This window comes from Mesoplodon bidens, assembly GCF_964165515.1.
Source record: "Mesoplodon bidens genome assembly, chromosome: 2".
NCBI classification, from domain to species: Eukaryota; Metazoa; Chordata; class Mammalia; order Artiodactyla; family Ziphiidae; genus Mesoplodon; species Mesoplodon bidens.
The window spans coordinates 186,530,802-186,655,754 of NC_138177.1; the positions used below are offsets into that span (position 1 = coordinate 186,530,802).

The 124,953-nt window shown below is 58.5% G+C and overlaps 11 protein-coding genes across 31 annotated transcripts; 8 read left to right on the forward strand and 3 right to left on the reverse strand.

The window, feature by feature from the left end:
• Positions 1–1,069: 1,069 nt before the first annotated feature.
• On the forward strand, positions 1,070–3,219 carry FNDC10 (fibronectin type III domain containing 10). Its single transcript, XM_081224970.1, has one exon. It carries the CDS (start codon positions 1,089–1,091, stop codon positions 1,800–1,802), a length of 714 nt encoding a protein of 237 aa, XP_081081096.1. The 5' UTR covers positions 1,070–1,088; the 3' UTR covers positions 1,803–3,219.
• A 10,674-nt stretch (positions 3,220–13,893) lies between these two features.
• On the forward strand, positions 13,894–39,732 carry SSU72 (SSU72 homolog, RNA polymerase II CTD phosphatase). 4 transcript variants are annotated; one of them, XM_081225656.1, is made up of 7 exons: positions 17,753–17,853; positions 17,931–18,110; positions 18,575–18,731; positions 23,813–23,956; positions 36,973–37,112; positions 37,768–37,886; positions 39,258–39,732. In XM_081225656.1, exons 3-7 carry the CDS (start codon positions 18,664–18,666, stop codon positions 39,357–39,359), a joined length of 573 nt encoding a protein of 190 aa, XP_081081782.1. In that variant the 5' UTR covers positions 17,753–17,853; positions 17,931–18,110; positions 18,575–18,663; the 3' UTR covers positions 39,360–39,732. The 4 variants fall into 4 exon arrangements, with proteins under 4 accessions (XP_081081779.1, XP_081081780.1, XP_081081781.1 ...); XM_081225654.1 differs by lacking the exons at positions 17,753–17,853; positions 17,931–18,110 and adding an exon at positions 14,163–14,241; XM_081225655.1 differs by having other exon boundaries at positions 17,751–18,110.
• Positions 31,620–36,944, forward strand: LOC308612868 (uncharacterized protein). 3 transcript variants are annotated; one of them, XR_014015150.1, is made up of 3 exons: positions 31,620–32,011; positions 32,908–34,575; positions 34,964–36,944. XR_014015150.1 is itself a non-coding variant. In XM_081225652.1 (2 exons), exons 1-2 carry the CDS (start codon positions 31,749–31,751, stop codon positions 33,998–34,000), a joined length of 1,356 nt encoding a protein of 451 aa, XP_081081778.1. In that variant the 5' UTR covers positions 31,620–31,748; the 3' UTR covers positions 34,001–36,944. The 3 variants fall into 3 exon arrangements, 1 of the variants encoding a protein (XP_081081778.1); XR_014015151.1 differs by having other exon boundaries at positions 35,043–36,944; XM_081225652.1 differs by having other exon boundaries at positions 32,908–36,944.
• Positions 39,733–40,709: 977 nt separating the features above from the next.
• Positions 40,710–46,148, forward strand: TMEM240 (transmembrane protein 240). Its single transcript, XM_081224971.1, has 4 exons — positions 40,710–40,948; positions 41,146–41,252; positions 45,519–45,727; positions 45,875–46,148. The coding sequence occupies exons 1-4, from the start codon at positions 40,892–40,894 to the stop codon at positions 46,021–46,023; spliced, it is 522 nt and encodes a 173-aa protein (XP_081081097.1). The 5' UTR covers positions 40,710–40,891; the 3' UTR covers positions 46,024–46,148.
• Positions 46,149–46,613: 465 nt separating this feature from the next.
• On the reverse strand, positions 46,614–64,921 carry LOC308605414 (ATPase family AAA domain-containing protein 3). Its single transcript, XM_081215408.1, has 16 exons — positions 64,636–64,921; positions 61,232–61,308; positions 60,511–60,612; positions 60,321–60,380; positions 59,780–59,849; positions 59,427–59,592; positions 59,188–59,257; positions 58,648–58,803; positions 58,081–58,137; positions 57,775–57,900; positions 57,464–57,588; positions 56,344–56,395; positions 55,949–56,019; positions 54,975–55,142; positions 53,828–53,936; positions 46,614–47,425 (listed from the first exon to the last, which is right to left on the reverse strand). The coding sequence occupies exons 1-16, from the start codon at positions 64,835–64,837 to the stop codon at positions 47,276–47,278; spliced, it is 1,761 nt and encodes a 586-aa protein (XP_081071534.1). The 5' UTR covers positions 64,838–64,921; the 3' UTR covers positions 46,614–47,275.
• A 5,398-nt stretch (positions 64,922–70,319) lies between these two features.
• Positions 70,320–77,330, reverse strand: VWA1 (von Willebrand factor A domain containing 1; the record flags this gene model as incomplete). 3 transcript variants are annotated; one of them, XM_081223773.1, is made up of 5 exons in its annotated part: positions 70,320–71,716; positions 71,825–72,103; positions 73,776–74,333; positions 76,142–76,221; positions 77,215–77,330. In XM_081223773.1, the coding sequence occupies 4 exons, from the start codon at positions 76,215–76,217 to the stop codon at positions 71,379–71,381; spliced, it is 1,251 nt and encodes a 416-aa protein (XP_081079899.1). In that variant the 3' UTR covers positions 70,320–71,378. The 3 variants fall into 3 exon arrangements, with proteins under 3 accessions (XP_081079899.1, XP_081079897.1, XP_081079898.1); XM_081223771.1 differs by lacking the exon at positions 77,215–77,330 and having other exon boundaries at positions 76,142–76,391; XM_081223772.1 differs by lacking the exons at positions 76,142–76,221; positions 77,215–77,330 and adding an exon at positions 75,428–75,584.
• Positions 77,331–77,495: 165 nt separating this feature from the next.
• Positions 77,496–90,182, forward strand: ANKRD65 (ankyrin repeat domain 65). Of its 7 annotated transcripts, none has more exons than XM_081223766.1 (6): positions 82,527–82,599; positions 84,009–84,084; positions 85,146–85,349; positions 87,330–87,550; positions 87,735–88,269; positions 88,648–90,182. In XM_081223766.1, exons 3-6 carry the CDS (start codon positions 85,194–85,196, stop codon positions 89,431–89,433), a joined length of 1,698 nt encoding a protein of 565 aa, XP_081079892.1. In that variant the 5' UTR covers positions 82,527–82,599; positions 84,009–84,084; positions 85,146–85,193; the 3' UTR covers positions 89,434–90,182. The 7 variants fall into 7 exon arrangements, with proteins under 7 accessions (XP_081079891.1, XP_081079892.1, XP_081079894.1 ...); XM_081223767.1 differs by lacking the exon at positions 82,527–82,599 and adding an exon at positions 83,586–83,655; XM_081223765.1 differs by lacking the exons at positions 82,527–82,599; positions 84,009–84,084 and adding an exon at positions 77,496–77,580.
• TMEM278 (transmembrane protein 278) lies at positions 80,753–83,972 on the reverse strand. The gene is made up of 2 exons (XM_081223774.1): positions 83,632–83,972; positions 80,753–82,644 (listed from the first exon to the last, which is right to left on the reverse strand). Exons 1-2 carry the CDS (start codon positions 83,905–83,907, stop codon positions 82,432–82,434), a joined length of 489 nt encoding a protein of 162 aa, XP_081079900.1. The 5' UTR covers positions 83,908–83,972; the 3' UTR covers positions 80,753–82,431.
• A 2,246-nt stretch (positions 90,183–92,428) lies between the features above and the next one.
• Positions 92,429–95,036, forward strand: MRPL20 (mitochondrial ribosomal protein L20). The gene is made up of 4 exons (XM_081223775.1): positions 92,429–92,592; positions 92,678–92,788; positions 93,452–93,529; positions 94,610–95,036. The coding sequence occupies exons 1-4, from the start codon at positions 92,506–92,508 to the stop codon at positions 94,781–94,783; spliced, it is 450 nt and encodes a 149-aa protein (XP_081079901.1). The 5' UTR covers positions 92,429–92,505; the 3' UTR covers positions 94,784–95,036.
• Positions 95,037–97,962: 2,926 nt separating this feature from the next.
• CCNL2 (cyclin L2) lies at positions 97,963–105,818 on the forward strand. Of its 4 annotated transcripts, none has more exons than XM_081224155.1 (11): positions 97,963–98,301; positions 98,688–98,762; positions 99,037–99,146; positions 99,932–100,052; positions 100,998–101,062; positions 103,510–103,609; positions 103,797–103,901; positions 103,984–104,125; positions 104,576–104,687; positions 104,773–104,865; positions 104,997–105,818. In XM_081224155.1, exons 1-11 carry the CDS (start codon positions 98,014–98,016, stop codon positions 105,364–105,366), a joined length of 1,581 nt encoding a protein of 526 aa, XP_081080281.1. In that variant the 5' UTR covers positions 97,963–98,013; the 3' UTR covers positions 105,367–105,818. The 4 variants fall into 4 exon arrangements, with proteins under 4 accessions (XP_081080281.1, XP_081080282.1, XP_081080283.1 ...); XM_081224156.1 differs by having other exon boundaries at positions 105,012–105,818; XM_081224157.1 differs by having other exon boundaries at positions 104,966–105,218.
• Positions 105,819–107,896: 2,078 nt separating this feature from the next.
• On the forward strand, positions 107,897–109,378 carry AURKAIP1 (aurora kinase A interacting protein 1). Of its 5 annotated transcripts, none has more exons than XM_081224195.1 (4): positions 107,899–108,095; positions 108,303–108,392; positions 108,667–109,112; positions 109,175–109,378. In XM_081224195.1, exons 2-4 carry the CDS (start codon positions 108,341–108,343, stop codon positions 109,307–109,309), a joined length of 633 nt encoding a protein of 210 aa, XP_081080321.1. In that variant the 5' UTR covers positions 107,899–108,095; positions 108,303–108,340; the 3' UTR covers positions 109,310–109,378. The 5 variants fall into 5 exon arrangements, with proteins under 5 accessions (XP_081080323.1, XP_081080321.1, XP_081080320.1 ...); XM_081224194.1 differs by having other exon boundaries at positions 107,900–108,119; positions 108,313–108,392; XM_081224196.1 differs by having other exon boundaries at positions 107,913–108,119; positions 108,313–108,392; positions 109,208–109,378.
• The last annotated feature ends 15,575 nt before the right edge of the window (positions 109,379–124,953 follow it).

Genomic DNA, 124,953 nt, shown 5'->3' on the forward strand with positions numbered 1-124,953 from the left:
CCCTCCTGGCCTCCCCGCCCATGATGTGCTCCTACTTCACACGGTCACATCGGACAGGCCTGGCTAGGTGTCCCCTGGCCCTGGAGAGGTGTCTTGAGCACGGGACGGTTAGGCTGGAGGGGATGGGGGGCCTACGGTCTCAGAGCTCCTGGACACCGGAGTGGGGGAAGGTATGTGTCCCTCCTTCCCCGGGTAGTGATGCCCACCCGCTGCACCAGGTGGGCTTGTGGCGGGGCTGTTCCCTTTGTCCGGCCCTGACCCTCTTCCCGGGCGATCCGGAGTGCTGCCCCAGGGCCATAGCTGCGGGGAGGCGAGGGAAGGATTAATTAGAGCCGAGAGTGGTCCACCCTGTAGCTGCCTCTTTGGTGCGGAGTGAATAGTTTTCAGCAGAGGAAGTCTCATCTCTCTGGCGCCCCTCCCAGGTCGGCGCTGTCCACCTCTAAAGGAGCAGAAGCCCTGAGGGCGAAGGAGTTTCCGTCCTCACCCCCTCCAGGTCACGGCAGATGGGACCCTTTCTTTGCCGGTCCCCACCGCGGGTCTGGGATGGGGCGGCGTGGAGCCGCGCGCGCTCGCTCCAGGCCGCTGCTCCCCACCATCTGGAGGCACGGCATCCTTGCCAGGTGTGGCCAAGGAGAGCCGCGGAGCTGCCCCCGGGTGCCACGACTCGAGACCCCAGCCCGCCGCGGCCCACGGGAAAGCCCGGAAAAAGCCTGGCAGGGGCGGGGAAAGGTCAGGGTTCCGAAGGGCACTCACACGGCGAGAGGCCGAGGCACCGAGGAGCACAGTCGCCCCGGCGGCGCCGGCCCCCTCCCCACCTGCGCGGCCGCCCCCTCTCCTTCGAGATCCGCCCTCCGGGGGGGCCGCGGCCCGGCGAGGGTTAAGGGGGGCGGGGCGCGGGGTGGCCCCGCCTCCGCCGCCGCGCCGGGTCCGAGCGCGCACGGGGCGCGGGGGCGGGTCGGAGCGGGCGGCGGCGGAGGGCGCGGCGAGCCGGGCGAGCGCGGGGAGCGGCGGCGCGGCCGGCGTGACCCACTGCCCGCGCCCGTGTGCCCCCGAGCCCGCGCCCCGCCGCCGCCCGGCCCAGCCGCAGGATGCGCGCTCCACTGCTGCTGCTGCTGCTGGCCGCCTGTGCGCCGCCGCCCTGCGCCGCGGCCGCCCCGACGCCGCCGGGCTGGGAGCCGTCGGCCGACGCGCCCTGGTGTCCCTACAAGGTGCTGCCCGAGGGCCCCGAGGCGGGCGGCGGGCGTCTGTGCTTCCGCAGCCCGGCGCGCGGCTTCCGCTGCCAGGCGCCCGCCTGCGCGGCACACGCCTCGGCCGGCCGCTCGCTGCGCGCCAGCGTCCTGCGCAACCGCAGCGTGCTATTGCAGTGGCGCCTGGCGCCGGCCGAGGCGCGCCGCGTGCGCGCCTTCGCGCTCAACTGCTCGTGGCGCGGCGCCTACACGCGCTTCCCGTGCGAGCGCGTGCTGCTCGGCGCCTCCTGCCGCGACTACCTGCTGCCCGACGTGCACGACGGCGTGCGCTACCGCCTGTGCCTGCAGTCGCTGCCGCTGCGCGCCGAGCCCGCCGTCGCCCCGGAGCCCGCTGTCGTCCCGGAGCCCGCTATCGTCCCGGAGCCCGCCGCGTCCGCCGAGTGCGTGGAGTTCGCTGCCGAGCCGGCCGGCATGCGGGAGATCGTTGTGGCCATGACGGCGGTGGGCGGCTCCATCTGCGTCATGCTCGTGGTCATCTGCCTGCTCGTGGCCTACATCACGGAGAACCTCATGCACCCGGCCTTCGGGCGCCCGGGCCTGCGCAGGCAGCCCTGAAGAGCGAGGCGCCCGCCAGCCCGGGCTCTGCCTGCCCGACTAGGGTGCGGGAGGCCCCAGGCCCTTGGCCCGCTCTCCCCTCCCCGCTCTTGCTCCCTCCTTAGGATCTCCACGCAGGGCTTGCTGGAGATAGATGGGGCACCGGCCGGCCCTTCGCAGGGCCTTGGAATCACCCGCACGACCTTTCCAGCTGAGCAGCCGCCTCCCAAACTCCAGCTCGGGACTGGCCCTTGGGCCTGAGCGGAGATGCCAGCCGCGTGCAGGGCTCTCCCCGCTCTCAAGAGCCCTTGGGGGGGACCGTCAGAGCACAGAGACCCTTCTCGCAAGAGCCATTGGCACCCCCGGGCCGTCACCCTGCACCTCCAGCCTGTGCCGAGTTGGAAAAAAACAGGCTGTCGTCATGGCTTGGTCACTGTGTGCTTTTCCGACTCAAGGGGGCCACTTGGAGCCTGTCCTCTCCCCGCCCCACCCCAATGGGCTTAGGTAGCTTCGTGCCTTAGTATCTCGGGCCCACTGCGGGAGCCAGCCACCCTTCCAGTGCTGTCCAAGAGGGTCTGTGGCCCCGATACTGGCAGCTTGTGCGTGCTTCTGGCCAGAGCCCCCCTGGGGACCCTCCCTTCAAGCTTTGCAGGAGCATCCAGTTTGGGTAAGAAGCGTCCTGCGGTGTTTCCCTATGTGGGCATTTGACAAGTTGGGAGCCATGACTTAGCAGGCGGCCCAGCGTCCAGCTGTTTCCGGGGGTGAGTGTCCCCTGACTTCGGGGGAAGCTGGTAGTTCACCAGGGCTGGGCTCCCTCCCCTTCCTTTTGTGTGTCTGGTGAGGACTTTCCATGATGACTGGGGGCAGGTGGCTGGGAACACGAGGCCTGGTCTGAAAGAGCAGTGCCGTATCCAGAAGGTGAAGTATAGATGCCAACTTGCCCAGCTGGACCTTCCACTGTGATCTGGATCCCAAGCCTCAACCACGGCATGACGGACAGCACCACGCCACCCCATCCCCGAGCCAGTGGCCAGCTGCCCCGGATCTGGCTGGGTGCTGCCCCCTGCCCACCTACCCGCTCGCTGTGGACTGAAGGCTGGCCTTGCCCCTCTCCGGGCTGACCTGAGCATCTTGGCCGAGGTTCCCTCCTGTGCCAGCCCCCTGACGATGCTGGGCCCTGGGAGGGGCGAAACGTGGCTGGCCCGGCTCTGCGTGAGCCCCTGACGGTGGCTGTCCTGGACCCGGCACGTCTGGAGTCACCGTGGCTAACTCCCCCTCCCCCAGCAGCCACCAGCGACCCTCACCCCAGCAGCCTGGCTGGTGCCCCCGCAGCGCCCACTCCCTACCTCTCTGTCCTTGCTCTGCCTGCCCCGGCGTGGCGCTGGTCAGGCGTGAGCCCGGCGCCAGTGTCTAAATGCCCATCATTCTTAGACCAAAACCACCGCCTTGTGTACTTATTTGGGAGGGGGGAGAGAAGGGCGAGGGGGAGAGCTGAACCCCTTTTCTCCAGCTCCTCAGGCGTCAGCCCAGTGGTTGGCCCTGGACCCTTTGCCAGGTCACGTGGGGTTAGTCCAGGCCGGGAGCACAGGCACCCTGCCCTTGCAGCTTGTGGCAGAGGGACAGGCAGGGTGTCTCTCAGCTGGCCTGTCCGTCCTCAGAGCTTGGACAAGCATCTTCTCCCGGGCCTGCTCTGTGGGGCAGGGGTGGAGAGCGGCACCTGCTGCAGTTGGAAATAGCCCCACCTCAGGGATGACCCGCTTGAGCTGTGACAGGCGGCTCCAGAAGGGCCCCTCCCGGCCTGGGCCTCCCCATGCGGTGCTAGAGCTGGGGGGTGGGGGCCAGAGGACGGACCTGGAGCCCCTGTGTGTGGCGCACACTGCGTCACCCCCTGCATTCCCTCCTGGGCCTCCCCCACCTGGGCTAGGCCGTCCTTGAGATCCTGGAGCCGGCTGTGACCCTGAGGGGCAAACAGCTGGGGGCGGGCCATGCTCTGAGGAGTGACTCATCCCCCCTCCCGCCAAGGGGGCGGGGTGCAGTGAAGTGTCTAGACAGCCAGCGGGAGTGCAAGGGGTTCCAATTCCTCCAGCCTGGCTCCCTGGGGGACCTTTTCCTCTTGCAGCTCTAGGCCACCCGTTACAGGTGCTCAGGTGTCTTCCACAAGGGTGGGGCTGGCAGCCCTGATCCCAGGGCCTGGTGCCCTGCTGTCCATCCTCTATCTCCGGTGTGCAGCTGGGTTCACAACCGGCCACCGTGAAGTTCTTGGAGGCCTGCCCTGGGCCCTTCCCCCAGCCCTGCACCTGATTTGGGGCCCTGTCTGTGGCCCTGGTTGGGCTCATGCCAGCTAGAGCCACAGGCCTGTCCTACCCGCTGATCCTTGAGGCTGGTCAGCACTGACCCGCAGCCCTCTGCTGCAGAGATGCCTCTTCAGGGCTCTCTTCAAGGGCTTCTTGGAGGCCCAGTGTCCAGCCCAGCAGGGTCCAGTTGGGGAGCCCTGGCCTGGGAGACGGCATGGAGCTGGTGTCCACGAGGAGCACTTCTGCTTCTGAACCATTGCCACCCCTGAAAACTGCTCCTTCCCCAGGTGGCCCTTCCATTCTCCTGGGGGCACAGGGGACACCCAGGCTCCTCCCCTACTGAGCCCCCAGTCCTCCATCCCCACCACGTCCTGGAGGAGGCCCCACCCCCACCCCCGGCTGTGCTCTGACTCGTGGCTGGTGGGTAGACGTGCGGCTTCCCTGTGCCCTGGAGGTGGGGGTCCGGATGCCTTGTTCCTCAGTCAAGACTTCGTCTTTCTCATGGTGCCTGAAGGTAACTTCCTTAAGCTTATGATTTTCTGACGTGGAGTAGAAAGAACTGCTGTGATTCTAAACCACTGAAGGGTTGCCTGGGCTGTCGGCCTGGCCCTGCCTTTTAAGAGCCATGCGGCCTTTCAGTGCCTCAGTCTCCTTGTCTGTGAAGTGGAGACAGTCATAGGACCTAACTCTGAGGCTTGTTTGAAGGCTTATGTGAGATCAGCCGGGCGGAGAAGAGTAAGTGGTCCGTGCTTGTTCCTGTCTATGCTACGACTTGATGTGCGTCCAGGCCGAGACAACCCCCGCCCACGGCTGCATCCCTAGCCTGACCCTGCTCGGAATCCTGAGGTCCTTGAAATTCCACCACCGAACACCCTCCCTGCTCACTCCCCAAAGCTGACCCACAGCTTGCGTTCCTCGCTCAGCCTGCAGGAGGGGTTCCCGATCATTCTGTGCCCAATGCCCTGTGCGGCAGGCTCTGGGGCCCCAGCCGTGACACCGGAGGTAAGATGTGGGCCGGCTGGCCTGCTCAGACCCCTCCCCACGGCCCCCAGGGCAGCTGCTAACTCCCCCGGTGCCCCCGACATTCAGGCCTCGGCCTCCTAGAAGCTGGTTTCATCAGCGCTGGTTCGTGAGGACCTCACACTCCCAGGGGCCGCTAAGCCAGGGGGTGGGGGCGGACACACAAACGCGCAGGCAGCATCAGGTGCAATGGAGGAAACATTCCTCCACTGGGGCAGGGCTGTGGGGCTGGTGTTTCCCTCGTGATCTCAGGATTGGGGGACTGGGCTGTTGGAGCTGGTCTACAGGGACAGCCAGGGAGCTGCTGGAGACCCTGGCCTGGGGGATGGGCAGTTTGGCCACTTCAGCCTGAGTCTAGAGAGTCCTGGGTCCCTGACACCCAGAGCCTCCTCCAGCCGCATCTCTCTGGGGACTGGAAGCGTGACCCCAGCAAGCGCTGGCCAAGAGGGGAGGAAGCGTCCACATCCCAGGGTGGGGTCAGGCTGCACCTTCTGAAGTCAGGAGCCCAAGGGCCACACACACTGCCTTTCTTTCAAGGTCCCAGATATCCCCCCTCCTTTAGAGATCTGTTATTTCATTTCTAGGCTGTACTGGCTGTCTTTTCAAACTTTCGTTTTTTCTAATGACCTCAGTAAAATGTTCCCTCCATTTCTGATGCAGGGTGTTCTTTCTTAACTTTCATCGTTTTCCTAACTCTGTTGAGCTTATGATGAAGTATTCAGTTACAATGTCTACCTGTTTTGGGGGCGTGCCTTTCTGGCTTGTCTTCTCTACCTACAGAGACAGCAGCACCTTCGTTTCTTTTTTCCTGATGGAGAGTCTGGGTGGGAGTCACTCGCTGCTCCGTCCCCTTGGTCACACGTAACGAAGCTGGGTTTCCCTCGCTCTTAGGTGGGGAGGGGGTGGGCTGGGATAGCGTTCAGAACTCTCCAGCTCTGCTGTTAACCGCTGCGTTCGTTACGTGGCCTCACACGTTTGGGATCTGCCTTTCCGTCCCCGCCCCCACTTTTATCTGGACTCTCGCCTTCCTTTGTCCCAGGTGTCTGTCCAGCTCAGTTGGGAGTCCAGTGCGACAAATTCTCCCCATGCCTGTTCCCTTCTTCCCTCAGGGCAACCACTCCGATGCTGTGCTGCTGGTCTTGTTTTTAATTTTTACTCAACACCGTGTCTTTGAGATTTATCCATGTTGCAGAATGCACACATTTTTAATTGTTTCTGTTCACTGCATGCAATTTCTAGTGTGTGTCCACCAGGCCGACTTGTCCTCAGCCCTGAGGGAACACGGGTAGCTGCAACGCTGGTCACAGTGTGGCCATGAAAACGCTCATCCACACTCCTCGGGGACGCGTGTGAGGATTTCTCTAGGTGAGGGGCAGTGGATCTTAGCGGTGTGTGTACCTAACCACCAATATTATCAGCTTGTCCTTAATGGCCAAAGCAGTCAACACTCCCGCCAGCAGGGCAGGTAGGTTTCTACTTCCGCAACTTCTCACAAATACTGTGTATTGTTCAGTTTTGTAGCCTTTGCCCATCTGTTGGCTGTGTTAGCAGTAACTGGATTTGATTTTAATTTGCTTTCTTCTGATCACTGGACAGGCTGCACACCACTTACTATTCCTATTAGCCATTTGAATTTCCCTGCTGAATAACTGCTTATTCATAATTTTTGTACATTTTTCCCATTGCTGTGGCTTTTTCCTCTTGATTTTCAAGAGATCCACAAATACTCAGTGCTGTCCAATAGGACTTTCTGAAATTATGAAAATGTTATCTGTGCTGTATTAGTTTCCTGGGGCTGCTGTAACAAAACCACAAACTGGGTGTCTTAGAACAACAGAAATTTATTTTCTCATGGTTCTGGAGGCTAGAGGTCCAAAATCAAGGTGTTGCCAGAGGTGGCTCCTTCCGGAGGCTCTGAGGGAAAGTTTCACACCCGTTTCACACCTCTCTCCAGTGTCTGGTGTGGCCGGCAATCTTTGGGGCTCCCTGGCTAGTGGACACATCACTCCAATCTCCAAGGACACCCCTGTTATGGCCTCCTCCTGTCTCCTCTGAGCCTCTGTGTCTGAATTTCCGTCTCCTTTCTCTTATAAAGACACCACTCACTGTATTATTGCCCACTCTAATCCATTATAATTTTTAAGTATTTTATTTACTTATCTATTTATTTGGTTATACCAGGTCTTAGTTGTGGCTCCCCAGCTCCTTAGTTGTGGCATGTGAACTCTTAGTTGCGGCATGCATGTGGGATCTAGTCCCCTGACCAGGGATCAAACCCGGGCCCCCTGCATTGAGAGCACGGAGTCCTAACCACTGCACCACCAGGGAAGTCCCCTAATCCATTACAATTTAATTGTATTCCATCTGCAAAGACCCCTATTTTCAAATAAGGGCACATCCACAGGTACCAGGGGTTAGGGTATCAACATATTCTTTTGAGAAACACGATTCACAGTGGTCACTAGTCTAGTCAGTATCTACTAGTCATTGTGGCTATTGAGGACTTGAAATGTGACTAGTATAACCAAGAAACCACATCTTAAGTTTTAATTAATTTAAACATAAGTTTAAATAGCCGTATATATTTAATGGGGCTGTACTGAACAGCACAGTTGTAGATACATACCTTTGACTATTTATTTTTTAATTAATTAATTTATGGCTGCGCTGGGTCTTCATTGCTGTGCACGGGCTTTCTCTAGTGCGGCTAGTGGGGGCTACTCTTCATTGTGGTGTGCGGGCTTCTCGTTGCAGTGGCTTCTCTTGCTGCGGAGCACGGGCTCTAGGTGTGCGGGCTCAGTAGTTGTGGCTCAAGGGCTCTAGAGTGCAGGCTCAGTAGTTGTGGTTCACAGGCTCTAGAGTGCAGACTCAGTAGTTGTGGCGCACAGGCTTTGCTGCTCTGCAGCATATGGGATCTTCCCAGACCGGGACTCAAACCCGTGTCCCCTGCACTGGCAGGCGGACTCTTAATTACTGCGCCACCAGGGAAGCCCCCCTTCTCCTATACTGTGAACATTGTTAACAGTGTCCTTTGTTGAAAACAAATCCTTAATTTTGATGACATCATCAGACCTATCTTTTTTTTCCTGTATGTTGTATGCATTTTTTTTTTTTTGGTCTTAAGCAATCCTTGCACACCCAGAGAATACATAAATATTCCCCATGAGAATATTTTTTTCGACTGGCTTTATGACTTTACTTTTCATATTTAGTTGTCTAGAGGTCACATTGTATATGGTGTGAGGTAGGGATCCAACTTTTTATATCAGCACACTGAGCCGATTTCCCCAATCCAGTCTGCAGAAACAATCCATCCTTTTCCAGTATGTGGTGGCCCCATATCGTACACCACAACCCCACAGGTGCATCAGTCTATTTATGGGCTATTGTATTCTATTGGTCTGTTTGTCTTTTCATACAGTGGTACCACATTATCTTTATTATTATAACCTTAACATCTGTAGGGTGAGTTTCCACATTGCACTCTCTTTATTTAAAATTTGTATGTATATTAAAAAAAATATTTATTTGTTTGTTTATTTATTTAGGCTGCACCAGGTCTTAGTTGCAGTATGCAGGATCTTCGTTGTGGCATGTGGGATCTTTTTTTTTAGTTGTGGCATGTGGACCCCTTGGTTGCAGCATGCAGGATCTAGTTCCCTGACCAGGGATTGAACCTGGGCCCCCTGCACTGGGAGCACAGAGTCTTACCCACTGGACCACCAGGGAAATCCCACACTTCACTGCTTTAAAGTGAACTTAGTGAGACTTCTGATTCCAGCCAAGATGAAGTAACAGGGACCAGAATTACCCTTTCACCTGAAACAACTAAAAAATCATACAAAATATGTGAAACAACAGTTCCAAATACATTGGCTATAATGCAATGAAGGGCCATGACCTCTGAGAGAAAGGAAAGAAATGAATTGAGTTCTGTGACTGCTCCAGCTTACTGTCTGGAGAATTTTCAGCATGCAGAGCAAGGAGGAGGGACTCAGGCAGAGCCCAGTATTGTCCCAAGTTGAGTGGATGGATCTGGGAGGCCAGAGAGGCCAAGATGGCTGGAGTTTGGGGGGCAGAACACAGAATAAGAAAGAAGATGTGAAGATCTATAGCTTAGGACTGACTAGTGTGTGTGTGAGGGAATCACCAGGCCAAGAAAGGAGCCAACAAACAGGATTAGAGGCAAGACTCCCCAGAGTTCAAGCAGGGCTAGGAGCAGTGTCTCTGACAACCAGCCAGAGTGCAAACCCACCCCCGGGGCACCGATTACACATGTATCAGCTGCTGGAGGTTGCCCCACAGCTCACTGATGCTCTGTTTATTTTTTCTTTCATTTTGTTTCGCTTTTCTGTTTCATTTATACTTTTTATTTGTATGTCTTCAATTTCACTAACCTTCTCTTCTTCAATGTCTAATCTACCATTAAACCCATCCAGTATATTTTTCATATCAGATATTTTAGTGCAATGTATAAGAGAACAAGTTGGTAAATTGTACTTTATCAAACTTAAGAACTTTTGTCCTTCGAAAGACATTGATAAGAGAACAAGACGAATCACAGGGAGAAAATATCTATAAACCACATATGTGGAATATATATACATAAACTTAATAACACCACAATGATAAATGCACAAATGATTTGGACATCTCAGCAAAGAAGACGTAGTGACGGCAAATAAGCACCCGAAATTATGCTCCATTTCATTAGTCACTAGGTAAATACACATTAAAAACACACTGAGATACCTCATCTAAAAATGTCTAAAACTGAAAAGACTAATCACATCAAATGCTGGCAAGGATGTGGAGAACCTGGAACACTGCTCATGGGAATGTAAAATAATGCATCCACGGGACTTCCTTGGCAGTAAGACTCCATGCTTCCAATGCAAGGGGTGCAGGTTCAATCCCTGGTCGGGGAACTAAGATCCCACGTGTGGCGTGGCATGGCCAAGAAAATATGAAGGAAAAAAAAATAGTACATCGCTTTGTAAACAATTTAGCAGCAGTTTCTTAAAAAGTTAAACATACATCTAAACATATGATCCAATCATCCTACACCCAAGCATTAAGCCAAGAGAAATGAAAGAATACGTCCATACAAAGACTCATTCATGGTGTCTTCCCTGGTGGCGCAGTGGTTAAGAATCCTCCTGCCAGTGCAGGGGACACGGGTTCGAGCCCTGGTCCGGGAAGATCCCACATGCTGTGGAGCAACTAAGCGCGTACGCCACAACTACTGAGCCTGCACTCTAGAGCCTGAGAGCCACAAGTACTGAGCCTGTGAGCCACAACTACTGAAGCCTGCATGCCTAGAGCCCGTGCTCTGCAACAAAAGAAGCCACCGCAACAAGAAGCCTGCGCACCACAACGAAGAGTAGCCCCTGCTCGCCACAACTAGGGAAAGCCCACGCACAGCAATGAAGACCCAATGCAGCCAAAAAAAAAAAAAGACTCATTCATGCATGTTCACAGCAGCCTTATTTGTAATAGCTAGAAGCTGGAAACAATCCAAATGTCTAATAGATAAACAAAATGGGGTATATCCATATAACGGCATACTTCTCAGCAACAGAAATGAACTATTTATACATGCAACGTTATGGGTGAATTTAAAAATGATTATGCCGAGTGACAGAAACCAGACCCCCCCACCCCCCCAAAAAAAAGTACTCTATGATTCCATTTATATAAAATTCTAAAAATTACAAACTAATCTATACAACAGGAAGCAGCTCAGTGGTCACCTGGTGAGATGGGGGGTCAGGTGGAAGGAAGGAATTACAAAGGGATATGAAGAAACTTCTGAAGGTGATAAATACTATCTTGTTGCTTTTTTAAAAAAATAAATTTAATTTATTTATTTATTGGCTGCGTTGGGTCTTTGTTGCTGCACGCAGGCTTTCTCTAGCTGTGGGGAGGGGGGCTACTCTTCGTTGTGGTGCACCGGCTTCTCATTGCGGTGGCTTCTCTTGTTGTGGAGCACGGGCTTTAGGCACCCGGGCTTCAGTAGTTATCGCGCGTGAGCTCAGTAGCTGTGGCTCGCAGGCTCAGTAGTTGTAGCGCACGGGCTTGTTTGCTCTGAGGCATGAGGGATCTTCCCGGACCAGGGCTCGAACCCGTGTCGCCTGCACTGGCAGGCGGTTTCTTAACCACTGCGCCACCAGGGAAGTTCCCAAGACTAGTTATATTTCAGCTTGGGGTTCCCACACCATGATGAAAATGTAAAGTTCATGAGATGCTGGTAGCAAAAGCACAGATAGTGCACAGAGGGCACTGACACCCACCTGGGCACCTTCTCCCTCATGTACCTGCCCGAAGAGCACTCAGTGAGTGCCTCTAGAGGAACGTTTCTAAATGCACTGCACATAAGGCAGCAAAGCCATCTGGGCTGGAAGTGGAGGCCCTAGCCTTTGGGAGCTCAGAGTCTATGAATTCAGGGGGGCAGAGATGCACAGGATGCTAACAGTGCTCAGAACTGTAAGAGTAAGTTGAGGGTGTGGTACTGGGAGCAGAGAAAGGCCAGCGGGAGAAGAGGAGGGCGCAGGTAAGCTTGCTTGAAGCTGGTGATATCTATCTGAATCTCAGTGCCTGGACAAAGACCTGAGGTATGGGGGTGGCATACGCAGAGGTACAAAAGGCATGGGACAGTTTTCAGCTGGTGGTCCCTTAAGTTCTAAACAAGAAGCAGGGAGAGGTGAGGTAGGAGAGCTCGGTATTGCACCGGTACTGTTAGACCGTAATGTCTTTGAATTCAGGAGCACATACTGGGGAAGCCATGGAGGGGGCCTTCCTTTCAAAATGTAAACAGCGCTATTATTTGTGGTGGGGGTAAGAGAAAATACATGTTCATCATAAAATACAAAGTTAAGGAATTCAAAAAAGTATAACGGGCATTCAAAGCACTGTTAAACCCTACCACCCATAAATGCCCTCTTTCCGGGGCTTCCCTGGTGGCGCAGTGGTTGAGGGTCTGCCTGCCAAGGCAGGGGACACGGGTTTGAGTCCTGGTCCGGGAGGATCCCACATGCCGCGGAGCCACGAAGCCCGTGCGCCACAACTACTGAGCCTGCGCTCTAGAGCCCGTGCTCCACCACAAGAAAAGCCATCGCAATGAGAAGCCCAGGCACCGCAATGAAAAGTAGCCCCCGCTCGCCACAACTAGAGGAAGCCCGCCTGCAGCAACGAAGACCCAACACAGCCAAAAATAAATAAATAAAATTAATTAATTAATTAAAATAAATAAAAATAAATGCCGTTTTTCCACTGCCAAATTTCAGTGTATGTCTTCCTGGACTTATGTTCTGCATATATTCAAATACACAGAGAGCAGGGTGCGGGGAGTGGGGGAAGATGCCCTCGTTCCTCCTCATTCATCCCTCAACCCCCAGGTCCTTCCAAGTAAATGCTTCCTTGTTGCAGTCACGCACTGTCCCTCCCATACACCGCGCCCAAGGGTCCTTAAATATTCTGAGCGTCTGGTTCTCAGCTTTTTTCTCTGTGAAAACATCAGGATTAATGGTAGGACATCAGTGAGGGTGGCCCCTCACTGCCCTGGCCTCTGAGTTTCTCCCTCTCCAACAGGAAGACGGTTTTCTACCCTTGCCTGTGGTCACGCCTAGCCTATAGGTATTCAAAAAGCGGCCCCCTCCACACCCTGTTTCAAGTATCCTGCTCTACCACCGTTTGGCTCCGGTGACATTTCTTCCACTGGGATCTCCAATTCAGAGCACACAGCACCTTTCCACTGCCGCCAGCCCTTCATGTCCCTTCACGTCTCATCATTTCTGGATCCATGGCGGAGAATCGCCATTCCCTTGCCCCCTCCCTTTGCTGCGCTCCCAGATCAAAACACAACTCAGGGCTCCCCTGGTGGCGCAGTGGTTGAGAGTCCGCCTGCCGATGCAGGGGACACGGGTTCGTGCCCCGGTCCGGGAAGATCCCACATGCCGCGGAGCGGCTAGGCCCGTGAGCTATGGCCGCTGAGCCTGCGCGTCCGGAGCCTGTGCTCCGCAACGGGAGAGGCCACAACAGTGAGAGGCCCGCGTACCGCAAAAAAAAAACCCAAAAAACAAAAAAACACCAACTCATTGGCCACTCCAAGCGGCCGGACGTGGCTGGAGAACAACAAAACCGGGTTGATTAGTTTCACTGTCATATCATGACCCCAAACCTCACGCCCGCAGCGCCTCCAAACCAACCCAAGGATCTAAGTCAATTTGCTCTCCCAACCCGTGAGGTCTCCTCACACCTCCTTACGCCTCCTCTCTAATCATCTCTTCAAATACTTCCACAACTTCACTTAAATGTCAAACTTCCCAGGACTTTCAGAGGACAGCCACGCGCTGGCTTCTGCGCGAGCTTGGGGACGGGAGGCCGGTAAGAGGCCGTGGCAGTCGTCCCAGGAGGGGCGCGGGGGTTCGGCCTAGAGCGGTGGAGGCGCGCAAGGAGCGACATGGAGGATCTCGGGGACTGGCTGAGGGCGAGCGGAGAGCGGGCGAGGCAGGACCGCCGGTTCGGGCGGTAGGTGCGAAAACAACCGGGGTGGACGGAGCGCGCAGATCGGTACCTGGAGACGCCGGGCACGACCAGTCACCTCCAACGCCCGCCCCAGGGGCCGCGGCACCTCTCGCGTCACTCCCAGCGACGGCGACGGCGCGCGTAACGACACAGGAGCCGACGCGACGCCTCGCGCGTCACTAGCGGCGACGGCGGCGGGGGCTTGTGACGTCAAGACGCCAACGCAGGGCGCCAGGAGGGTCCCGTGCCAAGCGCCGGCCTCGGCGCTCGCGCCCGAAGCAGCGGCGCGCTCGCCGCCCGGTCTGGCGCCCGGGGAGCTGGGCCTCCCACCGTCCGCGGTTCAGCGCTCTGGGCCGGCGCTGGGAAGCCGCTGGGACGCAGTACACACGCCCGCGCCGCGCGTCCTGACGCGCTACGTGCCGGCGCCGCCGCTTTCGCGTCATGACTTCCGGGCGCCGGGGCCGCCATCTTGCTCGCGCGGAAGCGGCGCGGCTGGGTGGGAGTCCCGAAGCGGGAGTCGCGGACCGTGCGGCCGCCGCCATGCCGTCGTCGCCGCTGCGGGTGGCGGTGGTGTGCTCGAGCAACCAGAACCGGAGCATGGAGGCGCACAACATTCTCAGGTAGTTGGGGCCTCCGCCCTGGCCCAGGGCGCCCCGTGGACGCCGGCCGACCGGCCGTCCCTCCGGCCTTCCCGGCCCGTCCTGGGCGGTTCCGGCTCCCGGACCGTGCTGGGTGGCGGCGGCCGCCGTTCCCGGCCCCGGTTCTCCCTGACCCGTGCTGGGAGGCCCAGGTTCCCAGGCGGGCGGTGCGTGGCGGCCCCCGAAGGACGGCCGAGAGGCCTCGCCGCCTCCGGGCTCTTTGGCTCCAGGGCTGAGCGCAGCGAGGAATCGACAAAATTCGGTCCGCCGCGCGGTCCCCCACGTGTGCTTAGCGTCGCGAAAAATTCACATTCTGAGCCGAAATGTTTCCGGGTCGCCGAAACCTCAGAGCTGCTAGTAAACCTGAAAGGCTGATGCTGTTCGCGTCTACTTCGTACGCACGTCTGTGTATCTGAAAATCATGGCCTCTGTAAAATGCTCAGCAGTGAGGCGGTAAGTTGCAAGACGAAGGTTAGGGTCCACGAGAGGATAGGCCGGTTGTGTCCAGGGCGTGTCGCCTTTTTCTCAAATATGGAAAACTTGCGCGACAGGATCTCAGGATAGAACAAGTCGTAAAAACACGGAAATGGCCTATTTTAACTTCATGCATTTGTGTATTTGCTTCTATCTACATTTTTCAAGTCTCATGCAAAAAAATCCTTTCTCCTCCCTTGGAAAATCTCCAGTCGATAATTTCTGAACCACACGTGAGTTTGGTTTCACGTTTCAGTGCTAACTCCCTTTTTGTGACCCTGGTGTTGTATATGTTTAATAAAATTTTATTCCCGTTTGACAAATTTTTTTTCGTTCAAAATCACTTTACAGAATGTGAAATTGACCCCTTGCATTACAGTTAAAGTTTGGTGTACATGTCAACTTTGATAGTAAAAGTTGAAACTGCCTTTTCTTCCGAAGTTTCCTTATGTGGACATTACAGGACAACCATGCCTCGCTGCTTCTCCTACTACGGCAGTCAGCTTTGACTCTCCTGGGGAAATCAGAATTCTCCCTCGCCCCTCGTTTTTAATGAAGCTGGACGCACCAGGTGTCCACTATCTGCTAGTTACGAGTTTAATTCTTCCTAACATCTACCACACTGTCTGCAGTATTCAGTTAATGTTGTTTTTTGGTCTAGTGTGATATGCTTGGAACCTAACAAACCAATGTGGAGTTCGTTTCTAAACTAGAATTTTTTAAACTGTGAAGTTCTTGTAAAATTGGAAAAGTGCAAGAATTACAGTGTGCTGGATCTGATCCCCAAACTGCATTTATCTGTTAAGAGTCACTAAAAATGGTAAATTTAAGGAAAAGATTGCAAGGTTCACACTCCAGGAAAATTATTCAAGGAAAATAAAATTTACTGTCTTTAATTAGAATAACAAGTGATCTGGAGACCACCTCATTCTGCTGGTTCTGGCTGGTGATCCTTTATTTAAGCTCTTCTCTATCTGCATAACAGTTGGGGTGAAATCTTACAAAAGGAAATGTTTTTAAATTTCCTGTAGCAACTTTGTTAGTAAATCAGTTCCAAAGTCTTGCCTATCTGATAGCCCTGAGACAGTCACCGCAAGATTTAAGCCCTTGCTTAGTTCAAAGTAACTGGCACAGCCTTGGGTCTCCTGCGGAAATGAGGGTGCAGAATAGCCCCCAAATAATCACCAAGTAGGAATGCTTGTGTACTTTCACCCATTTTACTGTCTTTCTAATTTACTCATGAGAAGAGTAGATTCAGAATGAGGGCAAAAGGAGGTAAGTTTAGGGTAACATACATTATTTGTATCATGAATGTGAAGTTATTTTAGACGTGAATCTTTAATTTCTAAAATGCTTATATTTGGGGGGTGTTTTCCTTTGTTAAAATGATAGTATTTGCTTGTTGCAAAAAATCCTCGCTGTAGAAAATATAGAAGATGAAGAAGATAAGGATCACCGTACCATTTAGGTGTACATCCTTCTTTCTGGATGTTCTTGTGAACATACAGACACACGCTTAAGGGAGATCAAAACACTGTTAGGTAGTCCACAGAACGTGAACGTAGTTTGATTTCAATATTCATTTCTGCTTTTATTTTTATACATTGGATTTGAACATATTTATTCATGTTGAGTAATAGCAGTGGTTACAGAACCGTGACCCAGTACTCAGAGCAATCCTGTGCAGCAGTCACTTTGGTAACCACTCCCCGTAACAGGTGGCTGGTTTTCAGTTTTATAATGTCCACATCCTTGTGCCGTTTTAAGTATCTTTGTACACTTTTCTAGTTATTTCCTTGGCATAAATTGCTGAGTCAAAAGGTAGGCATATTTTACATTTTCATACATTCTGCTAAACTGCCTTCCAGAAAAGTACCTATTTATAGAATTCCCATTTCCTCACAATATGGGCATTATTTACATCTTTTCATGCTGCTAGGGCAAAAGTATCTTGCCCTTTAGTTTTAAAATTCCTATTGAGATTGAACAACTTTTTGTGTCATTTTCACTTTTGAAAATTATTTATGGCTTTATTTCAATAACTTACAGGGTTTAAAAGCATGTTTAAGAAATTTATATGATGGTTTTTGTTACAAACTAGTAGAGCTTACAAAAGATTTAGAGACTTAGGTCTTGAAGATGATTGTGAAAAGCATTTAAAAATGGTACGATAGGGCTTCCCTGGTGGCGCAGTGGTTGAGAGTCCGCCTGCCGATGGAGGGGACACGGGTTCGTGCCCCGGTTCAGGAGGATCCCACATGCCGCGGAGCGGCTGGGCCCGTGAGCCATGGCCGCTGAGCCTGCGCGTCCAGAGCCTGTGCTCCGCAACGGGAGAGGCCACAACAGTGAGAGGCCCGCGTACCGCAAAAAAAAGGTACGATAAGGGGCTTCCCTTGCAGTCCAATGGTTAAGACTCCGAGCTCCCAATGCAGGGGGCACAGGTTCAATTCCTGGTGGGGGAACTAAGATCCCACATGCTGCAGGGCATGGCCAAAAAAAAAAAAACGGAAAAAAAATGTATAAGTGAAAACAGGAAAATTGTGTATGCGGTTTGGTTAAAACTAAATAAAACTATGCATAGGAAAACTTCTGAAATGAACTATCATAAGGAATGTACTTGATCAAGCATGCATGCTAGGTCATTTTTTAGTGAAACCCAATTTTATTTTTGCCCCCTTGAAAATCTGCTCAGGCTGTATTTTTCTGAGAAGTCGAATACAAGTGTTAATAAATGTTGGCGTTTTCTAGAGCTAGTCGTAATGTTCCCTGGGGTGATCATTTTTGATCTTTTGAGACTAAGTTGTTTGAACTACTAGTCCTGGAGCCATTCAGGTTTTTTAAGGGGTGCAGGAAGACTATGTTTGTTTCCACAGAGCCTCCTGTTGTTTGTACTCTGTGGATTAAGGTGTCCCTTTGGAGCCAATTAATTTATTTTTTTGTTCCAGACTCTGTCTTAGATGTCAAAGGGCCTGCTGATTTTTGGAAGCTGTTTTTAATTGTAGCAATTCAAAACAGATTTTAAAGACAGACTTCTCTAAATTACTGTTTTCAATCATAACTTCCTGGGCAGTTTGATTTTGGGAAGATGAGCAGAGAGGCTGCAGATGTGGAAGAAACAAGGTTAGAATCAGTCTCTTGAGCTCCTCTGTGCCAGGTGCTTCACAAATGCCATCTGATATCATTCTCACAACTCCTAGGATGTGCACACGTACACAGGTGAGGAGATAACACCCAGAGCAAGAAGCCCCAGCTCATGAATGACAGCAAGGATCTGGATACAAGGGGCTCCAGTCCTGATGGACGAGTAACAGAACCGATGGGATAGAACACGAGCTGGAGGAGGATCCAGGCCGTGGGGAGCGCAGCAGTCAGCCGAGGTCCTGTGATTCTCCGGTTCGGGGTGGGGCACTCAAGACTTAATGTCATGAGTAGAGTATGTGGACCCTAGCCACACTGGGATGGAGGTACTCAGACATCCTCTCCCAGAGGGGACTGAGTCTCAGGGCTGCTGGGATCTGAACACAGGATCTGAGTGAGCCCAGGCGGCTTGACACAGCACTCTCCCAGACGGTGCTAAACTCTCCCCTTGTCTTCAATACATTTCCAGAAGCCTCTTGTCCTAAACCAGGGAGGGATTGTCCGCTATGCCCTGCGGCCCCTTTGGCTGCATTTTAGATACTTTGTTTCTGGGTACACTTGAAGAAGGTAAACTGGAAACTCTCTGGGGAGGTGGAAGATTTGAAATTGTGTGTATAAGGATAGAAGAGGTGCCTACAGGGGACACGTTTGCCATCATAGATTTTAAGGGACTCTGCATTATTTTTTTGCTTTTTGTCTTCAGGAGGCAGAACTAAGACCAGAAGGATTGGTTGGAAGAAGGTAGATTTCTGTTTGGATGTGAACATTGAGACGAAACTGGGTAGACCAAGCATGGTATCAGTTCCAGCAGCTAAAACATTTTCCCCTGCCTTAAGGATCATCATCTCCAGCCTCTGTAGGTGAGAACAGGTCGAGCCCAGGGAAGATAGTCGAGCGGGTTCACCGTGGTTAGTAGCGCTTAGCTCAGTGCTGGGGCTGGAACAGCTGACGTACCAGATCTTGAGGACCTACTCTGCTGGCCCTGCACCCTGGGGAGGCCGACAGTGGCCGGCAGAGCAAGCTGGCCTTCAAGAAGCCGGGGTCGAGGAAGAGCCGGCCTGGAGCAGGGACATCTAAGCAGGAGCTCTCTTGGGGGCTAAACAAAGTGGCGCGTTTGACAAGCTCTGTGCGTGATGATCTCATGCTGAGAGGCCTTTTGGTTTCTTCTTGACCTTATGGGAGGGTAAGAATAAAATAAACCCTAGAAAATATTGGGATGTCCTTAGGCCGACGTTTTACTAGTGGTGACATAAACTTTACTGGAATATTAACATTTCAGGAAGTTGATCTTCCCAGGCTTGTGGCTATACCACAGTGAAACTGCAGGCAGGCGTTAAAGTGTGATGGTGCTTGAGCAGTTGATTTGTGTTGGGTAAACATGAGGTCATTGTGTAGCTAGAAACGGCTGATTAAGCAGTGGGCGATTTTACCTGTAGTAAAGGTGACTTAACGCTCGTAAGCATCTTGTGTTCTACTCAGAGACAGGTCGTTCTTTCAGAAGGTTTGTAGTGGTCTAGGATTTCAGTCTTAGCCACAGTAATGCTTTGAATTAGGTTAATAACCACACTATAGAAAATAGAAAAAGATGGCATAACCCATACTGTTAATTTGGGTGTTTTCTTTTTCTTTCTTTCTTTTTTTTTTTGCGGTATGCGGGCTTCTCACTGTTGTGGCCTCTCCCGTTGCGGAGCACAGGCTCCGGACACGCAGGCTCAGCGGCCACGGCTCACGGGCCCATCTGCTCCGCAGCATGTGGGATCTTCCCGGACCGGGGCACGAACCAGTGTCCCCTGCATCAGCAGGCGGACTCTCAACCACTGTGCCACCAGGGAAGCCTTGGGTGTTTTCTTGATGGGTATTCATTTTAACTTTATTATTTTACCTTTAGGCATCAGGATAACAATTGAAACAATTCTATTTCCCAAAATTCAACATTTTTTATGATACTGTAATCTATCTTTTCTATAACTTAACATTTCTGTATCTTAACGTGTAACATAATTTCTATATCTTTCTGATAGATTTTTGATACCTATAAAGACAAGTTTGATAAATACTTGTCTGGAAGATTTGTTTAACATACAAAATAATTCGCCCCTGAGAGAAAGCCTTTTGGTGGTCAGCAATATTTTTACAGCGCTCAGTCCTCTTATGTAAGAAACACATTGTCACTGTACATAGTCACACACAAGATGGGCTGTTTTGTCAGTTGCATGAGCTTAGAAGAAACAGGGCTTCTGTTGTTAACTGGCCTTTTTGCCACTTGTGAACATTTTATTGGGGAGGAACAAACTGGGTTTCTCTTTGCGTGTGTGGTTTAAATTCTTCTGCCAGTAAATTCCTCTTTTGGGGTTTCATTTTTATTTTTAACTATGCTTGAGTAACATTTCAGGCAGTTGGGGAGGGCAGTGAGGAGAAGGCAGCTGCGGCCCCCCTCCCCCGACGGTTTCTAGTAGGAGAGACCTCACCCAGCCTTTCACAGACCTGGCAGGCGTCCTCTTAGAAGCCCTGTTAGGGATCAGCTGGGTGGAAAATGGGCCCAGGTTATCTTTGGGGTGATCTACTTTTAGGGATATGGACAGTGTTTCACTTGGACACCTAGCGCACACCTCAGCCCCCGTTGTGACAGGAGGTGAGGGAAGGAGATTGTCCACCCGGGCAGTTCAGGCTTGCTGCCCCGGCAGGACGCGGGGGCATGTGAGACCCTGTGCTGGGGCCTCTCCACCTGGGGCCTCTTGGGAACCCTGTAGGCAGCTCTTCAGTGGCACGCCTGCCCTATGCCAACCTGGAACACCCTGGGGTCCTGTCTGGGGCCTGCATCACGGGGTGCAGGAGGTGTTGGCAGCCCCCAGGCACCCCCTGCCCCGCAGCTTGGCCATCCCTGCGCTTCCCCCGTCCTGTGTCCTGGAGGGTTACCTACTTTGTTCCCACTCCCAGAGCATCTGAGGAGAGGGATTTAGGTCTGTTTCGATCACTGCTGAATCCCCAGCACATATAGTAAGCTCCAGAAAATACTGTTGGATCAAAAATAGAATGGCTAGGGCTTCCCTGGTGGCGCAGTGGTTGAGAGTCCGCCTGCCGATGCAGGGGACACGGGTTCGTGCCCCTATCCCGGAAGATCCCACATGCCGCGGAGCGGCTGGGCCCGCGAGCCATGGCCGCGGAGCCTGTGTGTCCGGAGCCTGTGCTCCGCAACGGGAGAGGCCACAGCAGTGAGAGGCCCGCGTACAGCAAAAAAAAAAAAAAAAAAAAAAAAAAAAATAGAATGGCTAACCTGCCACCAGTAGAAATGGTGGTGTTTTTAAGTCTTAAAACTTTAGCCATTGGAGATTTAACAGTCTCCTTTGCTGCTGCCTGGCTAAATTAAGGCTTATTCACTATATATTTCATTAATGTATTTCAAGAGTAGTTGTGCTTGGGCTCATTTTAATAAATTTGAACTTAGGTTTAAGAGTTGGGCTCATGTAAATAAGTTCTTTAATTATGAGTAAGTATCTCAAAGGAATGACCAGAAGGAAATGACTGAGATGTAGAAATACTGATTTTTTTTTAAAAAAGTGATGGAGGAACTGTGTCTAAATGAATCTTTCACTTATTTTTGTTGGGAAGCGTTTTGTTTTTCCCACTGTTCCCCCAAATGATTTTTGGGACCCCTTTTGGAGCAGGCTTCTTAGGTAGCTAGCTGAGAAAAGTGGTCTCAACCATGGTTTCTTATTCTGACCTGTAAAGGCACCATCTCTCACATATTTAACTTACTCATTATTTGGTTTCAAATGACTTGTTTAAAGCATCCACCAGAAGACAGGCCTTTCTCCCAAGATCCTGTGAACAGATACGTGGCCTTTGGAGACAGGCCCGGGGTGGCCCCAGGTGTGTGTCGAGCAGTTGCATTCACGCAGTCACTGTGTCGCTTCCTGGCAGGGTCACACCTTGGGCTCCCTCTGCAGGGACTGGACTCAGCTCCAAGTCCTCAGGGACCTTGCTTCTGTGGGTTAGTGTTTTTCCATAGCACACGTTCCTCCCTCAAGGACCTGCTCCCTCCAGGGTATTTTTGGGGTGGGGGGCCTGGCACCTCGAGCATAAGCTCTCTGTTTCGGGCAGTTCTTGTGGAGTAGTGGCAAATCATGAAGCCAGCAGACAAGCGTGGCCCACTGCTGTGTGTTCTCACGGCGCTCGTGGCCATGACCTGTGCCCGGTCACTGTCTCGGGAGAGTGACCCCCGCGCGGCTGTTGTTAAGGGGGCCTTCATCCCTGGCTTGTTGGTGCTTTGACAGAAAACCTTTCTTTTATTGTACGTACCTGACCTGGCGAGGAAACGGGTTGGGTGATGTGGTCTGTTGGGCACCTGCTGGAGCCTGTGGGTGGAGGTGTCCGCGTGGCTGGACCCTTGTGTCCCAGCCTCCCTCTCCCCGGGGCCCGGAGCTGCACGTAAACTGGGGCCGGGTTGGTTGCGGTCCATTTACAGCTCAGGTGGCCATGGCCCCATTCATTCCTCAATCGTGCCTGCTGTCCCCTGTGTTCTCCATCACAGTGACCTCTGGGGCCTGGTTGGGGGCACAGCTCGGGCCTTCCAGGGACAGAGGGACATGACTTGGCTTTTACCAGCTTCAGAGGACTCAGGCAAGGTGTTTGACCTAAACCGGATGAGAAGCGCTTTAAAAACATGTGTCCGTGAGGCTCTGTCACACCAGGCGCAGTGGCTGCGCTCTTTGCGTCCCTGCCCGTTCTCACAGTGACAGCAAGTGACCAGTGGGTCCTTCCTGTCTTTTGTGGGAGGACAGTGACTCTCGGGCTGGGCTTCTAGAAGTGCTGTGTCTGGTGGGAGAGACCACGGGTCTTGCTCCACGGGCGCCGGGGGCCGAGTGAGGTTTCCTCCCTTATTTGTCCGCCTTTCAGCAGAGAGGGATCGGTGCCCACGAGGGATCGGTGCCCACGAGGGATTGGGGGAGTGGCGCCCGCGTGGGCTTCCCCACGCGCTGGGACGTGTGTGCATGGATGCGCTCGCTCCTCCGTGGGCCTCCAGATGCCTGTAGCGCGTCCTGCTCATGAGGACCAAAACCATCTCCGGATGTGGCCAGACACCCCTGAGCTGCAATAAAATGTACAAAAAAGCTTGAGACAGTGACCGCGGCCGCCTCAGAGCCGTCGGGGCTGGTGGGCCTGGGGCCTGCTCCCGAGTTGACGGGCAGGGATGCTTCCACACGTTTTAGTGACGTATAAACACGAGGTTAGGATGAGAAGGCCGTTTCACGTAGACGCTTTGAACACTCCCAGTGTTGGCTTTCACCGCTTGTGAGTTTGAGGGAACATGGGGTCTGCAGCAGACCCCCTTGAGTGAGGATGGCGTTGGGGCCGCAGTGTGTGCGATGACCTTTCTTCCTTAAGGTGCAGTTGTGGCTCATGGACGCTGCCTGCCAGGGAGGTTCCCTCAGTTTATTAAGAGACACTTGGCCATTCCCTTATCTCTGGCCCTCGCAGCCGGCGCCTCGAGGTAGGAGGCTGGGGGGGTGTCCCTCGGCTCCGGGGCTCTGGGGCTCCGGGAGCTCTGTTCTTGGTCCTGGGAAGCCTGCATCACGGCAGCTGGAAACCTGGACAAATGGTTTCCTTCTAGAGACCGGGACAGGAGTCAGATGTCAAGACGTTCTAGGTGAAATCTTCCCTCTACCACGTGTCCTGTGGCCATCACAGACATCCACCTCGTTCCCCTACGTTCCAGGATCCTTTGTCTTGTGTTTGGATTGGCTTCACCTAGCTTTTGTGTAACGTGCTACAGGATTTTTTTAAATTTGCAAATAAAATACTTAAAGTTAAGAATTGAGAAACATGTTCTTTGAGACCAACAAAATTGTTCATATAGTGCATTTCCCATTTCATTTTCCTTTTTAGCATTTTGTGTCTCACTTAATCCAACTGTGATTCTCTGTCGTTTTGTGTCTTTCAGCAAACGAGGGTTCAGCGTCCGGTCCTTTGGAACAGGAACTCACGTGAAGCTTCCAGGACCAGCACCCGACAAGCCAAACGTTTATGATTTCAAAACCACATATGACCAGATGTACAACGATCTCCTTAGGAAAGACAAAGAACTGCATCCCAGTGGTTGCCCTTTAACCCTGTGTGCTTGTCTCTGACAGGTGTCACCTGTGGGCACCACTCAGGGGCACCTGTGAGGCAGGGAACGCGGCGGCCCATTTGAGGTGTGCGGGGTCACTGGGTTTCTGCTCTGGTGCTCATGGGACTGTCCAGAGGTTGGAGCCACTTGGGGCCGTGGGCTGCAGTCCACGTGGACACAGTCAGGGAAGGTTGTGATATAGTATTAGAGCAGCTTAGGTGAGGAAAGTGGGACCCCGCCATCCGTGGCTTTGCACACTGCAGGTAGGTGTGCGCGTGGGTATGCACTGGTTCACGGGCGGCTGCCTCACACTCTGGTGCTCTTTCTGGAGGGTCAGCTCATGAGAGGGCCACATTGGGTGCCGAAGGAAGCATGTTAGAAGCAGGGAATTTGAGAGGACTTGACTTCCTTTCAGGAAGAGACAAAACAGACTGTGTCTGCTTCCTAAGACTTACGGGAAAGGAAGGTATTTTAAAGCCAGATTCATGTGAATGTGACCCCAGGCTGTGGATATTAAGATCATCCTTGCCGGCTGGGTTTTGACCAGACACTTCACGGTCACCCCGGGCTGCTTTAAATTCCTGGGGCACCTCATGTTACCGTGAGTGATGGTGCTTCTCAGGATGGAGACCAGACACATCCCAAGCGAGAGGAGTATAGACACCGGGTGGAAAGCTTGCTTCACTTCGGTGTTCTTGCAATTGTGAATAAACTACGAATGTTCTCTGTACACCTATAGATTAATTAGTTAGCTGTGAGGGGCCCTGGAGGTCATTCCAGCAAAATGTACTGGACGCTGGTGGTTGCTGCACGTTCCACCCCGTGCCCACTCCTCCCCGGCTGCAAGGGAAACGTCGGGTGGGGGCATTGGGGCAGAAATGTAGGTATTTCTCGTCAGTGCCCCAGCCGGGCACTGATGCTGGGGGTCCAGGACTCAGGCCCACCAGAACCAGCACCCCCCACTGCCCCATGCAGTCCCAAGGCCCTCCCGGGGGTGCGGGAGCCCCAAGAGACCCTGCAGTGCACCTTGCGCACACACTCCTTTCTCAGAAGGCGCAGACCACGTTAGGAGCAGCTCTGCCTACTGCCGAGGAGATGCCAGCTGTGGCCTGGGCTCTGCCTGGTGGTGCCGTGTGGTGAGAGCCGTCCTAACCTTGTGGAGAGGTGCCAGCCACGGCCGCTCCCCTGGGAAAGCTGTGATCCAACTCCAGGCTTTTGGTTCTTGCACTGCAAACTCTCTGTGTTGATAAGCTTAACTTGAGACCCCATCTAGTGAGTTGGCCAGAAATTTCTTTGGGCTTTTCTGTAGGATAAGATGTTACAGAAAAACCCGAAAGAACTTTTTGGCCAACCCAGTATTTTTTTAAGATTATTGTTCAGTTAGCACCATTTGTTTTTTGTTTTTGTTTTTGCTGTACACGGTCCTCTCACTGCTGTGGCCTCTCCCGTTGTGGAGCACAGGCTCCGGACGCGCAGGCTCAGCGGCCATGGCTCACGGGCCCAGCCGCTCCGCGGCATGTGGGATCTTCCCGGACCGGGGCACGAACCCGTGTCCCCTGCATCGGCAGGCGGACTCTCAACCACTGCGCCACCAGGGAAGCCCACCATTCGTTTTTTAAAGACTCTTAAACTCAACGAGAGAAACAAAAACAGATAATGCACTTACTTGTCTGTACTCCCTTAATTACTGTAAGTTAGGTCTTTTCACATCAGAGCTATTTCTGGGAATGGGCAGCATTTCCACATTGTAGACCGCATCTGGAGGGACTTTGTGCGTGTCCCTAAACGAAGGGGCACAGCCCAGCCTCTCAGAACTCGGACTCTCCTCGCGGGGTGACTGTACAGGCCCCTGGGCTCCCCGGCAGCATCCAGTCTAGGGGATGGTTGTGCCTGCTGTCGGGGCCCCGTGTAGGGAAGCTGCCTCCATAGACCCCACCACCACCACCGCGTTGGTTGCCCTTCACGAGCCTCTGGGAGGGACCGTTGTCGCTTTGCTGGCTTCACTTGGGTGGGATTCCTGCCTTCTGGGGGAGGGGGGAAGGGGCAAAACAAGGCTATGTCTGGCACTAAGCTCAGCTCTGCCTACGTCAGCCCTTGGCCAGTAACAGGAGCATCTGCCGGCATTGGGGGGCGGGGAGTCCACTGGGACACTGGCAGGATGCCAGGGGGTGGGGGGCCGGAGGCCCTGCCAACTTGGACAGGGTTGGTGATCAGGTGTGGGGCAGGGAGCCCTGCATTTCCCCATGTGCTCAGGACACAGCAGACAAGAGTTAAAAACCTAAGTCTAGCATAGAATACCTGGGCATTTGCAGAAGTGGTGGCTTTTGTAACTTACAGTGCAAAGCTAGGAAAATCTTGTCAGATGAAACCCAAGGCTAAAACAACATTCAGTAAATGTTTGAATTTTCAGGGGAGAGAAGATGCCCCTTGTTGGGCAGAGCCGGGGAGTTGAGGCCAAGTGGCCGGCAGGGACAGGTGGGCCCTGGAGACGCCTGCGGGCTTTGCCTGGGCACTGCTCTGCCCCCGTGGGCTGGGGCCTGGGACCTCGTGGTTCTTGAGCCCTCAGTGAGTTCTGGTCTGTAGTCGTTAGTATCCAAGCAGTTTATTTGTTAATTATTTGGCTGTAAATAGGGATTTTGCTTTTGGTTTTCTCGCCACAAGCAGGAGTGGGGTTGGGTTGAGAGGCTCTGGCCTCGGTCCTACGGTGACAGGTGTGGCCACGGAGCACCTGCCCGGTGTCGCCCAGCCCTATGAGGAGCTAGACAGCCTGGTGAGGTTTACGTTTCCCTCCCCCTGCAGGAATTGTCAATGATAGTGCAGGAAATCTGGGTTCACCTGACCCTCCCCAGACATGTAAGAGGGTCTGTCTTCTCTTCGGACGCCTCTAAGGCAGGAGCTGTCCTTGACTGTGAGACAATCTACCTGCTTCAAGTGCACGGCTCCGCGGGTCCATGGGGTGGTTCACCCAGCAGACTGTAGGATGTTTTCACCCCAGGAAGCCACCTAGCAGCTGCTGGCCCGGTCCCCGCCTGTGGCTCCGCCTCTTCTGGACGTTTCTGATCCACAGGTCGTACAACACGGGTCTTTAGGGGCTGGCTTCTGCCTAACGTCCGAAACTGAGCTGTCCTTTTGTTGTCGTCATTGAGCGGTCCTCTTTTACGTGTAAATATTCCCGTGGACCTTCAGTTTTTTCATCCCTTTGCCTTGGAGTCCTTTTGAATACAGAGCAGCTTCAAACTTGGTGTTCCGTTTGGGGGCTGTAGCGTACCTCCTGTGTCAAGTTGGTGCAGGCTTCCAGATCTTTCCATTTTCTGCCTGAGCCACTTTGCACACCTGAGCTTCCTCCCGGGCTCTCCAGCATCAGTTGAGCAGAATCTGCGGCTGAACCTCAGCCTACTTGGAGCACTTTTGGGGGAAGATAAGTCATTTTCTTCTAAATGTAAGACTGGCCAACCTGTGACCTAAGGAACAGGGTCCCTGGGCCCAGTCACGGAGGAGGGGCCGCCAGGAAAGGTGAGGCTGGCAGTGTCCTCACGGCTCCAGGAGAGCTGTCTTTGGTTGGTTTTGGATAATTGCTTTGTGAGTTACAAAACCACTTGTCTTAAAAAGCAAGTGAGTGTGTGGCTGTACATACAGTTCATGTGATTTTTAATACATGGGACCAGTTGCTCCCCAAACAGTGAGTTGAAGTGCAGATATAACTAACACTTGCCCAGATCCTGACTTTATCCTCGTAAGTGGAGGCTGCGTGTTGAACTTGTATCTAGCATACTTTCCCTCTTTCTCCTGTGGCTCTTTTGTAATTAAATACCTTTGGGGTTAGATTGTTTTTTAACTGTTTATTCATTTTCAGTTTCTCAATTTCATTGTCTTTTAGGCCTTAGATTAATTTATATGTATACTCACTTCTCCACTGTGTGATTTTTTTGTTGTCTTGGGGTAAAAGGTAATAATAAATGTGATTTCTAAGAGTATAAATCCCACAGCCTCCAGGCCTCCATCCTGGGTATGAGGTTAGTGGACACGGCAGCTCCGTCCTACTCAAGGCCCCTGGGCTTTTCCAGAACCTTGTTCTTGGGGTCTCATCAGACCCTCCTCACCTTCTTGTGCTGCGCTCAGTGGCGTGGGGCGGCTGCCCGGCCCCCGGCCCTGCCCTGAGGACGCTCCCTGCACTTCAAGTCCAGGCCCCTTGGGCTCCCACCCTCAGCGTGTCCTGCCTGACCCCCGTCGTGGACGGTCCCTGGTCACCTTCACTGGCCCTGTGCGTGCCTGGCGTGAGCTCGCCTATCTGACCCCATCTCATTTCACCCTGGTTGGCAGCTGTGGTTTCAAGTGGTTCCTGAAAACAGTGTCTCTTTTAACATTTGAGTGTGTTCCTAAGCCAGACGCTGATTCCCAGGGAAACTCTGATCTAGTTTTACTGATGCTTACGTTTTTGGATTTTAGAAAAGCAGTCAGGCTTAAAATAAAAGTTAAGGCCTTCAGGTATTTCAGATGAGGCCAGAAGAGAAGCTTGCAGGTCTGACAGGCGTTGCCGCCAGTCGAGCAGCTGGCTGCCCAAGGTGGCTGCGGGGCCCTCCTGAGGTGACAATAGGGGCAGGTCGGGCCTGGTCCCCACAGCCTGCAGCAGGCGGGGTGCAGGCGCAGCGCGTAGCCGGTGGGTGACGCCACAGCCCGCGCTGGTGGGTTCACGTTGACTGGGGACCTGGGTGGCGAGGCCATTGCAGACCACGCCAGAGCTCCCGCCACCAGCCTCAGGAGCGGTGGGGCCTCGTGACGGCTTGTGGTGAATCGGCTCTTCATGTTCGAGGGTCCCAGTAGTCGCCACAACCCTTTGAGAGTATTTCAAGCCCAAAGCTGTTTGCTGTCGGCCTTGCTCACGCCCTGGTGTGCTGAGGGCACCGCTCCCACGGCTGGTGGCTGAGTGTGTTCTCGTGACCATACCCAGCGGCTGCAGCGCCGCCCGCCCGCCCACCGGCTCCAGGGAGGAAGGGGCCCGATTCAGAGCCATGGGGGGCTGCAGTTGGGCCCCTGTGCTGCCCCAGCCCCGTGGCTCGAGGGAGACCTCTTGCATCCGTGCTGCTTAACGCTTTGCCGTGAAAACGCAGACTGGGCGCCGTGGAGGGGAGGGTGTCTCCATCCATAACAGGTGAGGGGTTGTCAGGGTTCCCTGGCGGGGGGAGCAGTAGTCAGCCTCTGGCCCCCTCCCGTTGGCACCTGGCATGTGTCTGGAGTCTGAATTCGAGGTGGCCGTGGCCTGTGGCCAGCGTTGGAGGGCTGGCTGGCTGGTGGGAATCTGGGTGAACTGTGACAGCTCCGAGGTCGGAGGCCGGGTGGGCATCAGGAACGCGCTCCCCCCCGCCTCAGGGCAGGGCTTGTGAGGAGGTGTGGGAGTGGGCTGGGCAGGCCTTGCCACGGGCGGGTGTGGGTCTAGGTGCCAGCACCGCGTGGGTACGGCTTTCCCCCTGGCCCTGAACCCTGACAGGGTCCAGCCACGTCCACCTCAGCACTGACCACTCCTCGTGTGGATGGGGACTGAAGGAGTGAGTACACCAGCGGCCTTGTGCCCAAGCTGCGTCGCCAGCAGGTGCCCCAGACTCCTGCCCCCGAGATGCCCCGTCCACACATGAACCTGCACCTTCCCGATGCCGTCCTCTAAAGCGAGGGCCTTGAGCAGGGCGTCTTTGGGGACACACATGCTGGAAACTAGAGAAGCACTGTCATGGGGGCCTTCGGGGAAGGTCTGGGTCGCACGTCCGTGTCTGAGGGCAGGGCCTCTGCCTGGCACGGGGTTGGGCTCGAGGAATCTGGCCCCAAAGCACCATCTCCGCGGACACTTCATGGAGCATCTCCCTGGCCCGTGGGTGTCACCTGTAAGCTTTTGAACTCCGCCGTCGGCCTTTCCCTGGCTCGTGTGCAGGAGCACAGCCACCCCGCCCCGGCCCCATCAGGACAGGCAGGGCATCACCATGACCACCAGAATAAGAATGGACAGTCTGTCAGGACAGGCTCTGCCAGGCCGTGTCGGGCAGCCCTTGGTGTGTCCCCGGTAGCTGGGGACGCTCGGCAGTACTCCTCCTCTCGGCTGCTTCCTGCCTGGGAGGCTCGCGGCCCTTCCTCTGCTGCTGTGTTTCTCAGAGGCCTCTCCACCCTGGCTGCTCCCGCGGGTCCCCACGGGGAACCCTGCTGGGCACAGGTGGGTTGGTTTGCAGTGACCACTGGCCTCTTGGACCAGCCCCCCACCCTCCCTCCATCTTAGCCAGACGGTTTGGTTTCTTGTGCAAACTGCGTGGTCTTGGGAACGCCAAGCTTGGCCAGGGCTCGGCAGGGAGCACGGGGGGTCATCCAGGGATGTCTGGGTTGGTGGCCACCCTGGGCTTGGTGCTGTTCCTGCTTAAGTCACTCAGTAAGTGGAATTTCAGTGAGGGCGGGGGTCATTTTATGTTTCCTTGAACTTAGTGTTTGGGGTGGATCTCGGGCGCTGCTGGGAGGTGGGCGGTGGGCGGCCAGGAGATCGGCACCCAGAGCACCACCACGTCATTCCCCCACCACACACACACATACCCCCACTGCCCTGTGACGTTTGGGATTTAGTCTGATTTGAACCATTCATGTAGAAATGATTTGGTATTTGCAGACTAATTCATGATCTGAGGGTTTTTTCTCAAAAAGTAAGTTAATTTTCACTAAAATGCTCCAGCCTAGGACTCAGGTTTTCTCTTTTGTTTTGAGATTAAAATTTTTATGATGTCACACAGCTGGAGGCTAGGTATGTGTCTATTTGAAACAAAACACTAAGACTAAAGATATTTTTGCCATTGCATTTTTATTTATCCAGCCAATTTATTTAAAAAATATTTTCTTGAGCTTCCTCTCAAATTTAAATAAATGTAGCATTTTACCCTATTTGGACAAGTGGTCTACCACTTTTATTTATTTTTTTTAAAATAAATTTATTTATTATTTTTGGCTGCGTTGGGTCTTCGTTGCTGCACGCGGGCTTTCTCTGGTTGTGGCGAGCAGGGGCTACTCTTCGTTGCGGTGCGCGGGCTTCTCATTGCAGTGGCTTCTCTTGTTGTGGAGCACGGGCTCTAGGCACGCGGGCTTCAGTAATTGCGGCACACGGGCTCAGTAGTTGTGGTTCACGGGCTCTAGAGCGCAGGCTTCAGTAGTTGTGGCGCACGGGCTTAGTTGCTCCACGGCATGCGGAATCTTCCTGGACCAGGGCTCAAACCCATGTCCCCTGCATTGGCAGACGGATTCTTAACCACTGCACCACCAGGGAAGCCCTACTTGTATTATTTAAAGTCTGCTAAAGCAGCACCTGGTTAGACGGTGTAGTCTGTCTCTGCCATCTGTCCCCTTCAGGCTGACTTAAGGCGGCTTCTGAGGTTGGGTTTCTGAGGAGGAGGCATTGGACTGGAGGGTTGCAGAGTCTGCTTTCCGGCTGTCACTGTTTTGTTTTGTTTCTAACACCATTGTGCAGGGAGTGTTTCCTTTGAAGAAGAGGGATGGCGGGTTCTTACCCCCCGGGCCCCAGGCCCCGTGCGGAAGAGGCCAGGCGAGCAGAGCCCTTAGGATGCTGTGCCCGTCCCGGGAGGGCTGGTGGAGGGGCCCTGGTTGATCAGACGGGTGAGTGTTCCTCGCCTGCCAGCCCAGGCTGTGTTCTTTGCGGGGGTGGGGTGGGGGGTGGCAGCTGCCCTCCGGGGGGCTCCACACAACCGGAACGTGCTCTGCAAGCCGGGCCCGTGACTAGTGTGTATAGAACATGATTACGGGTGAAACGTATTTGCTACTTCCCAATTCATTTTTTGCTGACTTTGGCCCAACCAAAACGACCTCGCTGCTACGCTGCAGTCTGGGAGTTGTAGTCGCTCCTGCTTCGGTTTGTCCTGCCCCTTCCTGGCTGCCTGTGGCCCTGCTCGCCCGGCCCCGGTCCCGGGCCCACGGGCGGTTCACCAGAGAGAGGCTTCTGGTCCCTGTGGGCCTCAGGCCGTTTGGGGCACCCCCTTTGCACATGCTGCTCAAGAGGTTTGTTTTTCTAATTTTCATCATTCTTTTTCTACGTGATACCTGTTCCAAAAAACGGCCCGGTTATGCATCCCGTGGCTCCCTGCGCTGTCCTCCGGAGTGTCCTTTGTGCAGCACGCGTGTCTGTGGCACCCAGTTTGTTCTTAAGTTTTCTGTCTGGGGATGTGGCCGTTTCACAGACACGAGGTTGTCACCCGTCCTGCCTCCCCCAGTGGCCAGTGACTGTGCTTCTCGGGCTTGTGCTTTTCACGAGCCCTTATGAGGCTCACGGCTCTGACACAAAGCCCTGGGGGTGTCGTGACAGCAGACTGTCGGTGGCACAGGGAAGGCGGGTGAGGGCTGGACCCGTGCAGCCACGGTTGGTGCCCATCTGAAATGAAGGCGGCAAGGTTGTCGTTAGGTAGTGAGGCTAGAATTTGAGCAAAATGATATGATTGTTCCCAAGATGGGGTGGGAGGCCCGTTTCCCTGCAGAGCTGCGCATCCGCTCAGTGCCCAGGAGGCTTCATGTGCAGGGAGGGGGCTCCTGGCTGCCTCCCCCTCCCCCGGGACGGGCACCCCAGAGGGAAGCCCCACAGGTGGGCAGGGCTCTGAGTGGATTCTTGAATCCAGCAGAGAAGAGCGCAGGGCCGCTGACCAGGGGTCCAGACTCCTGGGTTTGGAGTTGGGAGGTCACTGTGGGCTTCCAGAGGCACGAGGTCCTGCTTACCTTGGTGCTGTGCTCGGCCCAGTGGGTTTGCAGAAGCCCCAGCTCTTGCCCGTGGCTGGCCAATGGTCACCCGTCCAGGCCAGCGAGTGCCTGAGCTCCACCAGCCGGAGGCTGGTCCTTGTCTTCGAGGACCTTCCCCCAGAGGCACTTGGGCCCCTGAGTGAGGAGTTTTGCATCTTCTGTTTCAGTTGGATCAAGCTCAGAACCGGAAGTAGAATTAGGTTGGAGGATGCCTGGGACGAGCATGTTCTGGGGCCACAGCCCACCTGGCCAGCCCCAGCCATGGGATTTGGGTTCACACCCCAGGCTAAGCCTCGAAGCGGGAAACGCCTGGTGCCGTTTGGGGGCAGAGGTGCTGATGCTGATGGACCAGAACGTCCTTGGGCTCCGTTTGGTCAGCCTCCGAGGAACAGCTCGGACGAGGGCATCCTCTCGGTGAAGCACACACCGCAACGGTCCAACCAGGGCCTGCCCGAGCCGCCCCCCGCCCGCTCCATTCCCAGAGCCCCAGTGCAGGGGCAGAGCCGGGCTCCCGGGCCTGGCTGTTGGGAGAGAACACGGGTGGTGGCAGCCGGCGGGCCTGGGAGGCCACTTGCCGGAAGCGCCTTCCCGACAGGGCTCGGTTGGCACTGCCCCGGCCCCCTCGCCCGCTTCCTCGGGTTTCTGACTCCACCTGGAGATCCTGCTTCTGTTCTCGGTGTTCCGAGGCTGTCTCTGCCCAGATTTGTCTCCATCACGTGCGCTGGGGGATGTTTGTGGGCGACCAGGCTGAGCTGTCTCACCTCCGACCCTGGGAAGGGAAGCGCTTCTGTCCGTGGGGGAGCAGGAGCCTGGCCGGTCCTCGGCAGAGGCCTGGGCCCTGGGCTGGGAGGGGCGTGGGGGCGTGGGCTCCACCGTTACACCTCCGAGGGAGCGTCTGACCCCGTGTGTGGGTTCTGTGGGCGCCTCACCCCTGCCCTGGAATCGGCCCGTCTATCTCCTCACTGGTCCGGCCCCAGCCTCTGCCCTCAGCCACCTACCTTCACAGGGAGCGTCTCTCCTTTGACCCCAGGTTCCCTGCTCTGTGCCGGCCTGGCCCCCTCTGCCCGCCTCCCGGGCCCTCCTTGTCCGCCGGGAAGCAGAGCCGCAACCTCGCCGAATCCACCCACGCGGCTGGGCCGCGGCAGCAGGAGGAATGGTGTGCGTGCGCTCCGAGGGCTCGGGAAGGCGATGCCTTGGGCGCCCGGGAGTCACGGCCGCCAGACGCACTGTCAGGCCCGTACCTCTCAGCATCACTGTTGAGACAGAAGCGTTCAGCTGAACCTGTTTTCCGTGCTGAGCACACGTATGTAGGATGAACTCGTGGTTGGGGGCTAAACCTCACATCCGAGAAGTTACCTTGAACTAGAACAGACTGGAGCCCTCGGGCACCCGGGTCAGAGCAGGTTCTGCCGTCCCGGGCGGGCAGCCTCCAGGCCCAGGTCCTGGCTCGAGGCCGGTCTGTGGTCCCTTTGGGTGCATCTCAAACCCTCCAGTATGTTTGCCTTTTGCCCTTGAACTTTGGACACAAGCCCCCTGTGCCTGCTGTGTTCCCCTCAGGACAGTCCCTGGGCCCATCCTGAATCTGAGTGCCCCCCGTGGGGTCGCCCCGGCAGGCTGGCCGGTGCCCACGTAGCGGTTCCGAGAGCACGTGCTCTCCGCCGACAGGCTCCGCACCGTTTGATGGGTGGGACCCCAGGGTGTTTCGGAATGATCCTTTGTTGTCGTACTTCCCGTGGCAGCAGACAGAACCGCTCAACTTTCGGGGCCCCCACCCTTGAGGAGCTGCGGATCTGCACCGCAGAGGAGGTGCCCACGCCGCCCTTCGTCTGTCCCAGGTGAGAGGGGGAGACCCGCCCTCGGAAGGTGCAGCGGCTCCAGGCGTGAGCTGGGGTGCACAGCCGCAGCCCGGGAGATGTGGGGCCCAGACACCGCGTTCTCTCCCCGCACCCACCGGGGCCTCCGTCCGCCTGGGTTGGGCTCTTGAGCCAGCTTTCCCCGCCCGGGGGGTTTATTTCTGACAAGCGTGTGGGCTCACAGGGAGGCCCCAGCCAGCTCTCCCTCCCTCAAGGAGGCTTCCTGCCCCGGCAGGTCGGTGGCCCTTCACCCACTGTGGTCAGCCAGGCCTGCCCCTGCCTCCGGGCCCAAGGTCGCTGTTGGCTGCAGGAGCACCCGTGTGGGGTGGGAGTGGTTCTAGGGACCTAATGTGTCCTTCCCACCTGGCAGGGCCCCAGGGGGTGGTCCTGGCTGCCCGGCTCCCTTGCAGCTCTGGTCCATGGGCTTGGCCTTGATGTGTTCGGTGCAGATGCCTCGAGTGGCCAGGGCCCTGCAGGTCGTGGCTCAGCTAGGTGTGCTCGGCCCCTGAGTCTGCAGCATCCCAACGTCCGTGGGGTGAGCACGCTCCCTGCCTCCCTCCCTCCCTCCCTCCCTCCATGCACAGAGCGTGGGCCTTCCCTCGGAAGCCAGACCCTAATGAAGGCTTTGTCTTGGTGGCAGACAGCTGTCGCCATCGTGATCCCCACTTTTCCTGTCTCACCGTGGTGTGAGGCGGGAGTTCACGCGGGTCCCTGGGAATCCAGTGTTTCGTGGCTTCATCCTCAAGGACCCACCCCCGCACCCAGCATGCGCTGTCCTTGGTCCTGCCTGGCACGGCCTGGGCCCTGCGTCTCCGGGATTTGCCAGGAAATAGTCTCAAAAGGTCCCTGTTACTCCTTCCTTGTTACTCGGATGAAGGTGAGGCTTTGGTCTCTGAACTAGGCCTTTTGTCCTCAGTTACGTGCAGCTGACGTTCATCTGTTACGTCATCTGTGTGCATAATTGAGGGTCAAGGAAACAAGGAGGGGGCTTTGCAAGACCTGCTGGGGACCCTGAGGAGCCCCCCAAGCACCTGGTGGCCTCCCCTCCGAGGGAGCCGTCCCTGTGAGCCTTGGTGTCACCTGAAGCCGGGCTGTCTGGGTGGCCGGTCTCAGAGCCACTGTGGGAGTGCAGGGAGCCTCCACCACCAGCCCTGCACCACGCGGGGCCTCCCTGGCCCGTGTCTTTCTGCCGGACGTAGATGCCAGGTGTCTGAAGGACCAGGTTCTGGGGAGGAAGACCTAGATGTAGCAGCGCAGCCTCTGTGGGCAGCCAGGAGGTGGCAGCGCCAGCCTGGGGACGCAGGCCAGTGTGAGGTGGCCGTGGTTGTTACGCTTGTCTGAAAAATGGCAAGAGCCAAAAGCGCCCCCAGCTACGGGCAAGTGTCTTTTCAAGTGAAAACTCTTAACTAAATGTATTTTAAAAGCCACTTTGACCATCCAAGAAGGTAGGAAATGTATTTTGAGTAATACGAGCTTATTGAAATAAACTCTCCTAACTTAAAATCTGGAAAAGACAGTAAATGTATCCCTCAGAGCTCCTAAGTCAGCTCGTCTGTGTCCCTGAGTGGAGTGGGTAACGTGCTTGTTCCAAACTATCCGGATTGACCCTTAGAGACCATGGGCTTCGTCTTTGGGGCAGTGAGCCCTCTCCTGGGGCCGAGGACACAGCCATCGGGGTTGGGGGTGGGTGTGGAGCCCTGTCTGGAGGGTCCCAGAGGAGGCACTTCCAGCTCAGGGCCGCCTGCTCGGCACCACCTTGACTGCGGGACCTCTGTGGCCCATCCGAGCTCCGAGGGGCTCGGCCCTTCCAGTCCTGGGCCTGGGCTCCCTTCGCTCTCTGCTCTCAGTTCACCCAAGGCTTCTCCCTCCTGGACATTCTTCATGTCCTTTCTTGGGTGGGCTTCCGGGTTTCCTCACTGCCATGCTGAGCCAGGCTTGGGATTGGGCTTCCAGGTTAGCTTTGTCTTTGCCGAAGGACTTGGGTTCAGCATGGGCGTTTGCCGAGACTCTACAGGGCGGAAACAGCCATCGGTGACTTCCTGGCGGCCCAGTGGTTAAGGCTCTGAGCTTCCACTGCAGGGGGTGCAGCTTCGATCCCTGGTCGGGGAAACACAGACGTGGGAGAAGGCTGCAGACACTAGGTCTGCTTTCTGGAGAGGCGTGGGTCAAAGGGCAGCCGGTAGGCTGGTCTGGGGGCAAGCACCCTCACCTGACTTGTCCCTGGCGGGGTGGGGGATCACGGCCCAGCCTGCCCCCACGTGCCTCCGTTCCTCCGTCACCCTGATGCTCCTGCTGGTGGGGGGGGTGGGGGGGCTGCACCTACGCGGATGCTGGGGAGGGTGGGGCCTTTATCCAGAGTTCCTTAACTCGGGCACTCAGCTACACGCAGAATGGCATTTTACACATGCTGGACAGAAATAAGAGGATCAAGCCCCGGCCAGAAAGGTTCCAGAACTGCAAAGATCTGTTTGATCTGATCCTCACCTGTGAAGAGCGGGTGTACGACCAGGTGGTAGAAGGTAAGCGCAGCAACTCCAGCGCCCGGCCCTGCGCCGTGTCCTCTGTCCTGCTGTGCGTCCAGCGCCTCTGGGGCAGCCGGGCTGTCCTGTGCGCGGTGTCTGTTCCTGGCCCAGGGCTGGAGAAGGGTTCCTGGTGCGTCTGTGGGCTCCGGCAGGCAGGGGAAATCGGGCAAGGCCACGGAGAGGTGGACAGAAGGCCCCTGACCTGTGTGGGCCCTGGGAGGGGGGTGGGGGCAGGAGGTGGTGGCCTTTGGGCGGATCGTGTTCACCAGGGCAAAACCACCTGTGCTGGCCAACAGCATAGTGCGGGGTTAGGGCCTCTGTGGCACAGAAAGAGCACGTGGTGCGCAGGGACCGGGGCCTGGTGCTTTGTAAGTGAGGGTGCTGTCAGCTGCTCTCCCGCGGGACAGACTGGAGTTCACGGGGGTGACCAGGTGGCCTGGGGTCCAGCTTCTGAGTGTGAGCTTTCCTGCGGTCCCAGCCGTATTCGGCGTGAGGCTCCTCCTCCCAGGGTGGGGTGGGGAGTGCTCGGCCTGGTCAGATTCTCTGATGTTGGTCCTTAACTGTATCCCCGAAGGCCGGGGAAGGCTGGGCAGCACACAGCCTCCTGAGCTCTGTTCTGAGGCCTCTGACTTCGTCCTCTTATCACGGTCAGATCTGAATTCTAGGGAGCAGGAGACCTGCCAGCCTGTGCATGTGATCAATGTGGACATCCAGGACAACCACGAGGAGGCCACCCTGGGGGCGTTCCTCATCTGTGAGCTCTGCCAGTGCGTGAGTATCGGGCCCTGGACGGGCCTGCGTCCCACACACAAGGGCTTCAGCATGAACGCGATGAGCACACCACTCGGTTCACGGTCCGCTTATTGCCAAACCTTAAAACCCGTAAATGCAGAGGTGCCCACAGGTGAGAGTCACCGAGTCAGCTTTGGCTAAAGAATCCACCTTTGAGCGTTTTAAGTTGATTGCAATGGTGAGTGACCTGCCCGGGTCTGGCTTCTGTGGAGATGGCTCCCAGGACTTAGGCCCACTGCCAAGACCCCAAACAGCTAGAGGAGCCTGGGAGCCCCCAGAGATGGCGTCAAAGGGCTCTGGTCCTCTTCTGCCCCCGCACTTCTCATTGCAGACGTCCAGCCCTCCCTGAGTGGCCCTGGGCATCTTCCCTTGTGCAGGAAACCCCAAGAGCTTTTGCAGCCACTCTGCAGCTGTGCTCAGAGCCAAACATTTCCTCTTAGATGTGACAAAAGGACCTACCCAACTCATATGTCTTGTCATATCTTTGGCCTGTGGCTTCTGCATTTAGGCCAACTAACGTGAGTGATAGAAAAATGAAGAAAACGAGGCTTAACCAAGAAGTCTGGAGACAGGCAGGCCTGGATGGGTTTGCTGTGTGAGGGGCCCAGGCCCCTGCTCCCTTGTTACTTTGCCCAGCACAGCTTCTGTTCCCAAGGTGTCTCATGGTCCAAGGTGGCTGCTGAAGCTCCAGCAGTTGTTCCCATGATCTGGCCATCGCGCAAAAGACAGGGCTGAAGGGGATGACACGTCCCAGAAATAGCACACGTGACACCCACTTGGGTCCGGCTGGCGAGAGCTTGCAGAGGAGAGGCACTGCTCACAGGCCGAGACCGGGGGCAACGAGGTGCTTCGGCCGCAGGGCAGCCCCTGCCAGGACAGGCGGGCTGAGGAGCTGGCCCCGACCACGCTGGGGCTGTCCCCTGGCAGGGCCGCCTCCTTCCAGCGCAGTGGTTCTCCACCAGGGGACATCTAACCACACGCACGGTGGGCCTCACAGCCGGGAGAGACGCTCGTGGCAGCTGGCGGGTGGGGGCCACAGGTGCTGCTCAACCCCCCACAGCGCACAGGACGGCCCCTGGGCTTCCTCGCTGGCTGACTGCGGGCCCACGACGGTACCGTCTGGGTCGGGTCTGCTCATTTTCAGGGTGGGGACAGTGCAGGCGGCGAGCGTCTGCAGTGCGCAGTGCGCCTATGTGTGGCACCTGAGGCCACCCTCCCTGCTGCAGCCGCTTGTGTCTCGTCCCTGTCGGGCTCCCCTCGGCCCCGCACGCACGGGCGGCACCAGGCCGGGTTGGGGTGGGGCTGCCTGTTGGGGGCGGGCGGCTCAGTGCGGCTCTCCTGTGGCTCCAGATCCAGCACACGGAGGACATGGAGAACGAGATTGACGAGCTGCTGCAGGAGTTTGAGGAGAAGAGCGGCAGGACCTTCCTGCACACCGTCTGCTTCTACTGATGGCCCGCCGCCCGCCTGGAGCCATCTTGCTGAGCTTCCTTTTGTTAATACTTCTTCCTTCCTGATATTTGTTTTTACCTTTAGGTATTCTGCCGGTGGACGGTAGCAGTGCCCAAATAAACTGTACATATGAAATGAGAAGATATACATAAATGCCAGATTACAATCAAGTTTTTCCCATCCCACTTTTACTTATGAGTGGGATATTGATTATAGTTTTTTTTCTTTAACCAAAAAAGAAAAAAACGGTTGATAGCACATTTCCCCCCAGCCATCTGCCTCTCACTGAGCGCCCCTTTCCCGTCTCCCCTAACTGGATGCAATGTACAAATCCCTGAATAAAGCAACAGACTGTACTTTTTGGGAAAAAACCTGCCATTGTCTAATCAGTAGATGTTGCTGGTTGTCCTGGCTTCATCCAGAGTACCCTGCCTGGCCTGGCGCCCCCGTCAGGTCCTCAGACGGCAGTCCGGGCCTGTGGGTCAAGCTGAGCTCTCTAGCACCACGCCGAGGGCCTCCCGTCCACTGGGGCTCTGGAGGAATGTGGAACCTGCTCCCTGGGCGGGGACCGCTCATGCCTGGTGACCCTTCCTGGTTTCCGCAGCCATGGAAACTCTCAGGGCCCCCGTGGGGAAGTGTGGGCACTCCTCTGTGGGCAGTGCTGTCCCCCCACCTGTGGATGATGGGCTGGCTCAATGACCCCTCCCCAGCCCCCAGCAACATGGGGCAGCCCCATCAGGGCCACGACGCGGGCCTCTGAGCTTCGTGGCCCACCCCTGAGGAGAGCTGCGGCTGAGGCTGGCCCTGCCCCTGCAGTAGGGGATCCTTTAGCCTTTGTTGGGCCCCATCCTTGCGCCATGTGGCCATGGCTCCGGAGTGACCTCCCTGGCAGCGACCCTGCAGCCCCTCCGCTAAAGGCAGCCTCTTGCCGGAGGAGGCTGGGTGCTGACCAGTCTGCCCGCAGCCCCTCACCCGGCGACCCCGGGCGGGCGGGGAGGAGGGGCCTCCAGCTGAGAAGTGGGGAGGAGGAGAGCGGAAGGAAGCCCGGGGCCTCTCCGGGATCGCCCCGGCGGGTCGGGACGGGACGCGGCCCGTGGTCCAGGGGCGCTGGGCAGGCAGCCAGGGCCGGCACTGGCCAGATGGGGGCGAGCGGGCCCTGCGGCCCCCGGGGAGGGGTCCGGCCGGCGTCGCGGGGGCGAGCGGCCGCGGGCGGCGAGGTCCCTCCCGGGAGGCGGGCGCGGGGGAGGCCGCGGGGGGAGGGGGCCGGAGCCGCGCCGCGCGCAGAGCGGGAGGCAGAGCCGAGGGCGGAGCGGAGCGCGGCGGGCGCGGCGAGCGCGCGGGCCGGGCGGCCGAGGACCCCGGGAGCGCCGCGTCCCCTGCCCCGCGCCGGCCCCGCGCCTCCTCCCCGGCCGGCGGCGGTGGGTGCGCGGCGGGCTGACCTCTACAGAGGCGGCGGGGGCTCAGCATCGGGCCGGGGCCGGGGGGGCGCCGGGGCCGGGGGGCGGCGCTCCGGCCCGGCCCGGCCCCGCCCGATGTCCATGAGCGCCAACACCATGATCTTCATGATTCTGGGGGCGTCGATCGTGATGGTGAGCGGAGGGGCTTCCCGCGCGCCCGCTCCCGCACCCGCTCCCGCCTCCGCGCCCGCGCGCCGCCTCCCCCTCCCGCGCCTTGTTTACCGGCCCGCGCGGCCTGCGCTCCCCCATCCCCAGCGCGTCGGCCCCCGCCTGGGGGCGCCGGCCCAGCCTCTCGCTCCGCGGCGCTGACCGGTCATGGGCTCTTCCAGGCCATCGCGTGCTTGATGGACATGAACGCGCTGCTGGACCGATTCCACAACTACATCCTCCCGCACCTGCGGGGCGAGGACCGCGTCTGCCACTGCAACTGTGGCCGGTGAGTCTGCGCCCAGAGGGGCACACGCGTGATCACACATGTGGGGTGGAGGTGGGGCCCACTGGGGCTCCAGCGAGCCCCATGCAGGCCGGGCTGCAAGGCCCAGCTGGGCCAGGCCGGTGGGGGCCGCTGAGGCTGGCGCCGGGCCGGGTGGGGGCAGGACCGGCCAGCCTCCGCGGCACAGAGGTGCTCCGGGAGTGGGGAGCATGCCCCGAGGCAATAGGACCCCCTCCCAAACTGCCTTTAGAGAAAGGGCCCGCGGGCGATGGGCGGAACGGGTCCAGGGCCTCCTGGCCCGGGGCGTGGAGGCCAGGAGAGCAGCAGCCCAGCCTGGCGCCCCGGGAGGGATCCTGCGCACGGCTGTGCCCACAGAGGACGCCATCCTCCTCCCTGGGCCCTGAGCTGTGTCCATGAAATTTCCTGGGAGCCAGCTAGGGGGAAGAGCAGAAGGTCAAGGTGGGCAGGGCCTACCTTGAGGGGCATCTGGCCCAACCCCCTCGCTGTCCACGGGAGGAACTGAGGCGGGGGGTGGAGTCTGCTCAAGGTCACACAGAGAGAGGGGAGAGCCCAGGCCCCTACACCCACTTTGTGACCCCCCCCCCATTCTGTGCACATGTAGTGATGGAGTCTTCCTGGCCATGCATGTTTGTACGTCCATGTACGAAATAAACATCTTCTCATGAGACGCGCATGTGTGTACCGTCTGTGCATATACATGTGCGCACACGCAGCAGCCCCTCAGCCCCATGCACGCTGGGGCCCCGAGACAGCGGACAGAGGCTGAGCAGACAGACTTGCCCAGGGCCATGCAGCCGGCAGGGAACTTGTGCTCCTGACCCTGCCCTGTACTGCTGCTCCAGGGACGTGTGCACACGTACTGGGCAAGGGGTGTGTGAGAGACAGGACAGTTTCATGCCTCACTAAGCATGCTACGTGCCTGTGTGTGCAGACCGGGTGTCGAAGCAGAACGTGGGCAGCAGGGCAGATGGAGATGGGCGTGGAAACGGCCCTCACGTGTGCCGGCCAAGAATCATCCAGAGTGCTGGCTGGGTGGCCGCACCCTCGCGGAGATCCCTGTGTTCCTGCCTGGTGCACACGGCCCGAGGCCAAGGAACGGCAGGAGGTCAGCTCCACGCTTCCTGGGCCGACCCAGACTCGGGGTGTAAGCGGGGGTCCTGAGACCCTCCCGGAGACCGGAGGTGTGCCCGCCACCGGCCCAGGCTTCAGCTCCCTAAGCATTAGTAAGGCCCATTTTCCGTGCGGGGCTGTTGCAGTGTGACCTGCACATATGTGCCTAGGACCTCACATCGAGGCCCTTCTGGGCAGACAGGGTGTGTTTTCAGAGTGTATTTGCTCCAGGTATGTGTATGGGTCATATGTAGTGTCCAGAGTACATGTGGATTGTGTAAAACAAGTGCCCACGGAGTGCAAGCCACAGCGAGGCCTGAGTGCACAGCTTAGACACAGACAACACGAGAGCCACGCCTGCTGTAGGCGTAGAGTGTTTCCGTGTGTGTATGTGTCCATGTATGTGTGCTTTGTACACATCACTACATACAGGATGTGTAAATTCTGTGTACAAAGTATTCTTGCATATTGACAACATGCATGTGTATGCGCAGTACATGTGTGTAACACAATATACAGCACCCGTGTGCGCCCTGTGGGCACAGTGAATGTCTGCAGGGTATAGTCTGGCATATCAGGCCTCTGTGTACAAACCATGTACACACGTTGCCACAATGGACTCTACTTGTGTGTACACCCCGTTTGCAGAGAAGGCGCACACACATTTGTGTGCCTTCTACGTGCCAATACGGAGAATTTTATACAGAGGACACGTGTGTAAATGCTGTGAAGCGTGCGTGCCAGCAGGCTGTGTCTGTGGGTGCACACCCGTGCATATGCCACGGTGCCTACAGAGAGGATGGCTGTGCGCAAAGCCCAGTGCATGTGCATCTCCATGTGACACGCACCATGCTCGTGCCCGGGCGAGCGTGCACATGCACACATGTGGAGCTCATGGGCCGAGTCCATGGTATACACGCCATGTCCTGTGCATGTGGCCGGCGTGTATACACAACATGCGTCCGACCTCAGGTAGACACATGCAACATGCGTGGCCCAGGCAGGACACATGTATGTACACATCACGGAAATACGTGTGCACGTGGGTGACCTGAGCCCCCACCTGCCCCCCCACCCCGGGGCCTGCCTGACTTGGAGGAAGGAGGAGGGCAAGGAGCAGGGGAAGAGCGGCAGATGCTAGGACAGCGATGGGGGCACAGGTCATGACCTTTGACCCCCTGGAGGTCCCACCCACCCTCCACCCCCGGGGCGGTTGGGGCCCTGGCCTTGTCCTACTTGCAGGGGCGTTTCTGGCTTCCTTGGTGACTCCATCTTCAAGTTTCCTGCCCTGTCCAGGGGTAGGAAGTCGTGGCCCCGAGGAAGACCCTCCCTGTCGGGGTCCAGAAGGCAGGAGGGCAGGAGATGGCGGCGATGCTCAGTGTTATCCACTGCTGGGAGGCCTGGCCAGGGTGACGGGGCTGCTACCGGGTGACAAAGGGCGTCCTCTGCTGCTACGCGTTCCGGGCAGGCATCAATGGTTCTCCATCTCTTATTGATGATTGATAAGGGCCATTGGCGAACTGTGACCACATGAGCTCCGGCCGCCGCCATGTGTCAGGCAGTCCTCTCCAACTAACCCGGGTGTCGTGGCCCCTGCTCAAGGGGCTGTGGTGGCTGAGGCCCCACCTACTCTGGACAAGCTGAGCGGGATGGGCTCCAGGAGTCCCCAGGGGAGCGGGAGGGGGGTGAGACGGGGCCTGCCCGCTGCTGTCTTCACGGGGTGGAGGGCACTGTGCGGCCCCCGCTGGCACAGGGATGTCGGTGATGGACGGGCAACAGGGGCCTGGGGTCAGGGATGTCCTGGGGGGTTTCCGTTTGTGAGGAGGTCCCTGGGGGGCGGGGGGTGGCTCATGTCCATTTGCGAGGGGGGGACGGGGACCCATCTCAGCTGGAGACCAGGCAGAGGTGTTGACATGTAACCGAGGGAAGATGGGGAGAAGCGGGTTGGGGAGGGAGGAGCTATTTTTAGGTGCAAATTTGAGGTGTCTGTAGATCCCACGTGGAGACGCCACGCAGGCAGCTGGAGCTCAGAGCAGACGTGGGGGGCTGCGGGGACGTGCTGGGGGTGGAGAGTTGGAGAAGCCAGCTGAGGGGCTTGGTAGGAGGGGAGCCAGGCAGGCGCACCCCAAGGTGGCTCCTGCACTTTGGGGAAGGAGGGGCCCCGGGGTGACTGGGGGCTCAGGGTGCACGGACCCCACACGCCTCGGGCACCCAGGGCCAGCAGCTCCTTCTCCCAGCCCTCCTGTCGGGGGTGGGGGTCATGGAGCCCAGAGTCTGTTGCCCTGGGTACTGGTCTCTGGGCAGGGCCACCCCACCCGGGATCCTGGGGCCCAAAGGGCTTCCTGGAGGAAGAGAGGATCCAGGCAGGCCTGAGGCTAGAGGGGCCCTTGTGGGGAGGGTTCAGTGTGGCCTCCGCCTGGATTGTCAAGGGAGGGGAGGCTGAGGGGAACGACCCAGGCCTTGGTGGGTGCTGGGATGCAGGGGACGGACCGTGGTCCAGGGTCCGTCCCAGGAGCCGGGATTGGTGTGGGGCACGGTTAAGGGGGTGCCCCCGGGCCTCAAGCACAGGGAACTGGGGCACGGGAGGTTCCTGCAAGGGACAGAGGGGCAAAAGGAAGACCAGAGGCCCAAGGCAGGGCTCATCCACGCGGCTTTCCTTGGAGGGGAAGCTGAGGAAAGGGCGGAGTGACTGCAGGGTGGGAGGGAGAGGCCAGAGGGGCAGTGCCCCAGGAGCCAGTGGGGGCCTCTGGGCACAGGCCCACAGGCGGGCTGTGACCCCGTCACTGGGCGGGGGCACCCGGCCTGGGCCCTCGCCCCGGAACGCCTTCTCCACCTGCGCTGTGCTCCTGTCACCGTGTCAGGGTTGCCTCTGAGCCCCGGGCTGGGCAGAGGAGGGAGGAGGGTGATGCGTGGAGGCCAGCCACTGGACTTCACGCTGACCTATGACCTCGCACACTCCCATCCTGCGGGCAGCCTCCCACCTGGTGACCTGGGTCCCGGGCGAGTGCGCTGGCCCCTCCCGACCTCAGCACCCCACAAGGTCCGCTTCAAAGACCCCCGCAGGTGAACGGGTGCAGCTTGCTGCGGGGTCCCCGCCCGCCCCGCGGGACAGGTGCCAGCCCGCCCTGCCGCCCCCAGGCACCACGTCCACTACGTGATCCCGTACGACGGGGACCAGTCTGTGGTGGACGCCTCCGAGAACTACTTCGTGACAGACAACGTCACCAAGCAGGAGATCGACCTCATGCTGGGGCTGCTGCTGGGCTTCTGCATCAGCTGGTTCCTGGTGTGGATGGACGGCGTCCTGCACTGCGCCGTGCGCGCCTGGAGGGCCGGCCGGCGCTACGGTGAGTGCGCGGCGCGGGGGACCCGGGGACAGCCTCGTCCGCGCCGGGCCCACGCCCTCCCCACGCCCCGCCCGCCCACGCCCACGCCATGCCCACTCCCGGCCCCGCCCACCAGCCCCCGCCCTGACCGCGCCCCCCGCCCCGCAGACGGCTCGTGGACCTGGCTGCCCAAGCTGTGCAGCCTGCGGGAGCTGGGCCGGCGGCCGCACAGGCCGTTCGAGGAGGCGGCCGGGAACATGGTGCACGTGAAGCAGAAACTCTACCACAACGGTCACCCGAGCCCGCGGCACCTCTGAGCCGCGCGCAGGACTCGCGGGGCCGCCGGCCACCGCGCCCACGCTCACGGGACTGGACGGCCGGCCCGGGCCAGGGCGCCCGCGGCCGTCGGGCGCGTCCGGCGGAAGGTGCTGTCTCCTCGTCGTTTTATAAAGGGGGTCGGGGTGGGGCCGGGCCGGGGGCACCGGGGTCGCGGGTGGTACTGCCCGCCCAGCCCAGGACCACGTCCGCCGCTGGAAACCGGCGACTTCCTGTGCGCCCGCGTCTGTCTCTCCGTCCGTCCGTCTGGTTTCCGGAGCCGGAGCCAGTTCTGCCGGAGGGGAGCACGGCCGGGAGCTGGGTGCGCCCACGTCTGCACACGGGAGCACGTGCATGAGGCGTGTGCGTCCGCGGCCCGCAGTGGGGGCGCGGGCAGGGGTCCGGGGGAGGCCCGGGCCCAGCAATAAGGCTCCTGAGCCCCGCGGCGGCAGCCCCGGTCGGGCGCCTCACTGTGACTCCCACCCCTGCTGGTCAGTAAATTCTCCAGAAAGCTCCAGCCTCCGCCTCCGCCTCTTCTTTTCACCTCTGACCCAGGGATCCGCACATCAGCCATGAAACAGACACTGAGACGTATCTGTCAGTTTTTATTAGATTCTGGATAAAAAGACCCCCAATTCCAACCCAGGAGAGCTTCGGCTTCCGCGGGCCGGGCAGCACCCCCGCTCCGCACACCCTGGGCCATCGCGGGCCGGTGGGCTGGTGCTCGGCACCCGGCTTCACAGACCTCAAGGGCACTGCCCTCCCAAGGACGGCGGCGGGCACGCCGGGCTGCACGGAGGCCAGCCCTGCTCATCGTGGGCTCGGTTCTGGCCCTGGGAGGGACTGGGCAAGGTCAGGTCCCTTCCCTTGGCCGGGCCCCCTACTGCTGGTCACAGCTGCAGCAGCATCTGCCTGGGAAGCTGTGCTGCCAGCTTGGCCGCTACCCCGGGCATGGCGGACAGTGCCTGCTCCCCGTCTGGGCCGGGCTTGGAGGGACACGTCTCCCAGAAGTGTCCTGGGGGCGGCTGGGGGGTCAGGGGAACCAACTCCACCTCAAGGCTGCACGGCGCAGCTGGTCCTGAGCAGAGGCCTTTAATGCTGCCCTGCCGCCCTGGGCCTGACCAGAGGAAGATTACACACGCCGGGACGGGGGCGGCTGTGTGGTGTCACCACGTCCGCTGGGAGCCGGGGCACCTGGGTGTTTCTTCTTGGCGACGCCACCTGGTCAGCGTGCTGCAGGTGTCCAGGCCCGGCTCACTCGGCCTGTGAACTTGGGAGCAGGAGCCGGCTCCCCTCTGCCTTCAGCCACTGCATCTTCTGCTTGTGCTGCTGGATGGCATCCTGGACCCGGGCGTCCATCATGGCCTCAGTGAGGACCCCATCCTCAGAGGCATATGCCATGGCCTGGCAGGGAAAGAGAGCACTGCGGCAGGGCAGCAGAGGGGCTGCCCGCGTGGGGGAAGGGCCTCAGCCTGAGGCTCCTCAGGGCCCACCAGTCACCACTCACCCGTGTAGGCCAGGGCCTGACCCAGGGACAAGGCAGTCTGGCCAGCCCCATCCTTGCTACACTTGCCACCCACCGTGGAGACGCCCTCCAGAACCCAACTCCTCTGGGGCAGGGCCAGGTGGGGGCACAGCGTGGGCTGCTCTCCCGGGCCTGCGCTCAGCTGCAGGAGGGGCCTGGCCGCTCAGCAGAAGGCGCACGCCGACATGCGGCAGCACACACGTGCTCACAGGCGACCCTGCAGCCCAGAGCGGCCGCCACCCCTGCAACCCCTGGGGCCCTGCCCGCGTCCCCGGCTGGCGCCCGAGTTGCCTGCTCCACTGGTTTTCTCAGTGACTTTCGAAGAAGAGAAACCCAGAGGCCCGCTGTCAGGGAGCAGCCCAGCCCCCAACCGCAGAGCAGAGGGCCCTGCCTCCGTGGACAGCAGGGCCGCGCACAGGGCCAGGGAGCAGCCAACAGAACCTCCACAGGCCACGCAGACACCGAGGAGAGGCAGGGCCCCCGGAGCCAAACCGCCCTCCACGCAGAGCGCCCGGGGCCCCACCGTCTGCAGATGGTTCTTCCAGAACCGCGGGCTGCGGCAGTCCAGGCTGCCGGCGGCACTCTGCACCCGCAACGCCCAGGCTCCCCGGCCGTGCAAGTGGGCAGGGTAACCAAAGTTCGGCTCATCGGGCCCCAGTGTGGTCCACAGCACTTCAGCTGCCAAGGCAGGTCACCTCTGGCCAGGCTGCATGCCTCCTGGGTGACCCAGTGCCCCATCTGCTTCCCGTCACCCAGCCTGTGGCTCTGACATGTGTCAGATGTCCACCGAGCAGGGAGCCCAAGCCAGTCCCACTGTTTCTCTTTAGGTCCCTAGGAGCCTCAGCCCACGCAGGACACAGGGAGCAAGTTCCCACCATCCGAGATGACCAGTCACTTTGCTCCCCCAGGCTGGCCCCATCCATGGGACACGGCTGTCCTCAGCGCCTGGCTGAAGCTGTGGAGGGAGGGGCCGTCCCTGAGGCTTCCCGTGAGGAGCCCGAGTTCTGCAAAGCAGCTGAGGTGGGGTGGCAGCCAGAGGGGGTCCCTGGTGGGGAGGGGCAGGTAGAGGGTGTGTGGCGACTTTACCACGGAGAAGCCAGGTGGGCACCACGGTAACCAGGGGATCCAGGCCAACATCCCTGTGATGTCGTGTGGATGTCTGGTGCCCCCTGATACGATGTGACCAGAAGGGGCCCTCACCTCTGGTCTCTTCCAAACCCCCCCAATCCCAGTCCACTCATGAGAAAGCTATCAGACAGACCCAACGAGGGCCGTCCTACAGCACTCCTCAAAACTGCCGGGGTCGTCAGGAACAAGGGACGTCTGAGAACTGTTACAGCCCAGAGAAGCCCGAGACAGGAGGACTGAGTGTCATGGGCATTTGGGTGGGTTCTGGGAGAGACCACGTCTGAGGTGGAACCGAGGCATGTGGTGAGACGGCCACAGTGTGGAGGGAGCTGTGTGCTAGCCTGGTGACTTTTCTGTGAACCTGGAATTATTCAAAAACAAAAAAATTCACTGAAAAAAGCTTAAAGGAGAACTAACGCCCATCCTTCTCAAACTCTTCCAAACACTGGAGAGGAAGGAACACTTCCTAACTCACTCTGAGGTCAGCATCACCCTGATACTAAAACCAGACAAAACACCACACAGACCCAGACCCTCTGTGAAAACTGATGCAAAACCCTCAACGAAATACTAACAACCAAACTTGGTAGTATATTGAAAGGATTATACACCGCAACCAAGTGGGATATTTTTCCTGGAGTGCAAGGATGGTTCACCTAGGGAAAAATCAACCTAGGTAAGTAATTAACAGAATGAAGGACAAAAACCACTTGATCGTCTCAATTAATACAGAAAAACATTTGGCAAAATTCAACACCGTTTCTTGATGAAAACAATAAACAAGGGGGAATTTCCTGGCAGTCCAGGGCTTAGGACTCCACACTTCCACTGCCGAGGGCCCGGGTATGATCCCTGGTCAGGGAACTAAGATCCCGCAAGTCGTGCAGCGCAGCCAAACAAACAAACAATAGACTAGGAATACGAGGAAATTTCCTCATCCTGATAAAAGCCATATAAGAAAACATCAGCAAACATCATCTCAATGGTGAAAGACCGAAAGCTTTTCCTCTGAGATCAGGATCAAGGCAAGGATGCCCATTTTCACCACTTCTAGTCAACAGAGAACTAGAAATTGTAGACAGATCAATCAGGCAAAAAAAAAAAAAAAAAAAAGAAAGAAAAGACATCCAGACTGTTAAGGAAGAAGTAAAATTAACTGTCTGCAGGTGATATGATCTTACTATATATAGTAAACCCTAAGTAATAAATTCAGCAAAGTTGCTGGACACAAAATTAACGCACAAAACCATTTGTGTCTCTACACAGTAACACTGAATAATTGGAAAAGTAATTAAGAAAACAATTCTATTTACAACACCATCGAAAAGAATAAAGTACTTAGGAATTACCTTACCTAAGAAGGTGAAAGCCTTGTACACTGAAAACTAGAAAATGCTGCTAGAATTAAGGACATGAAAACATAGAAAAATATCTGCGTTCATGTACTGGAAGACAATGTTGTTATGACGTCAGTACTACCCAACACAATCTACAGATTCAATGCAATCCCTATCAAAATTTCAATGATATTTTTTGCAGAAAAAAAAAAAATCCACCCCAAAATTCATATGCAATCTCAAGGGGCCCCAAGCAGCCAAAACAATCTTCAATAAGAATATGTTGGAAGTCTCACATATCCCAATTTTTAAATCTACTACAAAGCTACAGTGATCAAGACAGTGTGGTACTGGCACTAAGACAGACACAGGCCAGTGGAACAGAACAAAAAGCCCAGAAATAAACCCTCACATATGGTCAAGTGACCTCCAACAAGGATGCTGGGATCACTGAATGGAAACAACAGTCTTTTCAACAAATGGTGCTGGGAAAACTGGATATTCACATACAGAAGAACAAAGTTGTACCCTATATACAAAAATCAACTCTAAATGGATCAGCGATCTAAACATAAGACCCCAAACTATAAACCTTGTAGACAAAGACAGAGGGGAGAAGCTTCCAGACACTGGATTTAGCAATGACTTTTTGGCTGACAATAAAAGCAGGTGACAAAAGAAAAGATTAGATAAAAATTGGACTTCATCAAAATTAAATAAAAACTTTTGTGCTTCAAAGGACACTATCAACAGAGTAAAAAAGGCAACCCGCAGAAAAGGGGAAAATGTTTGCAAACTACTATCTGATACAAGGTTAATATCCAGAATACATAAAAAACCCCTACAATTCAACAAGAAAACCTCAAACAACCCAGTTCAAAAAAGGTCAAAGGACTCGAACAGACCTTTCTCGAAGGAAGACACACACATGGCCAACAGCCACATGACAAGACGCTCAGCATCACTGACCATCAGGGAACGCGAATCCACAGCACAGCGAGACACCACCTCACACCCGTGGCCGCCATCAAAAAACAGAAACCAGTGTCAGCGAGGACATGGGGAACCTGGGACGCAGGTGCACCACTGCTGCGGAAGACAGTCCGGAGGTTCCTCAAAAAGCAAACGCAGGATTACCGTGTGACCAGCCATTCCACTTGTGAGAATGTGTCCCACAAAACTGAAAGAAGGCTAAACCCATTCACAGCAGCACTATTCACACCAGCCAAGGGGTGGGAACAGCCTGTGCCCATCCACAGCTGGATGGGTGTGCAAGGGGCATCCACCGCACTCTGGGGTATCAGGCAGCCCAACAAGGAAAGACTGACACCTGCTCCAACACACATGAACCCCAAGGACACTATGCTCAGTGAATAAGCCAGTTACAAAAGGACAAATCCTGTATGAGCCCTCATCAGGTCCCTGGAGGAATCACACTCAGAGACAGGAAGCAGGAGGATGGGGGCCAGGGCTGGGGGAGGGGGTGAGTGTCTAACGGGGACAGGGTTTCAGTTCAGGAAGAAGAGAAAGCTCTGGAGATGATGGTGATGATGGTTGCACAACAATGTGAATGTGCTCAATGCCAGAGCTGTGCATTTAAAAATGGTTAAAACAGGGCTTCCCTGGTGGCGCAGTGGTTGAGAGTCCGCCTGCCGATGCAGGGGACACGGGTTCGTGCCCCGGTCCGGGAAGATCCCACATGCCGCGGAGCGGCTGGGCCTGTGAGCCATGGCCGCTGAGCCTGCGCGTCCGGAGCCTGTGCTCCGCAACGGGAGAGGCCACAACAGTGAGAGGCCCGAGTACCGCAAAAAAAAAAAAAGGTTAAAATAATGAGTTTTATGTTAAAAAAAAAAAAACAGTAGGTCCCCATGATAGGTAGCTGCAGGGTACGAAGCACGGACTTGCACTGACAAAACCATCGCACGGGGGTGGCAGCTGCAGTGGGTTCCATGCGACACCAGCAGGTGGGCTTCAGGGAGCAGGTGCATGGGTCCCCGGCTGCTCAGCCCGGAGGGAGGAGGGTGGGCAGGAGCCACCACAGCAGCCCAGCCCCGTGCACCTGGGGCCACAGGGGAGAAACTCCAAGGGGACATACTGACACGTCCTGTCCCAGGCGGTGGGACCCCCAAGGCATTTTGGCCCTCTCTCGCAGGGGGTGGGGGTGGGGACGAGCAGACATGCCCAGGGCCCAGCTGCCCAGGGACTGGACACACAGAGAGAGCACCCACGGGCTCTGGGCCTCCACGCGCAGACGCTCACCGTCCCATGCGCGTGCAGGGTCCACTACCCTCAGCTCCCCACACACAGGCACACACAGGCCTGTCCCCTGGGAGGTGCGCCAGGGCGCTTCCCACCACTGGGACTGGGTGCCACTGGAACTGAGCATTTGTCACTCCCGAGTTCACGCTGAAGCCCTAACCCCCAGTGTGGCTGCACGTGGAGATGGGGCTTCTAAGGAAGCGATTCAGGTTGGGTGAGGTCCTAAGGGTGGGGCCCTGATTCTACAGGACTGGCGTCCTTGTACGAAGATACCCCCAAGGGCTCTGCACGAGCACACAGCAAGAAGGCGGCTGGCTGGCAGCCAGGAAGCGGACCCACATCGGAACCCCCCTCACTGGCATCCTGATTTGGGACCTCCAGCCTCCAGAACCATGAGATGAATGTCTGTTCAAGCGCCTGGCTGTGGCATCTTGTCACAACCGCCCAGGCTAAGACACCCCGTTTGCCACTTGGTTGGTCGTGGACACAGCCAACCTCATGAGGCCTGGCTCCTGAGTGAGGCCAGCCTGGAGCAGGGCACCGTGACTCACCCGAGGACAGAGTTTGCAATCCGGGGCTGTCTGTTACAGCAGCATGACATGGCTCATTCTGACTAATACAGCCCCCCTGTGTATCTGGGCAAGGACGTTCAAATCCCAGCAGATGCCTACTTAGCATTCGTGCTAAGTTGACAGTGGCCAGGTTGTCACGTGGCCACAGACATGAGCCACTCAGCACCCTCCACCTGGCAAGGACCACGGGGAAACTTGTTCTGAATGGCTGCACCCAAGGCTCCTGGGGGGGTCAATGGGCTTCCCTGCCCTGGGCACCCGTGGAACCACTGCTGGGATGTTTCAGATGAAAGCCTGGGTATTGGGAATGACAAAGGCCACTCTGGCCCTGAGCCACAGGGTGAAGATGGAATCACCTCCCGTGGTCCAGCTGTCCTCAGGCCCTCAGGACTCAGCAAACCCATCCAAAAAGCCAGAACACCTGAGGCATTCACGCCCCTGCAGACAGTCCTGAAGGCAGCGGTCTCCCTCTTGGGGCCGGGAAGGCGACGCCTGCCTCGTCGTCAGCTCAGTGGCCTCCTGGCTCCTCACGTCCTGAGCCCTCGGATGAGCCCACTGACAGCTCACAGATGCTCCATCCCTGGCCCAGGCTGTGTCCCCCGGACCCTCCACCCGTCTGCAGTTTGCTGTGCCAACTGTCCTGGGCCCCAGCTTGGGACAAAGCCCAGGTTCCTAAGACACTGAGCTTGATGACCACCGGCCATGCTGCTGATTTGAGAGGGCCACGTCTGACCTGGGCCAGAATGACAATGGGAAGGACCATAATATGCCAAGCCACGGACGGCCCTGGCCCATCCTCCCTGCTGCAGGGGGCAGAGGAGGGTGGTGGCGGGAAGGGAGGGCATCATGTCACGTCTGTGCAGAAAATCACTCAGAAACACCCTGGTGGGGGGGAGGTGCAGGTGCCAGCCCAGTCACCTTTCAACAACTCTGAGGGTCCCTGGCTCGGTCGGGCTCTGGCCTGCGGGGCGCATCCCCAGCTCACCTGCCATGCCACAGCAAGCTGGGAGATCTCCCGGCCCGACATGCCCTCCGTCAGCTGTGCGATCTCTGAGCACTTCTTCCCGTAGTCAAACTGGGCCAGCTTCAAGCGCCTGGTAAAGAGTTCCCAAGTGATGCCTGGGCGCCCGCAGGAGCCGGGCCAGAGCAGAGGCCTGTGAGGGACCCAGGCTCCCACAGAGATGGAGAGCAGGAGCCTGTGCTGGGAAACCCCAGGCGGGACACGTCCGACCCCCTCACTTTAATGAGCTACCCCCTGCCCAACGTCCACTGCTGGGGCCAGGACTGGCCGTTCCACCTTCCTACCCTGCTGGGCATATGTCCCTTCCGCGTGGAGCCCAAGACAGGGCCCGGGCGGGGCACATGCTGGGCTCAGGGGCGGCCGTGGGGCCTCTGTGTGAGAACGGAGGAGCTCCGGGGGCCTGTTCCCAGCTCCACCGCCTGCCTGGGGGCAGGGACCCCGCCCAGCACTCAGACAGCAGCCGAACTCCTAATCCCGCCCCTGCAGGTGGATCCCAGGCCCAGTCAGGCCTGGCTGAAGGCCCAAGAGAGCCTGCTCAGACTCAAAACGTCCTCAGAACCTCAGGCTGCGTGCAGTGTCCAGGCTGCAGCTGGGCTAGGATGCGCCATGGAGAGCTGGAGGCGGGGGGCTGGGGCCAGCCAGGGGCAAAAGGGAAAAGAGACCCAGATAAGAGAGCCTGGGGGCAGCTGACAGACGGGAGGCAGGGGCAGGCAAAGCCCGCTGCAGAACAGAAGACGGCTCGGCAGCGCCAGGCGGGAACCAGGTCGGTGGGGCTGAGATCTGGTCCCCGGAGAGGGTTACAAATAGACCAGCGCTGGCTTATCTGGAGCGCTCCCGACAACAGTGAGAGAGGGCCTGGACGAGCAGGGAGGGCACCCCCAACCTGGTGGGCCCCGCTGTGTGCCGGGGAGGGGCCCCGGAGGGGGGCTCAGCAAGGCCAGAAATGGGCCGTCACAGCCCGTCACTGCCAGGGCCTGACTGCGGCCTGGATCTGAGCGTCTCAAAGGCAGGACGGGGCAGCGCCTCCCGTGATGGGCGGTCGTGACCCCACACGTGAAACCCAGGGGCAGGGGGACGGGCAGGGAGCGGCCGTGGCGGCGGGGACACTTACTGCTTTCCTTCTGTGGCTGGTTTAAGAACATACTTGTCAAAATACATTCTCACCAGGCGCTCCCGCTCCTCTCGCCGCGGCAGGTCGAAGCCAACCATCTCGCCGATGCGGTCACTGACGGCCCAGTCAAGCTGCTCGGGCTGGTTGGTGGCCAGGACCAGCATGAACCTGCAGCCGGCACACGGCGAGAGCTCAGGGCTGCGGGCCGGCCGAACCCGCCGCGCGGCCTCTTAACACGCGAGACCCCGCCGCACCGGTGCTGCCCTCTGCCTCCCGTCCCTCCCCGTCTCGCCCCAGCTCATGCTTCTCCCTGACTGGTGGGTGGCCCAGCCATGGAAGCCTCCCTGTGTGCAGGAGGGACGGGGACCCAGGGACCCAGGTCTGAGACAGACCCCTGCCCCTCCCACACCAAGTGCTGGGGTCTTGAAGCCTGGGGTTCAGCTAAGCAGAGGTGCCAACTCAGCAGGAACTCGACACGTCCCTGGGGGTCTCAGTGGGGGTAGGGTCTCCGCCGGCAGCAGCTGCAGTGGGCAAGGCTCGTGGGTCTGGCGTGGCAGCCACGTGGCTGACCGGCAGGGCTAGGTGCCACCAGCGGGCAGGAGGCTGGAAAGGCCTCACCCACATGGAGAAGCAAGGTTAGGGGGCTCAGAAGGGCCAGCCCAATCCTAGGGCAACCTGCGACCTGGGGCCCCTGGCTGTGGGGTGAGTCCCTGACAACGCATCTCATGGGCAGCCGGAAACGCCCAGGGCCTGAGCCCAGGGCAGTGGCCTGTGGACGCGCCTGTGCCCCTCGGCGCTGCCTCAGAGACCCCAGCACATTGTCTCCGCGGCTCCACAGACGCCCCACGGCGCCCCAGCGGCCATCCCAGTGCGTCCGGCCACGTGGGTCAGGCGTGAGCCTGCTCGGTCGGCCGCCCCGTGGCAGCCGCGTGAGCTGAGGCAGAACCACGGCCCCGCACCAGGGCTCTGCTCACTTGCTGCTGTGCTGGCCCGTCCGGTGCAGGAACGCGTTCAGGGTGGCCCTGAGGTCCTCGCTGATCTTCTCCTGCGCAGAGAAAAGTGCAGTGTCAGGTCCGCACGCCGGAGTTCTATAGGCAGCCACAGGGGCGCTAAGGAAAGGCTCCGCGGAAAGGCGCAGCCCCCGCTCATCCACGACACAATGAATCTAAATTTGAAGGCTGAAGCTTGACTCCAAAGACGCTAAACTTCCACTTTTCAAACTAAATGGACGAAGAAAGCGCAGCTGAGGAGCAGGTTCCCGGTGACCTTCCTAGGAAGTGCAGACGCCGCGGCCCAGGCCGCCCGCCCTGCCAGCTCCCCGCCCGCCCTGCCTGCTCCCCCGGCCAGAGGGCGGCCTCCGGACACTCACAGTCGCTCGCTTCCTGAGAAAGGCATCTGCTTCATCCACGAAGAGCAGGAGGCTGCAAGGGCAGGGCCACGTGAGGGAGGCAGGCAGGGCGCGGCCCCACGGGAACCCCAAACCTCACGCTGCCCCCACCGGGACCCAGACCTTGGCCGCAGACGGGGGTGTGTCAAGTGCCAGTGTCACGAGAAAGTAACTAAAAACAGGCTGGTGACCCCTTGTGTTAAACGTTTTAAAGTCTCTGGGACTGGGCCTCCCTGGTGGCACGGTAGTTAAGAATCCGCCTGCCAATGCAGGGGACACGGGTTCAGGCCCTGGTCCAGGAAGATCCCACATGCCGCGGAGCAACTAAGCCCGTGAGCCACAACTAGTGAGCCTGCACTCTAGAGCCCATGAGCCACAACTACTGAGCCCACGTGCTACAACTACTGCAGCCCACGCACCTAGAGCCTGTGCTCCGCAACGAGAAGCCACCGCAATGAGAAGCCCGTGCACCGCAACGGAGAGTAGCCCCTGCTCGCTGCAACTAGAGAAAGCCCACAAGCAGCAACCCTAACCCTAACCCTAACCCAATGCAACCAAAAATAAATAGGTAAATAAATAAGATTTAAAGAAAAAGGAAAAAAGAAAAAAAAGAATCCGCCTGCCAATGCAGGGGACATGGGTTCGAGCCCTGGTCTGGGAAGATCCCACATGCTGCAGAGCAACTAAGCCCACGCACCACAAATACTGAGCCTGTGCTCTAGAGCCCATGAGCTACAACTACTGAGCCCGTGTGCCACAACTACCGAGCCTGCACCCTACAGCCCACGAGCCACAACTACTGAGCCCATGCACCACAACTACTGAGCCTGCATGCCACAACTACTGAAGCCCATGCGCTTAGAACCCGCGCTCCTCAACAAGAGAAGCCACCGCAGTGAGAAGCCCGCGCACCACAACGAAGAGTAGCCCCCACTCGCCGCAACTAGAGAAAGCCCGCGCGCAGCAATGAAGACCTAACGCAGCAAAAAATAAAGTCTCTGGGACCAAGAGGCTCCTGGACCTTGGGGACAGGCTGTGGGGGAAGTCACCACCCCCCTTCCCAGCAGGAGCCCCAGGGCCACCCAGGAGGCACCCGGCTCACCCTTGCCGGCTGGTGTTGGCCCAGTCGAAGACCTTGTGCATGGCGGTCACGCCGTCCCGCCCCATGGGGGCCACGTCCCCACCCGTCATGATGGCGTAGTCCATGCCTGAGTGCAGCGCGAGTTTCTGGGTGGGAAAGGCACTTTAACACCATCTGCCCTCCACCCCACCTCCCCGGTCGCTGGGAGCCAGACCGCGTGTAGGGAGACGCCCTGCCTGGAAGAGCTGGGCAGCGGCCGCCTCCCATGTGTCCCCTGCCCACGGCACCTCTCCCTGGTGAGACTCCGCAGCCCCCGGCGACTGTGCCCTCACCTTGGCAAACAGTGTCTTGCCAGTGCCAGGTGGTCCGTACATCAGGATATTCCGGTACACGCTCCTGTTCTTCTTGGTATTCCTTGTGGCAATGGCGATGTCCCGCACGCGAGCCTCCAGGCTGGGCTGCCAGGGGACACGGAGGTTTGGGGACGCTCTGCTGCTGAGTCCATCCCTCCTGAGCGCCTGGGTCTGCGCGAGAGGCCGCCTCTCCCCAGCTGGGGCTCAGCCAGCACACCGGACTCCAGGAAGGTCGAGCAGCCCCGCCCGGGCAGGAAGGTCCCAGGGACAGGCAGCCCCACTTACGCTGAGGACGACGCCCTCCAACGCGTCCTGAGGCTTACTGAGGAGCCGCCTGCTGACCTGCGGGGCGCGGGGGGTATCAGGGTCAACGGCGGCGCCCACGGTGCAGCCACCCCAGAACACGCGTTACCAGCTTTCCTGGAGAAGGCCGGCAGGGGAGACTGTCGGCAACACTGACCGCTAGCGACGGCCCACAGCGCGGCCCGTGGGTGCACAGCACCCCTGTCAGGCAGGAAGCCTGGCTCCCCTCGAGGAAGGCAGCCGACACCGGGCTGCTTCCAGCAACTTCTCTTATGGGAAGATGGCTTGCTGGAGCCCCAGAAGTTTGTATACAACCTCCAGTCCACCCAGGGGGACGGTCAGGCGTAGAGACCCACGGAGGGACGGAGCGGACCGGTGTGCGGGTCCCCACAGGGCTGACGCCACGGGGCCAGAGGGACAGCATCAAGAAGACAAAGCCACATGCCCGTCGGCGAGCAGGAGGACGGGGCAGCATTTGGGTAAAAGGGGGAGGGGCCACGTGTGCGATTCGGCTGTAAGGCCACCCGGACCCAGGAGGCCCGCGGTTACCTGCACGGGGTGCCTCAGCAGCTCCAGCACCGTGATTCGAGAGGTCTCCCGCACCAGGGACGGCTTCCCCAGCCGGGTTTCCACGTATCGCCCTATGGTCGACGTGGCGTTCTTGGCGGAATAGATGCCAACGGCCAGCAGCGTCAGCCCAGCCACCTGGAACAGGGCAGAGGAGGTAGGTGGCGCCCACCCCATCCCCGGCAGAGGAGAGGGGCTCCCCCACCAGCTCCCTGTGTCTCAGCTGGGCCCCACCAGTACCTTTCCAAAGGGCCTCAGGCACTGGTGCGGAGATGAAACGGACGCCCGGCACCCCCCCCACACCCTTCTCCCAGCCCCACCAGGGCCAACACTGAGCTGTTCCGAGCGCCCCAAACCCAAAGGCTGCGTCACTTGTGGCTTTCCAGTGGCAGTGGGGGGTGCGAGAGAAGCGACCGCCTCAGCCGTAGGTCTGTGAACGCTCAGAGCGCCAGGCGCCTCTCATGGCCAGCAGACGCCCCGACACGTGACACAGACCACAAGGAAAATGGCAGCGTTGCTTACCGTGGCTGTCACTTTGTCCCAGTCTGTCACAAAGGCGTGGAATCCTTCACCAAACACGGTGCCAGCCGTCCTGCAGGGGAAGCAGTGGCATGACCGGGAAGGAATCGGGCTGTGCCCGTGCGCCTAGCCCAGGCTCCAAGGTCAGTCCCAAAAGTCACCGCAAAAGGACCGGCCAGGGGAGTAGCGGGGTGCCTGCTCAGGGGAAGGGGCAAGAGCATGCCCGCTGGGCACGTCCTCACCTGATGGACTCCAGGATGGTCTGGCGGTGCTCAGCAGCCTTCAGGCGGATCTGCTCGCGGGCGATGTCAGCATTGTCGCGCTCAGCCTTGGCCCGGGCGCGCGCCTCAGCCTCCACCCGTAGCATCTCGTTCTTGTGTCGAAGCTCCATCTCCCGCTCCACGGTGGCTGCCCAGGGAGAGTGGGCAACAGCGCTCAGCCTGCGGCCCACGGCCCCCCGACCCAGGGCTGGGGATGAAGAGCAAGCCCAGGGTACCCCCGACCCCGCTCTCCCAAGGGTCTCAGCACGCCCGCTGCTTCATGCTGCTTGGGAAGCAAAGGACCTAAAGCAAGGCCCGTGGCCCTGGGCCCCTACCTCGCCGCAGGGCCTCCTGCTTCTGCACGGACTCCTCCTGCTTTCGTAAGTTCTCCTCGTTGAGAAGTTGCTGAATAGGAGGCACAGGGGGAAGGGAAGGGCTTCAAGATTAGGAAACGGTCAGCATCACACCAACAGGTTAGCTGCTCCGGCCTCAGAGATGTCCCCATCGCCCCAGGGGCTCCGACCCCAGGGGACGGTCACCTTGAGGCCTGCAGGCTGCACGGCCTGATGCAGGAGCCGCGCCCCCAGCCTAGCTCGGCCCCAGAGCAGCCCTGACCCACAGCTGTCCTCACAAAACAAGCTTTTTGCTGGACTGTTTAATTTAAAAGCTAAAATGCCCACAACAGGCTCGACGTTTGAATGCCCCCCGCAGACCTGTCAGTCAGGGTCCCACCCGGGAGACCCTCGGGGCGGCGCGGGTAGATGCCCACCCCTCCAACTCAGTGGTTACTGCCGGGCGGACCCCAGACTCTGGCCCCCACCCACCCCAAGGGACGTCCACGCCCTCGGGGAAGACAGGCAGCCGGGCAGGGCTCACCTGCTGCTTCAGCTGGTCCTCGTAGCGCTGCCGGGACAGCTTGTCCTGGTACTGGGCCCTCTAGGGAGGGAAAGGGCGGTGTGGACACGGCCCAGGCACAGAAGCCAAGGTCCAGGGTGGGACTCCGCGGGCGCGGGGCATGAGGAGCGCCCGCCTCCCCAGCCCCGCTTCCCCGGCCCCGCCTCCTCACAGCCTGGTGCTGCCGGGTCTCCTCACTCAGGGTCTTCCTCCGCTCCTCGGCCTGCACACGGACCTGCTCGCCCTTCAGCTGCTCCACGGCGGCCTCGTACTCCTGCGCCACACACCAGCCGCCCTGAGCCCAGGGCCCGGACAGGCCTCCCGCCCCGACGCCCTTCCCCTGCGTGGGCCCCAAAGGAGCCGGACAGGCTGTGCAGCCCCCGGGCAGGGATGGAGCCTGGTCTGCACCCCACAGGCCTGTGGGCACTCAGCTGTAGCCTCACCTAGGCCCGGGAGGACCCAGACCCACAGGCAGAGAGAAGCCAGGAAAACGGACAGGGCCAGGCCCCAAAGCAGCCAGACGGTCTCCTGGGGCGCCTGTCACTCCCCCAGCCCCCTACACCGTTTCCGCTGGGCTCATGCCACGTGCTCGCCTTCTGATTCGCTTCACAACAGCCCGTGGTGGAGGGTAGAGCCTGTGCCTTTCCTACACTCGCTCACTACGTGCTCAGAGTGACGGCAGGAGTCCCCCCTCGGAGAGACCAGACTGCTCACCCGCATCTGCCCTTCCAGATAGTTCTGTGCAAAACTCAGGCCACACACCTGTCTTTGATCCCCGCTTCCCTCAAATCCTAGAGGGAGGTGCTGCACCCACCGCCCATGTTCTGTCTGTCCGGGGGCCCCTCCGCCTCGGGGCTGCAGCCCACCTCTGCCAGCACCACACCCACACTCACCTTCAGCTTGGCCTGATGTTCCAGCTGAAGCGTCTGCTCCTGCATCTGTGCCAGACTCAGCGCCTCCTTGGCGTGTCCTGCAGCGGGGGCAGGTGTGTGGGCATCAGGACACCGGGCGAGTGTTCACGAGTGCCTGGGGCTGCTCGGGGACACCACAGCCCACCTCGACCTGAGCGCACGCGTGGCCACCCTGGTCGGACCTGCTCAGCCACCCCTCCAAGGGCCACCTGTGTACGCTCCATCCTCAGCGGAAAGCGTGTGTGCGAGGTCTGCCCCCAGGGGACTGTCACACTCCAAAGGGTTCCATCAGAGAGGCTGTCCCCCGCCCGCCTGTTGACAGCAGGAGGGTCAACATGGTGGTCGTTTCCCCATTAAACAAAAAGCAAGCCTGTGGCTAGAATGTCCTTTATTTTTCCAGTGCAAACATTTTTTCTGAGCCTCTGATACCTGTTACTGATTCACAGACAGGCGAGCACAGGCAGGCGAGAACGTGAGTAAGGGGCAAACGAGGATTAAACCAGAAAGAAGGGACTTCCCCGGTGGTCCAGTGGCTAAGACCCCGCGCTCCCAGTGCAGGGGGCCCGGGTTCGATCCCTGGTCCGGGAACTAGAGCCCACATGTCACAACTACAAGTTCGCATGCCGCAACTAAGACCTGGTGCAGCCAAATAAATAAATGTTTAAAAAAAAAAAAACAAAACACCAAAACCCAGAAAGAAGCCGATGCACGCAGGCTGACAGCTCTTCACAGGCCACATGTTAGAAACACGTGTGTGTGTGACTGACATCTTCCAGGTGTATTCTCTTCCTCAGGGGAATTCACATGTGGAAATACGTGGGTGTCCGCTGCTCTCCTCGCTAAAAAAGCCTGCACGTCGGGCCTCTTTAACAGATACGTGATGACACGGTTCTCCTGTGCGCCACGCTTCACTACAAAAGCTTTCTAACACATAAAAGCATGGAGAGAAGGTTGGGACCCCACGAGCCCACCTCCCTGATACTATCGCGCTCCCAGGCTGCTGCCCACACGTCCACCCTTCTAGCCCCCCACCACAGTCTCTCCTATTTTTTGAGGCCTTCAAGGTAAGCTGCAGACCCCAGGACCCAAAGCTGCAGCACCTGCGTCACTGACTACAGTGTAACCCCTGGGGCTCGCCGGCTCCAAGCACGTGTTAGGCCTGTGGTGGAAGCTCTAGGGCTGAGGTAGGCTGGGGCCCGTGGTTTGGCTTCAGAGTTTGGGGAGGACCTGCAGCTGGCCTGCTTACTCACGCCGTGACCTTTGGCAGGTAGGCTGACGGCTCCGAGCACTTGCCTGCCAATGGAGCAGGGCGCTCCCTCCCCCGACCCGTGGAGTGAGGTGGAGAAAGCACGTAAATCGCTCAGCGCAGGCACCCACGAGCCCCCCTAATCACAAGCTACGACCTCAGTGCTGACAATGATGACTGTCACCTAGAAGTCGTCCTGCACTGAGAGATGTGCGAGCCGCCACATTAACGGCATCCACCACAGGCAGGCACCCTGTACGCGCATGGAGCACACAGCTCAAGGCCAAATGTGCTGCTCTGGCGTCCAAGGAGGGCCTGGGAAACCTGAGGAACCGGGTAGCATCAGGCTGGGCCCCGAAGGACACAGACGGTGGTCAGGCTGTAAGAAGCAGCCGGGGACATCTCTGGTTTGCGTGGAGAGAGCAGTGAGGTGAACAAGCGCGGGTACACGCCAACCAGGGCAGGCACTCCGGCTGTGAACTGGGAGCATCTCCAGAAGACAGGCCTGCAGAGGGGCTAAGGACAGAAGGGGCTGAGGCACCCTGGGAAGAAGGGTTTGGGGACAGAAGGGGCGGCAGCCCAGGGTGAAACCTCCCCCATTGGCCAGCAGAAAAGCCAGGAAGGATGGCAGGAAGGAAAATGAAGTAGGTCCACACTTGAGACAGTGTCACCGCATGTGGAGGCCAGTGGGGTGGACCATGCCTCTAGGTGGTGGTAGCTGGGGACTCTGCAGGAGGTGCTGCTTGGTGGGGAAATGGGGGCGCAGAGGCCAAGGCTCTGGGGACCCAGGTGGAGAATGTCCTGGGGCAAGAGCTCTGGGGCAGCCGGTGCAAGAGACCTGGGAGCAATTCACAGGCAGGAGCGGACGGCAAGTCGCTGCTACCCTCAGACACACCCAGGGCTATTCACACCGGCCTGTACAACTGTGTGGGTTTCAGAGGCCAGGAGTCAGCCTTCACATTCCAAAAGGAGGCAAACTTTGAAATTCTGGGCACGGTGAATGGGCCAACACCCCTCAACAAACCTAAGAAATTAGGTCTCGTGTCAGAAGTCTGTCGTCATCTGAGGTTTCTTGAAGCCCAACCACTGTCTCTCAAGCTCCTCCGCAAGCCTCTCTTCAATCATCACGGGATGACTGAAATTATCTTGCAAACCTAATACATCTAATATACTTAACACCCACTCTGAGGAAGGGAGTGTTCCAGCTAGGCCTAAGGAAACAGGCTGTTCTGGGCCCAGGCCCAAATAGCCACATGTTTTGAATGTCCCTCCCAGGATCTGAGAACCAGAAAGGCTGGAGACCTTTGCCCAGGACGTTCTCGTGGCCCCAGCGGGAAGGCGAGGACTGAGCCACAAAGTGCCAGGCCACCCCCTCCCCAGACAGGAAGATTGTGCTCAGCTCTGCTCACATCAAGACTGCTCTATAAAGCCTTCTTTGAGAATAGAGAACCTCTGCTTAAAAGTTTAAGAGCCACTGTATTCTTTCAGCTGTTATCTACTCAGCATGTGCTAATATTCCAGACTCTTAATCTTGATCTTGACACAAACCGTTAAAGCCACAGGAAAAAATAAGGTTGTGAGAAAAACCCATGGGCTTAGTGAAGGTACACTCACCGCTGATGTCTTGAGGGCCTGGGTCAGGAAGGTCATCAACTGGCCCAGGGCTGTTTTATAGACCTTGCCTACCTGAACGCTAACCTTCTCCAATGATAAATGCAAACCTGCTTTACTTCTCTTAAGACCAACAACCGTCAAACACGTCTCCCTTCTTAAGCGGAAAACTGCCGAGCAACCACCACGGACGGATCCCCGACCTGGCCACCCTTGGCCGTTCCACGTGCAGACGGCAAGAGGCGGTAACTGCAGACCAGGGTGCAGCCCTGCCAGCTGCTGCCTGTACCCTCTGAGTCCCCTAGGCACCGGTTTCCCCACTTGAAGGACGCGTGGCAACTGGGAAGATGCCAGAGGGTCAGGGGATCCCGAACCTCCCTGCACGCAGGGTGGCTCCGGCGGGCTTACCGCTGGAGACGGGTTTCCCCCCGACGGCCACTCGCCGCTCGATCCCTCAGACCACTAAGGGCCACCGTGCCCCCGAGCCCGCCGCCCGGCCGCCCTGTCCGCGCCCACCTCCCGCACTCACGCGAGTGCTCCAGCTCGCGTGCCGCCTTGGCCGCGCGCTCCAGGCCCGTCGGGTCGAAGTTGCTCCATTTGTCCTTGGGCGCAGGCCGGTCCCCCGCGCCGCGGTCCCCGCCGCCCTCGGCCCCGGGCTGCACGGGCGGCAGGGGAAGTGGCGACCCCGCGCCTTCGCCCTTGGGGCCCTTGATGCCGAAGAGCCACGACATGGCTCGCGAGCTCCACGCGCCGCCGCCGCCGGAACCCGGAGCCGTGTGGACGCGTGCGGCGTAGAGAACGGTCCACGCGCCGCGAGCCGGCGGCAGAGACTGCGCAGGCGCGGCGGCGGCCCTTCCTCCCGGGCGACGGATGCGCGTGAGGTCCACGTCCCCCCGCGCGGCCCTCGGATTGGCTGCGAGGACCGTGACGTCACGGCACCGTTGTAGCGATTGCAGGAGCTGGCTCGGTGGGGGGGCGGGTAGGCCGTCAGGGGGCGGGGCGAGGTGCCAGGTGACCGGGGTTAGTCAGGGACGAAATTGAGGGTCTGGGCGCGTGCGCGCCCTTGGGTTCGTCATTTCCGCGTGGCAACGACACTGACCCCGTTGCTATGGGCGCCCACAGAGTTCCGGCCCCCGGGGCCGCAGAGAGGCCAGTGCTGGAGCCGAGGCCACTTGACGTCCCGACCGAGGGAGAGGCTACGAGAGGAAGAGTGTGGGAGGCGGCCGATAGGCGGGGGAGGACCCCGCCCGGGGCGCGCGCGGGGTCGTGGGTCCGGGGACCGGGCCCGAGAGCAGGCGCCGGCGCCGCGGGCTGAGCGGCCCCCTCGGACAGCGGAGCACGGGCCGGGCGTGTCCGGCGCGGGGCAAGCCGGCCCAGTGCTTAGTGGGTCTCGGTGCTAGCGCATACAGTCAGTGCTACGGAGATGATGGAAGAGCGGAAGCGCGGCCCCGGCCAATCTCCCGCAACCGTCAGTAGAATGAAGAGCCTCCTCTTCGGCGTCACAGCAAAACTCAGCGGTCCGTGGTTATAGGTAAAGTGGCTCCCAAGGGAAGGGACAGAGCTCTGCAACCCCAGAAGTATGGGACGGCAGAGCCCCCGAGGCCCCACAGAGGGCGCCCTCGCGGAAGGAGAGCTCCTCAAGGCCCAGGGGTCCTGGCTCCAGTCACTGCCTGGTGAGGTTTCTCCTTGGAAACCCTCAGAGGCCACGTGCCTGCTTCAGGGACCAAGGTGCAGGCTGGACCGCCTGGGGCAGAGGGAGACAAGGATGGACAGAGGCCAGCGTTGCTCTAGAACCCAGTGTCCAAAGTTAGCCGAGTTTGCTTCTTGGGCCAATATCTAAGTTGCCCCTGCGTTCTTTCCCTGATGGAATTTGTTGAGTTCCCAGTATTATACGGAGTTTCTCCACTAGATTGAAAACAGTCTTAATCTTAAGCCTGAAGAAATATAGGGGAAAAAAATTCTAAGATAATTCTGTCTGGAGTTTGTTTGTTTCGTTTCCCCAAATCAAGAGAAAAACCAAAGATGTCCCTCACTGGCCATCATCAAGGTCTCTACAGACCAGCCACAAACCATACAACCAATAGAACTCCGGGCTGGCTTCGCTGGATAAAGAAGAAATGGGTAAGAGAAGTGAGGTCCTGGGTCACAGCAACTCTCTAGCTCCATCCACAGGCCAGCATTTGGAAAGCTTGTGTACTTTTGTATGACAAGGAATAATTGAAAATAAAGCTCTGTGTTTAAAAAGTCAGTTTCAGGGACTTGCCTGGTGGTCCAGCAGTTAAGACTCCATGCTCCCAATGCAGGGGGCCTGGGTTGGATCCCTGGTTGGGGAACTAAGATCCTACATACCCCAACTACTGAGCCTGCATGCTGCAACAAAGAGCCCGCATGCTGCAACGAAGTCCCAGCGCAGCCACAATAAATAAAAAAATAACAAAAAATTTTAAATAATTATCATTTAAAAATAAAATAAAGATCCCGCATGCCGCAACTAAAGATTCCGCACGCTGCAACTAAAACAAACAAACAACAAATAAAAGACCCCACACGCTGCAACTAAGACCCAGGGCAGCCAAATAAATAAATATATATATTTTAAAGTCAGCTTCACAAAAAAGTCAGTTTCGTTTAACTTGGCTTAAAAAACAGAAATCTTAAGTTGTTAAGATTTAGGTGCTTGCACTCCGTCCCTTTGATGGAGAGGTTCCTTCCAGGTTCCCTCATCAGGGCAGTGCTGCTCACACTTTCCGATTTCCAGTGGACCACACAGGATATCCGGTCCACTTGGGTTTGTCACTTAAAGTCTTAGGTGGAAGCCACTAGGCAGGACAGATACAGCTTTCCTAAAGACACTAAGTTAATAAAACGGAATTAGGATGATGCTTTCTACCTGACGTGTTCATGTTTAATTGACAAACGCGGGGTTCTCAGCCACCCATGCTGTGCTGTTTTGCTGACGGGATTCCCCCAACATCCCCCCTCCCCACAGGACGTTTTTTTTTCTCTGAAGGAGTCCTCCAGCTTTGAAGACCTGGAGGAGAGACTGCAGAAGTTAAAGGTGCAGGTGGACAGCATGGCCTCCAGCCTGACCTTCAGCCCAGGGTGAGGGGACACAGCTGCCCCCGAGAGCCCAGGCCAGCAGGAGCAGAGTGGGCCCCACCCAGGCCCAGTGCAGAGGACTCTGCCCCCAGAGCCTGGGCAGCAGGTGTGGTTCCTGAGTCGCCGGCATCTGGCCAGACCCTTGGGGGGCTGGGGCCTTCCGTCAGGCCCCAGGACTTCCCAACACTGAGGCTGCAGTGCCAGCTGCCCAAGCTGCCCAGTGTCTCCCAGGGACAGACGCCTTTCCACTTGAATCTGGAGCCCCCCAGCATCACTCTTCGGTCTTGCTCTCCTAGGACAGTTGGCCCTTCAGGGGCTGATCTCTCTCCGTCACCCAGCTGGGCCCCTTCCACTCCCATTCTCTCTTCAGGCTCCAAAAGGACCTGCTGGTTCCAGTCTCTGGAACCCCAACTCACGCGCCCCAGTCCAGCCGAAAGAAAAGCTGCTGGCTCAGCCTGGTCCCCCTGGGCCTGAGCCCCCGGGGCAGGGCCTCCGGCTGCTGGTCCCCACCCTACCCACCAAAGCCCTCTGCAGCTGTAGGGCCCCTGCAGCTCCTCCCATCCTGGCTCCAGGGTGAAGAGGCTGGAGGGGAGGGAGCACGGAGCCTCAGGGCCTCATTTTCCTGCATCGTGTTTGCTCTTGGCGAGCCGGCCGGAGCCAGCGGCTCTCTCCTCCCCCCTGGAGCCGTGCCCCACCTCCCCACCAGCTGGACCGACAGGCCCACCCAGCAGAAGGCCAGCACAGCCAGGCCATCCCCCGCGGCACGCAAGGTGGGGGGACCCTCAGCACAGGCACTCAGCTGCCTGGCCACCACGCTGAGGACAGGAGACACGCCGTGAGCATTGGCCTGTCCCTTAAAAGGGCTGAGCTGGGACCTCTGCCTTCCCAGGAGAAGAGTGGGGTCAGCTGCGTAGGCTGGACAGACCTTGGAAGCAAGTCGCTCAAGCCCTGTGGCACTGATGGAGCCCCGGGGTCATCTGGGAGGGGCTGGCAGTGGCGCCTTTGGGGCCGGCCTCCAGTGCCCTCACGTCCAGTAGGGGCTGGCCCTGGTGAAGAAGTGGGGCTGGGAGCTGCCCAGGGCCCCAGGCCCACAGCGAGTTGAGAAGCTCGTGGCTCTCACCCCCTCCCCTGGGAAGTGCTGTGCACCCCACGTGCGGCACCAGAGCCAGGTGATCATGGCCTCCGCTCCTGTGGACACTGTGGTCAGGGGCTCAGGCAAGCTGCTGGCCACCCACTGCTCTCCCTGTGCTCGTGCACGCACCCGGTGGGGACGGGGGCCTGTCCTTCCTGCAAGGCTTTAGTGTCTGTGGCTAGGACGATATGATTTGTCATGGGTGCATTCACGGACACTTCTGAAACATAAGCAATGAGTGGCAGGAGTTTTAACTCCTGGTGAGAACATGTCAGTGAACAGGGTTCCCGACCGCCCCACCCCGCCCCTGCCTGGGAGACCTCAGCCCTCTCCCTTCCCAAGAAGGGCTCCGGCCCGGGAGCCCCCTGCCGGCGGCCAGCAGCCAGAAGCACACCCTGCCCTCTCCACCTCCCACCCAAGGACTGGGACCTGCAGGGGAGGGTCTCCTGGGGGCCCCTCCTCACCACACTCACCTCTAGGGGGAGCTATGACTTCCACTGGCATTTTTGTTTTAATGGATGTTGGAAGAAAACTTTTCACCCCAGAAGAAAAGCACAGACACATAGCTGTCAGCCTCAAGCTTCCTGAGCTGCCCCCCCACCACAGCAGGAGGCTGTGAGGACACACGTCTCACACAGCAGCCGGACATCATGTCTTTCTGTCGCCATGGTAACAGCTCATGCTCCAGGGAGCTACCAGTGGCTGCACCACCCACTTCTGGACACCCACCTCCGGAGACCTGATCCAGACCCAGCAGCCATCTGGCCTTCTCACAGACAGCCTTTGTCCATTACCTGGCCCTCGCAGCTCCCTGCCGTCGGGCAAGCCCTGGGCTGCAGGGAAGACCCCACACGGGATGAGTGTGACATGCAGCCTTGGGGAAATCCTTAGCTTCTCCTCGTCAAGTTAAGAAGCAGCAGCGACCTTCGTGGGTGTGAGAACTGTGCCCGCCCAGCATCACCAGAGGAGCCTCCCTTTGGGGTCCCCTAGAAGCACCAGGATCCTCCCCCGCCTGGCCCACTACTGCCGCATGGACCTGGGCTGCCATGTGGATCATAACCTCTTGCACGGCCCTTTCTTTCAGGTGCTCCCAGAAGCTCGTAGTTGCCTTAGGAAGTGGCACGTGTAAGTCCCTGCAGGCCTCAGCCTGGGCCCCAGACCCAGAGTGGACCACGGAGCCAGGGCCTGCGAGTCAGGGGATGTAGAGGGAAGGGGTGGAGACCGGGACAAAGCTGTTTCCTGGAGACTCTTTCCAGACGTGGCCCAGACTCCAAGAGCTTTAAGAACTGCCTGGGATGATGCAAGGGCGGCACTTCCGAGACAAGGGCTTCCAGGAGGGGCGTTCCTTGGCCTGGAGGTAGATGTGGGGCTCCTCTCTCTGGGCCTCAGCGTCCAGCAGAGATGAGGCAAGGCTGGAGCCTCTTCCAGAGGGTGGGGGCGTGCGTCTCCCAGCAGCTCTGCCCTCTCTCGGGGTTGGAGGCATGTTTTGGGGGAAGGGGCTCACAGCTCAACTTGTCTTTAGTGTGTCACTGAGCCACTAGGAAACGCCCCGCCAGCACCTCCTGCTTTTTCTCCTGCTGCCTGCACGGTGCGCTGCAAGCTGGGCTCAGGGGCGCAGCGTGAAAGGGGTGCCTCTCTGGGTGCCCAGTCGGCTGTGACCCGTGAGCACCCAGGGGATTGGGGTGGGGGATGCAGGCCTCCACAGGGGGAATGCTGCCCATCAGGGATGGATCAGGCCCAGGTCCCAGCAATGCCCTCAGAAACGGGGCCTGCGCTCTCTGAAGAGGAGATGCACAGGGAGGCCGCAGGGGCACAGTGGCCTGAGTCCAGCACTGGGAGGGGGAGGCTCCCCCCCTTCTCTTCTCCAGCACCAGCCGGGGCACCAACCGTCCTCCACCCAAGACCTTTTTTTAAACTTGCAACCTTTTATGGGGCTGGCGTGTTTTGACAGGGAATAAAGCACTCTCAGGAGACTGCAGGGCTGAGTTTACATCTGATTTACTGTATCTTAAAGTCTGGGGCGTTAGTGGGGAAGAGGCAAAGTGAGCGCTGAGTCAGCGCAGGCGGAGGAGGAGGCGCCTGGTGGGGCTGAGGGGGAGCAGCACTGCCTGCCCTTGGGACTTGCCTGGTGGCCCCAGGATAGTAAGGAGTGACAGGAGGTGGGGTCAGAAGACACTGCAGAGAATGGCTGGGGTGCAGCACCCAGGGGAACTTTGCTTGTGCCTGCCCCTGCCTGGAGGCCCTCCAGCCAGAAGCGGGGAAAGCTCCCTGCAAGTGCCAGCCTTGGGGTCCCGCAGGAACAAGCTCGCCTGTCTCCAGGGTCCCAAATGCCAAGCTCCTGTCCCATTCCTCCCAAAAGGTGCCATCTGCGTCCCAGTGGCTGTGGCTGGGCCCAGTGGGGTCCTGGGTAGGCAGGAAGGGCCACTGTTCCCAGCAAGCACGTCCCCCAAGCCGGCTGAGCATGCCGGTGAAGACTGTCCCTCCAGCCACCCAGCTGCTGACCACATCATCAACTCCCAGCACTTCCCCTCCCCTTTCCCAGACCCTGCTCCCTCCAGGAAGCCTCTGGGGACCTGGCCAGAGCCACCTCCTTCCCTTCCCATCCAGGACCTGAGTGGCTGGAGGGGACTCGGAGCTGCCACGGAGACCAAGCTCCTTCAAACAAATGCTAGCCTTTGCCACCAGAGGGTGTGGCCCTTAATACAAGTGTAAGGTCCGGCCGCCCAGGCGCCCTGTGGTCCTGGGCCCAGAGCCATCTCGGGTCTCACGTTCTCAACGGGACCCCGACTCCTTGTCCATCTCCCCGCTAAATCCTGCCCAAGCTCTGGGCCGGGCAGGGGAGGGAGTCGCGAGGGCACGCGCCGCTGCCAGAGCTGCCGCGGAGGGTCAGGCGAGGCCGCGTCCTGGAGGGCGGACGCCGGAGCAGGGCGCCCTCTTGCGCGGGGTTCCCGCGGGCCAAAGGCCGGCCAGCACCCCACCCCCGGGGCAAGACCCACCGAGCTCGGGAGAAGGGCGCCCTCGGGTGCGCGGGCGCGGCTGGCTCACGGCTCCCGGCCCCCGGCGCCCGGCGACTGGGGGCGCGGGGCGCGGCTGCGCTCGCCGTCGGGCGTGCAGGCCTTGGCCGACAGCGCCCTCTCGCGGCCGGAGCGGAAGGCCGCCGTCACGGTCACCAGGTAGGCGGTGCCTGGCGCCAGGCCCTGCAGCGTGGTGCTGTTCCGGCCCGCGGGCACCTCCACGAGCTGCGCCGCGCCGCCCCTCAGGGGCCCGACCTGCACGTGGTAGCCGAGCGCGGCGGCCGGGCCCAGCGCCGGGGCCCAGCTCACGCGCAGGCTGCGCGGCCTGGCGTGCGAGACGACGATGCGCTCCGGCCCGGTCTCCTCTGCGGGGGAAGCGCCTGTGAGCTGGGAGGGGGCCGCGCCGCCCGGCCCCGCGCCCTGCCCGGCCGCGCCGGCACCCCCAGCCCGCCCGGCCCCGCGTCCCGCCTCACCCGGCAGAGTGCGCACCCGCAGGTGCTGTGGCCTCAGGAGCCGCACGTTGGACTCCGGCACCAGCGCCACGTCGTAGTCCGTGTCAGGGTCCAGGCCGGCCCAGGACCAGCCCGTGGCGTTCCCTGGCAGCTGCTGGCGGCGCGCCGTTCCCGGCTCGGCGCTGGGCGCCAGCTCCAACAGGTAGTAGCCCGAGTCGGCGGTCAGAAGGGGCGGCCAGGCCAGACGGAAGCCGGTGGACGTGACCTCGGAGGCACGGAGCTGCTGCGGCCACATCGCATCTGCGGGGGTGGGCAGAGAACAGAGGTGCCTCCTCGCGCCCGACCCTGGGGCTCTGACTTGACTCCCGGAAGACACCCAGAGGCAGGGAGCAGGGCGCGGGCTGCCAGGCCAGCCCCGGCCACGCCCACCAGATGCTAAGGATCCGCAGAAGGACATGAGTGCAGCCAGCCCCCTACTTTGCCCCATCAGGAGCTTCCCTCCTGGCCTCAGCTCCAAGCTCAAACCAGTGCGGAGGTATAGCAGCCACCTCCCACCCAGTCCAGTGGCCTGGACAAGGGCCCCTCAAAGGTGGCAGGATCGAAACTGATGTCATGATGTCAGAGAACAGAGGACCAGCCCCCCATCCAGCCTCAGGGGCCAGCACAGAGTCTGGGATCAGCTCAGCTCTGAACAGTCAAGGAAAAGGGGGCCCACGGTACAGCCAGGAGACGGGAGCCACTGGAGAATGCCCCGAGGGGCAGGAGAGGTGTGACAACCCCAGGAGCAGCTGGACCTGGAGTTTCGGGTGCTGCCGGCGTCCAGTCCCCAGGAGCGTGTGTTGGGAGCACTCCAGGGTGGGGTGTGTTACTCCTGAGCTTTGACGCCGAGCACCACGAGCACCACGGGCCGTCTGAGTGACCGTGCAGGGGGCGTGAAGCCGATACATGGACAGGGTCAAGCCCTTCGGGACCCCATGCTGCCTTCGTTAACGCTGGGTGTGCAGCTGCCCGGCTGGCACGCCCCTCGCCCATCCCCCACGCTCAGACCCCGCCCCCGCTCCCAGGAGCCCCCGCCCTGCTGCCGCACTGCCCTGCAGCCTTGGGTCTTTCCTGTCCAGCTGCTTGCCCTTTCTCCTGCTGTCGCCTCCAGGCTCGGCCACAGTGGTTGACCCAGGGGCCACCAGGGCCAGGTGTCCTGGAGTAAATCTCCGGAAGGACACTCTACCTCCCTCCAGCCCACAGTTCAACCCTTCCGGTTTCAGGTGGACGATTAACCACAGGTGGAGACTTGGGAGGACCCTGGGGTCGTTGGCATTTTTCAGTGGCTACAGCCACCCTTGCCAGTGACCAGGCCCTTCAACACCAGCTCCCTCTCCCGCCAGGTTTAGCTGGGTCAGGGGGTTCCACAAGAAACCCGGAGGGGAGCTGCTAGCCCCCCCCGCAGCGGGCCCTCCAAGGTCCGGCCTCCTCTCCAGCAATCCCCACAACCGCCTGCGGTGCAGTCCCACTCCAAGCCCTCCGCGGCCGCCCTCGCCCCGGGGGAAGTAGGGCCCCAGCTCTTGGGGGGCAGTCTCGGCCCTTCCTGACCTGGCCCTCCCCCTCCCTCCAGGCTTGGTGGGCCCCTCTGCAGAGTCTCCAGGCTTGGAACCTCCTACGCTTCCTCTCCAGGTAGACACATTCCACCAGGTGCAGCGCCTGAGTCCCTCAGCCCATACCAAGTCCCCCACTCTCCAGCAGAGAGCCCCACCTGGAGGGGTTTACTCAAGCCTGCCCCGCGGTCCCGCCTCAGCCCAGGTTGGGGGGCACCTGGGGTGAACGGCTGGAGTGCGTCCCTGGAGAAGCTGCGTGGGCACCCCTGTCCCTGCAGCCCTGGCCTCTGCTCCAGGCGTGCGAGGTCCTCCTGGAGGCTCACCTGGCCCTCTTCCTGAGTTCCCCGCTGGGGTTCCCCCGGGCCCTGCCCCCTCCCACCTACCAAGAATGGAGCCCCTCAGCGCCTGGGTGATGATGTGCAGGTCATCCACATCCACAAAGTGCAGGTGCTTCTCCACGGGGGCCGAGGCGGCGGCCGACAGCTCCAGGAGGTGGCCGCGGCCGGTGCTCACGATGAAGACGGTGACGCCCAGGTCCTTCAGCTCCTGCATGGGGGGCCCCACGGGGTCGCTGGAGCCGCCGTCTGTCACCCACAGCAGCACCTTGGGCACCCCCGGCCGGGCCCCCGCCGCCTTGGCAAACAGCTGCTCCTTGGCGTATGCCAGCGCCAGGCCAGTGTTGGTGTCACCCATGCGCTGGGCGGCAGCGCGTATGGCGTCCTGGATGGCCGAGCCTGAGCTGTGCTGGCCGAAGGGGAACTCGGTGTGCGGCCGACTGCCCACGTGCACCAGGCTGGCATGCAGGGCCCCAGGGCCCAGGGGCAGCTGGGCCGCCAGCCGCCCCAAAAACTCCCGAACTCGGGAAAACTCATAATGAGACACGCTGGCCGAGCTGTCCAACAGAAACAGCAGGTCCCCCTGGGGGGCAGATGCCGGGGGGCCTGGGGGAGAGGGAAGGGTTCAGCCCCAGGTGGTGGCCCCCAGACAGCCCCACACCCAGGGCAGAACGCCCAGGGCCTGAGCTTTCCCTAAGCTGGCACTTGCCCTTACCCAAGGAAGCCCTGAAAGCCTGCTCAGTCACACCCCAAAGGTCCTGGGGTGGCACCCCAGGGGGGAGAGGGGTCCTAAGTCAACAGGAGGTCCACACACTCAGCAGTTCCAACTCTGCACCCTGGCCAAATGCCTGGGGCCCCCCGTGGGCTCATGGCTCGTCTGCAAAGGAGAGCTGACCCCTCCAAGCCCCCACACCCTCCCTGTCTTCAGCAGACTGTGTGCAGGCTGGACCCGGCCCAGCCCCCAGGAGTGGTGGGTGGATGGGTCTGGGCCACCAGGGCTTGGCTTTCAAGAAGTAGCCTACACCGCTCAGCCTCCAGGTAAAGCAACCAGTCGGGCGTGCGGTGGGGGCACAAAGGCAGCTGGGGAGACTGGGGGCAGAGGTGGAGGCATGGGGGGAACAGAGAGCTGACGGCAGCCCGTCTCACAGCCCGGGGTCCCGGTTGGAGTCCTGACCCCACTTACAGATGATGTCACCCCCCCCGGCCCCCATCCTCTGCCCCACCTGGACCCAGGAAGCAGGTTACCTGCTGCAGCAGCCCGAGGGCCCTATCAGCCCCTCCGGGGACTCCCCCTTCCTCCCGGCAGCCCGGGGAGCAGATGGGGCCCTTGGCCACTGTGTCATGAGCAGACAGGGGCCTGGGGTGTCTCGGTTCTGGTCCCGGCCTTGCAGCCTCAGTTTCCCCCAACCCAGTGGGATAACGTACGCCAACCCTCTCACCATCCCTCTATTACCGGTCACTCCAAGGAAAGGGAAACTGAGGCAGGGACAAGCCTCCCCGACAGGCCCCTCCTCCTCCCCGTCCAGGCCCCAAGATCCCGCGGAGTTGCCGGCGGGGCCCGCGCCGCAGGTGGGTGTGGTCCCCTGCCAGCTGCCCCCGCCCCACAGCCGCGGAAGGAGAGCGTGGCTCGGTGCGGACATGGTGGGGGGGGGGGCGGGGCGCCGGGACCTGAGTCCGGCCCGGCCGCCCGCCGCACTCACCACGCTCCGCGCCGCTCCGCGCCAGCCGCAGGCTCAGGGCCAGGCCGAGCACCGTCCAGGGCAGCATCGCGCGCGACGGGACAGCCTCGCTCTGCCTCCGCTCGTGGCTCGCTCGCTCATGAGCTGCGGGGCGCGCGGCCGAGCGGGTCGGACCCGGGCCCCGCCCCCTGGAGCCCCCGCCCACCGCGGCCCCGCCCCGAGGTCCCGCCCTGGCGCGCGCGCTGCCCCGCGTGCGGAGGAGCACCGGCTCCGGGGAGGCGCGCGCACAAAGGGCCCAAACGTGCGGCGACACGCGGCGCTCACCGGGATGCCGCCGAGGCACACGCGGGTGGCATGCACACACAGACACTGCGGTCTCCCTTTCCGGCTGTAAGGTCTTGGAGTCAGCCCTGTCCCCTACCCCCTGCCCCCAGCCCCCAGCCAGGAGCCGAGCAGGGAGCCACCAAGCTGGGTCATCCCTAGGCCCGCTGCCCTTGGCTCCGCAGTGTTGGGAGTCCCTGAAGCCAAGCCCAAGGGAGCCCCAGGGGGTATGAGAGTGTGTGGGTGACACCAAAAACAACGTCCCCCCAACAAGTCCCAGGCTCTGGGAGCTGTGACATGTTCCTCCAAGGAATGACCAACAGAGATCAGGAGGGTGGAACTTAGGAGACAGGGCGTCGGGAGGGGAAAGAAGCCTGAGACCTTCAAGGGGGAGCTTCCGGGGGGACACCTCACCTGGCTTCTTAGAGGAAGAGGCGTAGGAGCTGAGGATGGCTGGTTCAGGCCTGTCCAGTGTGATCTTGCTGGGCATATAGCTGTCCCCATAGGCCCTGCCCAATGAGGGGCCCAGGGCTGAGGCCAAACTCCAGAACTGAGGACAGAACCCCCCGAGCAGCCCACTGGGGAAACGCTCCACTGTGACCAGGAGCCGTGCATCTGGGATCTTGGCTAGACCAGAGCAGAGGTGGTTGGCTGCAGGGGACATCCTGAGGGACACTCAGTGCCCCCAGGGCAGATTCCTTGCCTTTAGGTGAGATGGGGCAGTGTCCCGTGGGCAGGAGTGAGGTCCAGGAGAGCCCTGCCCCCCTTCCTCCTAAGATGCCTTCCTGTGGGGTCACCGCTGCCCTCTCCCAGCCACTCCTCTGTGCAGCTGGGTGGGGGCACAGGTCCCCCATGGGGAGGAGGCACGGCCATCTCTGCCAGGATGTCCCCTCCCTTTCCCCCCTCCCCAGGAGGATGCCCAGCAGGGAGGACGGATGGGACTCAATGGTTTTCCTTCCTCCCTCTGGCAGGTGAGACGCCAGGCTGGGAGACAGACTGGAGCTTTGACTTTGCCTAAAAAAGGAAGCAGCTCAGCTAAGCCTGAGGAGCTGGGGCAGGAACAAGCAAGAACTGTGTCCCCGCTGTCCAACCCCCCTGCCGGGAATCTTGGCAGTGCTGGGGCTGGCTCAGCTCCACAGACCTCAGGCCTCGGCTGGGACCAGAAACTGCCTGGTGCTTCCGCCTGGGGCCCGGGGGGGCGGCAATAGGCTCGAACCCCCAAAGTTCAGGGTGTACCGCCCAGAGGGACCATTCCTGGCCCCCAGCCCTCCAGCACCCGAGGCTGAGCAGGGCTGCTGCAGAGATGGGGCTGTGAGCGGAGGCGGCTGGAGGAGACCCGGGGCCCCGCGGGGAGCTGACCCATGTGCAGACGCCTACCCGGCCTGGTTCCTGCTCGATCTCGCTGGGCACCACCAGCAGGGAGCGGGCCACACTGGATCTGCCCTGTGGGTCCCCACTCCTGCCCAGCGCTGGGCCCACTGTCACACCTTGGCTGTGCTGCTGGGCTGACGGGGAAGCTTCCGTCCCTTCTGGAAAAACTGAGCCACTCTTCTTGGCCATGACTCAAGCCCTCGAGGAAGCAGGCATCCTCCTCCCTCCAGCCTCTCCGTCAGAGGGAGAAGGGACGGGGGCCTGGCCTTGGGAGTGGTCAGCCAGGGCCTCTCCCTATAGCCTTGGCCGAGCTCGGCCACCTGCCTTGGCCAACAGCCCCTCCCGATGCTCGTACTGAGCTCTGGCCTGACCTCCGCAAACCGAGACCACCCCACCCCCACTGGGTCAGCTCTGCCCGCCTCAGTCCCCTGATCTGCCCTGTGGCTCAGCCGGCCACACACCCCCCTGCTGCCAGCATCATGGTGAGTCTCCCCGCCCCCCCGAGGTGAGACATGGACAGATGGAGGGTCCCCAGAGAACACAGGGGTCAGCCAGGGGTGTAGTGGTCAGGGCCAGGGCTGGGCTTGAGACAGACGCCAGAGGAAGCACAAATATAATGGCCGGGAAACATCCTTTCTGAAGGGAGACAGGCCTGGGGGCAGGGGGGGCAGAGAAGGACGGAGGCGTCCAGGACACATCCGGCCCCGGCCCCAGCTCCCTCCCTCCCCCGGGGCCAGCCCCTGCCTGGCCCTGTGTTCTGGGGACCAGGAGGAGGGAGCAGCCTGTGGTCTTGGCCCAGTCCGGGAGGCCCCAAGCATCACTTCCCACAGCTGGCGCACCCCGCCTGTCGGTTCACAGGCAGGTGGACAGGGCTCCACAAAACCCAGGGACAACGTTGCTCCCCAAGGCACCGCCCCTGCTCCCCGCCCGTCCGCAGGAACGCGCCCTCCTCTGCACTGTCCAGGCCTCTGCAGAGAAGAAGGGCCTTTTGTCCCCAGCTCACTGTGGTCATGTTGACCCCCGCGAAAAGGGCAGCTCCCGGGGCCTCTGACCCCACCCCTGACCCCAGCTGAGAGTCTGAGAGGCAGAGTGGCTTGGCCCCACCCCGCCCCGCAGGGATGCCTGTGATGCTGGTTTTTTTGTCAGTTGTATCTTACACAGGCACCCACACGCATGGCTGGGAACACAGAAACCAGAAGTGGGGGTCGGTTCTGTGGGCCTGGAGGGTAGCGTGGGCGAGCCTGAGGCCCCCTGACTGCACGCAACAGTCACAGGAGCAGAGGGAAGGGGTGGCCGAGAGCGGCAGGGCCCAGAGGCCCCTGCCGACACCCACCCACATTCTTCTAGGCTCGACTTGCCTGTTTGTGGTCAGGGACGTGCCAGGGCCTGAGGGCCAGTCCTGGGGGTCTGGTGGTCCCATCGTCTCATTCCCTAGGGGCCCGGGCCTGCCCCTTGTGGCCCCAGAGATGACCCCTGCCCAGTCCTTCAGCCAACACCACCCAGGGTGGCAGGGAAGACAGCTGATGGGGTGGGCAGCCTGGGTACGGGGGTGGGTGCCACCCCAACTGCATTCATCAGTTATCTCTGTGCTGGGCCCAGCCACACGACAGACTCTGCACTGGGGACGTGCAGGCACTGGGCAGAGCCCTTGTCCTCCCAGCCCTGCCGGGCTAGAAGGGGGGATGGGCAGCGGGCAAGTTTGCAAAGATGCGCATCTACTCGTTTTTCCCCTTGGAGGGCGGGGTCACGTCAGACCAGGGGGGCAGGAGCTAGAGGAAGTACCAGAGCCCTGGGGTGGGGGCCTGCCAGCGTATGCGAGGGCAGCAAGGATGCCTGGGAGGCATAAAGGGCAGGGGCAGGCTTCACGGGGGGAGGCGAGGGCCCAGGGGCAGGATGGGGATTGATGCCAGGCCTCCAAGAAGTAGAGGCCCGAGGGCACAGCTGGGAGGCAGAAAGGCAGGCAGGCAGCCAGGCGCTCCTGGTTTTCAGCCTGTGCAGGGAACTGAACAGTGGTGCCCTTCCCGAGGTGGGACCCCTCCCTAGTTTGGGTTCCCTGTGCTGGAACCTTCTGTAACAGGGAGATGACCCTCATACCGTGTCCTAGCCCCAAGCAGGGTTCAGGCTGGCTTACATGGGGAAAGAGAGAGCAGGGAGGGACAGGACTGTGTCAGCACCTTGGTTGGGGGGAGTCCCCGGGGGTGGGGGAGGGGCCTCAGCCCCCAGAGTCAGCACAGGGCTGGCTCTGCCTGTTCCTCCCCAGCCCACCCAGCACAGCTCCGTTTCTGCCCAGCACCCCTTGCCTGGCCCACATGCCTGGGTGGGGCTGGGCTCACACCTGGGGTACAGACTGCGGGGACTGAACGCGCCAGCCCTCCTAGCCCTGCCTACCTGCTCCCCACTCAGAGCGTGCCTGCAGACACCTGGGCTGCTAGGAAATGCTCTGGGAATCAGTAAGTGGCCTTGGGCAGATCAGGGAACCTTGCGAAGCCCAGACTCTACACCTGTGGGGTCTGGACGGTGCCCCCCCAGGGATGTGAGGGCCGGCAGACAGGGGATGCAGGCACGCCCTCACATGCACACACACGTACACCCACACACGATGCACATACGTGCATACACACACAGGCACGCGCGTGCACGTGCACCCCCATGGCCAGGCACGCTCTTTCGGGGCAGGGGCCTGGGTACTTGCAGAAAGAGAATTTTTTGCCCAAAGTGGAGGTCACCTCTGACCCACCCAGTAGCTCAGGGCCTCTACCCTCCACTTTCCCGTCCTCCCAGATGGCTGGCCCCCTAAAGCAGACCCCTAGGCTCCTCTGTCAACCTTCCACAGCCTCCCACAAGTATTCCTTTTGTGAGTGGGTGGGCAGAGCTGGAGCTGAGGCAGGCTGTCCCCGGGGCCAGCTGGAGGCCACGCGGGGCTTGGGCAGGCCTGGGAAGCTGGGACACATCTTAGGAACCAGTGGGCTCAGCAGCTGAGCTCCCCATGGTGGCCTCCCCGCCCCCACCAGGCCCAGCTGTTGTTTTGATGACTCCAGGGCCAGGCGGATCCTCAGGAGAGTCCTCTGACGCCCGGCCAGAGCCTGCCCAACCCTAGGTGGGAGGGGAAGGAAGGCGGCCTCAGACCAGGGAAGCTCTCCTCGGGCACGGGGCAGCCAGCCAGGCTCCCATCTGACCGGCCACAGACAATTGGAAAACCCCAAGGACTCCTGCTGGACCTGAGCCAGCCCCACTTCGGGCCCTGTCCAAGCCACCAGTGAGCCCTGAGCGCTGATCCTTGGGCACATCTGGGCCCTGACCTCCTGGTCACAGGTGGAGCCCTGCTGGCCACATGGTGTGCTAGATCCTTCCCAAGGCCTTCCAGCTATTACTAGATTCTGGACGAATTACAACAAACACTTTTTTTTTTTTTTTTTTTTGCGGTACGCGGGCCTCTCACTGTTGTGGCCTCTCCCGTTGCGGAGCACAGGCTCCGGACGCACAGGCTCGGCGGCCATGGCTCACGGGCCCAGCCGCTCCGCGGCATGTGGGATCTTCCCGGACCGGGGCACGAACCCGTGTCCCCTGCATCGGCAGGCAGACTCTCAACCACTGCGCCACCAGGGAAGCCCGACAAACATATTTTTAATACACTGCTGGGCTTACAAGGCAGTAGATATCTTCCAAGCCCCCTCCCCTCCAGGAAACGCTAGAAAGAAGTGCATAAATAAACAGATAGAAGAACAGGGAACAGAAACCCAGGATGATGAACGGAAACAAATGGGAAAGCAGAGAATTCCCTGAACACAGGGTTGGAGAGCCACACTGCATCAGGGCCACAGTGTGGGTGACCTGCACACTGGGGTACTAACCAGGACCCTAACAGTGGCCCAGGTTGGTCACGCCTCACAAGGGCATCCTCTGTGGAGGGATGTGGCCTCAGAATGTTCACAGGTGTGGGCTGATGCTTAACAAGTACAAACATTCAAAGAAACGATATGCTGTTACTGAGTCAGCAGAAGCAACAAATAACAGATTTAGACCCCCAAAGGCAAAGGGAGTGCAGTTGTTAGGTACAGTCTGTAAAATAACTATGTGTGGGGCTTCCCTGGCGGTCCAGCGGTTAAGACTCCATGCTTCCAATGGAGGGGGTGAGGGTTTGATCCCTGGTTGGGGAGCTAAGATGTCATTGGGGGTGAGGGTTTGATCCCTGGTTGGGGAGCTAAGATGTCGCATGCCGCAAGGCACTGCCAAAAAATAAATAATTAAAAGAAAAAAAAAAGAAACAACTATGTGTGAAATGTTCCAGAAGTCAAAGCTGGAATCCAAATCACGAGCATGCACCAAGAGATCATCAAAATCACCAGATTAGAATAAGAAGTGAGTAGTACAACTTTTAGATAGGGCAACATAATAATTTAAGTTAAATGGATGTGATAATCAGCAGATTAGACTCAGCTAGTGCTTAGTGAACTCAAAGAGGGAGATGAGGAAATTGCCCAGAACGCAGGACTGGGAGACAAGGAGATGGAAAACACAGACGAGAGTTGAACTGACATGAGTGGTAAAAGCACAATGGGAAGCGTTCACGTAATAGGTGTTTCCCAAGAAAGAATATGTAGAATGAATGAGGCAGAATTGAAGAAATAATGGTTGAGAATTCCCCAGAACTGACGAAAGATGTGAATCTGTAGAAACGGGACACACCGTGTGTACCAAGGGGATAAATAAGAACACAGCCACAACCACAAACATGCTTAAAAGCACAGAAAGCAAAAGACGGAAAAGATCTTAAAATTATCCAGAGAGAACAGACAGAGCCCTCACTCTAAACGCTGACCCGGGTCTCGGGCTGAGCCCTGCACGCCCTAGTGCTCTGGCCGCTGAAGTTCTGGAACCGTGGAGCGTGGAAGTTTCCCCACCTCTGGGACTCGCTGGAGGCCGCTGCCGGACCAGACAGGGGGCCCGCAGGGACTGCCCGTTGTCGGTGCACAGGGGCCCAGGACAGCCACAGTGGCAGAAGCCAGGCAGGCCGCCTCTCTCCGAGCCTGGCCACGCGCCCCTTCTCCGAGAGTCATCTCCCTGTTCTCTGGGGGCGTCCCAGCCCCTCGGCGGCTGCGGGGGCTGCGGAGGCCGGTGAGGGTGGGGGAGGGCCGCCCCGGTCCGGGGGAGTCCGGTGCCACCTCGCGGCCCCTCGGAGCACTGCGCACGGGGCCGCGCGGCACGCACGGGATTTCCCGGCCGGGACCTGGACGCAGACCCTGAGCTCACCAGCCTGGAGCCACCGATAGGGGACACGGGGGGAGTTCGGGGGCCTCCGGGATTTGGAGAGGCTTCTGGGGTCACACCCAGGCTTAGAGCTGCTCCTCCCCATCGGGGTGGCGGCGGGGTCCGGGACTCCAGGTCGGGGGTGGCAGCAGCGAGCGGAGGCGTCGGGCCAGGCGGGCGCGGGCGGCCGAGGCGAGCACCAGCAGCGGAGGCAGCGAGAGGAATCCCGACACGATGAGCGCCGCGGAGCCGCGGTCGGACAGCAGCGCGCGGCACGCGGGGCGGGGCGCCGGGTGGACCTGAGGGCGGGGCGGACGGTCAGGCGGGACGGTTGGGGCCTCAGTTCCGAGACGAGGCCTGGCAGCAGGTGGACGGGGCGGGGGCTGAGCCCCGTTTCGGGTGTGAGTTGGGCGGGGGAGAACCGGTGCAGATGGACCGGGGCGGGGCCTGGTAACAAAAGGACCGGGAGAGGGCGGGGCCTCAATTCCGGGGCGGGGCCGAGGGGGCAGACGGTTTGGGGCGGGGCCTGAGAGCAGGGGGACCGGGGCGGGGCCGGGAGAGGAGACGGCGGGGCCTGAGGTCTGGCAGAGCCGGCGTCGGGGGTGGGGCTGGGGCTGGCTGTGAGCCAGGCATTTCTGAGCCGAGGACGGGAGATGCAGACCCAGGCGGTAAATGGCCCGAGTAGGAGTCCCTTGAGGGGAGGCTCAGAGAATAGCTCCCTCTGCTCTTCCATGGCCTTTTCCTAAGTTGGCATCTGACCCCGAGGCCCTACCCTGGGGTGTCGCCAGCTGGCGCCACCTTGTCTACTGCGGCCCAGCGTTCGGCCCCTTTCCCCAGATGGGCAGAAAGGGGCCCATCTGCCTATACCCTCCCTATCCCAGACCAAGCCATAACCCCTTCCATACGTGGGGAAACCCATCCCAGGGGAGGAGGGGTCTTCAGGGGGGCTGTGTGTTGGGGGAGGCTGGGAGGATGTGGACTGTGGACTGGTTAAATCTGACAATATCTTTATCTTCTCTTCCTGGAACCCTCCTCCTCTTCCCACCCTGCCCAGCTGTCCAGGCCCTGGCGGCTCCTGGTACAAGGCTGAGAGGCCTCAGGGGAGGGGAGAGAGCCTTCCCCTTGGGTGGCAAACAAAAACCCTTCTTTTGCTGTGGCCAGTGGGGGGGGGTGCTTGGCAGGAGAAGGAGCTCTTCAGGGAGGGGCACACCTGCCTCCAGGGACCTGCACTCCCCGAGGACCCCAGACAGTCCCTCAGCCCCGCGCCCGTGGACGGCTTAGCTCACCCTCGAGTGGCACAGGAATCCCAGGTACACAGTGGTGGCTGCGGGCAGCAGCAGCAGCAGGAACACGGTTGCGGGCAGCAGCAGATGGAGCACGAGCCCAGCCAGGGCCCGACCCGGCAGCAGCAGGATCCCCAGGCCTTGGGCAGCCAGGCCTGCCCACCCTGGGGACATCAGGTCTGAGGCCTGGTGGTCAGGAAGCCTTCGGGGCAGCATGGGTGCTGTGTCTGAAGCGCCCCCTCCCTCATCCTCCTCTGTCTCCCTCTCCTGCTCACTCATGCTCTCTTGGCAGTGGGCCTGGTGGGCTCACAGCGGTGGTCACGTGGCAGGCCCACCCTCCGCCTCGCCCCCAGGTCAGATTAGCAACCTTTTAACCCTAGGTTGCCAGGTCAGACCTCCACCCAGACCCCAGCAACCAGAGAGTGGACTCAGCTGGAGGGCAGGACCCTGGTCCAGGTAGGTCCAGCCCTGACCATCAGTCTCCAGGGTCACACCTGAGCCTCAGGTCCTCGCTGCCAGGCTGACCCTCTCTCTGCCAGGTTACTGCAGCTCCAGCCCTGCCCAGTCTCCCCTGCCAGCCCCTGCGTGCTCTGGTCAGAGCCTGCACAGCTGTCCTGAGAGCTCAGCACTGGGCCGTCCTCCCCCCAGGTCCCGCCCTCTCCCCACTTCTAGACCCTGCACACAATGGTTTCATTTCATCAGTCTCAACTCTGGCAACTGCCCCATCCGTAGCTGCCACAGCAAGGTCAACATCTGACCTAGCCCCCTCTGGTTCCCTCTTCCCCAAACCTGGGCCCTCTCAGCATCAGAACAGCCCCAGAAGATGCTGGGTGCCCACACTGCAGGGCTGTTGAGAGGGCACATGGGTAACGTATGTGAAATGCTTAATGTGGGACTCAGCACACAGTAGACGCTCAATAATGGCAGCTACCATTACAGGTATCCTTTGTGTCAGAATCCAATCCATCCTGAAAACGGGGAGCGTGTATTCTGTGATTTCAAGTAAGGGGGGGAAGCATTCCCAGCCCCTCCGAAAACCCCAACGAATTTCTCCAAATATTACCAAAATACTCTTAGCACCTAACAGCCTCCTGGGGTTTCCGTGCACGATATACAGTGTTTTAAACACCACTTACAGGGACTTCCCTGGTGGTCCAGTGGGTAAGCCTCTGTGCTCCCAATGCAGGGGGCCTGCGTTTGATCCCTGGTCGGGGAACTAGCTCCTGCATGCATGCCACAACTAAGAGTTCACATGCTGCAACTAAGAAGCCTGCATGCTTCAACTAAAGATCCCACGTGCTGCAACTAAGAACCGGTGCAGCCAAAATAAATAAATAAATAAAATTATTTGAAAAGTAATAATAATAAATAAATAAACACCACTGACATAACTAGCTGACACTTAAAGTCTGGGAGCTGGATGAAGGAGGCCGGGTGGCACCAGATGCGAATGTTTCTCTTTCCCTCCCCCTACAGTCCGCCTCATCCCTTCCAACTTTTCTTCTAACGTTTTCCAGGCCTCTCAAGCTCACCAGCACCCCTCAGACACGTAGGGATGCGGGACGATGACAGCGACATGCACAGCTTGTTCAAGCGACGCGGTTGGAGACACGCCGGCCAGGACAGCTGCTGAGGCCCCCTGCAATGCACGCCAAGCCCTGCTGCCCAGCACATGTGCAATTGAACTGCTTGCTCTGGTGCACGTGTGTGAAGATTTCACGGTAGCCGTTTATTTATTCTGATAGTGAAGTTGGGGTAAAAAAGAGAGTTCAGACAGCAAGTGTGTTGGGCTCATCTCCTTTCTAAGCCCCACCCTCTCCCCCCGGGTCCTCCACTCATTCGTTCACTCACTCAGCAAGCACTCCGTTGAGCTCCCGCTGTGCGCCAGCCACGATGGACGCCTGTGGATTCAACGCGGAGGGAGGCCAACAGAAGCCTCTGCCTGTAGCGGGACAGCTCTTTGCAGGTCACTGAGCAAGCTGCAGTGCCCAGGCCATGGCAGAAGCTGGAGGGACGGGCCCCACGGCCCACTCTCACTGCCTTCTGCCTGTGGGGAGGCCACCAGGAGGCAGTTTCTAGCTTCCTTGGCTCTGATGAGGGACAGGATGGTGCTCGGGGGCCCCCAGGGCACGGCTGCAGCACAGAGGCTGCTCCTCAGCAACAGGGTGCCCCTCCCACCCCGTGTCCTCGTGCCCCTGTCATCTGGCCCTGCTCCTTTCAGCGTCTTCCTGGGTCATCCTGTGGGGACGGTGCAGAGGGCTGACACCCTTGCTTTTCTGGCTTTTGCCGGCTGCTTAACCAGTAAACTGTCTGCGTCCACCCAGAACACCTCGCTCCTTACGGAACGAATTTGCCAGCCTGTGTGACGTGCTTTCACGAAGCCCTCATTCTAGAAGAGGGGTGACCGCGGCTTACGGGGTAGGATCCGCGTGGCTTGGGAGTGGGACGGGGCCTCTCAACCCCTTGCCTGGAGACCCACCCTTTGGATCCGGCACCTGCAAGCGCGGCCCTCTCTGGAGGGCAGGGCCCTGAGGACACCTCGTCTGATTCTGGAAGCTGGGGAGGGGCTGGGGTGGGAGCCACCACCCCAAAGCCGTGTTGCCTCTTGGTGAGCGGTCATGAGAGGCACTGCAGGGACAAGGCTGCAGAAGCCGCCCCACTTCCTTCTCCCATCTGGGCTCTGGACGGGTGGCCTCACCCAGGGATTGGGGGATGGGAAGGCACCTTCAGGGCCTGCCACCCACCCCGGCCCACCCTGCCCCAGGGCCCCGGAACAAAGGTGACCAACCTGGAGGCCTTACCGAGGGCTTCCTGCAGCACCACGTCCACCGTCCAGATGTAGCCTGTCTCCCGTCAGTCCTCCCGCCGCCTGGCTCCCGCCTTCAGCTGCCTGGGGCTCTGCCCCTGTGCAGCCCCTGGAGACCTGCCTCAGTCTCCTCTCAGGGGGCTTCCTATCCCACCCCTTGGTCCAGGTGGCCTGCCTGGTGTCCCTGGAGAATCTTCTGTCCTCATGCGGCATCTGGGTTGGGGGGAAGGGTCCCACGTCACCCTGCCCACCACCCCAGCCTGGTCTTAGCCAGCAGGGGCAGGAGTGGGGCTGGCGGGCAGGGCTCGAGGGGGGGGACCCGGGGGAGGGTGTGTGGGCGTCTCCTGGGGCGAGTCGTGGCACATCCAAGGCTGTGCTCCTTGAGGATCTGTGGTCCACGGGCAAGTTCCTGCCTGCCTGGTCTTTGTCTCCCGGGAGGGAGGACAAGCCAGAGGCCCTGGCAGTTGGCAGGGGCTGACGGCTGCTGGGACAGGGGCTGTGGCCCGCAGGCAGGGCCTCCCCTTAAGTTGCTGGGTAAACAGGTGGAGAACTGGCCCTCAGCCCGGCCCCCGGGAGGCCCCACCGCCACCGCACAACTGCAGCTCCAGCCTTCCACCTTCTGGGAGCAGATACCCCACCGCTGTGCCTTCAGGGGGAGTTTCATGAAAGGGCCACCAGGCTGTGGCTGGGCCGGGACGGCATGTAGAGGACCCCCAGCCGGAGGACGGAGCCCCTGGTGGGCTCGCTTTGGGGGTAGCTGAGAGCCAAGGCCGTCAGAAGGCTAAGTGGTAGCCAGGTTCCCCTGGGGAGATAAGGGGTCCATGTCGGCCTGGGGACAGTGGGCTGGGTCCAGCCTGGGCCTCCAGCATCCATGCTGGATTCCTGTTCTTTCCAGATGGACTCTAGGGTCTCTGAGCCCCGGGAGCAGGACCTGACAGAGGCAGGGGCAGAGCGGGAACTGCGGTGGTTGGAGCTGGGCTCCGAGGAGGCCCCAGGAGCTGGGACGGAGGGGCCCAGCGCCCCACAGGCCTGGGGGCGCCTGCTGCAGGCCGTGTGGAAGGGTCACGTGGGCCTGGTGACTCAGCTGCTGCGGCAAGGGGCCAGTGTGGAGGAGAGGTGAGCCCAGGGGTAGGACCGGGTACTCCACGGGGGTGGGGGTAGGGGTGGTGGCTGGTGTCCCTTCAGTGGGAGACGGAGGCAGCGGTCCCTTGCGGGGTGGAGAGGGTTCCCTCCTGGGCAAAGGTAGCAGGTCTCTTCCCCGTGCCCCGCCCTCGCCCATGCCGCCCTCCCCGCCCCGCAGGGACCGCGCGGGCAGGACCCCGCTGCATCTGGCCGTGCTGCGCGGCCACGTGCCGCTGGTGTGTCTCCTGCTGCAGCGCGGGGCCCGGGCCATAGCTGCAGACCGCGCGGGGCGCACTCCACTGCACGAGGCCGCCTGGCACGGGCCCTCGCGGGTGGCCGAGCTGCTCCTACGGCGCGGGGCGTCGGCGAACGCGCGCTGTGGGGCCGGTCTCACGCCGCTGCACTGGGCCGCCGCGCTGGGCTGCACGCTGCTGGCCAGGCGCCTGCTGGACGCACCGGGCCCGGGCCCCGCGGCGGCGGACGCGCACGGCTGGATGGCGACGCACTGGGCGGCCGCGGGCGGCCGGCTGCCGGTGCTCGAGCTGCTGGCGGCGGGCAGTGGCGCGGGCCTGGACGGCGCCCTGCTCGTGGCGGCCGCGGCCGGGCAGTCGGCAGCGCTGCGCCTCCTCCTGACGCACGGGGCGCGGGTGGACGCCCGGGATGGCGCGGGGGCCACGGCGCTGGGCGTCGCGGCCGACCTGGGCCGCAGGCAGGTACGTCTCGGCCCGGCCCCCGAGTGATCGTGCGGGTGGTGGGGAGGGGCTGGGCACCAGGGCCCTGAGTGCCGCCCTGACGTCACTCCCCTTGGTAACCAGCTCTTGGAAGCCCAGGGAGGGCGCTGGGCCGGCAGCACCAAATATTTATTGGGCACTGGCCACGGGCCTGAGTCCAGCCAGGCCCCGGGTAGTGCAGAGGGGCCACAGGAGGCTCAGGACCATTAGGGGGCAAGTGGAGTCTCCAAGTAGAGCCCCAGCAGGTGCCATAGGCGGCACCAAATAAGGAAGCAGTGTGGAGAAAGTGGGCGCTGAGGGCAGCTGAGCACTGTGTGGCCCGCCCAGGCCAGCCCTGCCCCTTACCCCCTTCTCTTCTAGGACATGGAGGTGCTCCTTGAGCACGGGGCCGACCCAAGCCTGAAGGACAGGCACGGCCGCTCTGCACTCCACAGGGCTGCTGCCGGTGGACATCTGCTCGCCGTCCAACTGCTGGCCGCCTGGGGAGCGGAGGTGGACGCTCGGGACACATTGGGCCTCACCCCGCTGCACCACGCTGCCCGGGGAGGCCACATGGAGGTCGCCGGCCACCTCCTGGCCAGGGGCGCAGAGGTCGACGCTGCTGGCTGGCTCCACACGACCCCCCTGCATCTTGCCGTGGAGCGCGGCCACGGCTCCACCGCAGAGCTTTTGCTGAGCCGAGGGGCCAGCCCCACCCGGAGGACACAGTGGGGGGAGGTGGCTCAGGACCTGGGGCCTGCCGTCTGTGGAGAGCAGGAGGAGCCCCAGGGGCCCCAGGGCTGCAGGGCCAGAGCAGGGCCAAAGGCTGTAGGCTCCCACGGCCTTCAGGGCGCGCAGGCTCCTCTCTGCTGGTCTGAGGCCGGCTGCCAGGGTGCACGGGAGAACACCCCAGAGGTCCCTGGAGAAGAAGGAAGCAGTGGCTGGAGACCCAGCAAGAAGCGTGTGGCTGACCTGGAACCATTCCAGACTCCCAGGGCCACGTCAGCCCTGCAGCTCCAGCCCTGTGCACGCTCTTTGGCGGAGAGACTGAGTTGTGGCCACAGAACTGACCAAAACCCGATGGGCTCCCGTTTGTCCGTCCCCCATCGGGGTGTCAGCCTCGGTGCTCCCCCCAGGCACACCGGCACTCTTACTGTGTTTCCTTAGATTCAGTATTTGTCTCTTGGCACCCACTCACTAATGACAGGGCCAAATGAATGGCCAGTTGTTCTCCTCTCCCCTGCCGTCCCGACCCATGCCCTGAACGGCTGCCTTCTCTCACGTGCCCAGCTGACGTCCCCCTGCCCGAAGTTACCCAGGGCCAGGCCTGCCTCTGTGCACCAAGGCCCACTGGATTATCAAACAAACCAATCAGAAACTGTTTCCCTGCCCTGCCTTTCCCGCGGGAACCCCAATAACGGCCTGAGCCTTCCCCGGGCCCCTGCTCTTGTCTCCCGACCGACCCTGCTGCTTCCGCCTGTGTCCCTGTGGGGCGTGGTGTGCCCTCCCCTCAGGAAATGTAAAGCATAAAAATCTGCTTTCAGGAGCTTCCCTGGTGGTGCAGTGGTTAGGAATCCGCCTGCCAATGCAGGGGACACAGCTCTGAGCCCTGGTCCGGGAAGATCCCACATGCCGCGGAGCAACTAAGCTCATGTGCCACAACCACTGAGGCTGCGCTCTAGAGCCTGCAAGCCACAACTACTGAACCCGCGCACCTAGAGCCCATGCTCTGCAACAAGAGAAGCCACCGCAATGAGAGGCCCGCCCACCGCAACGAAGAGCAGGCCCCGCTCGCCACAACTAGAGAAAGCCCCCGTGCGCGGCAACGAAGACCCAACGCAGCCAAAAAAAAAACACCTGCTTTCAATAGCTTTAGCCTCTCCCTGTCATCACTCAGCCATCTCTGTAAATTAAAAATCCTGTAGTACAACAGATACAGAGTGACAGTTGTCTCTGATTGTCCACGCCTGCATCCTCATAGAAAATCAGTGTCCTTATAAGAGTTTTTTGGAAGAACAGCTTTAGAGGACAGATTTCATCTTTTGAAAGTGAGAGCCGTCTTGCTAAATTAGCGCCTCTGTCCGGGGACACTGGGAGCACTTGGATTTTACCCCCAAGACAACGGAAGCCTTTGGGGAGCGTGAGCTCATACGACATGGTCTTTTTGGCTCACGGGGACTGCAAGTGCAGGGTGGACTATAACTAGGAAAAGGAAACCCAGGAGACCAGTGAGATGGTGGCGGCATAGCAGTGGAGGTGGGAGAAACAGGCAGAATTGGGACAGTTCTGTGGGACTTGCTGATGGTTGGACGTGGGGAGGGGCAGGGAAAGGGAGACATAACAATGGCTCCTGGCGGGGCCTGGGCCCGAGGTGGAGGGGTGGGTGGGAGAGCAGATGCACAGGAGACGAGAATGGGGCAAAAGAAGAGGCCTGGAGTGACATCTCTGGAGTCCTCAGAGTAAGGGTGGGTTTTTTTTTGTTTGTTTGTTTTTGGTTTTTCTTGGGCGCGCCAAGTGGCCTGTGGGACCTGTGGGATCTTAGTTCCCCAACCAGGGATCGAACCCGAGTCCTCTGCAGTGGAAGCGTGGAGTCTGAACCACTGGACCACAAGGGAAGTCCCGGGGTGGTTTTTAAAGCTGCAGGATGGACCTCCAGCCAGCCTCCAGCCAGCCTCCAGCGCAGCCTGTGGGCTTGATATCAAGAGCACACCCACAGCCCGACTGCCTCTCACCTCCCCCGCTGCATCCACCATGTCCAGGCCACCGTCAGCCTTGCCTGGAATGCTGCCGTAACCAGGCCAGCCCCCAGCCTAACTGGTCTTCTCGCCTGATACCTTGACTCCCAAGGGGCTGTTCTCAGAATAGTAGCCATAATCCTATTCACTCTCCTGCATAATCCCCCAGTGGCTCCCTTTCAGAGTGTAGACCAAATGTGGTGTACAGTGTTGTTCGCAGATGCCCCAGTGACCTGGCCCGTCGCACGTGCTCCTACCTCAACATCTGCTGACAGGAGAGCCTGTGATGACTCCCAAAGTATTTCACTACAAACTACGTGTTAGTTCAAACGTAAACGCGGTGGAGAAACCTGGCAAACAATACCGTAACCAAATGGTCAAAGCTGCCATCCCCCGTGTTGGGACAAGCTGCCATCATGGCCTCCTGGTGCCAGCACCGAGAAGGACACAATATAACTTCTGCAGCATCCTGCTACAAATGTGCAACCTGAGTCTAATCACGAGGAAACATCAGACAAACTCAAATTGAGAGGCACTCTACAAAGTAAGTAGCCTGTACTCTTTAAGAATGCCAAGGTCAAGAAAGACAAAGAAAGGCTGAGGGACTGTTCCAGATTAACACTGAAAATTAGACATAAGAACTCCACGCAGTGCATGATCCTGGACAGGGAAAAAAGCGGTAAGAATATGTGACAGAACTGGAATGCAGACTGACAGCAGTATTGCATTAATGTTGAGTTTCCTGATTCTGATCCTTGTGCTGGGATTTGTAAGAGAATGTCCCTGTTCTTAGGAAACACACAGTGAAGTACTTCGCGATCTCCAACTTCCTTTCAAACGAACCAGAAGAAAACCTCAATAATGTGCTTATAAACATTATGGAGGGCTTCCCTGGTGGCGCAGTAGTTAAGAATCCGCCTGCCAATGCAGGGGACAGGGGGTCGAGCCCTGGTCCGGGAAGATCCCACATGCTGCGGAGCAACTAAGCGCGTGCGCCACAACTACTGAGCCTGCGCTCTAGAGCCCGCGAGCTACAGCTACTGAAGCCCGCGTGCCTACAGCCCGTGCTCCACAACAAGAGAAGCCACCTCAACGAGAAGCCCACGCACCGCAACAAAGACCCAGTGCAGCCAAAATAAATAAATAACTTCATTAAAAAACAAAGTGCACAGCTCCGCGGCGTAAAGAGGACCAGGCCTCTCGGTGGGAGGCAGCGCTTCTCCGCTCCACCGGACGCCTACCTCGGCTGTCCGCCCTCCAGCTGCCGCGAGGGCCGGCATCCTTTCCTCCACCGCCTAGGCCCTGCCCAGCCCCGGCACCGCCCCCTGAGCTTGAGCATGCGCACAGGAGAGGGATAGCGGCGCGGACCCAGAGCGCACGCGCAGAGACCCGGAAGTTCCCCTGGGTGAGGGAGGAGCTGACCCGGAATCGCTGGGGAGGGGTGGCGGCGGCGGCGGCGGCGGCACGCTCACCTTGGTGAGCAGAGGCGCGGGCTCCTGGCGCCATGGTCTTCCTCACGGCGCAGCTCTGGCTGCGGAACCGCATCACCGACCGCTACTGGCGGGTCCAGGACGTGCTGAAGCACGCACGGGTGAGTGTGCCGTGCGCCCCGCGCCCCTGCCTGGCCTGGCGCGCGCGGGCCCCGCCGACCGCCTCCTCTCCCGTTTCTTGACCAGCACTTCCGGGGGAGGAAGAATCGGTGCTACCGGTTGGCCGTGAGGGCTGTGACGCGAGCGTTCGTGCAGTGCACCCGAGCCCGCAGGCTGAAGAAGAGGAACCTGCGGACGGTAAGCGCGGCCCGCTCGGCCTCGCCCCGCCCCGCCGCCCCCGCCCTCTCGAACCCGCGGGGCCTCGCGGCCTCAGGTGGACCACGCCCGGCGAGCCGCTCCTGTGCACGCGGTTCGCGCGCAGCCCCGTGGGCACCGGCTGGGCCCGATGCGGTGTGCGGGTGTCGGGGGCGCGAGGGTGGCAGCGGGTCCGGCGCGGCAGCCTCACACGGAACCTGTTGGACAGATGCACGCAGAGCTTCCCCAGCCCGGCTTCCACTGCAGCGCTCAGATCTCTCGCTGCGCCTGGAGCGGACGCCGCTGCCCCCCCAGCCTGGCCCTTCTCGAGGCCCCTGCCTCCTCCCCTCCAGGCCTCCACCTCCCTGAAGCTTCCACCTGGACCCTGGCTACGCCCGGAGCTGTGTCTGCCCCAGAATCTCTTGCTCATCTTTGTATCCTGCCTCGGCGCTTAAAGATGTGTGTGGAGTTAACGCTTTACAGCCGGCATTTGGATAAAGAGCATCAGCTTTTGCTCACTGTTGTTTGTACTTCAGCCTGAATAGGACACTGACTTTTGTATTTGCTCTTACACAAAAAACCTTTTAGTCCAGTGACAGGCTTCGTTGGGAGGTGTGGATGTAACATACAACTGGTTCCTAAGCATCTCAGTGTTTCTCATTTCAGCTCTGGATCAGTCGAGTTACAGCTGCTTCCCAGGAACACGGCCTGAAGTACCCAGCATTCATCCTCAACTTGATTAAGGTATGGTCGAGGATGTGGTCCTGCCGAGACGTTAAACGTCTTCCTAACCCGTCCGGTTGCCGTGGTCCAGCAGCGCGGGCAGTGGAGTGTTAGCTGCCCAGCATTGCTTTCGTGCTTGGAGTGGGGTTCTGGTGGGTTCGGGGACTCAGCACACTGGCTCTGCCGCTGCCCCGCTGGTCGCAGGATTGGTAATAGGGTTTGTGTCACCAAGACAGAAGCCCTGGTGTTTCCCCATCAAGAGAAAAGGGTAGAAAAACTTGGCTTTAACTTTAAAGTTTAATTTCAAAGTTTTTACACTGAATTCTGGTGAGATAGCAGATCAAGTTGAATCATAGTCAAAAAGGAGGGAAACATCTTGGAGGGGATAGAGCAAGCATGTGCCACAGAATATGGGTCACTTGCCTCTGGTGAGTATGCTATTCCTTCTGCTTTTGTGTGCATTTTTTTTCCTTAAAAAGCTAGGGGGAATGGGTCCTTGTCAGGCCCTGTGTCTGGCACTTTACAAAGATCCTCGGGGTAAATGTAGGTGCGACACCTCCGTTTTACTGATGGTTAACTAGGGTCAAAAGGAGGGGGACTGCCTACAGCACAGGGGTCCCAGGTGGTAGAACAGGACTGACTCCTCCTGCACAGCTGCCTTTAATGCCAGGAGACAATCCCCCCTTCTTTCTGCACCCCAGACTCGCTGGCACCGTCCATGCATTTTCTCTTGCTTCACTCCATAGATGACCTTGGCTCTCGTGGGAACAAGGAGCCTGGGTTTGATCTTAATTCCTCTGCTTGTGCCTCACACACCTTTTCTGTGTCTCATTTTCCATCGTTTGTGAAATGGGAATTGTGGTTTCCTCTTCCCAGCTGCCTTAAAGGGTACCCCAGGCCAGAAGTCTGGCTGACAGCCTTTGGTTCCCCCCAGCCCCTTCTCCTCCCGCATCCTGCTTGAACAGGACTCGCCACTCCCTCTCGCCCACTGGTGCTCGCTAAGGTGATTCAAATCACAGGGTGCTTAGCCGCGTTCCACGTCTTCTGTGCTTCACTGAAGTGCGTTTCCGACGCTGACACAGGCTCTCATTCCCCTCCCAGTGCCACGTGGAGCTCAACAGGAAAATACTTGCAGATCTAGCCATCTACGAACCGAAGACTTTTAAATCTTTGGCTGCTTTGGCCAAAAGGAGGCGACAGGAAGGAGTTGCTGCTGCCTTGGGGGATGGGAAGGAGCCCGAAGGCATTTTTTCCAGGGCGGCACAGCACCTCTGAGGGGGATGCTGACACCCACTGACTGCCCTTTGAGGCTGAGCATCTTAGGAAAAGTTTTTTTTTCCCCCATGTGATGATTCTACTAAAATAGGGACTAAGAGTTATTTGTCAACAGTGAGTCAGTTTGACCTGCATTTGTGTTAATTTGCATCTCAGTAACAGGCCTGAGAGAAAAGGCCTTATCTTGCCTCTTTTGGCACAGGTTCAGAAAGCTCACATGGATCGTGTAAATAAAGTTTGCGTGGAACGCAAATGCAACGTTATGAGTTGCGTTCTTTGGCACAAACACCTTGGGTCGGCCCTGCCTGAGTGCCCGTGTGCTGGGTGGTAATTAGGGCAAGGCTTCCCCTAGGAACCCCAGATCCTCCTGCAGGCTGGGGGGTGGCACCAGGCCCTGCTGGTGCTGGACCTCCCCCTCCCCCTCCTTGGTTTCCAGCAGGGACTCCCTGGCTCAGCTCTTCAGCCACTGAGCACCAGCTGGTTTCCCTCACTCCCCAGACCAGCAGGCAGGGTGACCATCAAATCACCTGGGGAGCCTTAATGTAAGGGTTTCGGCCCCTCCCCCAAATACCTGACTTCATTAGTTCCAGAGTCAAGCCCAGAAATCTCTGACAGGGGCCGCCTCACATCAGGTCCATTGGCCCTGCGCTTCCCTTACAGCCCTGTCCTCCCGCTCTGACCACTCCCACACAGAGGTGTCCACCCTCCTCTTGGGCTGGAATGGAATTTGTGTGCCCCTCCTGCTCAGGAACAGGGCCTCCCCTTGGCCTTCTCCGGGAGCCTCGTCTGCATGCTGAGCCCCATCCAGCTCTGGCCTCCCGTCACTGGGTCTGTGAGCAGCTCTGCCGCCTCGACAGCTCTCACCAAAGCCGTCTCCTGGTCCCCAAGTCCAGGGGACACGGTCAGCCCTTGCCCCGGAGGACCATGCGACCCCTTCCCGCCAGGACTCGGCCCTCCTTCCCTTCCCGCACACGCTCTGCTCTAGGAGAGCTCTTCAGGCCCACGAGAGCAGTCGCTGTCTGCTTGCTGATGACCCCCCCCCCCCGTTTACCTGGCAATGCCCGCCTGACCGCACTGCGAACCCCCATGCTGGGCCCTGTGGCGATGCCGTCCTCCACCCTTTGCCAGCCCTGCCCTGGAAGTCACCCCCTCAGACGACACCCACCTCCAGCTCAGTACAAAGCCGGTCAAATCTTTTCACTGCCCACTTTCCTCCATCCTCGTGCGGGTGAACAGCTCTTCCAGCTGCAATTACTGCTCTGGCTTCTTAAGAGGCCCCTCCTCCTGGCCCTTGTCGCTCTGTCCACACATGGCCACTGGACCAAGCACTTGGAGGCAGGTGCCTGAGTCCTGTTCTGCCATGCTGAGTGCACTGCCTGACTACGCATCTTGTCAGAAAATGGTTCTTACTGACAACAACAGGGTGGAGGACACAAAGCTCTCTGGCGTGGCGGACCAAGTTCTGTGCAAGATGCACTGCTGTGAAGGAGCTGTCTTCTCTTCGTTCATCTTGATAAAGGCAGGTGGGGACGTGGCAGACAACTGTGGGCTGTTCCTGGCACCCCTGCCCTGGCCACAGAACCAGGTTTCCCTTTGTGCTGTGGCCGTGTCCCCAGCTCCAGAGTCTGGCCCTGACTGTCTAGAGCCATCAGCTTTTCCCTCTCCTCTGGCCAATCACTGTTAGGGGATGGACAGGCAGCCCAGGCAGGGCCCACGAGAAACAAGTTGTTTCCTGGGGTTTCCTTTCCTGGAGTGTGCTGCTGTGGCCCGCAGAGAGGAAACCTCCCTGAGCTGCCGGCTGGGGTAGGGGAGGTGGGGCACTGTAGCCATGTTGCCCACGTAGGTGAAGACAGGACACTGGCACTTAGTTCGCACAGGTCTGAGCTGCAGGATCAAGTCTCAGCAGGAGTGAAAGTCAATGGCAACCACTGGGTTTGGGCAGGTTTGAGTTGGGTGCAATCACTGGCAGCTCCCAAGGGTTTGAACCTGCCCCCACCGAGCCTCCTACCCTGCAATCTCCTCTCCAACCTGCCCCCCACCCCGAGCTCCCCCTCACCCAGTCTTGCTTCCCCGTCATCCTCACACAGGTTCTTTCACTGGTCCTGGTGAAAGTTTGGGATAACTGTTCAGCAGCGGGTAACTAGATAACTCGGATGCTGTCGCACCTGAGGCGAGCAGCCCTGCTGTCAGGTGACGTGAAAACCACCAGAAGCTGGCGGTCACTAACCCCGAGAGCGCCTGGCACAACAGATGAGGAAATGGAGGGTCAAACCCCTGGATGGCTCCCTGCTGTTGGCAGCATAAAGTCCAAGCCCCTTCCCATGGTCCCCGGGGCATCCCAACCTGGCTCCTTTCCTCCCAAACCGGGGGAACTCATGCCTCTTGCACCTTTGTAGCTGCTGTGGCTTTGCAGAAACATCGAACTAAACGTTTACAGCTACCCCCTCTCTCCTTTCTGGACTCAGCTCTGAAGGCGAGAACTTTGGAAATCTGGCGTTAATACCTGTACCCCAAAACCTGGACTCAGTAAAGGCTAGAGAGTAATTGACCGCGCCGGCGGCCCCAAATTAACTCAGGGAAACAGCATCTCGTTGCTGCTGTGTGTGGGATGGGGGACAACTTACTAGCGCGGGCGTCCATCCTTTCAGGTCGGGGGCCTCGGAAACCTCCGACAGCTCCATTCAAGTCCTGGGCCACTGGCCCGAAGGACGCAATCCAGGCGGAAGGAGAGCCGCCCCCCGGCCCCGCCGCGCGGGCCCTCGGGGCAGGGGGCGTCCCGCCTGGCCCTGCCCACCCGGGGTCGCCCCCGGGCCCCCTGAGCCCCCCTCAGCACCCGCCGGACCACTAAGAAGCCTGGGGCTGCGGTGGGAACCTAGACAGCTGCCGGGTCTTTGCACGGACTGCACGGCCGGACCGGGACGGCTAGCCCATAAAACGTGCCCGAGGCTGGCTCCTGTGACTAGTGCTTCCGGGTCGTGGCCGAGACCGCGGTCTAGCCCGGCGCCGCAGGGCCTCCTGGGTAACGAGCCCGCTCCCGCCCGCGCCGGGTTCCGGCGTCTGCGCGCCGCTGACGGGCAGGTGGCCAAGCCAATCGCAGCAAGGGGGCGCCGCGTGGCCCGCCGGTCGAACGAATGGCACGCGGCGGGGCGGGGCGGGGCGGTCGCGGCCGTAGTGCGTTGCGGGGAGCCGCCCAGTCGGGAAGAAGCCCAAGAGGGAGTCGGCGGCACAAAATGGCGACGGCGACGGCCGGGGCCGGGGCTCCGGGGCCGGCGGCCCCCGCGGCAGCGGTCGGGACGCCGGGCTCCGGGGGCACAGCCCCCGGGTCGCAGGGGGTGCTAATCGGGGACCGGCTGTACTCCGGGGTGCTCATCACTCTGGAGAACTGCCTCCTGCCGGACGACAAGCTCCGCTTCACGCCGTCTATGTCGAGTGGCCTCGACACTGATACGGAGACCGACCTCCGCGTGGTGGGCTGCGAGCTCATCCAGGCGGCCGGCATCCTGCTCCGCCTGCCGCAGGTGAGGGAGCGGCCGCGAGCCTCGGGCCGAGGTAACCGCCGCGCTGGCGCCGGGAAGGCTGCCGGCCCCTTTGTTGGCGGGGGGTGCTTATCCGGAGCCCGCTCCGTGTCCCCGCCCGGCACCCGGGCGCAGCGCCGATCCCCTCTTCGGACCCCGACCCCGCTCCTTATTCCCACCTGGCCCCGGGCTCACCGGCCGACCCAGGCCCAGAGAGTCCCCCCTGCCGCCCACCGGAGGTGATGAGGGAGGCGAGGCAGCGGGACGCGAAGAGCCTTTGTGGACGCGGAAACATTTTAGTTTTATTAGGAGTCTCGTGAAACCTAATAATTTAACTTTGAGACCTTTGAATTGGGTTTTGGAAAGGATGGAACCTTTCTCTTGTGCAGGTTGCCATGGCTACCGGGCAGGTGTTGTTCCAGCGGTTCTTCTACACGAAGTCCTTTGTGAAGCATTCCATGGAGGTGAGGCTTCCTCCCGTCTTTCTTTCCCCCAGAAACGTGTTGACAGGAAACCTGGGTTTGTTGCGTTCCCCGTTGCTCAGAGGAACGAGTACTTGTCTTCTAATTGCAGCGCTGTACTTGGGGGGTTGGGAAGCCCCCTGTACTGCAGAGGGGTTCTTTCCAAGTGGCCTGTTTCTCAGGGTGCACCCCCTCTGCTCTTAACCGCCGTTCTTCAGCTGTTGGAGACTGTCGTCCTTGGAACAAACATCTCTGTGTTGCATCGCTTATGTTTCAGCACGTGTCAATGGCCTGTGTTCACCTGGCTTCCAAGATAGAAGAGGCTCCAAGACGGATACGAGACGTCATCAACGTGTTTCATCGCCTTCGACACCTGAGAGAGAAAAAGTGAGTCTTTATCAGACCTGCCGTAGGTATCCGTCTCTGTTTTCACGGTTATTCAGTTACATTAACGTTTCTGAAACAAGGTTTACGGGGTGAGGTTTTAAACCTTTGCCCAGGAGGAGGCCTGGTGCCTGTGGGGGGGGGGGGCGTACCCAACAGATGCTGTTTAATCAGTGAAGGAACCACAGTCAGGAGGACAGGCGCTGTGGCTGTAGTTTGGCTGGCCTTGGTTTCATGGTTTGCCCACGTCAGCCTAAATGCTCTAGAACTGGGTTGTCAACCCCAGCAGTGTTTACATATTGGGCTGGATGGTTCTTTGCTGTGGGGACTGTCCTGTGCGTTGCAGGATATTTAGAAGCATCCTTGGTCCAGGCTTTCCAATGCTCCAGCTTATGGAGGGCCTTTGTAAAATACAGCCTTGGCTGTTTAAATGCCATATGCTTCTGTTGGTGTTTTGGTTTTCCCTTCATCCTCAATACATCTGCTTGTATCTTGAGGTGGATGGACGACATGTAGTCCTTGGGCCCTGAGATCATGAGACCCTCCACTCTGTTCAGTCGGCGTTTATCATCTGTAAAGAAAACAGGGAGAGGGTCATTGAGGCGGGGTGAGTAGGTCAGCGCTAGGGTTTGAGGAAAACTGTACTTTTGTTAGTTACAGGAAGCAAACTTCCTGACTCTGTATGTGTTTGGATTATCGCTGTTTGGGAGTAACCGTGGGATTTGATGGGCTTTGTTTTATTTGAGCCTTATTGAGCCTTATGCAGATCGTGTGCTTTGTATTTGTAGAAAACCTGTGCCTCTACTGTTGGATCAAGATTATGTTAACTTAAAGAATCAAATTATAAAGGCGGAAAGGCGAGTTCTCAAGGAGCTGGGTTTCTGCGTCCACGTGAAGCACCCGCACAAGGTGGGTGTGAGGCCCCGCTGCCACGCGAGCCCACCAGCGTCATTGCTTCATTCTCACCTAGATTGGAAACTGAGAAGGATTAAATGTGTCCCTGATTTGGTTTTCCAGTTTTTATCTATAACTGGAAAATAACTGTTTTCTTATTAGCCTTCTTGCATCATGTTTATTTTAGTAGTATGTTTTTTAAAGTTTTGGAAATTGCATCTTTTAAGTTTGAGCTTTCAAAAATGGTGATGAACTTGTAAAAATGAAATCTGTCAGTTTACTTTTTCTTTCTCAACAGCTCTTTTTCTGAAGCTGCTTTAGTAATAACTATTTTCTTTTATGGGGGAATTGGAAGAATTCTGAACCCTTTATTTGGAGATGAATGAAAGCTATTTTGCATAGTGTATCAGTTGAGCATACAATACCATGTATATCTTCTATGTTACACTCAAACGTGAAGAGTGCTATTTTCATCTCTATTTCCATCCTTTTTTTACTCGGGGTTTCCTCATATCTTCTCTTGTTTGATTTTCTGGCATTAGTTCAAAATCTCGGTAGATTACTCACTGTAGGTTTAAGAGCTTTTTCTTCACTTGCTGAAAGTATTTTCACACCATGTTTTGTATAAGTTGGTGACTGGGGTACAGAAATGTTCAGGGCAGGCTAATCTCACTGGTGGAAAGTGTGTCGAAGACGAGAAAGAGCGTCGGCCATGTACCGGCCGAGACAGACTTGGGTGCAGCTAGGTCCTCACGCGCTTTCGTGGCACCTATCTGCAAAAACAGGGAGCAGGCGCATCAGCAAAAACTCCCCTCCAGCTGAGCTGTGCACGGGGTGTGTGACCAGGAGCCACCCCTGGGACCTAGCACGAGGCTCTTGTTTGCTGCATGGATGCCCTCGAGATCTGAATTCGGGGTTCGCAAGGTGCTTCATAATAACTGCCTGACCCGTATCTTCCAGATAATCGTTATGTACCTTCAGGTGTTAGAGTGTGAGCGTAACCGACACCTGGTCCAGACCTCATGGTGAGTTGGCCTTCCTTGTTTTATGAGACCAGCCAGGGCAGTGCAGGAGTATGTTGATTTGAGGCACTTGGGCAGTGGGTAGTCGGTCCCATGACTTGGTTGTGGGCTGGAGTTGTCTGAGTGCCCAGTTCCTGCCATGTAAATTCCAGCCAGACTCCCCACATATCAGGCACTGGTGGAACGGTAAGGTGGCCCGCACCCGCCCCGCCCCTGGCGGAGAGCAGTCACTGGGCTGCCCTTTGGGGGCTGTGGGCTTGGCACGTCGGGGTCTTTCCCGCAGCTGCCAGTGTGGACTTAGAGGTTCACGGTAGCGTGGACTTGCTTCTGACTGCCTCGGTCAAGGGAATCTTATGGGAGGAAGAGGGGGTGTAAAGCCTTCCTACAATCTGGGGACTGATTTTAACAATGCATTTGCTAGAAGTGAAGCCTGAAGTAATGGTTCAGAGCTGGGTGCTTTCCCACAGTGAAGTGTGTAAGGGTCATATTTTTGCTGCCTGAATTGTCTGGTGCTGTGCTGTGTCTAATGGAGAACCTATTTTGACTTTTCTTTTCTGTACTCTTTCAATCAAAGGGTAGCCTCTGAGGGTAAGTGACTAAGACTTCTCCTCTCCTGTCCAAGCGCTTCGGTGCAGGGACAGCGGCCGTCCTCAGCCAATCCAGTGCAGGCTCTCCGCCGAAGGCTGGCTCTAGATGGTGGTATGCGCACGATAGTCTAGTGCTGGCCTACTGCTGCTGTGGTTCTCTGACGATTGTGCTTCTTGTTAATCCTCTGTCGTGCTTGGTAATTGTATTGATTAGAGTTGATAACTGTCTTGACATGAATTTTGTCCATTTGAAACTGCTCTACCTGTGCAATAAAGATGCAGTACCTTTCTCTTAAAAAAAGGGGGAAGCTGTGAAAACTGGCTGGTGGGAGTTCAGACAAATGTGGGATGGTGTTTTTATTTCTGAAAGTCCTAGAGTTGCTTTTTCAGCACTAAGTGTTGACACAGTCTAGTAAAAGGTGTGCATCTTTAAATCATTCCATGGACACTTTTTATATTGTAACTTATTTCAAAAATAGCAATTAAGTGTAAATATATGTTTTGAGGACTTCATTTGTTTTTTTTTTAGGACCTAAGAGTTAACGGTTTAATAATATTACCACTGTCTGAGTACTAAAGGTGTTCTTATTAGAACCAAAAAAGTTACTGACGGTTATGTTTATCAAATGTTTGAACTGTTTACTTGCAACTCTCGGGACATGTGGCCTTGGCTCCATCACACAGGCTTTTCCTTGGTCCCCTCTGGGTGCCTGGAGTGAGAGCTTCAGAGCCAGGTCCTGCTAGTGGGCAGATGTAGAATTTATCACTGAGGAATTTCTCCGTGGGTTTGTAGGTCACCTTCTCCAGGATTTCGGGCAGAGATAACCAGGGTGGGGGGTGCATCAGACCCCAGCACAACTTGCCTCCCCTCTGGATGGAGCCTGGTACCATTGGGGGATGTTACAAGCACTAAATACGTGACCTGTGCAACTGTTTTCTTGTGAAGTTAATCTTTTGTTTTTCCAATGTTGATAAAGTTAAGGAGAGATCTGATTTTTGGTCTGTTAAATCTTAGAGAAATATATCTAAGTGAAAATGTTGAAAATGTAGTCAATGTCAAAACTCTTTAACTTTTTTAAAAATGCAAATGTTTTGTATTTTTATATCTTCTAAAATGTGATAAAGTTTTTAAAATGTCCTGATTGTGATGAAACTTGTAGTATTTTGTTGCTTTTATCTGATTTTATGAATGTTCATTTTAAGACTCCTTGTTGAAATGGGACAGTTTGGAAACGGTTCTTTGATAAGCCTGAGAAGAGGATTTCCCTTGGGGCATTGAGCCCTCTGCATGACGTTCCCATACACCCAAGGGCGTTTTCCCCCCTTTTCAAGTGGACTCCCCGTGTGGAAGAAGCCACGCCGTGAGCACCTCTCCCCGGAAAAGGAGCGCAAGAGGACGACTTGTCTCAGAAAGGCCCTCGCAGGCTTTGTGCTGAGCCCATTCCTTTGAGTTTGCATGTTTCTCTGCACTATGGATCTTGAGCATTTAGGTTTCCTTAATCAGATACGTTGAACTGCCACAGTAGACATCTTTCTGAGGCCTGTGTTTTGCATGAGAGCCGCAGGCCAGAGGTTGAGAGGGAAAAGTAAAGTTAAAGTCGGTTCTCTTTCATAGCAACACGTATTGTCTGACATTCAGCCAGCTTTAAAAATTTTTGTCAGTTATTTCCCTGTCTTCCTGTCGTGTATTCAGAAGAAGCAGCTAGAACGTTTCTCCATGAACTTGTGAGATTCACAGGACTGTCTAGCTCTAAGTCCTGGCAGTAGACCTCTTAGCAGAGCAGTGACTTGACTTAGACAGTGCAGACAGGTGTTGCGCGCATTGCCGCAGGTGTTGCAGTTCTTCCTGCATTTGCTTTTCAGGAACTACATGAACGACAGCCTTCGCACGGACGTTTTTGTGCGGTTCCAGCCCGAGAGCATCGCCTGTGCCTGCATCTATCTTGCTGCCCGGACACTGGAGGTCAGTGCTGGGCCGCCCCGGGGGATTCACCGACCCCAGTGAACTTCTATGTACTGTGCTTCAAATTATGCTCATTGGAGCCAGTAAAAAGCCTACTTGCTGGTGACCAGCAGGCTTGTTTTTATTGCCCTGAGAATCTTGTCGGCAATGAAGAAAAGTATAACGGTGATTACTCTTGTGTTTACAGATCCCTTTGCCCAATCGTCCCCATTGGTTTCTTTTGTTTGGAGCAACTGAAGAAGAAATTCAAGAAATCTGCTTAAAAATTCTGCAGCTATATACTCGGAAAAAGGTTCTGTGTCTTTTCGTGTCATGTGTACCTCTGTGTTTGACTGGAAGCATCTGGTCTGAATCCTGCACTCTGGCTTTTCTAGGTTGACCTGACCCACCTGGAAGGTGAAGTGGAGAAGCGCAGGTACGCCCTCGACGAGGCAAAGGCACAAGCCAAGGGCCTGTTGCCCGGCGGCACCCAGGTGCTGGACAGCGCGTCGCGGTTCTCACCTGCCCCCAAGCCGGGTGAGCGTCAGGGCGCGCGCGTGCTCCTCTCAGGGGTGGTGGCCCTCTCCTCCAGTTTTCTCTTAGAATCACGTCTGCAGCTAGTCTGAGCACTCCGGGGTCTCCTAGAAAGTCTTTCTCTGGTTTCATTAGGAAGGGGTATGGACAGGCTCCTGAAATGGCTGTTTATCCAGTCTAGCCAAATAGTTTGTCTTTGATGAAAAACTCATAAATCTGGAGCAGTAGATAATGTTGCCATACCCTAGAGTTAAGTGTGACGCCTTTCCCTGGTCCCGGAGGCAAGGCGAGCGGGACGGGCGACCTTCCTGGGTCTGGTGGTTCCGAGCCCGGCGGGGAGCAGGGAGTCACGGTCGGCAGCAGCAGTCCTGCGGGAGAGGCCCCACCTTGCTTGGCTGACCCGTTTCTCAGCAGAACAGCTGTCAGGTTGTAACTTCTCATACTTGATTCTAGTGGAATCCCCCAAGGAAGGACAAGGAGACAAGCCTTCCCCACTCTCTGTGAAGAACGCCAGGAGGAAAGTGGAGGGCGTGAAGAGAGCCAAGGCCGACAGCCCGGTGAACGGGTGAGTGTCCGCCTGCCCCGATGGGCCGCTGGGGTTGGCTGCAGAGACGTGGGGTCTGAAACTCTGCTCTCCGCCCTGTTCTCAGCTTGCCGAGGGCGCGAGGGGCTCGAAGTCGGAGTGGGAGTCACGAGCAGAGTTACTCCAGGTCCCCGTCGCCATCCGCTTCTCCTAAGAGAAGGTGTGTGCCGCTCGGGGCGCTTGGGGCTGCACCTGGCAGGGTGGGTGTCTTCCCTGGGAGGTGGTGTGGCTTCTCCTCAGGACAGTTGCTCCTGACCCAGAGGTGGTCGGGGTGGGCGGTCACCCGCCCAGTGGTCTCCTTCACAGGAAAAGCGACAGCGGCTCTACGTCTGGCGGGTCCAAGTCACAGAGCCGCTCACGGAGCCGGAGTGACTCCCCACCCAGACAGGCCCATCGGGGCGCTCCCTACAAAGGCTCCAAGGTAAGGAGCTACCGGAGGTCCAAGGACTGCAAGTACTCCTCCCAGAAGCCACACAAGTCTCGGAGCCGGAGCTCCTCCCGCTCTCGGAGCCGCTCACGGGAACGGGCAGATAATTCTGGAAAATACAAGAAGAAAAGTCATTACTGTAGAGACCAGCGACGGGAGCGTTCTCGGTCTTACGAGCGAGCGGGCCATCGCTACGAGCGGGACCACCCCGGGCACAGCAGGCACCGGAGGTGAGGGCAGGGTCCCTGGAGGTCTGCCCTTCGGCCCTCGGCATGCCCACCTCGGTCACTGGCCCTACGGCGTGACTCTTTCTGGAAATGGTTGTTGACTCGGGACTGTGTGATGAATTTGGAGATGGAATGGAGAGGCCAGCAAGCTGCCCTTTAGTGTGGCCCGGGCCCAGCTCACCGCCCCCCCCCCGCCCCGCCTCAGCAGCAGCCCTGCTGGTTGCAAAGGCAGGGTGCGCACGTCCCGGTGGCGTGGCTTGGTGCTACGACAGGCTGTCTCTTCACTTCCGTACCGATACTCAATTTCGGTAAACCAAGAAAATGACTTTTCGAACCTTTGCCTATATTAGGTTGTACTTATGTACGTATTTTGCAATGTTTCACTATGAGAAAATGGCCTTAACAGCCCCTCCCTCTGTCCACGTTGTAAATAAACATGTTTAATACAAGTTAAAGCTATATACGCAAACTCAGAACTTGAATTCCGTCAGCTTAAAAATTGTGTAGAGAATTCTGATTTTTAAAATGTGAAAGTATTTAGATCTGTGTTGAAAGTCGTATATTTTTATCTGTGCAATGCTGAGTGCAGGCCACCAGCTCCTAAATAGAGAAGTTTCCTATATATGCATTTTATGTGGTTAAATAAACACAATTCTCTCTACTCAGGATATTTGGAACGTTAAAGGATTTGTGGTTTGTCAACGTGCTTGCTTGCTCCCGTGCACAGCTGGCAGTACCGGTTCTAGTGGTACGTCTGCGCTGCCGTCTCTCATCTCATTAAAGCGTTGGGTTTTGTACTGAGTTTTGTGCACCTGCTCTTTGTGAGGGTTTGTGAGGAGTCTGAGCTGTCTGCTGCTGGTGGGGTAGAGGGAGGGTTTGAGAAGGACACAATGGTCTGGAGTCCCCTCGTGCCTGAGGGACATTGGGTTGTGATGCGCTGCAGGTTTTGTCAGGCTGGCGGCAGCCAGGAGCAAGGACCCCAGAGGAGCATCACCCCGGAGGGGTCCTCCGTCAGAGTGGGTGGCGGGCGAGTAGACAGGTCGGTGGTGAAGGTGAGCAGGATGGGCGTCGGGCCTGTCTCTGGGTGCTGCGTGTGCTCTGTGCGGATCGAGGGCTGTTGGGCCTGTCCTACGCCTCGTGTTGGCTCTCCCCAGATCAGCACTTCTGTGCGGGTGGGAGGCGTGGCCTTCCTGGAGCCAGTGGGCCTGGAGAAAGGTGCTTGAAGTCAGTACAGCCAAGAAGGTGTGAAAGCGGCAGGGTCAGCGCCCAGGGTGCAGGTGACTCACTCTTATGATCAGACCACAAAAGCCTGGGGACGCCGTGCAGCTGGAGGGAGGGCTGGGCTCCAGGACGTGTTCAGAGACCTTCCGACCTGGGAACCGGAAGCAGTCCCTTGGGCGGAAGGGTGTCCTCTGGTGACTCAGTTACGGAGCTGGGCCGGGAGCCTACGGTTTCTGCATTCCTACTGGCCTATCGTCCACTCCCTGCTTAGCCAGGTTGGGGCCTGGGGGTGTCCAGGCCTGGCCATTTCCTGCCTAAGACTCACTGGAAGACCCTCCTACAGGGCAAGCCTCCCAGTAGAGCCAATGAGACTCCCCACATCCCAGTGCCAGCAGGAGCCCCCGCACGTCCATTCTTGAGATCCTGCCATCCTAGCCAACCTCAGCGAGAACAGCGGAGCCTTTCTGGACTAGATGGGTGAAGTGGTGCCCTCGGAGCCCCCTACCCTGAGGAGCAACACTGGGTCTTAGCCAAACACCATGCTCCACGGAGGCTGCTTTCGGTTTTCTGACAAAAACTTCCCATGGGCACAGGATGGGAGCTTGTTTGCTTTGAGGAAGGAAAAAACACTCCACCTATGCAAAAAGCGTCGTACTATCCATCCCACGTTAGACGCGGGGCCTCCTCCACTTATCCAGACTGGCAGAGAGAGGAGGCTGAAAGCCAAAGGGATGGGGCGGCGGGCCCAAGACCCCCGAGTCCTTCCTGACAGCGCCCCGGCTCTGCCCCCAACGCCCGGCACGGCACTCCTGGCGTCAGGGCTGCGGGAGCCCGGGCCGAGCCGCCGTCACCTGTCTGCCACCTTCCCTCCCATCCTCGGGAGGAGGGCTCGGGGGTGGAGGCCACGCCCCGCAGGCCCGGCAGCTCAGGTTCTTCCCCTCCGGTCCCAGCAGCCGCAGTATCTCGGGCCACTTCCGTCGCCCCCGCAAACCCTATTTCCGGCGACGGGACAACGTCCCTTCCGCAGTCCCGAAATGCCACTTCCGACCTCCCGGGACCACGGGCCCCTGACTAGTCGGGGGGGCGACGGGAGTTTGGGCCACGCAGGCGCAGAGGGGCCCCCCCGGGGTTGTGGCAAATGTAGTTTTCTAGCCTCCGCAAGGGACAGGCGGAGCCGGCGAGCCGTGGGGGGAGCTGGGGCGGGGCGCGGGGGTCGGCTCCTCCGGCCGGAAACCGTCGCTTTCTGGGCCGGGTGGGACCTGCACCGACGCGGAGCGGGGCGCCAGGGGGCGCTGGCCGTAGGAACCAGCGGGCGGCCGCACGCGGGCTGGGGGCCAGTTTAGGTACGGACCGGAAGTGCCTTAGCGCGGCGGCGGAATGGTCAGCTGAGTCTCCTGGTTTCGCCTGGGAAGAGTCGGCGTGAGACCGCGGCGTGCGAGCTCCAGGGACGGCGGAGGCGACCGCGGCCGGCTGGGCCTCGGGGCCTAAGACCCGAGCGTCGACACCACCCGCGCGGTGGGCGCCTCGGGATAAAACTAGGTTCAGGGAGAGTCAGTACCTACCCAGAGTCGCGCAGCTGGGGAGCGGCGGAGGGTTTAAGGGGGGGAGCCGTGCTCGAAGCAGCGTTCTCGTGGTGGGATAGGGTGGTGAGGGAGACGGGTTGCGGGAATCAGGGAGAGACCGGAGTCCCCGGAGTGACCTAGGCGTGCACCTGTGTTCCAGCTCCGCTGAGTGCCTGGGGCCGCCGCCAAGCACAGACCATGTTCATGGTGCGCCTGACTTCCCAGCTGCTCAGGGCTGTTCCCCGGGCAGGTGAGAGGCCCCGTGGGGGCAGATGGGCGGGAGGCGCACCTGGGTTAGGAATGTGGGGTCAGCAGCTCAGTTCCCCCCGCTGCTGTGCCTCACCAGTTGGAGGCGGGGCCCGGCCACAAACTACTTCGTAAACGTCCAGATTTCACAGAGGGGAAGTCTGGGCCTGAGAATGTCAGCAGGGCTTCGGGAGGTTCTGCTCCCCAGGCCCGGTGGCCGTGCGTAGGTCGTGTAGCCCCACGAGCGGTAACTAACTGTGCCGTCTTGTCTCCTGCAGGTTGCAGTGGGCCTTGGCCTGTCCGCGGGGTGTTGGGCAGGCATGCCTGCAGGCCTCGTTACAGCATGCAACCAGTAGGCCCAAGTGGGGTTGCCTCCCTCCCTGAAAGGCGGGTCCACATGGAGCTTGAGGAGATGCTGGTCCCCAGGAAGATGTCTATCAGCCCCCTGGAGAGCTGGCTGACCGTTCGCTACCTCCTGCCCAGACTGGGCGCTGGGGCCCCAGGGACTGTGTCTCCAGCCCAAGTCTATGAGTGTCCGCCCAGCCAGGTGGGGGAAGGGGTCGAGCAGGGGGGTAAGGGGGTCTGGGACGCACCCCAGATACAGTGCAAAAACGTGCTCAAGATCCGCCGGCGGAAGATGAATCATCACAAGTACCGCAAGCTGGTCAGGAGGACCCGGTTCCTGCGGCGGAAAGTCAGGGAAGGACGCCTGAAACAGAAGCAGGTGAGTGTGGGCCCTCGGTCCAGAGCTGGGCAGGGTGGTTGAGGTGCGTGGCTGTGCCGCAGACCTGTTGGTGGTCCCTCCCTCTGCCCTCGCAGATGAGGTTCGAGAGAGACCTGAGGCGCATCTGGCGGAAGGCGGGCCTGAAGGAAGCCCCTGCAGGCTGGCAGACCCCCAAGATCTACCTGAAGGGCAAATGAGCCTCGTGTGTCCCTCCCCCATCCCTGTTACTGCTGATGACCCACTGTAATAAATATTCGGAGACCTTAGCCATCCTTGCTGGCCTGGACCCTCTTCTGCCTGGGGTGAGCTGTCTTGGGGTTGAGGCGTCTGCTGTTACAAGAGACACAAGGGCCCTGGGTGGCAGATTGGAGGTCCCTTCCCTGAGCTGGCCCTTGTCCTGGTGCCAGGGCTGCAGGAGTGACAGCCTGGCTGTTCATGAACCAGTGCTGTGGGGACAGCTGAGAAGAGTCCCAGCCCTGTCCCTAATGAGCACACAGATGGGAACTGTGCCAAGGGGACCAGCTTGGAGGTTAGGGAGTGCCCCGATGGCGGTGGTGATGTGATTAGGGTACACGGTTGACTCTCTGTGCAGTCGAAAAACCCGAGCAGAGCTCATAGCGCTCCTCCTTTGTGGTGCCAGGTTCAACCAACTGTGCGTCGTGTGGTGCTGTGAGATGTTTATTGGAAACAAAACATGCGTGCAGCTGGACCCGCACAGTTGAAGGGGCAGAGAGGGCCTCACTGGAGAGATGGGGAGGGGAGGCAGGAAAGACGCCCTGACCTCAGAGATGATGGGTGGGCCTGGGCCTGAAGGTGCAGTCGCCTGCTTAGCTGCAGCTGGGGACCCGTGGCCTGCTGTGGGCTCCTTGGCCTCTGCCACTTTCTGGGGCCCTGAAGAGGGGTTGTGAGGGGCTCACCAGGAAGGGATGGCCCACTCTGGAAGGTTCAGGGTTGGGCCGGCTGAGGAAGGGGTGCCGTTTATGGAGCTGGGGAAGCCTAGAGCCTTAGCGTGAGCCAGTGGTTCTCAGAAATTCCAGGTTTCTCCTGCGTGGAGGGGAACGTGTTAGCGCTAATGGTGGGGGGCTCCTGGGCCTCTGTATCCAGGCTTGGGGGGCTGGACTGCAGGCGGAGGAGCCTGGTCAGAGTCCGTGAGTGCAGGTGAGGCTCGTTCTCATCCTCAGCTTCTGCCCTACTCCTGATGTTGGGTTCAAGGAGGGGAAGGTGGGTACGTCTTTCCTGAGCCCCGGAGCGGCGTCTGCGGGGGGCACAGTTCTGTTGCTGATGCCCCCGTCCCGCTTCACACCAGGGCGGTGCGGGCTCCTCGTGTTTTGTCAGAGATGCGTCTGTGGCCTGGGTTGGGTTCCCTGCAGGTCGAGCAGATCTGGGGACAGGGGGTGTGCTTGGACACGGGCTTCCCAGCATTTCTCCTGGAAGGGAACAGACAACCCCGATGCTTCAGTGAGCCAGGTGGGCCCCTGTCCTGTGTGTGCCTGCCAGCCGGGTAAGCAGGCTTTTACATAGGGCTTGTCTGAGTCCCTGTCCATCCGGGGAGATGGGCTCATAGAGTAGCTGTGTAGAGTGGACGTGAGAAGGGTGAAGCTGACCCTGAGCTGGAGGAGACCAGAGGCCCTTGAGGGCACAGGATTGCTTCTATGGGTGGCCACTAGGGGGCAGTGATTAGGTTCCCGGCAGCCCTTGGGGTCCCGGCTGAGGACCAGGACACGGGCATCCTTCCTGGGTCTCAGTTTTCTCAACTGTGGGTGGGGCAGGGGTCCCAGGGCCGGGGTCTGGGCCTCAGCAGTGGAGCCTCCCTCGGGTGGAATGGACCACGCCCTCTTGGTGCCAAGTCTGGCCCCAGCTCCACCAGGCCTCCCAGCAGGGCCTTGGCCTGCCAGTGACGCCCTTGGCGGACGCCCTTGGCGGACGCCCACGGCCACTGAGCAGCTGCTCCCGGTGTTTCTTTCAGCCCCTGTGCGGGAGCTGCCCCGTGGCTCACCCCGCCTTTCCCTGGCTGAGTCTGGAGACAAAGCTCAGCTGGGGCCACGAGTGCTGGGGATACAACTGGCCGGCCTGTGCAGGGGAGGACAGACCCAGACGCCTGGAGGCTGCCAGCTGGCAGAGCGCCACAGGGCCCTGGCACCCGGGTCACCTGCTCCAGCCTCTTCCACCGTGAGGTGGGTGCCAGCTGGGGCGCCCCCAGAAGGCAGGCTGCCCAGTGGTTCCAGGCCACGTGGCCTCACCATTCCTTCACAACAGTGGTTCTTAAGTGGGCATTCGGCCACATCTGGAGGCAGTTTTGGTTGTCACAGTGGGGGTCACAGTTGGCGGAGGCCGGGGATGCTGTGAAATGCCCTACAGTGCACAGGGCAGCCCCTGCCCGAGAGCAGGTAGCCCCGGACATCAGTGGTACCGTGGTCAAGGCCCCTGTTCCTGAGGTCACCGATCCGTCGGGTCAGCTCCTGAGCTGGCCCAGCCCTGCTCTGTCTTCTCAGCCCCTGTCCCTTCCCCTGCCTTGCAGGCCCTGCACCTTGGCAGCCCTCTCCCTGCCCCAGCTCGTGTGTGCAGACCTCATCCTGCCTGTGGCTCGGGTGCCCTGGGCCCCAACCACGATCTCAGGAGGTGGTTCGGGGGTTTTATTTTTACTCTAGCTACCCCCCGCCAGAGGCCGCTCCCCCCCATTTCCCGATGGGGCCTCCACCCTCCCCCAGCTCCTCCTCCCCGCCAGCTCCCGTTCTAGCCCTGGGCACCCCCTGAGGCGGGGCGCAGAGGGAGGGCCCGTCCTGTGTGATGTGGTTCTGGCCTGTGGTCTGCCCTTAGCCCATAGCAGTGCCTAGGGCTTGGGTTCAGCCAGAGGAGGGCCCCAGCGAGGGCTCAAGCTGCTGGGGGTGGTCTTGGGCACCGATTGAGGATCTGCCTTTTGGACCCAGTGTGGAGGCACCTCAATGAGCTCAGCCGCCACGCCTTGTCCCTGTGCTCCTCCATGCTTGGGGCACGGCCAGGGTCTTCTGGCCTGGGCGTTCCTGCCCACACAGTGGGCCAAAGAGGGGGAGGCAGGCGGGCTCAATCCCTGCGGGAGGGTGTGAGGCTGGACACTGGGCCCTGGGAGGGGCCGGCTGGGGCCCTGCCCCAATCAGACACGCACATACATGTGCGCCCCCAAACTGCATGCAAATAGCTGCGCTCCCTGCCGTCCAAGGAGCCTGCAGGCTGGCGAGGGCGACGGGGCCTCGGCATGGGGCGGAGGTTGACCTCACTCCCCTGGCTTGGCCACGGCCCGCTGAACTTGCCTGGAAGGATGCTGGAACCTGGGGGGACAGGGGAGGCAGGGAACACTCCTCTCCAGGTCTGAATTTTGGAAAAAGCCGCTGAAGGGCTCTTGAGCTGCAGCCCCAGGATGGGGCGGAGGAGTCCAGACCTGCGTCTGGAGTTAGCCTGAGGGTGGGGGCCAGGGGCCGACAGAGCCTGCCGCCTGGCTGGGCGGCCACAGCCCATGCTCCCTGTCGGATTCTGTCTAGTGCTGTCCTTAGCTTCACAGGGCACTGCTGGGCCATTTTTGGATGAGCAGGCTGAGCCGTGGCATTGGGTCCCTCACCTGGGGGTCACACGTCAGCCGAGCAACAGGGCTGGGGCTCGAGTTCACCCCAGCTGAGACTGCCCCCTCCCAAATTGGAGTTCTCTGTGTGGGGTGTGGGTGGCCTGTGTGTATTTTGAGGATCCCTCCCAGCTGAGTAGGGAGGGAAGCACCGCAGACTCAGGTGGGGCAGCACCAGGCCGGCAGCCCCCTTGCTTCAGCTGTGCGGCGGCAGGGCTGTCAGGGCCCCTGAGGCCAAGAGGAGGGGCGGCCTCAACCTGCAGGCTGGGTGGGAGTTGTGACACCTCCGTGGGAGCCTCTGAGCCGTGGCCAAGACTCACGATCGGGGTGAGCCAGGTCGCCAGCATTCATCGTGCCTGCGTTGTGTGGAGTGTAGATTGACCCAGTGAATTTGGGAGCACAGGACATGGGTGACTGCCCTGTGACCTGGCACCCCACACCCTCGCCACCCCAGTGTAGGTGACCTGAGGTGCAGGGGAGGAGACTGATTCAGCCTGGAGTCCTGCCGAGTGGACCCGGCCACCCCGAGGCCCCTCTGTGGGTGGAGGAGGCCCCAGAGGCCACCAAGACTGGGGGTCTATCCTGGAGTCCCCAAGGCCTTGGAACACCAAAGCCCTCACATGAACAGGGTGGGTGCGTCACCCCCGGGTCCTCTGGGGCTCAGACCTGAGCTTCCCTGTGAATCCGGGCAAGGGTACTCTCTCCAGGTCAAGAGGAGCCTGTTCGCTTTGCTTGTTCTTGTTGGTTTTGTTACTTTGTATTTACACTTGAATTCTTATTTGTTGATTTGCCGGCCAGTTAGGATTGTTCGTGGCTCAGCGTGGAGTTGTCACCTCCTGCCTCACCTCACCTCACCCACCCACCCCGAGCCTGCGCCCCGGGCGGCAACTTCAGCTCCTCTGCTGGCCTCGGCCTCCTCCCGGGGTAGTCTACCACAGTTTAAATGGCCTCACGGCTCAGCAAGCTTGTATTTCCTTTCTCATTCAGCTCTTTATCCTCCAGTCTTGTTTTTTCTTTTGCACGTTTTTCTATGTATCACTAACTCAGCTCCAAACTTGCTGACGGAATTTAAAAACTCTCACTTCCGTCCAGCTCCTCGAGTGACTCTTGTTCAGGTGGAGCCGCCCTCCTGGTGCCCTGTCTGGGCTGCCCTGGGCCCTTGATGGCACCAGCAGGGTCTCCCTGGGATACCCTTGGCCTCATCAGCTGGACCCTCTGTTTCTGGAATGCCGTGTTTTCCTGCCTTGTGGTTTACTTTCTTGTTTTCACGGAGTACATCCTAGAATGGCTTTCTGAGAAAAGGTGTGTCAGAGATAGATTGTAGAATAAGAATTATGTTTTTAAACAATTAGTAATGGACATGTTTGAGAGATTCCTTCCACCACAGGCATTGTGCTAGGTTCTTCACAGGACTTATCTCACAACAAATCTATAATGAACCTTGTTTGATAAGGGAGGACCCTGAAGTACAGAGATGAACTTGCCCACAGTCACATGGCTGCAAAGCCATGATTCAGCTCCATTTGACTCCAAAACTTAATTTTTACTTTATTTTTTTATTTTATTATTTTATTTTATTTATTTATTTATTTTTGCGGTACGTGGGCCTCTCACTGTTGTGGCCTCTCTTGTTGCGGAGCACAGGCTCCGGACGCGCAGGCTCAGCGGCCATGGCTCACGGGCCCAGCCGCTCCGCGGCATGTGGGATCTTCCCAGACTGGGCACGAACCCGCGTACCCCACATCGGCAGGTGGACTCTCAACCACTGCGCCACCAGGGAAGCCCACTTTATTTTTTTATTTTTTATTTTTTGCGGTACGCGGGCCTCTCACCGCTGTGGCCTCTCCCGTTGCGGAGCACAGGCTCCGGACGCGCAGGCCCAGCGGCCATGGCTCACGGTCCCAGCCGCTCCGCGGCATGTGGGATCCTCCTGGACCGGGGCACGAACCCACGTCCCCTGCACTGGCAGGCAGGCCCCCAACCACTGCGCCACCAGGGAAGCCCCCAAAACTTAATTTTTAAAAAAATAATTTTGTTTATTTACTTTTGGCTGCATTGGGTCTTTCTTGCTGTGTGCGGGCTTTCTCTAGTTGCGGCAAGCGGGGGCTACTCTTCGTTATGGTGTGTGGGCTTCTCGTGGCTTCTCTTGTTGCGGAGGCACGCGGGCCTCAGTAATTGTAGCGTGCGGGCTCAGTAGTTGTGGCTCGTGGGCTCAGTAGTTGTGGCTCACGGGCTCTAGAGCGCAGGCTCAGTAGTTGTGGTGCATAGGCCTAGTTGCTCCACGGCACGTGGGATCTTCCCAGACCAGGGCTCGAACCTGTGTCCCCTGTCATGGCACTACATTTTGTTTTCCTCGTGGGTGTCATGTGCTGCCCCTCCTCACTGCTCCTTCTCTGACTCGTTGGCCTGTGAGTTGGGGGACGTGAGTGTCTGTTCACGTGACTAACCATAAAGGGAGACACTCACTGCTTTTCCTTCCTTGTGAGTTTTTGTTTTCCCTGGAATCAGTAATTGTGTTGTTTTTTTTCCCTTTCTTTTCAGTTGCTTTAGTTTTCTGTGTGCTCATCACAATTTCAACACCAAGTTCTCAGCCCAACTCCCAGAAACAGCTGAGGTTCATTCATCTCAGAGTGACGTCTCTTCCTGGACTCCTTACCTGTCCACCTGGCTGCTTGCCCATGACCTCTGGCCCAGCTTTCACCCTGGGGATCCTCTCAGACTCTCTGCGCCCCTGATCCCTCGTCTTCCCTTTTCCTTCCCCTTTTTGTTTTTTTCATTTTTCACTTTTTTTTTCCTTTTTCCTTATCTTACTTTGAAAGAGCACATCCTCCAGTCTCCTGCGGAAAGAAACACAAGAGAAAATTTTGAGACCTTGCAAATCTGCAGACATCTTTATTGGATCCTGTTTCTTGGTTCGCAGTTTGGCTGGATATGGAATTCTAGGTTGGAAATTATTTCCTGTAAAACCCCATAGGCGTCACTCTGTTGTCTTCTGGTTCCCAGGGTTGCTGTAGAGGAAATTGAACTCAGTTTGAGTCCAGAGCCTTTGTCATGTTCTCTCTCGAAGCTCCTCTTTTCCTTCACTGGTGGAGACACTCCCAGTGACATATATACCTTGGTGTGGATCTGTTTTCGCCCCCACGGGAGCCCATTTCAATCTGGAAACTCCTAACCTTCTGGGATTCAGTTTTGGGACATTTTCTCGAACCGTTCTGTTATCATTTCTCCCACTCTGTTTCTTCTCTTTTTATGAAACTCCTGTTGTTTTGGATGATTTTCTCTTATATATTCTATCTCATTGGCATCTTCAACATTTTCTTCTAATCTATTTAATGAATTTTTTTCATTTCTGTTACCTTCTTAATTTCTAAGGGACTTGATTTTTGAGTGTTTTTAGTGGTGCCCTGTTTATGTTTCATGGGTGTGGTGGCATCTCCTCGTGGGGATGTTAATGCTACATATTTTCTCTGCCCCCCACCGCCAAGTCTAGTTTCTGTTTCTGCCAAGTGCGTTCCTCTGTTGACTTTGGCCTCTGTTTCCCACGTCAGTGGGCTTCCTCTGGTGGCACTTGGCTGTGTGCTTATGTTTGAGAGTGACGTCTACCAACCAAGACCCCCAGAAGTGGCTCTAAGTGCCTTCCCCCACTTCTGTGGGAGCCAGGACTCTTGGGAGACATGGCTAGTTCCTGGTAAGGTTGCCAACTTCAGCAAATAAAAATACAGGCCCCGGGGCTTCTCTGGTGGCGCAGTGGTTGAGAATCCGCCTGCCAGTGCAGGGGACACGGGTTTGAACCCTGGTCTGGGAAGATCCCACATGCCGCGGAGCAGCTAGCCCCGTGAGCCACAATTACTGAGCCTGTGCGTCTGGAGCCTGTGCTCCGCAACAGGAGAGGCCACGATAGTGAGAGGCCCGCGCACCGCGATGAGGAGTGGCCCCCACTCGCCGCAACTAGAGAAAGCCCTAGCACAGAAACGAAGAGCCAACACAGCCATAAATAAATTAATTAATTTTTTTTAAAAAAGGCAAAATTAAAAAAAAAATACAGGCCCCTAGTTAAATTTGAATTTCAGATAGACAACAAGTAATTTCTCAGTATGTCCTGTGTGATGTTTACCTGGAAACCCTAACGCCAGGCCTGTGGCAGGAAGCGCACGAGAACCTGCCATGTCTCTTCATGTCAGAGGCCACGGGTGGCACCGGGAGGGTGCAAAGGGCTTCCCTGGCCAAAGATGGGACAATATGAGGGCTAAAGCACATGAAGCGTGTTGAGACCCATCCACATTGGGCTGAGGCACACGAAGCGTGTTGAGACCCGTCCACACTGGGCTGGAGCACACGAAGCGTGTGAAGACGTGTCCACACTGGGCTGAAGCACAGGAAGCGTGTTGAGACCCATCCACTGGGCAGCCATGGCGGGTACAGAGGCCCCAGTCCCAGGGTCTCGGCTGAGATTCTATGAGGTTCTTGGGCCATGTGACTGGGTACATTCTCTGAGCATGTTAGTGTAACTCCCTGTCTTCCTGGAAACCAAAATAATGTATACTGATTATAAAGCTCCCATGCTGATGGCTTAAATAGACGAATGCATGCTTTCATAGATTTAAAATAGAGAACGTTAGATTTCCAGAAAGAAAAAAGGAATTGAACTTCTAATGCTTTAGAAGTGTTCACCCTTTAAAAAAAAAAAGTCATTTTCTTGCAGAATCCATAGCTAAAAACATAAAACCTGGGACAATTGTTGATTGTTGGATAAGAAGCAGAGAGATGTGAATTCTGGTAGAGAGCAAATATTGCCAAGGAGACTTTATGTCATATAAACATTAATATTGTTTAAATGTTGGGCTGGAAAATGTGGAGTTTAACAACTAGTATTAGAAAAAGTTCAGGTAATTTTTTTAAACAATCTATTTATTTTTGGTTGCGTTGGGTCTTCGTTGCTGCACGTGGGCTTTCTAGTTTCTATTTGCGGTGAGCGGGGGCTACTCTTTGTTGAGGTGCGTGGGCTTCTCATTGTGGTGGCTTTGCTGCGGAGCGTGGGGTCTAGGCACGTGAGCTCTAGAGTGCAGGCTCAGTAGTTGTGGCTTACGGGCTTAGATGCTCCGTGGCATGTGGGATCTTCCCGGGCCAGGGCTTGAACCCACGTCCCCTGCATCGGCAGGCGGGTTCTTAACCACTGCGCCACCAGGGAAGTCCCCATCATTCACTTTTTAGCACTTCCTTCCTTTTCGGCACTCCAGGCTTATCTCGTGTTCCCTCCCGCAGCCTAAGACCAGCCATTTCTCCAAGGAGCCCTGGTTCCTTGTATCGGAAATGGTCTTAGAAACCATGTTGATCTGGAGCTGGGTGTGCTCACTGCTGCTGGGCCTTCTCAGGTGACACAGCCGACATGCGTCCCCACACCTACCACCGCTGCCACAGGCACCCGCCGTCATTTGTGTTACGCTGAACCTGGGTTCACAGCAGTGTCTCCAGCTGCGATCCTGACCTCGTGGGTCATTCCAGCCCCTCTCTTGCTTTTCCATAACCTGTCACCTAATTGTTTGGTCCACGTCCCCTGCGGCAGTATCAGAGCTGATGAACCACAGCCGGTGGGAAACACTCGTGTCAGCTCAAGCACCGTGCTGCGTGCAGGCCCCTCTCTGCCTTTAGTCCCAGGCTCTGCTCGCTCCCGAGGTCCTCAGGTTGGTACTTCCACACCCCTTCAGTGATGTTCCCCCGTTTGTGAGTCAGCCAGATTTCTTGGCCACATTCTGATTACCTGGCCACCTAAATGAGTTGTTCAGACTTTTCACACATTAAGATTCCCTCTTGGTGCCATGCAGTTCATTGGATTTTGATAAATGCTTAGTGCCGTGAAGCCCCCTAATGGTGGATCATACAGAACAGTTTCGTTGCTCTGAAAAATCCCCTGTGCTTCACCTCTTCATCCCTGCCCCTGGGTTGTGGTTTTAAGGTGCTTGTTATGCAGCAAATATCTGGAGCATTTCTAAAGATATTGAAATTCACAAAGAGAGCGATTACAGAAGTAGTGGGTTACTATCTAAAAATATTCATTCTTTGTCCAAATTACGTCTAATTTGGATGGTAAAGTTAAAACATACATTGTGTGATATATACAGTTACGTAAACTAAAGCTCTCCGTTTAAATTTGTCAATAACAATATAAATATTTGTGTACTTATAATAAATATCCATAGAGAGGTATATCAATGTCGTTAAGTGGAGAAAGTGTATATATTATATAATAAAGAGAAAAAGTTGTCTTTTACATGCACAGCATATTCTAAACAAAAAGAAAAGCTGTTGTTTCCTCTGCTGGGTCAGGGAGTGCATTTCTCTCCCCCAGGCTTATCCCCATTTGGGCCCTCATCCCCTCAAGTTCCCACCACGACTTGACTCTGTTTTACCAGATGGTCCTTGTTTCTAAGATGGCAAACGCTCCCAGTAATCGTTCAGTGCTGGGGTCGTTTTAGATGTTGTCACCTGGATTAAAACTCTAGCCAAGATGATCATCATTTCTTGTGTGTGGTCAACAGTGACGATGTGCCTGCCCAAAATTCAGGCCTGAGATCCAGACTTTGAAAAACTGACAACGTGTCTTAAACCTGACCTGTCGTTGGGGTTCCCCCAGACCGCCATTGGCAACACAAAGGCCTCCTCCCTTGGATAAAATGAAGACCAATGCAGACAATGGAATATATTTATTGCTACCATATTTAACCACTTCTTCGCAAGTTTGGAAGTCCTCCTGTTTACGAAGCCTGTAATATGGGAAAGTCAGACTGTTTATACACAAAAGGAATGTTGTTATGACTGTGTTGGTGCAACTTTGTGATCTCGCATTGGCGGGAAGCTGCCACGTTCGCGTGTGCGCCAAGGATGGCTCTGATTGCTGCGTCGTGAGGCCCTCCGCGCCAGTACCTGCAGCTCGGAAGGCTCTGTGAGGTAAACACGCTCTCGTGACCGAATCCTGGGGACGTACATGACACCTTAAAAGGGATTCCGCTCTCTGGCCTTTGGACATTCTGTGCAGCCAGGAGGCAGTGGTGGCCTCCCAGGGCCCGTCTCCGGGGTCCCTGACTGTTGACGCGACAGGAAACAGCCTCACTAGACAGGCTGACACTCGCCACACTGTCCCCAGGGGCCAGGTCAGGGCCGGGGGCCCCTGTGCACCAGAAGCAGATGACCCGGGACTTGCAGTCTGGCCCGAGTCCACAGGACAGGCAGAGGAGTTGGACGTGTCTCCCTGAGGTGGTGTGGGCATGAGACAGTGCAGGCTGTAATGAAGTGTCTGTAAATGGATCTCATTCAACCGGCCCTCAGAGCTCAGGAGAAAATATCACAAGAAACTCCATACAGATGTGAAGCCAGTGATTCTTGAGAAAAACTGAAAATTCTGTAGGAAGTGATAGAAGGAAACCGCTCAGGACGGTACCCGAGGGGTGGCCCTGGGTCCAGTCAGGACTGGGAAGCTCTGGGAGTCTGGTGGTTGGTTCAGCCCCACTCCTCCCACCCCCCAACCCCAACAGCAGAGGAGTCCTTGGGCTGGCAGGCTGGGCGGGCAGGGGAGGTGGGAGCCCTCCAGGCTGCAGGGTCAAGGGGCGTTGGTGGCCGTGCCGAGGGCCGCAGGGAGGCCAGGTCAAGGCTTCAGGGTGGCTGAGGGACTGTGTTGTGGGCAGGACACCGCAGACCACCCTCCGTCCCTACCGTGGCTTCCCCCACACCCTCTGTGGGGAGCTCGAGCCCCTCTTCATAAAGTAGAGCTGCTGAAAGGAGCCTCGGTGTCACCAGAGCCCGTGGTGAAGGGGCTCCCTCGCTGGAAGCATCACATTTACAGGTAAATCTCCTTGGTGAGGCGCCAGGGACCCAGGGTGCCCGTCCACGTGGAAGCAGCGCTCGTGGCCCCCAGGAAGCCAGCCTGATGGCTGCTCTAAACTTGTCAGCCCTGGCCTTCCCGAGGCGCCAGCAACTAACTGGGGACTTTGTAACTTTGTAACTCCCGCAGTGAGAGGCACCACGGGTGAAATCTGCTAGGAGTCAGGTCTGTGGTCCTTGATTCCTGGCTGCAAAACTGATGAATCGATAAGGACGATAAGGAAACACTTGTGGTGTGATGGGAGAGAAGAAAACACAGAGGCCAACCTTGGAGCCTGACGTCATGGTTCAAGTCTATGACCCATACAAGCCGGCCGGCGCCCCTGCGCCTGCACGAACAGAACGAGCCAAACAGAGGGGACGCAGGCGGGCCTCAGAGGCGCTGCGGGCTCGGTTCCAGGCCACCGCAGTCACGCGAGGCACACAAACCTTTTGGTTTCCCAGCGCATGTAAAAGTTATGTTTAAACTGTAGGCTATTAAGTGTGCCATAGCTTTACGTCTAAGAAACGTACGTGCCTTTATTTATTTATTTTTGGCTGCGTTGGGTCTTCGTTGCTGCGCGTGGGCTTCCTCTAGTTGCGGCAAGTGGGGACTACTCTCCGTTGCGGAGCACAGGCTTCTCATTGCGGTGGCTTCTCTTGTGGAGCTCGGGCTCTAGGCGCGCGGGCTTCAACAGTTGTGGCACGCAGGCTCAGTAGTTGTGGCTCGCGGGCTCAGTAGTTGTGGCTCGCAGGCTCAGTAGTTGTGGCGCACGGGCTTAGTTGCTCTGCGGCATGTGGGCTCTTCCCAGACTAGGGCTCGAACCCATGTCCCCTGCGTTGGCAGGTGGATTCTTAACCACTGCACTACCAGGGAAGTCCCATAATTTTTTTTTTAATTTTACATGCCTTAATTTAAAACTACTTTGTCTTTAAGAAATGCTAACCATCATCTGAGGCTTCAGCAAGTCAGAATTTTTTGCTGGTGGAAGGTTTGAAATAATGTGAGAACTACCAAAGTGTGACACAGAGACGTGAAGTGAGCAAACACTGTTGGGAAAATGGCACTGATAGACTTGCCTGACAGAGGGTCACCCCAAAACTTCAGTTTGTAAAAAGGGCAGAGTCTGCGAAGAGCAGTACGAGGAGGGGTGCCTGAACCCTGTTAATGCCATGCAGGAAACCACTGATGTGGGTTTGACCACGACCGCTAAAATCCTTGATCTTGGCTCCCTGACATTTTCTCAGGATAAAAAGGTTGGCTGGCCCATGAAATAATGGATCTATATTTCCAGATTTTCTCGTCTGTATTTTCGAATCAGTGTCTCAGTGGATTGATGATCTCCCAGCCTCTGTCTGACCTGTGGTGTCCACCGGAAGGAGAAGAGAGCCTCCATGGGACACCCGGCTCTTTGGACATGGGGCCTGCAGAGCCCTTGCCTCATGGGGTGAGCCCCGGCACCGGGCAGGCCACCAGGTCCCCAGAAGAAGGACCAGCACACTCACAAGTGACCTGGTGCTTCTACGAGACCTGGTCAGAATGAGCAGAAAAGCAGCGTGAGGGGGAAACGGCAAGTGCCGTGGCCTGTGACACGGCACCACACTCTGGCCTCACCTTGTGCTGATGATGGGTCAGCACAGCTCCCGAGGACACCCCATGGACCCGCTGCTTAGCACCCTGCCCACAAGCCAGTCCCTAACGAGACCCCATCCCTGAGACCTGTGCTTTTGTCCTTTTAAGTCCTGCCCCTGCTTTGCTCAGGGAGGCAGTCGTATTTGTCTCCTGTTGCTGCATCAAAAATCAACACAAATTCAGCAGCTTCCCTCAACATGTTCATTACCGCGCGGCTTGCCCGGGGCACATGTGAGTTTGCTGGGAGCTCCGCCCAGGGTCTCACCAGGTGAAACCTGTGTCGGCAGGGCTGCGTCCTCACCTGGGGTCCTCTTCCAGGCTAATCTGGTGGGTGGCATAATCCGTTCCTTGCGGTTGTAGGACTGAGATCCATTTTCTTCTTGCGGGGGTCGGGGTGGTGGTTGCTGGGGCCTCAGGGTTTTGCACTTGGTCAACCCCATGGGCCCTTTCACAGCCCAGCGGGCAGAGAAGCTGAGGCTTTTCCTCCAGCAACTTGCAGTCACGTCTGTCACGTGGGTGTGAAGGGCTATCCCGCCAAGGTTGGTCACACTCTGGGGGAGGAAACGGGCTGGGTGCCCTGGGGAGCATCTCAGAACTCTGTCCATTTCCCTGATGTGTTCATGTAAATCCTGACAGCTCTAAACTAACCATCTTGGCGTTTCCTGCATCACCAGACCACATCTCTCCTGCACGTAAACCCCCTTAGGCCTCATCGTGTTTCACCGAGAGCCCAGCACGCTCTCCCCGACCCGGCAGGCAGCGTCCTGGGCCCCAGCCTAGCTGTTCACTTGTGGGTGTGGGTCCCCGAGAGGCTGTCCTGGTTGGTCTGGCGGAGGAAGCCCCTCACCTGCTTTAATCTCGCCACGTTTAAAATGACGTCATTCATCAGCAACTGGGTCTGCAGGCTGCCTGCCCTCTAACAGCTCCAAGAGGGCAGGAGCTTGGCCTCCGGTGCAGTGCTGAATCCCAGCACCTGGCACACAGTAGGTGCGCAGCGTTTGCTGAACGACAGCACGTGTGAACACGTGTCTGTGTGTCTGGTTGTGTCTCTGAATGCCTGTGGTTTCTCCTCCCAGTGATCCTGGCTGCCTGGAATGTCCGGGTCCCCAGGCCTGGAGCCAGAGTCTGATTCTGTCTCAGTGGGGCTCGCTGGCTGACCCGCCTTGTCTGGCCTGGACTCCTAGGAGAGGGGATGTGGGTCCAGGGCTCTGGTTTGGCTGGGGCTGGGCTGGAGCTCAGGAGGACCACGGTGATGTTGCGGCCGTTTAGTTCCGGTCTGTTCTCTCCCGGGCCTCTGTTCTCATCTGTGGCTATTTCCTGCCAAGGACCGGGGAGGTGGGCTCAAGCAGAGAGAACAGGATGGGACAGGGAGGAGGGGTTTGCAGCCTTCCCCTGCCCTGTCCATCCTTGCCCAGTGGTGCCAGGAGTGTGCTTCCTCCTTCAGACTTCTGCACTGGGGCTGAGCCGGGGGCTGGATCTGTGATGCCAGGAATCCACCGACCTCCACGAAGGGCTGAGAGAGGGAGGGCTCTGCAGGGAGTTTAGGGTGTGGCCCGGGTGCTTCCAGGCTCCTAGCTCAGCACTGGGAGCTGACCCCGCTCCCCTTTCAGACTGAGGGGCCGGACCTGGGCCGTCTCTGCCTCCCTCCAGCCCTGCCTGGACATCCTCCCTCTATGGAGGAGAGACAGCCTGGCAGCCAGAGGCAGGAACAGAGGCCTGAGATGGAGCAATAGAGCGGTCGAGGCCGAGGGAGAGAGACAGGCAAGGGCGGGGGCGCAGAGGAGGGAGGAGGGCTGGGAAGGAGGCCACCAGCGCTAATATAAACCAGTTAGAAAAACAGGAGGAGAGGCCAGGCCTCAAGGCCAGCCAGGCAGGGCTTGTTTATCCAGAATGAAAGGCCTGTGAGGAGCTGGGGGTGGGGTGCGGAGACCAGTCCTGATTCCAGTTTGGAAAGGGGGCTCCGCTTCCCAGGGTCTGGATCCTGCTGAGGAAATGGGTCCGTTAGGTTGGGGGTGGGGCGTCCTCACAGCCCTGTGTCCTCCCAGTGGGTCCTACCTGTTGTCAACCCTCATTCCCTCTTGCTGCAGTAGCAGCAGCCTCCTCCCCTTGCCTGGAGCCCAAGAGTCTGGCTGGGCTGGGCTCCTTGCTTGTCTGAGGACTTGGGGACCAGGGCAGGGTTCAAGAGTGAGACTCCAGCCCACCAGGGCCTGGGGCTTGTGACCATAATTCAGTCCAAATGGGCAGTCCAAAAATGCACCGTGGGTTTTTGTGGTAGTTTGGTGGATTTTTTTTCGTTTTTTTTTTTTTTTGAGGTTTGCTTAACTAGAAAGAGTGGGTTTGATACACAGTGCGTGCTCTGTTATTTCACATTTGTTTACGTGACTTTGTAAGTTTTCCCAGAGCTTCAAATTTGTGCCTTCTGTTGGGAAGGCTCCCATACCCCGCTTCATCTCCTCCCCTCTGGGAGGGGCGGGGGGTGATCCTGGGAGCACCGTACCCGGGTCTGGGTGGTGTTTCTGCTCTTGATGGTGGGCAGATGGGGTGGGGGCACCAGGACAGGGGGTCACCCGGCTCCCTGCTCAGCTCTCAGGGGCCTCACCCCTCATCCCACTGGCTGGCTGAAGATGACTGATGAACAGCAGTGCCCACCATGCTCTCCGGAAGGGGCCCCCCTACCTCCCCAGGGCCCGTGCGACTTTTATCCCACCGAAGGGTCACCACAGGGCCAACGGGAAGACCTGGTGGCCTGGCAGCCTGGGGTC

What these genes read in the sequence shown, in the direction of transcription:
- FNDC10 (XM_081224970.1), top strand. Translation starts at nt 1,089, where the DNA reads ATGCGCGCTCCACTGCTGCTGCTGCTGCTGGCCGCCTGTGCGCCGCCG.
- SSU72 (XM_081225653.1), top strand. Translation starts at nt 14,063, where the DNA reads ATGACTTCCGGGCGCCGGGGCCGCCATCTTGCTCGCGCGGAAGCGGCG. An exon ending in CTTAGGAAAGACAAAGAACT is followed by an intron (nt 23,957 to 36,972) that starts GCATCCCAGTGG and finishes TCGGGCACTCAG; the next exon opens with CTACACGCAGAATGGCATTT. An exon ending in GTACGACCAGGTGGTAGAAG is followed by an intron (nt 37,113 to 37,767) that starts GTAAGCGCAGCA and finishes TATCACGGTCAG; the next exon opens with ATCTGAATTCTAGGGAGCAG.
- LOC308612868 (XM_081225652.1), top strand. Translation starts at nt 31,749, where the DNA reads ATGATTACGGGTGAAACGTATTTGCTACTTCCCAATTCATTTTTTGCT. An exon ending in TTGCACATGCTGCTCAAGAG is followed by an intron (nt 32,012 to 32,907) that starts GTTTGTTTTTCT and finishes CTTCTGTTTCAG; the next exon opens with TTGGATCAAGCTCAGAACCG.
- TMEM240 (XM_081224971.1), top strand. Translation starts at nt 40,892, where the DNA reads ATGTCCATGAGCGCCAACACCATGATCTTCATGATTCTGGGGGCGTCG. An exon ending in TGGGGGCGTCGATCGTGATG is followed by an intron (nt 40,949 to 41,145) that starts GTGAGCGGAGGG and finishes GGGCTCTTCCAG; the next exon opens with GCCATCGCGTGCTTGATGGA. An exon ending in GAGGGCCGGCCGGCGCTACG is followed by an intron (nt 45,728 to 45,874) that starts GTGAGTGCGCGG and finishes CCCGCCCCGCAG; the next exon opens with ACGGCTCGTGGACCTGGCTG.
- LOC308605414 (XM_081215408.1), bottom strand. Translation starts at nt 64,837, where the DNA reads ATGTCGTGGCTCTTCGGCATCAAGGGCCCCAAGGGCGAAGGCGCGGGG. An exon ending in ACCATCCTGGAGTCCATCAG is followed by an intron (nt 59,258 to 59,426) that starts GTGAGGACGTGC and finishes CTTCCCCTGCAG; the next exon opens with GACGGCTGGCACCGTGTTTG. An exon ending in AGCTTGCTGTGGCATGGCAG is followed by an intron (nt 47,426 to 53,827) that starts GTGAGCTGGGGA and finishes TTTCCCTGCCAG; the next exon opens with GCCATGGCATATGCCTCTGA.
- TMEM278 (XM_081223774.1), bottom strand. Translation starts at nt 83,907, where the DNA reads ATGAGTGAGCAGGAGAGGGAGACAGAGGAGGATGAGGGAGGGGGCGCT. An exon ending in GATTCCTGTGCCACTCGAGG is followed by an intron (nt 82,645 to 83,631) that starts GTGAGCTAAGCC and finishes CCCCGCCCTCAG; the next exon opens with GTCCACCCGGCGCCCCGCCC.
- ANKRD65 (XM_081223764.1), top strand. Translation starts at nt 85,273, where the DNA reads ATGCACGCCAAGCCCTGCTGCCCAGCACATGTGCAATTGAACTGCTTG. An exon ending in ACGTGTGTGAAGATTTCACG is followed by an intron (nt 85,350 to 85,952) that starts GTAGCCGTTTAT and finishes GCGTCCACCCAG; the next exon opens with AACACCTCGCTCCTTACGGA. An exon ending in GGGGCCAGTGTGGAGGAGAG is followed by an intron (nt 87,551 to 87,734) that starts GTGAGCCCAGGG and finishes CCCGCCCCGCAG; the next exon opens with GGACCGCGCGGGCAGGACCC.
- MRPL20 (XM_081223775.1), top strand. Translation starts at nt 92,506, where the DNA reads ATGGTCTTCCTCACGGCGCAGCTCTGGCTGCGGAACCGCATCACCGAC. An exon ending in AGAAGAGGAACCTGCGGACG is followed by an intron (nt 92,789 to 93,451) that starts GTAAGCGCGGCC and finishes TTCTCATTTCAG; the next exon opens with CTCTGGATCAGTCGAGTTAC. An exon ending in TCATCCTCAACTTGATTAAG is followed by an intron (nt 93,530 to 94,609) that starts GTATGGTCGAGG and finishes TTCCCCTCCCAG; the next exon opens with TGCCACGTGGAGCTCAACAG.
- CCNL2 (XM_081224155.1), top strand. Translation starts at nt 98,014, where the DNA reads ATGGCGACGGCGACGGCCGGGGCCGGGGCTCCGGGGCCGGCGGCCCCC. An exon ending in TCCTGCTCCGCCTGCCGCAG is followed by an intron (nt 98,302 to 98,687) that starts GTGAGGGAGCGG and finishes TCTCTTGTGCAG; the next exon opens with GTTGCCATGGCTACCGGGCA. An exon ending in TCCGCTTCTCCTAAGAGAAG is followed by an intron (nt 104,866 to 104,996) that starts GTGTGTGCCGCT and finishes TCACCCGCCCAG; the next exon opens with TGGTCTCCTTCACAGGAAAA.
- AURKAIP1 (XM_081224195.1), top strand. Translation starts at nt 108,341, where the DNA reads ATGTTCATGGTGCGCCTGACTTCCCAGCTGCTCAGGGCTGTTCCCCGG. An exon ending in CAGGGCTGTTCCCCGGGCAG is followed by an intron (nt 108,393 to 108,666) that starts GTGAGAGGCCCC and finishes TGTCTCCTGCAG; the next exon opens with GTTGCAGTGGGCCTTGGCCT. An exon ending in GACGCCTGAAACAGAAGCAG is followed by an intron (nt 109,113 to 109,174) that starts GTGAGTGTGGGC and finishes GCTGTGCCGCAG; the next exon opens with ACCTGTTGGTGGTCCCTCCC.